At 40.5% G+C, this 144179-nt stretch overlaps 2 protein-coding genes across 6 annotated transcripts in view; one reads left to right on the top strand and one right to left on the bottom strand.

Annotated features, from left to right (window-relative positions):
• Positions 1 to 45862, top strand: part of ZMYND8 (zinc finger MYND-type containing 8) — a 49547-nt gene extending 3685 nt beyond the window's left edge. For 2 of the 5 annotated variants that reach the window (XM_082292848.1, XM_082292849.1), the window contains exons 2-21: positions 6317 to 6387; positions 17140 to 17288; positions 21721 to 21939; positions 22812 to 22925; positions 23740 to 23832; positions 25099 to 25186; positions 25826 to 25881; positions 26338 to 26415; positions 27458 to 27573; positions 28632 to 29113; positions 29453 to 29593; positions 32026 to 32178; positions 32863 to 33366; positions 35118 to 35489; positions 37080 to 37270; positions 37815 to 37895; positions 38837 to 38915; positions 39455 to 39694; positions 39844 to 40001; positions 40291 to 40679. In XM_082292848.1, coding sequence (XP_082148974.1) covers positions 6317 to 6387; positions 17140 to 17288; positions 21721 to 21939; positions 22812 to 22925; positions 23740 to 23832; positions 25099 to 25186; positions 25826 to 25881; positions 26338 to 26415; positions 27458 to 27573; positions 28632 to 29113; positions 29453 to 29593; positions 32026 to 32178; positions 32863 to 33366; positions 35118 to 35489; positions 37080 to 37270; positions 37815 to 37895; positions 38837 to 38915; positions 39455 to 39694; positions 39844 to 40001; positions 40291 to 40305 — 3400 coding nt within the window. In that variant the 3' untranslated portion in view covers positions 40306 to 40679. Of the gene's footprint in view, positions 1 to 6316; positions 6388 to 17139; positions 17289 to 21720; positions 21940 to 22811; positions 22926 to 23739; positions 23833 to 25098; positions 25187 to 25825; positions 25882 to 26337; positions 26416 to 27457; positions 27574 to 28631; positions 29114 to 29452; positions 29594 to 32025; positions 32179 to 32862; positions 33367 to 35117; positions 35490 to 37079; positions 37271 to 37814; positions 37896 to 38836; positions 38916 to 39454; positions 39695 to 39843; positions 40002 to 40290; positions 40680 to 41402; positions 41493 to 44562 lie in introns of those variants that run through there. The other 3 variants (XM_082292852.1, XM_082292851.1, XM_082292850.1) reach the window with 3 other exon arrangements.
• A 2728-nt stretch (positions 45863 to 48590) lies between these two features.
• Positions 48591 to 134132, bottom strand: EYA2 (EYA transcriptional coactivator and phosphatase 2; the record flags this gene model as incomplete). The annotated part of the gene is made up of 17 exons (XM_082292564.1): positions 48591 to 48831; positions 52348 to 52448; positions 53273 to 53394; positions 53976 to 54090; positions 55115 to 55275; positions 56083 to 56141; positions 61243 to 61332; positions 72626 to 72709; positions 73192 to 73319; positions 74937 to 75114; positions 77048 to 77115; positions 89533 to 89649; positions 92510 to 92652; positions 93275 to 93323; positions 95058 to 95102; positions 96902 to 97020; positions 134068 to 134132. 17 exons carry the CDS (start codon positions 134130 to 134132, stop codon positions 48751 to 48753), a joined length of 1725 nt encoding a protein of 574 aa, XP_082148690.1. The 3' UTR covers positions 48591 to 48750.
• Between the last annotated feature and the right edge of the window lie 10047 nt (positions 134133 to 144179).

Genomic DNA, 144179 nt, shown 5'->3' with positions numbered 1-144179 from the left:
GGATCCAGTAGCTGAAAAGTGATAGGTTGTGGTCAGTTTTCCGTAGTGGTGGTACTACTCCAGCATAATTGGTTAAAGGGAGATAAATCTCAGTAAAGGCTCTCTTCTCTGTCTGGAATTCAGGGTATTAATTTGAATTTCCTAAAAATCTTGAAAGTTGAACAAAACCTTTGCCCATGTAAGATGGAGTAGACAGCAATTTTCAGATTTTGTTATTTGTGGATCCCCAGTATTTTTCCCATGGGCACATGAATCCCATTAGAGTGACTTTAAGCCTGTTAGACTAGGTTTGATTTACTTGGTTATTGTCTGAAACCCCTTTGTGCACAGTACAGCTGGCTTTGAGGGGTCTGCAGACTGGAAACCATCATAGTAGGCCATCAAGCTTGGCCCTTTAAATTGTATTTAGAAAGTATTTAAAATACATTTGTTAATAAATATGACTTGTGTTCGTGGGCTAAAGACTAATTTAGCCGTAGCTACATAGGAAGTGAGTTTCATGTATTTGTCTGTCATTCTTATTTTAACCCTTTATTGCCCGTTGTCAGAGCATCTGTGTTTCACACAGTGAGATTAAAACCATGCTGTAACAGGATGTTAACATTCCTAATTCAGCTGATACAAACCTTTACTTTCAAGCATGATTGTTCTCAAATTATATTTTTAGCATCTGAAATCTGTAGCTATTTGGTTGCCTTGCTTGGGCCTCAGCTGTACAGTTTATAGACTTAAAGATGACTGTGTAACACCAAGGATCCCCCTCCCTCCCCTGATTTTTCTCTTTTGTGCAGCTATTTTGAATGGACACTGAATAAGAGTAAGGTTTTAAAAAGAACCGAAATGTTCTTTAAATGAAAAATGGAGTTACTTTGCTTGTTATCACAGGTAACCAGCTTAAACATTGCTGTACATAGATAGCTGAACGTGCCTTTTGTGTATGTTAATTACTTAATACAAAGTGTTATTTATTTAATACACATGGAGCATTTTGCAGGGAATTCTGTGAAAGGAAATGTTAAATATGAGGTGCTCACACTGGAGGGTGAAGCTAAAATTGAGTGATTTCCTTAGTAACCTGTGACTTCACAAATCTCCCTATCTTGTGCCTTTTTAGTTAAACGTTCAGATGTCAGGTGTCCTTTGGTCCTTCTTTACCATTTCTGATATTTAGATGCTGGCTTTGGATCTTGCCCTGCTGTGTAAACAGGAGCTGCTGGTATTGAACAAAGTGCTACCATTTTAGCTCCAGAGCAGGAGTGAGGCAGTGCAGTGCTGGCAGACGCCATTTTAAGAGCCCTGCATAAATAGCATAGCTACCGATGAGTAAGAGACTGTTATAGGTGAGTGCTCATACAAAGCTGCTATTTATTCAGCAATGGCATGCAAATAGTGGTTTTTGTTTTAAAATTTTTATTGAATGCAGTTTTTTGAAATCCTTATTTAGAATTGCTGCTCACAAATGTGATGCATGAGAGGCAGGAATTGTCTTAAAGATGAAATTCAGTTTTAGTGCTTATAGTCTTTAATAATTTATTTTTGTTTTGTTTTCTGTTAATTAAAAGGAAAAATGAATTCCAGAAATATGTAGTTCTTGATCTGAAATTAGTGTGTTATTCCCTAATGTAGATCTAGATTGTGTATGTGGGCATTAGCTGTTTCGAGTGGTTTTCCATATCTGTCAGTTTTTCTTGGTTAAATGTCAAGGTGCAGTAGTTCATCTGCAACTTTTAATTGCTCTTTGTAGTTACTATGGGTTAAAACATCTTTAAATATTCTTGTATATGTACATTTTCTCAGGTAAGTACTACTATTAGGAAAGGAATGATTTTCATAAACAGAAAAGTCAGTATATAATTTAGGGATGTGAAATTTGAAAACCTGAATTTTATATTAAAAAAAACCCACCCTCTCTTCAGTTTGGTAGAGAACATATTTAAAAATAAGGCAGCTAAGTTATGTTTTCATTTTTACCTAAGTACCAATAAATCTTGTATGTTTGCAATCCTTATTTTTTTTTCTTTCTGTGCCCAACTCTCCCCAAAGGAATAACCTCCACCCCTTCTACCCTCATTCAAGCATGCTAAACTAGTTTGTATGAAACAAATTAGCTTAACATTTTAGAAAACAAACTTTTGCTGTTGTTGTTGCAAGTTTTGTCAATATGAGTAGGGAAGTTTTAAATGATTAATTGGTGTTCTGGTCATTTGACAGGGAAACTGGCAGAGATTAAATTTCAGTTGTGTTCTTAAAATGTGTTCCTCTGTGTTCATTCATCTTAATGAGGAAATAAGAGTAGCTTTCAGAATCACATAAACTATTTGTTGTATTCATTTAGGTACTTAATTGAGTATTTTCCAGTATCATTTCTGATCTGCAGCCTCAGAGCATCCCATTCATACATGCATGACAGTAATACATGCTGGCTGAAATAGCTGCTCTGAGCCCTGCAAAAATGAATTCTCAAAGTAAACCTCTCTAGAACAGTCTACTTGACCACACAGTTATTGTTTCCATGGAACTAGAGACTTACTTTTAATTATTTTGCTGCTGGTCTTAATTTTCCTTTTATTTTGCTGTGGGTAATAGTAAGGTAACTGATTAAGAACCTGTTGTTCTTGAATTATTTAATTGGAAATCTTTTGCTAATATCTGCATTTGGAAGCTTGTGGTTTACAAAGCATTTTAAAGAATATTCCTTGTATTGATGGAGGGTATGAAGGTAAAAAGATGTCAGCTTTAGAAAAGTTACTGTAAACTTGCTGTGAATTGCTGGTATGTATTTATAGGCTTGAATCTCAAAGATGACCACTACAGTCACCACTGTCAACATTCAAACAATGTCATGTTGTGGAAGTCATTATACATTACAGCAAATAAAGCAGTGGGAGATGCTTTTGAGGAGCTGTGAATGTTCAGTATTGTTTATAGTTATGTCTAACACACTTTTATTTAACTGTTCCTCACCAACATTGGGATATTTTTTTTTCAGAACAATCTCTGTAGTTTTCTTGTATGCTTATATGTTTGTGCCTTTAAAAATTAATTAATTGCAGGGAATATGGAGATGCCTCTGTTCCTCTGAGGCTCAGGTTTCATAGTCTTGTAGGTAATTCCTGGATTTTGTGTGAGTGATGCACTGTGTGCACGTGTGTATAGGGAATGTGCTCCTCCATTGCTAAGGAAAGTGGAGAACCTTGGGATCAAGTGGAGAATGCATTTTTGACTGCTTATTTATACTTAAAATCTTTGGGAAGGCTGCTTTCAGGCATCTGTTACGTGATGTTTGCATCCCTGCCCATGGCAGCAGTTTGGAACTAGATCATCTTTAAGGTCCTGTCCAATGCAAGCCTTTCTATGATTCTTTGTATCAAGATTTTGCAAGATACTTTGTTCCCCTTACAGGTGTTTCTGAAGAATCTTTTGTTTATAGAAGTATTGCAAGAACACTTAAAAGAGTGATGGAGGAAACTGACTCAGTTTCCTAAATTAAGCTCGTTACAGGAGTGGAACAGATTCTGAGCTGAAAAACCCTTCTATGCTGTTACTAATAGGTAGGAGTCTTGCCCTGTAACCCCCTGCAGTGCTGTGTTTGGGCCCAGGGGCACGGAACATCCTCAGTCAGCCTGTGACTTCTCCTGGTGCTTTGGTCAGGGAAATGGGAACAGTTCCTGCTATGGCGTTGCTGTATTGATCCCTCACTCCCATTTCTCAGCCAGGATTCATGCACAGCTCTCTGGGTTGTAATACTGATTTGTACCAACTACTGTATCTTTCATATTGGATCATGTTCCCCTGAGGCTGTGAGTTGAACAAAATGACCTGATGGATTTGGATGAGTCTAGAATATTATGATTGCTTTAATGTAACTTAAATGTGAGCTGCTGCTAAAAGGGTGGTGCCCTTTTCTCCCTGTGTGGTTCTCCCATTTTCTGCATGTCCAGCTGCACAGTGAGTTACATTCCAGAACTGATTCGGATAAAATGGACATGGTTTCTGGAACAAGTTAAGGATTGGGGAAACCATTCCTTTTACTACCCTATGTAAAATGAGCATTAGTGTTCAACCTGAGTCTTGTAAAGCCTTGTATGTCCCAGTCTGTGTCTGGAACTGGATCTATATTTTAGAGGCAGGTAATGTGCACTGCCAGATTACTTCAGTCTTACAGAATTGCTGGGTATGAATACATATTGATCTGTATGCATTATTGATTATATATACATGATGTTTTAAAAATATGGGGTTTGTTACAGTTTGCTGATATTGAAATAGGATTTTATAAAGAGGGAGGGGAAGAAAAAAAACCCCGATGCACTATTGGAAGAGAACAATGAGCCCATCCCATGAGCCCATCCCTTCCCTTTGCTTAGGAGAGGAATGGGCAAAGGCAAGTGGTGCATGAAATGTTTTGGTGTCTGCAGGCCACTGCCATCTCCTCTTTGCTGAGGCCCCTGGAAAAGGGTGTAACAAATGTGCAGGAAAATTGATCTGCCCATGCATAGTAAATGTGTGAGCATTGTAGTGCTGTTGGCTGTGTTGCGCATTTAATCTGCCCATGCAAGATAAATCTGAGAAGCATTGTGTTACAGTCAACTGTGCTACACATTTGCCATAATTCTGGTCACATGGGTGCCTTGCCTTGCTCCTGAAAGATCAGAATAGTCCATGAGCTGGGAGGTAGATGCTGGTAGAATAGAACTCCCCTTCAGTGTTTTGTGACTTTAAAGAGCTTATTTTGTAAATTATTTCTATATCCAAATGACAAACAATAATGATTTCTGGTATTCGTGGAACTTCTCAGCTTTGGGTTATCCGTATTGAGCTTGGTTGATTTGTATGTAAAATTTCTGCTGACATAACTGTACTGTTTAGAGCTGGGAAAGGAATTGTAACCCAACTGCCCAGTAGCTGATAGTTGATTAGAAGAAGTTTTGTCAAATAACAGACTTAAAAATCCTTCTGCTGTTTAGTTTTACTTTGTTTAGGAATCTCTTTTAACTTATACCTGTAACAAAACTCCTGCTAATATAAACTGTTTGTCAGGCTGAAGAGTTCTCTGGTATAAATGTAACCAAGTCCTCACAGTTGTTTCCGAGCTCTGATGAGATGTTTCAGGCAGATTTATAGACAGTGGCTAAACCAAGGCTTCCAGCCGCCCTCTTGGCGCAGACATCCCTCCAGGGCAGTGGCTGGGCATACCCCACGCTGTCCCTGGAGCTGGGGTGGCTGAATGGAACCTCAGCCCACTTCATAGCAGCAGAAATTCATAACCTGCCATATCAGTGCAAGCTGGTATCAGCAACAACTTCCATTAACAGACTGAGTGGTAAATCGTCCCTGTAGAGGAGAAGATCTACATCCCATGGCTGTTGTACTCTGGTGGTATTAATGGACACTGCAATACCTGCCTGAGGCTCAAGAATGCCATTTGTCTGTTCTTTTGAATTTGAGTTTACTTCAACATGGTGTGTTTTCTTTTACCTTTCGTCTAGGATAGTCACATCTCCAAAACCGCTCTGTAACTCTGTGTTCATTCTTGTTCATTTTTCATCTCCCTTCCATCTTCTTTCCCCAAAGTGACTTAACTAGCCAAATTGATTGAGTTGTTTTCTTGAATGGCATCACTATAAGAAAGTAGACCATCAGAAAGTCAGATGTAGTTTGTAATAATTTAATCCTTCCTGGAACAAATGAAAACTGACTGTGTAAGATTGAATGGTAACAACTCTATACTGTATACTCTTTATGGTTAATAATTGGTGGAATTGTATTGCCAATAAATTATAAATATTCAGTTTTCTGTTATACAGTCCAGTTCCAAAATAATTAAAATTATTTATTTAATGGTTTTTGAAATTACATTTTACCTTCTAATTTTGCAAGTTGTTCTGTGTTGCTAAGTCTGTTACTTCAGCTAATCTGTTCACGAATGCTGATGAGCATTTAAATGTTGGCAGGCATCTGTCCCCGTGGTTTATCTGAGATTAGGAGCTGCAAGAAACAGAATTCCTGTTTGTCTGCCACATGCATACAATTCATACATACATTGCCATAATCTTCAGTACATGTTGCAAGACTGTCATTCATACAAAAATGTAGCTTTTGTGCTTGGTACCTTGCAGCATATGTGTGTACCTGGATTGTTTCTCACTGTGTTTTGATCAGTGTATGCTCTGGCAAACAGCAAACTTTTCATTCCATCAGAAATTTTAATGTAGTTGTGTTTGACAGTGTTGGGTTGCACGTGATGGATAGAAGTTAGTCATGGGAATAATACAGTCCATAAAGTATTCTAATTTCACCTTTTTGAATCCCACAGCTTGGCTGAAGAGGAAATAAAGGCAGAGCAGGAGGTGGTGGAGGGGATGGACATCTCCACTCGATCCAAAGGTGAGTAAGAGGAATATCTCACTTAGGTTCTACAACACAATTATTTGTAAACCAGGATAGTGAAGCTGTGTCATCTACCATGAAGCTACTCTTGAGTGGAGACTCAAGATTCACTGTATTTTTTGCAGTAACTACTGTATGTTAGGAAGTGTTTTAATTTTTGCTTGATTTTCATTGTATGTCAAATCTACACACACAAATATTTCAGTGTTATTTCAGGTTTATGAATAACTTAGGTTAAATTATGAAAAAACAGCAACCCCTTGTATTATATCACTTATCATGGCATCCTTTAAAATAGTACTTCTAGATTTGCAAGACAGGAGAAAGTAGTAGTAGTAGTAGTAGCAGCAAAAATATTAAGATAGTATTTCCTACTGTAATGAATTTTTTTTCTAAGAATAAAGAATCACAGTAGCATTTCTGTTTCCACAGAAATTAATCCCCTGACCAGTATGTATTTCATGGACATTCATGCCTGTCCATCTCCTTTTGTACTTGCAACTGACTTTGCTGCTGAGTTTACTTGAAAGCCATTTCTCTAAAACAGCAGCAATAGTTGTTACCATCCTTTTAAAGTTCTGGCACATATCCAGTTACTCTTCACATTCCTACGGCAGGGCTCACAAATCTAATTAACTCTGAATGTGCAGGTGGGATTGTCTTGAAAGCATGGCACAGATCATCTGCATGTTTTTTAATGAGGAAGCTTGGCTGGATAACATAAAATTGGATTCAGGTCTTATTTGTACTTACAGTAAATTTCTTGTTTCAGTTCTCATGGTGTGGTTAGGTGAGGTAGTACATGTGATCTGACACCTCAGAAGAGATACACTTGCTCCTTTTGTCCCTTCTCCTTGTCTTTTTCTCCCTTCTCTCCTTCTGTATGTTAGTCTGCACCACTGGACTGCTTTCAATATTTACTTGTCTCTGTATTTCAGTTTTCTAAGCCAGCAGAAAGTAAATGTTTTTGTTGCTTTAATGATTTCTACTGACTGGGGTAAGCTCCCAGCTCTGCACTCCACCACTTACTTCCTTTGTGTTGCTTGTCACATCTCAGCCACTTGAACTTTCTAACCAACTTGAAAACTGAAGCATTTTTCTGCTGTTGTAGTGACCGGTTTGTTCATGAAAGTTTGATAACATAAGAACTTGGTATAAGAGACAAAGGGGGTTAGTAGATACATTTAGCTGCCCGTGAAATCTCATCTTTATTTCTGCTTAGAAACACTGGCCCACTTACTAGTACTAATAAGAGTTTTGCTTGCCTCAAGTGAGCTAAACCATTACTTTTGTCACTCTGACATAATTAATGTCTAAAAGACACTTAAAAATCTGATATCTACTTATATAGATGTTTGTGTTTTAGTTCTGGTGCTTTGATTAGCCACAAACAGGTGTATGCATCATACAAAGTAAGTTTGCATTTCCTCATGGTAGTTCTAGTGCTGCCCTGACCTTAAGATACGCTGTTTCAATGAATTAAGCCCACAGGAAACTTTTTACTTTTTATTTGATAAGGTTAAGATGAAGTTTCTTAGGACAGTGAGCTGATTTAATATAATGGTTATTGAAAGGGTCAGTCTTTCATCTCCCAACCTTCTCACACGTGTGATCTTGCAGCTTGTGTTGTGGGCTCTTAACAATTAGAACTGGTCAGTTCAGAGGGATTTAACCTGGCCGAAAGAGACTCAGGTTTTCATACTGTTTACTGTTGCAACTCCTTGAACCAGCTGATGACAAAGCCAGTCTCACCATGCACCACCAGGTGCTGGTTTAGGTTGACCCAAGCAGACATTGTGCGGAAGTCACTGGTCTATGCATAGAAGGACTCTTAGTGCTTTAAATACCAGTGGGAGTGATGTAAATGGCATTTCTGTATCACCATAGTAGAGATAAAACTTAGCAAGGGTTAAATCACTTTAATAATAAGGGAATTGGTATTTATTTAACTAGATAGTGATTTGCTTTAGTTGGTTTGTTAAATGTTACATGTATGTAGATAAAACCCCTGCTAGCACCACTCTAAGGACAAGAATAACAACTACCCACCCCAATCCCTTATAGGCTTGTGTTTTTTCCAGTGAAGAATGTAGGATATAAAGAACTCTTTAGACTTACCTGTAAACCATTTCTCTTTGTTGTGTACCCAGCCTAATCTGTGAATTAGTGATAGAACTTTATAATAGTTGAATATATAGTTTTTCACAGAAAATAAAAGAATCATAAATGTCATCTCCAGGAGCTGGCCACATTACAGGCCAGGTGTAATGAATCATTCTGGACTCCTGTTACTTGGATTGAAACAAGCTTCTCTGATAGTTCAGTGCAGTGTTGCTGCAGCAGAGAAGTCACAAACCAGAATTTCAAAACTGTTATTCTGCTCTGTGCAAGGCAGAAAAAGTGCAGCAAAGTTCTCAACTGGTGGGATGGTGGCAGCAATGTCTCCACTTGTAGCAATTAGCTTGTGCAGAGTTTTGCTTTGTGTGTTTTAAAAAGGATATAGATGAGGAAGTTGACCCTATCTAGGCAAACCTGGAGGGGAGCACACAGCTCTTTGTGCTTTGTTTGGGTTTTTTGATGTGTGAGAAGCTTGTGCAGGACATCGATCTGTGGCACTGTGTAACTTCAGACTTCACCTAGAGCAGCGGATGTGCTGCAAGTCTGTAACCTACTTGCCCTGCTACAGTTTGTACAGCTCGTGAGCCTGTGTCTAAAGAAAGTTGTAGGGAAATAAATTTAATTGCTTTAAAACCAATTAGCCTGTTGCAGACGTCTTCATGAACATTCTTGTTTTGGTATAAGCAGTTTAATTGCTATAATTCAGTTCCAGTTCAGTTTAAGCTAAACTAAACCATGCATTGTTTAATCTGTAACACGGGTCTTAACACAGCCTTTGAATTGGTCTAAGTAACGTGGTGGTTTCAAAGCAGCCTAAGCTGGTCAAACTGCTCAATGCAGCAGTTTCATCCACTTCCTTCCATACCTAAGCTGGCAGGAAACTAACTGAACCATAAAACATGAACAGTTTTCTACTTGCTCAGTGTGCTGAAACAGCTTGGTGGACTGCCAGAACTGGTGTAAGAGAGAAGGCAGGAATACAGCAGTTGGGTGCAGGAAGTGTGGAGCTTTGTTAGCAAGCATTTAGGCAGGGCTAAGCTGGAGTGAAACCAAGAGCTTAAAGCCATCACTGACACTTCTTACTTCATATTGTGCTAGATAAAGCGAGTCTGTAGCTGGGGTCAGGGCTATGGAGTCCTACATGTTCAGCTGCATTTCTCTACCCTTCCCCTTTGCTGGCTGTAATGCTTCTGCTGTTGCACAGTCAGCTGTGGCAAGCAGCTGATCTAGCAGAAAATTGTTCATTTTTTGTAGTACCAGATTCTGCCTGCATCATGAACTGATTAACACTACTGTTACACGCAAGTGCCTGTCTCCAAAAAGTTGTGGGGACAGATACCTGGTAAGATGGGAAAAGGGGAAGAGGAGTAGTGTTACTCTAGAAGTTATAATTTAGCTCTGTTTATAAGATGTGCATGTGCAGCTTTGTTAAAGACAAGGTTTTAAAATACACTGCTCTTTTGATGAGAGCAAGAAAGCATAAGGCATCTGAGAACTGGAAATGGGAAGTGACAGCTTAAAGAGAATGCAAAGAGTCCAAAAACATAAAATGGAATGAACAGGGGATTGCTCTTCAGTGAAGGAGAGAGGCTGTGGATTAGATGATTGTATTTTGTCCTTTACATATGATACATTAACATGTCCAGCAGAAACATCTTGTTATATTTCTGTTCCAGCCTTATGGACTACTTTTTAACCTTGTTTATTAAAGATTTCAAGATGGGGCTTGCAAGATCTGTGGATAAATGTCTAAGCATTTCCAGGTTGTGGTTCCAGAGCAACTTTTGTCTTTGCTTGTACTTGTTCTCTTTGGACAGAATGAACTATCCACTGGGTGTTTTCTTCCTATTAACCTGGAAGAATTTTTTTTTTTTTTTTAAATCCTTTCTGCTAGTTTAACTTAGCTGCCAACAGCAGCAAGCTGTGGTGGCAGATGCACTTCCATGTAGGTTTTCCTGTATTTCAGCTGGTACTGGAACTATTGCCTGTTTAGTGCCCAGTCAAAATGAGATCTTTAACTCTCTTTTTGCCATCACAGTCAGACATGTCTTCCATTGCCTTTGCATCTATGGTGGCTCTTAGGACTTAGGTGGAGAGGTTTCTACCTGCTTTTCTCACTGAACCAGATTACGGGGGAGTTGAGCAGATGTTGGGCATTGCTGGGAAGCAGCCCTGCCCCAGCAGGGACAGCTGGTCATTAGATGGTCTTAGCTTGGCATAAAATCATATACTGAGGCCTTACTGCTTAATGGGGAGAATTCTGATGTTTACAGGTTAGGGTTTTTTTTCAGGTTTGTGTTAAAAGGCTTTGGTCTTAGGAGCTCCTTTCGGTGGTAAAATGTTCAGACACTATGAATATAAACACAAAAATGACTTAATTAAATGGAATTCCCAGAATGCATGATATATATTGTAACAGTTTCATAATAGTGCATCTCTGTCAGCTTTCTTTGTAGTGATACCAAGTATTTAATCACACAGAGATGAGATTCTTACTCCAGTGTGAAACTCAGACTCCTGCAGGGAACAGAAGTGCAGCCCTGGGCTTCTGTCTCTAGTGCAGAGCCCTTGTTATCAGCAATCCCACCTTAGGAAGGCCTTGGGACAGCAAGTCCCCCACAGCCAGGCTCCAGCTTATCCTTGCCTTTCAGCTCTTACCTTGCAAATTGTTGGGAAGTGTTTCTTTTTCTTTACCTCCCAAAGTCCTACAGTGAAGAAGCAACTAACAGTGTCTTTTTCTACTTGTGTAAAACTGAAATGTGGCAGGAGTTCATCAGAATTTACACAACCATGGCTGACCTCTGTTATTTATTACATTAAGCAACTGTATTGGGTTAATTACATTGGTTTAAATTTCTGGAATGTAAACAGGGCTTTAGCGGTTGATGGCAATTGCATCATGTTTCAAAATTCTGGCAGAAAATTAAAATTCCTCAAAGCTGAGTGTAAGTTCTAACAGATTTATCCATGATTTTATTAAGTTTTTAAGATAAATACCCTTGCTGAAATATTACAGGTAATGGATTTGAAAAATCAGAAGTCTTTTAACAACCATTCAGGATAAGAAACTTAACTGGGAAGCTTCACAGTTCTGGAATTCATCTAAATTATTAATTGAAACCTGTTCTATCAAATGGGAGAAGTTAGTATTGCTACATTTGCTTGCAGATTTCTTCGTTGATTACACTCCATGTTTAAAGTACAGGCATTCAGAGATTTTGAGAAGGAGGAAAGAGAGACACAATAGTCTAGGTGGTTTTGGTCTTCTTCCTTCTAAAGGCATAGATACCCATTTCTGGGGGGTAATGACAGCTTAAGCAATCTTCAGTCACTTTTTTTCTTGTACCTTCTCTCACACTGCCTTCTTAAAGCTGTTTCTTAAATCCATCAAATTAATTCATCGTGAAACTGTTTTCAATAAATTTTTGTTCTTCTGTTACATTTTATTGAATTTGATTCCTTGATTTGGTTCACCAAATGTTGGCAGAACTGTTTGTGCCATAATAAAAGGCATAGCATGGCATTGGGAATTAACGTTAACAGAAGTAGCCTTGGGCTGGTTCTGTTTAAGTGACACTTCCGAGTGTCTGACTTACATGGAGCAATTAATTGTGTTTCTAGTTGGAAACGTTATTCAGAATTTTGCATATTTGACCCACTTGCATTGAGATATCAAAAACCTACTTAGGTCACAGAAAACCCATTGGTGTAACTAAGTCTCAGTTTACTGATATTTCCTAGGAGGCTAAAATAATGCTTTCACTGAAAAAATACATTGATGTTTCTGGTTCCTGGAAAACCAAAATGACTGCTAATCTTACTATCTTTATCACAAATCATACTGAAAAGCTTTTTTAATTTCTTTTTTTTATTGTTACTGTCTTTCTTAGTTTCCCTCTTCTCACTTCCTGAAAATTCCCGGAACAGAAAAGTTTTTTTTCTCCAAGCAGTAAACAGCTCATTTTTCATAGAATTTATATCTACAGTTTAAGAAAATTAGGTACAGAATAGGAATAAATAATATTCCTTATGAAAGTAAACTTGATATAGTTAAATTTTTTTTTAATTGTCTGCATTTTGTTTTGAAATGCTAAACTTTTCTTCCCATCCACGCAAACTCAAAGAAGGATAGTTCTTCACTCACAGCAAAAGATTTTGTCCTGAGATTTCCACACTTTTTGGGAAGGCTCTTGTTTTATTTGCCTAACTTTTTTGTGAGGTTGAATTTGAAAATCATGGTCTCTTGTAATTCTGATTTACTCAGGCTTTTCTCATTTGCCTTGCTATCCGTTGCATTGAGGATGGAAGGCTAAGGCAGCATATCCTGGTCTAAGTCAGCCCTGCCACACCAGCATCCCTCCTTCACGCCAGCCACATTTGCATCCTTTTCCCTTACACTGGCACTTTCAACTCTGGGACTTGCTACTCTGCTGATTTAACTGAAATTAAATTTTGAGGTTTTTGTTGATTTAGGCCGTATCAGTTTTCCAAACTGTCTTGCTTCCTGGGTGAATAAACCACAGTGCTAGAGAAAGAAAAAAGGAACAAATTTTATTTGTGCAAGGGTGCTGTGAAGCCTTGACTTAGGTGTGGATTTCGGCTCCCATTAAGGCTTTATTGAGAGAGAAAATAATCTAAATATAGGAGATGGCTAGAAATACATATGTAGACATGATTTCATTGTTGTTTTAGTCTGGAATTGCTTTGATTGTGTTTAGCTTAAGTTTTTAAATTAAAAAAACAACAAAATTTATTTTGAAAGGAAGGAAAGAAGGCCATAAGGAGGTGTCACTGGCAGTCTTTGGCACTGAGCAGTTTATGCTGTGTTCTTACAGTAAGGCATGTTGATGTTGCTTGTTTTCAAGAAGAAAAGCAAGGAAAACAACATCCTACTTTTACAGGTTTTCTGAGTTGGCACCTGCTTCTATTGAGAAAAGTGAGACTTCTCAGTTGTCAGGAATCACTGCTATGGAGTGTTTACAGAGCAGCACTTTGCAATACACAGAGTATAAAAATATTTGGTTGTGGTCTGTGCTCCATATGCTGCAGCAAGATAAGATCCCTGATATAAATAATATACTTTTGTTTGTTTTTATATATTTTTTAAGCTAAACTGTAGTAAGTCGTTGCTGTAGTTGTCTGCTTACAAAGTGCATTGCCATCACATAAAATTGGACTTACAAAATAGTCATAAAGTGTGAAATGAAATTGCTTTAGGGTTTAAGTATGCCTTAGTCTGTCCCCTGGGAGCAATGGTTACTAATCCTTTAGCCATGTGATGGCATACAGAAACAAAGATTTAAGCTTCAGGTGAAACTCAGGTTAGCTTGTTGTTCCCCAATGAATGGTTTGCAAGAGCACTCAGAGGTGCTTATTGTCAACCTTGACAACATCACAGACCAATTAATACTAACCTAGTGATGTAAAACCAGGTAACTTTTAATGAGAGTTTAAAAAGTTATTTCAAGTGTCTATTTTTTCACTTGAGCTGGAAGCACATTTTTTAAATGGCGCTAAGAAAGCAAAATCACACAAACCCCCAAGAAATAAGTAGACTAAAGTTGCTTGGCAAAATTAATATTTTTCGTACAATTGGTTTATCAGTGAGAAGTTTGGTTCAGGTTGATGTGCTCAGTGTGTGATGGGAGTTCAGTAGGAGCAGGGGGATTGCAGGATCCCATGCTAAATGGTGACCAGCTGGTGTGGTGAGATGCTTCCTAAGGTGAGACCATTCTTGCTCACTAAACACTTTTTGAAAAACATTTGCTTATCACAGAAGAGATCACAGAAATTTTGGCTGTTCCCTTTTGAAGCAGAAACTTGAGTCCACCTCTTAAGTAACTGTTCTAGTCACTGAGTTATTCAGAGCTTAAACTTGGTCTCTTTTGTTCTTTCCCCCCAGATTTGTTTCACTTTTTTCAAATAACACTACACTGGGGAAATGATTCAAAATTAAAAATTAACTGTCCTTCTGACAGGCTGTTTCAACAGGGATCAGTTTCTTGATCTGGTTCACAGCTCAGCTACAGGAACTCTGCTCACACAGCTGGGAGAACCAGGGAGGGAGAAGCAGCAGTTTGTGCTAAACAGAGTATTCCCATTCAAAGAAATTCACACAAAATGCAATTTTTTATTATAATTAGAATGGGAAGCTATAGCTCAAACAATTTAAGTAGGTGCTACCATTCTTTTGTTACTTCAACTGAATTAAAAGATTGTTCATATTATTAGGTCCCTCACAGATTGGCAAATTGGCAGCATACCAAGGTAAAGACACTGGCCTATTCCACAAGCACAGCTAAATCTGAAAGAATATGCCTGTGCATTGCTGTTTTCCTGTCTATTCCTTAATTTTTCCAGTTACATCCTACATTGCCTCAAGAAAACCTCTGTGCATTTGAATAACTTGCCAGTTAAAAAAAAAAAAAAAGGAAGTGTATTTCAGGTCAGTTTTTGTATGTTGTCTATGAGTCACCACTAGTTGATTTGAAAATCCCCAGTACACTCAGGCTTCTTGAACCAAGGAGGAAAATTACATCACTTTAAGTAGTTTTTGAAATTACTTAACCAAACATACATGTTTGTGTGACCATTTCATAAGATTGGTATTGAATCAGCACCTTTTCTGCTGAATTGTAGCTTGGTTTTGGCTGTGACTGAATAGTTATTCAGTTCTGGTTTAATTAATAACAGTTTAATCCTTTTCCTGACCCCAAATCAGTTAGTTTAGGAAAGGAACAACATTTAAAAGTGAAAAGCATCCCATTATGGAACTTTGCAGCTGAATTTCATACTTAGAACTGAGACATAATGTACAGTGTCACAATCAGCTTCTTTGTAAACCCCACAATCTGAGTCTGAAGAGCTGAAAGGAAACTGATGTGCTCCACTGGTGGCAGTTTTGTGCCTGGAAATAAGAAATGAAAGCCAAAGGGCAGAAAATTCTACTGTCCATTCACCCTCCTGGTTTAAGGTGTGCCTGCATAGGGACAATCTAGAAATAAAAGCCTAAGTCTCTTCAGGGAGTTATGGGGATGGCTTTATTTGCTGGTGAGAAACTTGGCCTAGAGATCCCATTGAGGATATTGTTTGCAAATTATAATAAAGAAACAAAGACTTAATGTGATGATGGGAAGATGAGAAAAGACATGGTGTGGTGCTGTTTTTTGTGGATCTCACTGAATGCAAACAGTTCCCATGCTGAATAAGTTCCATTTTACAGTCATGAAAAAAATAGCATTGGTTTTAGGTTTCATCACTTTGATTTAGTTGTGGGCTTTGGTTTAGCTGACACTGATGCTGCAGTTTCTTCCAGGATAGCTGGATTAGCACAGCTCTCTTGGGATATATGAAGCATATCCCCCAGCCCAAGGAGTTCTTCTGCCACCTTCTGTGCATAATCAGCTAAACTGACAAACCCTCTGAGTCTCCTGTCAGCACACTTGCACTGTGTTGGCATTTTATTGTCATAATTGCTTAAGGAGGGGAGGAAGCAGACACTATTTTTCACACACATAGGTGGCACAGCAGTTCTTTGTATTGTCGTCAATCTAAATTTGGGGCTAAATGGAGCAGGAGGCAGATTTGCTTGAATCCAAACAGAGCAAGTAACAATAATGGCCTCAGACACATTGTATTGATTGATTCCAGTCAAGGCATGTCAGCAGATAACTGGTGCTAAATGCTGCCCATAGGTGTAAAAGGGGAGGGGTTTGTGGGAAGGGAAAGAAGTCACATGTCTTAGTGTCAAAGCTCAAAACGTAAGTTTTTGTTTATTTAAACCAGCTTTACTACCTTTCACCAAAATTTTATAACTTATGTCAACAGAAGAGTTTCTCAGAGAGCTGACACCTTATGTCTGCTGGGCAGCACTGCTGAAGTTGCTGTGCCTACAGAACTAGTGGGAGACACTTCTAGAATTGTTGAAATTCCAGATGTTGTTAGCCTGGTGTAGCTATTCTAGATTAGTAAAATGCAGGATGGGCAAACGCTCCTACATTTGTTTTCTCTCTTTCAGTTATATGTCCTTCCATCGATATTTTCATGTGGTTTTCGTATTTATTTAAAGTTTCCCTAAATGTTATCTTGACACGTTAACCAAGCTTTTGGTCAATCAGAAGTCACCATATAGCACCATATTTTCCATTGATTTGTGTAGAAAGTAGCCAAAACCACTGGGTTGTTTTGGGTTTTTTGGGGGGGGGGGGAGGGGTGGTTCAGTTGTTTCTCTTGTGATATTGTTGAATTCTGATCCCTGTGGTTCTATCTATAGTTTTGTTTAGTTGCATGGATTAAAAGCTTAAGGAAAAATTAAACTTGTTGACCCAACTCTAATGAAATTTCATTTGTATTTTGTCAGAATCATATCAGTGTTCTTTGATTGCCCTTTACAGCTGATTGTGTACTTGTTTCTTTTGAAAAATATCAGTAAGTTCTTTTTAATTGAGCTGAACATTTCATATTCATTAGGGATCACTGAAATTTTGTTCTGAGAGAATGAAGTTGCAAATGCTCTTATTTTAAAAAGATGAAATAAAAATCTTTGAAGAGTGTGAGTGACAAACCATAACCTTGTTGGAATGTTTTTCATCAATTAGCAGTCTTTAACCATGTTGCTTGTATCTGTTACAGATCCTGGCTCTGCTGAACGCACAGCACAAAAACGGAAATTTCCCAGTCCCCCACATTCCTCCAATGGCCACTCACCTCAAGATGCATCAACAAGTCCTATAAAAAAGAAAAAGAAACCTGGTCTATTGAACAGTAATAATAAAGAGCAGGTAAGAGAAGTCATGGTTTTATTGTGCTGGAATATGAAACAGTAGAGGATGTAGAGACAGCTGATCAGGAGCTCAGTCTTCTTTAAAGAAGCTCCATTTTTGTACTCTTAAGGAATGGATATTAATTTTTGAATGCAGTGGGGGTAGGAGTTGGTATTATAATTTCAATTTGAATGCTCTTTGATTATTGTTTTACATCTGTTGAAAAAGACCACCTGTGTCCTGTTTAGTGACTTCATAAAGGTAATAAGATGTGTAACAAATAAATGCAATTTGGAACAGAATTACTATGAATAATTACAGTAATGAATAATGACAATAATAAAACCAACAATAGCTGGTTTTTAAAATTAAAACCATTAATGGGAAATGTTCAGTAGTGTGATACCCTAGATTAGAAAGATCTCATAATGTCAGTGGAAGTTCCTCATCTGCTTGCAGTCCTTTCCTACTGTCCATTAGTCAGGTCCATCCTTGGTACTCTGTGGATTTCCTCCCCTTCCTTAAAATTTTCAGGCAGTGTACACTCCTACCAAACTAGTTAAATCAAAAGGTCACACTGACTTCTCTGTCTTTATGCTTGTAACTTTATTTTTACTTTCTTCTGAATGCTGAATTGATAGCATGTTGTCCTTCTTAGAAGAACTTGACTCCACAAGAGTTTGACCTTTTCGGATTCATTGTATGATGCACATGAAAAAATTACATGAATTGTATTAAATAGCAAATGCTGTAAAGCATCTGCATCATCTTGGAGGAGATTACATGAAAGCAGTCTTCAGCTTTACTGAAATTACTTCACACCTGATGTACTGATGACATGTCTGTGTATTTTTCAAAGTGGTTTTTTGTGTCATGGGGTTTTTTGCCAGTATTATATAAGCACAGGATTAAGTTCTGAGTGTTCAAAGCACTTTCTCCTGGCATAAGAGTATCCACATTATCCTGGTACAATTGCACTGGTAAAGAGAGAAAATTAAATTCCCACTCACTGCAGTTGTCCTGGAACAAAGGCTGTGAATAAATCAGGTCTTAAAACCCAGTGTCAATTGTATTTTATTTCAGGATAATCAGGAGGTGCAACTGTATCATGTGGCGGTGCCCTGGGGTCAGTTTGGCTTTTGCTGAGCTTCACTGCAGCTTGGGTTTATTCCTTTACATCTTGGACATTTTCTGGGCAGATGTTGCCCCACTGAAGTCTGAGCTTGTAACTCTTCAGTGCAGAGATAATTTTGCAAACAGTGGAATTGAATCCTTGGGTATTAATTTCCACTTTTTCTTACTGCATTTAAAAATATACGTGAAAACACAGTTGCAGTTGTTGAACTTGATAAATTCCCCTTGGTAAATACTTTTCTGTTTTCCAGGTGTCTCAGACCTGAAATGTACAGGATAGAATAAAGTTGTGTATCTAATGAAGAAAACCTATCAGACTTGCTTATTTTGCTGTGTTTATTACAAGTTAGCAAGAAAATATAATCTATTTAGTTCTGTTTAGCTTTTACAAGTTGCTTTTCATTTAATGTTGTCTTGCATGTCAAATTTGAAGTGGGCATGCCTGAAGATTGTTGTGTCTAAATAGGTTCAAACTCTGCTCTATGTGGTAGTGGGAGTTAATTTAAAGATTATTTTAGTGCTGAGTAGATGTGAGCTGAACATACAGGTTCTAGTTTTGCACTCAGGGTGAGTTTGAAGTATGATGTAGCTGATAGCTGTGCTTCTGATTGACTGATAAATCTGTTTTGAGGTATGACAACCTCCCTGGAAACATCTAACTTAATATTCTACATTACAAAATGCTTTATAATACATGAACATTTCAAGATAACATTGCTAAAATTATAGTTGCATGAAGCTTTGTATTACATATTGTGGGTGCAGTAACAGATCTTCAGAATTGTGCCATCAGGTATTTAAAGTGCTGAAAATCAAGCAAAGAATTAAAGAATTGTAGAACTAAGGTGAAAAATCAGAAACTTCTGACAGTTGGTCAGTTATAATGTAATTGAAGTAGTCAGCTTGTTTTACTACTAGTTTCAATATTAATTTAAACGGAATATAAATAGTGATCTTTTTCTCCCCAAAACAGCACTCTAATACTGTTTGTTTTCTTCAGTTTTCTGTGTCATTCTACAGGTCTTAATAACTTCATTAAAGCCTTTAAAACAGCTACCATCTAGTTGAGCTTGAACTTAATAACTGTTAAAATTTTAACTCCTAAAGCATATTACTCTGTCTAGGACAAGTGAAACGGTCCCTTGATGCAGTTGAATCATTCATTTTCAGTCTTTTAGTTTTGTTCTTTGGGTTTCTCTTGAGTCTGTGAACCCTTTTTTGTTTTGTTTCTTAAGCTTGGCTTAGGCAAAATAAGGTGATAGATGTCTAAATGATAGAAGTATCCTTGAACAGAAAACTAATTCATCTCACGTTCCAGCAAAAATTGACTTCTCTTCACTTTCGATGTTATGATTTCTGTGGAAGTTTCACAGGTTTTGTTTGTCTTAAAGCAGAATCTTTGAGTCTTAGAAAGTTAGTGTGGATATACTACTTATATCCACTTCAAAGTCAGAATATGTATTAAATTCCTCTGGTAATTTCCTTTATCTGCAGTGGAGGAAATGCCCCATAGCTGCATTTCCAAGTACAAAAGATTGAGATGTTGGTCTCACAGCTGTGGTGCATTTAGCTGCAAACAAAACATGTTTCTACACTGGAAATTGCAGCTTTCCCTTCCTCACTCTGGTTTCTTTGTTTGAATGCTTGTTGTAGGGATTCATTTGAAATGGAGTTAAACCCTTATGCTGTCCCACTTATTCTGTAAGATCCCATAGGAGCATCCTTCTGAAATTCTTGTCATGTGATTAAATGTGTGTATATAGAAAGTACAGAAGTAACACTTTGCCCATTTCTGTGGTGGGAACAAAGTCTTTTTGGGCTTTATCATCTGTAGAATAGAAAATGAAAACCACCAAAACTGGCGCAAAATCATGCAAAATTTTATGTGGCAGAATGTTTATGGATAACATCCTTTCTTTGCCTAAAATATTGTATAGTGTTAGATAATCTGGGGGTTTTTTTGAGATACAGCATCTTCAGGTGGGTTGTTGCTTCTACCTTGAAGATGCCTAATTCCTGCAAATAATTAGACCTCCTCCTTTGTAACTTTAGGTATCTGGAAATACAATACCATGGTTCAAAGTGGCATGATGGTGCTTTCTGGGGACATTATTTATGCCCCATGTGACTGATTTTGTTCAGGATGCTTCAAAGGTACAGAACACGCGTATGGTTGCCCTGTTCTGTGAATCACACGGGTGTGTGACAGCTCCAGGGTCTCGGAAGTTGCAGATTTGTAAGTGGTGTAGGGCACCGTTTACAAAATGCAAAATGACCTGAGAATCAAACAGACTGGTTCTTCAGACTACAAGTGTTTGCATAATTACAAGTGAAGTCACGAGCAGGTGGTTTTACATCCAACAAAAAAGTCACATTAAATGAGCTGTCTAAAATCTCAAGGCTGTTTCCCTCCTCAGCAAACCACCCCTCTGATGAATACCAAACAGAGAGTTTGAGTTCCCTTGTCATTAATAAATATAAAGTAGTTTTCCAATAAATGTTAGCAGCTCTTCAAAGCTGATAGAACAAACTTCAGGTATCTGTGGACCCACTTAAGCCATCCCCAGGCTCTTTACTTTTTGTGTTTTGATATCAGCTGTGTCATCTTTGAGCTGTCAGGCTCAAGGGGAAGACCAGTTCATGCAGGTTACAAAGCTGACACTGTTTTCTAGTGCAGGCAAACCAGTGGAGATGTGAGTCTTAAATTCTGATACACATTTAGGTGGTGAACGAAATCTCTCCTGTAGCGGAGGTGGCTGCTCAGGATGTGAATTTGCTCCTTTGTCATCCTTCTCTACAGTTTGCCTTATTAATCAAAATCAGCATTGGCTTGCTTCGTGGTACAAAGCTATAAACTGCTGCAAACTAGCACAGATTTGCATGGTGTTCAACTCCTTGTTTCAGGACTAACTTCTTCAGTTGGCCCAGGTTTAGCCACCACTAAATATCTTGGTATTTAGCTTGCACGGCCCCATGAAATTCTGAGTTTAGAGGGCCTAATAGCTTCTATAGCAATACTACTTTCTTGAAGCTGAAAGTGTCTGCTGGCTTTTGTTGGATTGCATGTCTTGCACTCAATGCCCTCACTTGCCACAAAAAATTTATTTCTGATCTTGAGTGCAAAGTGTCATTCGACATCTGAATAAGCAGTAAACTTCTTCATGAATGATTTTGTGCAATGACTAAGATACTGTGCTTGCATAAATGTTAATCAAACTCTGTAAATTGCTGTTTGCTTATATATTATGAATATTATGATTTGAAAAAATGCAAATTTGTTTTGAAACCAAACCTGTTTTTCTTGCCTACATTTCAGTCAGAACTAAGACATGGTCCGTTTTACTATATGAAGCAGCCACTCACCACAGACCCTGTTGATGTTGTACCACAGGATGGACGGAATGATTTCTATTGCTGGGTTTGTCATCGGGAAGGCCAAGTCCTCTGCTGTGAACTCTGTCCTCGGGTTTATCATGCTAAGTGTCTGAAACTGACAGCCGAACCAGAGGGGGATTGGTTTTGCCCAGAATGTGAGGTTAGTTGGATAAAAGGAATGGATTTCCTTCTTGGGTTTGAGATTTAAGCAGCTTTTCCTGTGTTCTGAAATGTTTCTGGTTTATTCCTACGTTGCCTCTTGGTCAAGGTACCAGAAAAATTTGTACAGAAGAGGAGGCATCCATGGTTCTGCTTTATCACTTTTTCTCTGTGTCACCTGGGTTGTGTTTGCCTTCTTACCACGAGTCTCCAACTTCCTTTATGTCTCCAGCTGTAGAGAAGCACCATTTCAAAGAGTGATCTCTTCATCAGGCATCAGTAATTTTGAAATCTTTCTGCAGTTTTCACTAGCTTAACTTGTGCTTCTTTTGGTGGCCTGATCAGCTTTTCAGCAGTGCAGAAAAAAATGCACTGTGGGGTCTACATAAACAAGTGGGTATTTTGTTACTCTTTTTTTCTGTGGAGTGAGGAAGAATTTAATCATTCCTCTCCGGTGATTTCTGGGGAGAGAATACTTAGCATCCAAGTATCTGTAATGAAGGCAAATTGGTTTATGGCATGTTCTCCTCTTATCAGTTATTGTATTAGAGACCAGGTGACTTTCTCACTCTCACATTGCTCTGAGCCCACATTGTATATGGGAATTTTATGTATTCACATATTCACTTTGAGTGATCTTGAAGATGCTGGATAATTTTTTTGTTTTTTCTTTTTTTCTTCTTTTTTGATAACATACCCAGACCAAAACCCAGGTAAAACAGGCATCTGAAGTACTTACACTGCATTATCAGAAATGTTTTGTTTCTTATAAAACAGCTATTATCTTTCATTTGAATGCTAGAAAGATTCAGTGGAGAAGGATTTATCTAGAAATGTTTGCTGACAAAGTATTTTTTTAATCTGAACTTTTAGAAAATCACAGTTGCAGAATGCATAGAAACACAGAGTAAAGCAATGACAATGCTCACCATCGAACAGCTATCATATCTACTGAAGTTTGCACTACAGAAAATGAAACAGCCAGGGGTAAGGAAATTTTTGTGGTTTTTTTTTTTAATACTTGGATCATGTGTTTGTCATAATCCTGGGGCTTGCTTCCTTCCTCTAGTGGATGATGAATGTAGTTTAGTTTATCAGATTGTCTGTGACAGCTTCTGTTCTATCTGCCACCTATCTAGCACAGACAGATTAGTTTAGGTTGTACAGACTATTTTGGACTGCATTTAAAATGTAGTTTCATCATGTAACTTCTGGATGTATTTTCAGTAGGTGTAATGAAAGTACAATGTGGTTTTCCAGTGAAACGTGGTGGTTTCTTACTCTCTGCAAGTGGACAATGCTGTCTCAGAGATAGAAGGGGAATGGGGAGACATGATCTCTTCCCAATATATTTATATGGACAGGAGCCCTAGGCATTGACACTGTTACATTATTGATTATATGTGTTGAAAATGTAGCTGCTATCTGTTACTAGAAATTGTTCTTACCACAGAAGTTGGTTGTATCACATACTTTTAAAATGCTGAGGATATTTTCTTAAGTGTGGCTAAAACCTGTGTCATTGTGTGCTGTAAATCACAACAGTACCTTTTACAAATCCCCCAGTTTTTGCAATTTCTGCAATTCATCACATCCAGCATGTGAAAAATCAGTTAAATGAGACTTTTTAATTCCTATTGTTCTGCTAATAATTTATTACCTTGCAACGTTTTATAATTACCTTTGAAGAATTTTGTCTGATAACACAGCAGGAAGTAGTATTAGAAAATGAGTGAGTATTGTGTCACTGATGAAACTGTTCAGTATTAGTAACCAGCGTGGTTATTATTTCCCCTAACAGACAGAGCCATTTCAAAAGCCAGTTTCACTGGATCAACACCCAGATTATGCAGAATATATCTTTCATCCAATGGACCTTTGTACATTAGAGAAGGTTTGTATGAAGCTAACAGAGGAAGGTTCCTTGAGTTTGATTGCTGTCTGTAACATTTCTAAAATGTTTGATGGCAGTGGGAGAGAAGTTGCTTAACATTATTTTGATGGGTGGGGTGGTTTCTTGGTTATTATAAAAGTCAGTTCATTCACAGCTTAAAAACAATCATGTTAACTGAAGTTCACTGTTTTGTCTGAGCTAGTAACAAATGCTCAGGAAAAATAGTGGGAAAAAGACAAGCTTACACTGCTGACTTCCTCCTGTTAAATTCATCTGATTCCATGAATGATCTCCAGGAGAGACTTTTTAAAGTAGGATTTTCATTTGATCATTGTTTGTAAGCTATTTATGGATCATTGCTTCATTAATTAGGGACCATTTGATGTATCTCCAGGGGTCATTTCAGACTCATTTTACTGATCATTCAACAAATACTGTAATCTCCACTGCACCTGAGGTGTGGAAGACAAACGAAACAGTCAAGAGGTGGATAATGGAACTTTCATTCTCACTTCAATAGTAATTTGAAAGTACACATAATGAAATTCTCCATTCTCCATTGCTTAATGAAGAGTGAAGCATTGCAGAGCTTTGTTCTGTCAGGACCTGGTGAAGAGACAAGTTTTCATTCTCTGTGTCCTCACAGTGGAGGCCAATGTCTTTATGGTATAAAGTGTAACAAAACCATGGGACTGATTTTATTTAATCAAATTGCTTTGCCCACTGGGTAGACTGTAATATCAAACATATTGTCTAATGTACTGTGACCAGTATTTTTTCTGGGTCTTGTAAAAATTAAAACTGCTGTGGACTGATAATACATCAGTAGAAGGAATCAAGGACGTTTTTCTGCAGAAACATCACGTTCCTAACACTGTGTTAGGAACCATGTTTTTTTGAAATGTTGAAGATATTGATCTAAATAATTCACTATTTAGATTTAATTTAGACAGTTCATACATTTTTGGGGCAGTCAAAAGGCACCTTTTGAATTTGATAGATTCTTAAGCATTTAGAATCATAAGTATCAAAGAATCACAGACTGGTTTGGGTTGGAAGAGACTTTAAAGCTCATCTTGTTCTGACCCCCTGCTGTGGACAGGGACACCTTCCACAGGACCAGGTTGCTCTGTCCATCCTGGCCTTGAACAATTTCAGGGGTCAGTTTTATTTACTGTATGACTGATAAGACACAGCATTCAGGAAGAAGCTGTCACTTTTTACTAACTTCTCTTTCCTGATACATTCTTAATTTCTTCTTTACAGAATGTTAAAAAGAAAATGTACGGTTGCACTGAAGCATTTTTGGCTGATGCCAAATGGATTTTGCACAACTGCATTATTTACAATGGGGGTAGGTATTAATATGTACATCTATCCTCAGATATGAAACTTTAACATAGTTGAAGTCATGGGGCAATTTGTAGACTTCTACACTGAAAGGGTCTTCCTGTTAATGACCGTGATGCCGTAATTTTTTTTAACAACTGGCATAAATAAAACTGTAGGGCCAGATACAGCCTGTGCTGTCACTTGCTCATTCCACCTTAGAGAAAACATATCTGAAATAATCATGGAATGGTTTGGGTTCATAGGATCATTGGATAGTTTGGACCTTATATGACCTGATCCAACCCACATCATTTCATTCCAACCCCCAAATTGCTTTAGTGTTTTGCATTGTGCGGCACTTAATTGAGACCTAATTGAGAAGATCATACAGTACATCCCTCATTGAAAGAGTGTGCCAATGGTGGGAAGGCTGCAATAGGCCACAAAAAGGAGCATTTAAAGATTATTAAATGTTACATTGAGAAGAAAAGTGCTGATGTTCTGCTTTTGTAAACATGTAGTTCATGCATATGTTTTTACATAGTTTTTTTAGATGTTCTCTTTTGGTTTCATGAATGACTTTTACATCTGGAAACTGTTGATTTTATCATAGTTCTAGCATAACAATTTTCTTGGTTAAAGTATTTTATTGTTTCCTCAGGAAATCACAAATTGACACAAACAGCAAAAGTCATCATCAAAATCTGTGAGCATGAGGTATGAGTGCCCCAATTAAATTAATTTTTCTGTATGTTTAGTGTTCCATTTCATGTACTTGTGAGTGACATAATAAATAGTTTATAAGGTGTGTATTGCAGATGGATAGTTTTTGAGGGCTTCCTTATGTTTAGGTACACATATCCACGACCTGCAGAATGGCATTGGACAAGGGCATTGCTAACGTGTCTTCCACTAGGATATTCACTATTTATAATTAGGACTTGTGGGGAGGGGAGGGAAGAGAAGAAAGTGGATATATGGATTCTGCTCAAAGGCACCTGTCTTGTTCATGAATATTTGGAGTTGGAAAAAGAGACCGACATCTTCTGATGCATAGATGCACTTTTTGGTGGTTCTTTTACTGTAACAATATGATTTTCCTCTAAATAAATGCAAATGCTCACACTTTGGACTCTGTTTAATCTCTCCAATAACTTTGCTTTTTCTTTTCAGATGAATGAAATTGAAGTATGTCCGGAATGTTATTTAGCTGCTTGCCAAAAACGCGAAAATTGGTTTTGTGAGCCTTGTGTAAGTTAAGAATTATGGTAGTCTAGCTACTACATTAAACTAGCAGCTCTCATTTGACTGTTACCCCCTCTTTGTTTTAAACCTGTGGTGGTTACTGAGTCAAGGGAAGCTGCTGTAGTTTACCTCGTAGTTTGTGCTGGCGTATCATCCTTGTGGAGTCAGACTGTCTGAAGATACTTAACTGTTAAGATTGCAGGTTTTCACAAAAGGATTGGTCCAGTCAGAAATAGTTGTAAAGGCTGTCAGCAACCAGTTCACAAGTTCTCTGTCCTCAAATATAAGGTAACTGCCTTGTGCCACCTGTGCTTACATGTGGTACCCTCAGTGCTCGGAGGATTTCTGAAATGTGAACATCTTTCTGCAGATGTGCATCAGTTTAGACTTGGTTTTTCTTTTGTGACCTGTTGATAGGTTGTATGTTTTCTGTTTAATACTGAACTGAATTTGGGAAGACTCCTTAAAATTCTTAAGTAGAAGTGTATAATCCATCAAGTTCTTTCATGGGCTGTCCTGGTTTCAGCTGGGATAAGAGTTCATTTTCTTCTTAGTAGTTGGTACAGTGTTGTGTTTTTGATTCAGTATGAGAATAATGTTGATGACACACTAATGTTTTGGTTGTTGCTAAGTAGTGCTTACCCTAAGTCAAGGACTTCTTAGTGTCTCATGATCTGCCAAGACACAAGCCTAAGTGAAAATTAGAATGTTTCAAAGATTGGCTCTAGCGTAACTTATGTTATGCTACATATTTGGAGGGGACTAATCAAAAATAAATGAATAAAGACGTGCAATTACGATAAGTTTAATCAAGATATGTAAGATTTTATGTTTTGGGAGTTTTTTAAGTACAATTTTGTTATTTTGTCCTCTCAGGATTTATTATGTTTATAGTAAAATGGAATCTTGTATTTGGCAACTGCCTTGTGCATATTGGATCTTTATTGAATCTAAGTAATACATACAATTTTTAAAAAAATCATGTTTATTAGATTTGAAGGTAGTACTGCTTAGGTTTTCTTACTGTGTATTTTGCCTCTTCCTCTAGAGCAATCCCCACCCTTTGGTCTGGGCTAAACTCAAAGGCTTTCCATTCTGGCCTGCTAAAGCACTGAGGGATAAAGATGGGCAAGTCGATGCCCGTTTCTTTGGCCAACATGACAGGTGGGAGTTTAACCAAAGGATGCCTTCGGCCGTACTTAAAAAATTCACGTTGTAATTTTGTGTGCTTACAAGTTTTTGGATCCTGTCTTTAGAGCCTTGACCCTAACAAACTGTGTAATACTGTAGCAAATACAGTTTTAGTTCGTTACATGATGTCTGTGGAATGTGAGCTGTGTTTGTAAGATTACATACACAGTCTGGTGAGTATGCAACTTAATTCCTGTGTCTGGTGTTGTGCTGGGGAGAACTGCAGTTCTTAATGGTGGAAGAGAACAATGAAGTCATTTATGTTGTGTAAACAACATGGGAACAAATACACACCTGTAGGTTTGAAAAATACAGAAATATAACCTGTGTTGAAAATGCCAGTTTTGCTCCAAAGGGAGTTTTCTGTACTTGTGAATCCTCTGCTTAGATGGGCAGGGCCATGATGAATACAAGTTAATTTGTCATGAATTGGAAATATAAATCTATAAACATGTGCTGTAAAAACCCCAAGTCTATAGGGCCATGGAATAATTAAGTTAAAGTTCCTGGCATCTTAGGATCTTGGGAGACAGTTTCAGGGTCTGCTTCATTTCTAGATAAATAAAATCTGTCCAGTACTTGCTGATAGAACTTTTGCTGGCATTGAGGAGTTTGGCATGGCAGGTAAAATGTTTCTAAGAAGGTGCTTGTGAAGTATTCTTTTCCTTAACTGCTTTTTACATTTTAGTGCCATGACAGAAAGATAGACTCTTTAGCAATGGTTGTTTTGTAGTTATATAGACTATTCCAATTAGGAATATTTTGTCATATTTGACCAGTGTTACGTCATGTTTTATTGCTACTGGGTAAAGTAAAATAAGCTAGTGATAATCCAATACAGTTTGCTTACTTACAAAAATTAAGCACTGAAATATTAAAAGAACGTAATGATGATTCTTTAAAATTATCTGAGCTATTTGTATCTTTATGATTCGGCAAAAATAAATCAGTATGTGCATAAAAGTTGGCAATGTCAATTCACAGTATGAAATGTAGTTATATTATCTTTTCTTTCTCTGTTTTATATATAGGGCCTGGGTTCCAATAAATAATTGCTACCTCATGTCTAAAGAAATTCCTTTTTCTGTGAAAAAGACTAAAAGCATCTTCAATAGTGCAATGCAAGAAATGGAAGTTTATGTTGATAACATTCGTAGAAAATTTGGGGTATTTAATTATGCACCTTTCCGGACACCATATACTCCCAACAATCAATACCAAATGTTGTTAGACCCTGCAAACCCAGCTGCTGGAACTGCAAAGACAGACAAACAAGAAAAAATCAAACTGAATTTTGATATGACAGCGTCACCCAAGATTCTGATGAGCAAGTCCATGCTGAGCAGTAGCACAGGTCGCAGGATTTCACTGACAGATATGCCACGGTCACCAATGAGTACAAACTCATCAGTTCACACTGGATCTGATGTTGAACAGGATGCAGAGAAAAAAGCAACTTCCAGTCATTTTAGTGCCAGTGAAGAATCCATGGACTTCATTGACAAAAATACAGGTAAAAAAAGAAAGGAGGTACAGGACTTTGGTAGTGGACTAGTTTTATTCCATGTACTTTTTAAAGACAGGCTGTATTACTACTGGGTTTTTGAAGAAATTTTAGAAAAAGTGATGCATTTAACTTTCAGTATCACAGATAAGAAACGACAGTTCTCTCTGACACATTGAGAAGGAATGAATAATCTTGAAAAGTGACTAAACCCCTTCAATTTAAATAGCAGAAAATAGTTGTAGCTATCAAAATGAATGGAGAGTGGAAATAAATAAAAAAATTAGAATTGTCATGATTAGGTGTTGTAGTATTAAATCTGTCTTTATTAATTTTGTACTTTTTCAGCTTCTCCAGCACCAACAAGAACAGGTCAAGCAGGGAGCTTGTCAGGCAGCCCCAAACCTTTCTCTCCTCAAGCATCAACGCCAATTTCTGCTAAGCAAGAAAGAACTTCCACTCCAGGAAGCATTCTGAATCTCAATCTTGGTTAGTCTTGATGTTTGAAAACCTAATATTCTTACAGCTGAACAAATTATGGTGGTATCAGTGCAGCATAGTATGAACAAACATGCTTGTTATGTGGCTTTAAATTAACAAAGGTCTTTAAATTAGTCACATGTGTAATTATTGTCTCATCAGATTTACTGGGTTTTTTATTTTGTAAAAGAAAGTTATTGTTTCTTGTTGATGAAAGGAAGTAGTTAAAGGATAATTTTTTTCTTAGCTGACCTGTACAAATGAATGTGTCTAAACAGTAGGTAAGTTTCTAAATGTTGTAATGACATGAACATTGCTGCTCTTCACCATTCAGTGTCTCTCAAGTGAATTGCTGGCAAGGTTTTCTTGTGATCTTTAGGATTTAGGATTTACTAGGGCTTCTCTCTTGCTGACTTCACATCACCTCCTCACTGACCATCCCTCTCTAGGGAGGTAGATCGATGAAAGGAATTAGCAGAATTCTTGAAGTCTTGAAACTCCCTAGAAGTAAATTTTGGGATTGTGGAATTTTGAAAGATGGAGTAGGTAAGTACTAAGTTGGTAAAATAGTTCTGCAAGCCAAACAGATGTACATCAGTTTCCTCAGTCATGCTTCGTTCCTGTGAGCATTCTGATTCAGTTCTGGCTACTTTTTACCTCCACGTGATACTACACAGAGAACCAGGATTTTGCACCTTGGTGTTAGCCAGGTATTTCAGGAAGGCTTAAGTTCAAATAATGAATTCATGTCTTCAGTGCCTTACAGATATTCTGATTCTGGATACAAGCTCCAAAGTCTGTTTTTCAGTGGATCGTGCTATATGTGTGGACATAATTGTAGAATTAATTTCTCCTGCTGCACTGCAGCTGATGCATTTGGAAAAACATTAAGAAATACATAGTGCTGCAATTGTTTGAGCCACAGATGGGAGACATCAGCTGGAGCATAGAACACTTTGAATAAATAGCGTAGATGGGAAAATCCGATGTTATGGTCCATGAGCAATACCATAAAAGGAGTGCTTGTATGCTTTCAAGTAGAATATCTGGGGTTTTTTCAGGTTTAGGGGAATTTCCTTTGTTAAATATACTTTTTGGTGATGGGAGTGAAAATGGCAACTGTTCTTCATTTAATAGTGTCAGCTGTGCCAGACATGGATTCTTCTACGGATGTTAGAATTTTTCCGTCGTATGTGATGTGACAAGGATTCTCTCTGCAAACACAGAAGTGAGAGTCCAGAAAACAAAGACACTTTGTATCTTGAGCAGAGTGCTAGGAGGACTCTAATGATCTGCAATTCAGAAAAAAGGAAGGAAAAATAATAGAAATGAGCCATCTGTTGTTACTGGCAGACTTGCTAATTTGAGAAATGGAGGTGTGAATGAGCAAGATAGACAGGGATTTGGGGGGGAAAAACCCGTGTGCCTGATATTATAGGACCTGCCCTTGGATAACAGAGGCAAAAACAATAAGAATATACCTTGATATGAAATCCAAACTTTAAAAGGATGTCTGGTCAGAGGAATCATTGGTTCAGTGTTTTGTATTTATTTCACTTTTCTCTAAGTTGCACATCAACAGAAAATGTCTTGTAAATAAATATATATATACACATACATTGGCTCTTTTAATCCTACCACAAGCCAGCTGAAGGAGCTAAACTGGCCAAACATGATTCTTCTCTTCATTCTTTCCCCGTTCTTCATGGGTCCTTCCTCTTCCCCCAAGTAACTCCAACTGATTCGGTGCCCTGAGCACTGATGGAGTGTCAGCACTCCCAGCGAAGGGTAAAGGATAAGGACTTATGCTACAGAAATACATCTCTGAAATGGGAAAATTGAAGCAAAAATGTGAAACTTAGTTGCTAAGACAGTTTCAGCCTTAGCACTGTAGTATGTACTCTTTGCAGACAGATGTGTGCATTTCAGAGTGAAAATTCTATACATGTAGATGAAAACTCAAGATTTTGCTGACATATACTGTATTATTCTATCTTTAATTTACTAATCTATCCAGTGAAACAATCCATGTTTTTGTATGTATTCTCATGACCTAACTTTTGGATTTTAAATGATGACTATAAAGACTTTTATTTCTATTCAATTTTCTCTGTGAAGGTAGTACTCCTTGTAGTAGATAGCAATGGTGGTTTAGTAGGGGTGCTGTCAGACAGCTTTACAAACCTGAATGGGGATTTCTTGAAAAATTCACATTGATGAAGAAAGTGTCCCCATAATCGATGCATGTGTTTTGTGTGTGAAGAGAGGAAGAATCCATTTTTTGTGGTAGTCATTTTAGAGTTATTATTTAGCTCATAATTATTAAAAAACGTGCAGTATGTTCCTGATTGCATTGCTCTTTGGTGAAACTTGTTTTATCTGGATTGTGATCTCGGTTCCCTTTGTAAGATATTTTTCTTAGTTTCTGTTTCTTTTTGCAGATCGTAGCAAAGCTGAGATGGATCTGAAGGAGCTGAGCGAGTCAGTCCAGCAGCAGAGCACCCCTGTGCAGCTCATCTCTCCCAAGCGGCAGATCCGCAGCAGGTTCCAGCTCAATCTTGACAAGACCATAGAGAGTTGTAAAGCACAACTGGGTGAGTGTCACTCAAGAACACAGTGGACATCAGATGGATACACTTAAATAAGTTTTTGAATAGTAAAACCGTAATTATTTTACATTTTAAAACAAGAGTAGAGGATATTTGAACTCTTTGAGGCAAGTAGAATGCACTGAACTAGTTTGCTTTATAACACAGTGAGACCTGATGCTTCAAATTTTTGTCAAAAAGCTTTCATCTTTTAACGTGTATTTGTACCATGCTGATGTAGATAGTATGAGAGGATTATAGTCTTGTTTGCTTTGCATGTTGAGAAGTTGGAGAATTCTGTCTAAATTCTGTCAGTTACACAAATTAGAATGAATGTAAGTAACTATTATCAGGTGAATAGCGTTGCTGATTTTTAAGGTGGCTTCTTGTGGATAAAAATAATTTATTTTTGTATTTGCCAAGATTGGGAGTTGAACAAAAGAGCTTGCAGGTAGTGGGAAAAAGCAGTGAAAGGAGGGCCACTGAATGAAATAAAAATCTTAATTGGAGTATGTAGAAGTTTATTCTTGTACATTGTGGTGCTGGGATAGAGCACTAAGATTTGTAGCTTAAGGACTGATCGTTAAGATAATGGTGTGTGTACACTTTGTTCCAGTATATAGAGTATTTTCCTGGTAATGTCAGTCAGTCTGATGTCAGCATGCAATGTACTTTTCTTCCCACAATTAGGAATAAATGAAATATCTGAAGCTGTTTATACTGCAGTAGAACACAGTGACTCTGAAGATTCTGAAAAGTCCGATACCAGTGACAGCGAATATAGTGATGAGGATCAGAAATCAAAGAATGATCAAGAGGATGGTGAGGACAAGGAAGGTACAAGAAGTGACAAAGAATCATTGAGCTTGAAAAAAAAACCTAAGCCTTCAGTTCAGAATGAAGACAAGGAGGAACTTAAAAGCACAAGTCCAGAAGTGGAGAAAACAGAAGAACCGGTCAAGGAAAAGGCCGTTTCAGACACTGAAAAAGAATTTTCTGAAAAGGGAAAGAGTTTACAGCATCCTGCAAAAGAAAAGCTGAAAGGTAAAGATGAAACAGACTCTCCAACTGTGCATCTAGGACTGGACTCTGATTCTGAGAGCGAACTTGTCATCGATCTAGGAGATGATCATTGTGCTCGTGAAGGAAGGAAAAACAAGAAAGAATCTAAAGAACCTTCTCCTAAACAAGATGGTAGGATGAAATGATTTCCTTTTATTTTTTTCTTCTCTTCTGTAGGACTGTTACCAAAGGTAGAATTGCTACCTTTATTTTTGCATTAAGATAAAAATATCGATATTAAAACAATTTTTAGGAGTGATTGTTCATACTTTGTGATTATGAAAAAAGTTTTCGGTGCCCATTGTAGTTTCTGGTTTAAACAAAATTTGTTTTGCTGTTTCCTTTCAGCAGTGTAGAACTATGAATATCCCTAATTTTTGCTGTGTGACAAATGTAGAGTTTATTTTGCAATTTTTACCACTTTCAGTTGAATCTTTAAATTTCCATTGACCTCCCAACATTTCTGGTATAGAAGAAATTAGAACTTTCCAAACATAGAAATTGCATAAGAAGCCATTCAAATCAATGTAAATACTCTCAGTCATAATCAAAAGAACAACTAAATCACTTGTTGTCTGAGATACTGTACTTTGTTCTTGTGTTGCTAAAAGAGGAAAGCAATCTCAATGAGTAATGTGCTTTTGCTAAGCTTGTTTTGCATGTTAGTCTTTTGACAACAGAAAATAGAAAACCAGATTTAAATGGTTAGATTGAAAAATATTTTACTCTTCATAGAACTTTTTATCTTCTTGTTGATATTTTATAGCATATTGGCTCAATCATTTTATTTAAAATAGTGTTTTCAATCCACTAACTAAGCATACTTTAGAAGACCACTTAATGCTCCTGAATTTTGAATCTTAGAACTTAATGCATAAATGTTACTATGAGGTCATCAAGAAATAGGCTTATAAAATAAAAAGAGAATTGTAATTTTGGGTATTCTTGTTTAAAAATTAATTAATTTAAGCTTTATGAATTTCAGAACCACCGATTCATGTGGTCTAAATGAGTGATGGTCGAAATAATAAGTAATCCTAAAATTTTACTTTGATAGAGAGGCAAAGAAATAATACATATTCTGGGTGAATTCAAAACTGAACACAGTACTTGAAGTGTGGCCTCACCAGTGCCAACTATTGCAGGACAATCACTTTCCTGATCCTGCTGGCCACTCTACTGCTGATACCAGCCAGGATGCCGTGGCTTTCTTGGCCACCTGGGCACATGCTGGCTCATCTCCAGCACCCCCATGTCCATTTCTGCTGAGCAGCTTTCAAGCCCCTCTGCCCCTGCAGTGCTGCAGGGGGTGATTGTGACCCAAGGGCAGGACCCAGCACTTGGCCTTACTGAACCTGATTAAGTTGTCCCAGCCCATTGATTCAATCTGTCAAGATCTTTGCAAAGCCTTCCTGCCCTCTAGCAGATGAGCACTCCTGCCCAACTTGGTGTCATCTGCATTTGGTTGTCAATGTCAGGTCGCTGTTGTTTAGAAAGTTTTTAGTGTGCTGTTCCTTCAGTTACTGCTCAGACATTAATCCTTTAGAATGTTTTTTTTTCTCCTGAAAGCAATTGGGATGATGGGTGGAAGTGATAAGGCAGCAACATCTTAATAAGTGCGAACCTCTCACATATCTTCTGCATGAGGTCAAGCTGGTTTTTCTTGGTTTTGTACTTTTTGTTTTGCTTAGTTACTGATGCATCTGAATTGCCACCAGCTTCAACTAGACTGAAATGACTTTACTTGTAGAATATTGATTACTTTTGAGGAAAATAATTCAAAGCAGACTGGAAGGTATATATGGCTGTTCCAAAAACTAGATGGAAAATAATGAATCAGATGTGTTGGTGAAAAGCTGGCATAATATTTTATGTTTGTTTAGTTGTAGGTAAAACTCCACCTTCCTCCAGTGCAAGCACCCAGCCTCTACCAGAAACTCCAGTACTCACCCGCTCCGCATCCCAGACCCCCCCAGCCGGTGTGACAGCAACCACCAGTGCTGCTTCTACTGTCAGTGCTCCCTCTGCTGCCACAGGAAGCCCTGTGAAAAAGCAGAGGCCTCTGCTGCCCAAGGAAACCGCCCCTGCTGTGCAGCGGGTGGTGTGGAATTCTTCAAATAAATTCCAGACATCTTCTCAGAAATGGCACATGCAGAAGGTACAGAGACAGCAGCAGCAGCAGAGCCAGCAGTCTCAGTCACAGCAGCCTCAGTCCTCTCAAGGGACAAGATACCAGACAAGACAAGCAGTTAAAGGTACACACTTTTCTAACCCAATGTGCCTGTGGTGCTCAAATTCCCCAGTAGTGATCTCAGTGCTCCAGGGGTGCCCAGCCAAGAGTTCTTGTGTGTAAACAAAATCTCTAAGTGTGGTTCTACTCTGATAAGTGCCTTTAGAATACAAGTTACTCACCATACCTGCTCTTTCTGGTGTGTATTTAGAGTCATGTCTCCTTATTTTAATGACAAAAAAATTTGGTGTGTCTGTATAAATATTGTTGCTTTTCTTAGCCAAAACATACTTGGAAGGGTGAACTGAACCATTTTCTGGATTATATGCTAAAACCATTAACTATTCCACTTCATGTTTACCAGTGTCACCTCAGCATCTACAGATTGCTTCCAGTTTTGTCTGACAGGCAATTGGTCTGAAGGGTTTTTCAGAGTATAATTTGACAACAATGAAATTACCCAGGCTCCAGGATTTGTCTTTGAAATCCCTGTTGTTTAACGAGACTTTGATGCTAGTTTACTGAGCAAACACCTCTGGCATTTCAGAATGTTTTCACAACTGTTTTCTCACCATCCCTTTGCTGGAGCTTTCACCAATAGCAGGCACAGGGTAATACAAGCCTGTGCTGCTGTTGCTTCACTTAACAGCAACTTTATGTAGATCAGCTTCATTTGTAATTTCAGCTTAATAAATGGAAATGTTTACTGCTGTGCCTAATGAGGACACATTCTCCACTCTGCTGACACCACTGGCACGCAGGTGATTTTAGAGGAGAGAGATTTTAGGTTCACATACAGACATTTACAGAGGCTCATTTCTCTGGTCCCAAACTGCTTTTGTTTTTGTCATTTGAGTGTGGAGGAAGTGGTGTCTTTCTGCTTGTAGACTGCACAAATTGATACAGTAATATTCAGTGAGGAAAAACAAATGTGAAAATTGGAGAAGTTAGATGTGAAACCTTTAACAGAATCATACTTTTAATACACACCTTAATAGTATGGGCTAAATTTTGTGTTCAGCCCATGAGTTTGTTGTTTCAATACTGTTTACTATTGAGCACATCATAGCAATGTTCCATCTTAAATATTATAGTCTAGAAATCTGTCAAGTGAAAACTATAAAATCTATAGATTCCTCATATGCTGAATGGGCATAAACAAAAATATAACACATGAAGATGAATAACTTGTTTATTCCACTACTGTTCCAGTTACTAAGTAGTAATTCCACTACTGAGGATATTTGCAATGAAGACATCTTTTATAATATGAATCAGTAAAAAGAGCTTGAAAAGTTTTGTTCTTAAAACTATAAATTTTTTAAAATACTTCAGCAGATAAGTCATTAGAACTGAGGGAGACTTCTCCACTGGCCAGTCTAAGATGATAAGGTTCAAAGTTGTATTTGCTTCCTTACCTTTAAGCCTTACAGTTATGTACAAGTTCAGTGGCTGGGCACTGTGTAATTAATCATATGATGGCACCATTGTGTAAATAAAGCAAGTCTGAAATGGTTATGTGCAGACAGTTAAGTTAGATATTGAAGGTAGAAGTTTGCCTACTGTTTTCATAATTCCTTGTGTGATTGATCCACTCAATGTTCTCTTTTCTTAGCTGTGCAGCAAAAAGAGATCACCCAGAGCACTTCCACATCCACTATAACCTTGGTCACAAGTACTCAGCCTATTTCTATGGTTACCAGCTCTGGTTCTGCAAGCACACTTTCTTCCTCACTTAACACAGACTTGCCAATTGCAACAGCTTCAGCTGATGTGGCTGCAGATATTGCTAAATACACCAGCAAAGTAAGTTCTGGAGGAAGGTTTTAATGAAGTTGTACTTTTCTTTTAAAACACCCTAAAATTTCATCAGGTGGTAACTTGTCATAAATGTGTGTTCATGCATTAAAACAGTTGCTAAGTTGTTCAAGAGAAGGGGTGTGGTACTGGTCTCAATCACAGTGACAGTGAGGGAAGGGACATGAGCTTTCCATACTCCCTTAGATCTTTAGATTAAAAAAATCAATGAATACTATATATTTTTGCATTGAGTTTCTTCCCCAGATTCGTGGTTATATATTTTTTGTTGATAAATTATATCAGTAGCAATTTCTTAGAAAAGTAGAAGATCAAGCAGTTCACCAGTTCAGGACACTTAAAAATCAGAGTCCTGATCAAAACTGTTATGCTCTACCTTCTAAATAAGTAGAACCAGGTAAATTACATGTATTTAGGCAGAGAAAGAAGGGTAGCAATATAGGTTCCCAGTAGAGGGCTTGAAAGAAAATGAAAGTGGGAATCTACTAAAAATATATATAGAAGAATTTTTTTTTTTCTTTTTGTCTTTCAGATGATGGATGCCATCAAAGGAACAATGACTGAAATATATAATGATCTTTCAAAAAATACTACTGGAAGTACAATAGCTGAGGTTAGTGCAAGATTAAAAATAAAACCAACTTGTATTTTAAGTTTGAAAAATGCAAATTAGTATTTTTATGTATAAAAATGTGCCATGTAACTGTATCTACGAAGTATTATATATGGAGATTGTCAAGAGATACTAGTATCTGTGGGCTCTGTAAGATAAGCATTAAGCCATCAAACCCAGGTCCCTAAATCTTCTGTCAAGCATTTGTCACCTTGTTTAAAATTAGAAATTAAGTCAGTTTTTTTGAAAATAAAATTTTTGTAAGCTGTGTAGTGCAGTAGCTTATTCCAGTTACGTGATTATGACCATAGTTTTAATACTTCTTTAAAATACTTTGAACTTTTAACATTTTTAATGAAATGCTATACATTGCTTTTAATTTTCCCTAAGGGTAGCACTTAATATCTTCTAAGGGGTTTTTTTTTAACATTGGAAAAAGCAGATTAAGCAGTGCAAACTAAGTATTAATGGGAACAAATAAAGCTCAAAGTGTGATGATTTATTTACCTGTTTTAACCAAAATAAGGAAGTCAAAGTTTTGAGCAAAGATATTTGTATTCGTGATCCACAGTGAATAGAAAACCTTGCTTTTCCAAGCCTCAATGTCATACTAATAAATGCAAACAGCACTTTATAGGTTCTTGATTCCAGTCAGAAATTTGAGACTTGACAGTTTCAGAGGAATCAAGAGTTAAGTTTAATAAAATTTTTTTGTCTTCAAAGAATCCTGTGCTCTTTATGGTGAGCAAATCTAGCAAACAAGTATTTAGAATACATCACACTGGTTTGGGGTTTACTATTGTCTTGTCCTCATGTTAATGTGAAAGAGCCTTGATGTAAATGATGGCTCATTACTTTGGGCGTGGTTTTTTATATAATAATTATGTATTATACACCACACCCTGTTTATTATTACTAACTATTACATTTTTAATATTTAGATTCGACGTTTGAGGATTGAGATAGAAAAACTTCAGTGGTTACATCAACAGGAACTTTCAGAAATGAAACATAATCTAGGTATGAAAATGACAGTCCCAAACAGTGTGTCAGGTACTGTCCTACATGGAAAATGGAAATGCTTGTAGTATGTGTTACTCTCATCACATGATGCTGCACATTGTCTCCCTTGGAACTTCCACATTTTTCTTTGTAAAGACACCAAGATACGATGAACAAATTAGATGAGAGAAGAAATGGAATTCTCTGTATTTTCTGATTATTGAAGCAGAACAAAAGTTTGGGCTTGTAAAGAAAAAGCATGTTAGCAGCAGCTGCATATGTCCTTTTTGTGCTTGTGCTGTATTCTCGTCCTTTGTGGGACATCTAGAACTACAGTGCTAAACAAATGGAAGGTAATGGTTAAAAATCATGGTGCCAGAATAAGAAAAGAAGATGGAAGACTTGCATTTGCTGAGTAGGTATGAAACAGATGCCCAAACTCAGGGAATACCTTGACTGCTAGTTTTAATGTCATGTTGTCTTTAAACTCATATTAGTGTTTTGCTCCTTGCTGTTGGGTAGAAATGCAAACCCATCTTTCTCTGGATTTTGAGTAGAACTGACAATGGCTGAAATGCGTCAGAGCCTGGAACAGGAACGAGATCGTTTGATTGCTGAAGTGAAGAAGCAGCTGGAACTGGAAAAGCAACAAGCAGTGGATGAAACCAAGAAGAAGCAATGGTGTGCCAACTGCAAGAAAGAGGCCATCTTTTATTGCTGTTGGAATACCAGCTACTGTGACTACCCCTGCCAACAAGCTCACTGGCCTGAGCATATGAAATCTTGCACACAGTCAGGTAATGGTGCCTGTTTCACAGCTGAGGGGGTTTGGGTGGGTGGATGGATCCACAGTGTCTCAGTTCTTCATGTGCAGATGGGACCCTGAGGAGGGACTGTGGACTGGCTCCCATGAGTAGTAGCCTCATCCTTTTTTCCTTTATTTTAGCTACTGCGACACAGCAAGAAACAGATACTGAAATTAGCACAGAAACACTAAATAAATCATCCCAGCCCAGTTCAAGTGTGCAGTCTACACCCACAGAAACAGCCAGCACCCCTAAGGAAAAGGAAGGTTCAGCTGATAAAAGCAAAGAGTGTGTTACAGTGAGTATCATCACTTCAAACAAAAATAACGTGTAAGATTTCTCTGAAACCTTCCCCTAAAGGCTTCCCTGGAGAAGCCAGGAATTGGTAACTATTTGCATTACTTCAAAGAGTGTGTTTTGGGGAGTGATAGAGATTTGTGGTTTTTGTTGTTCATCTTGTAAAAAAAACCTCCTCTGTCCTCTGGGAACACCCTTTCCCCTTCACTTATTCCCAATAAAACCTTATGTTGGCTTTATTCATCCTTCCAGCCAAGGGGGACTGGACCTCTTTCTCTCTCTCTCTCCAGGACCCATCAGTGTAGCTTCTGGTCTGGATCTTTCGATACAAGTTGCCTTCTGATAAGCAATACTGACTGCAGCACTTCCAAGCCCTTCTTGCCTGGGGGTTCAGAGGCCAAGCTCAAGACCTGCATTCAAACCAACTTACTTTCTCACCACAGACTGCCATTAGGGTACCACAATGTTCCATAACACTGATACAACACTTCACCTGGATCTACGGTTAACGGAGCAGTTTTGAAATCTTCCATAGCATCTACTCTAATAGTTTTCAGTGGGCAAGGATGAGCAAATGCTCTAAAAAAAGGGACTTAACATTGCATATATAGAAAATGTTTATAGAGAAGATTCTGCTTTCTAGGTAGGGCTTGACTATTAGCAATTTCGGCATCATTTTTTTTCTGCCCTTGCAAGATTTATTAAAAGAAAAATTTTAGTGGGGAGGGGGGTGGGGCTGATCCTTCAAACCTTTACACATGATCCTCCACATCAGTAGGAGCCTTGTTGTATTTTAAAATATTAAAAGCAAACTAATTTTGTAGTATTGTGATTCCAGCATGATGTCTCATTGAGATAGTCCTGTAGAATTGGGAAGCATAGTAATCTAGAGAGCTGTGTTCATTTCTTGACACTTTTGCTACTGTCTGGTGTTAGATCTCTCGGCTTGAAATGTCATCTAAGGGAGTAACTTGGGGAGCAGATTTGAAGAGGGGGAAAAGAATGTGCTGTTTCACTTAAGTGTTTTGATGAAGTTGGTTAAACTCTGGCTCATTCGGTTAATGTTTGTATGCACTGTTATGGCAGCACAAGCTTTGTATTTCTGGGTAAGTAGGGAATATGAGACCTAAAACCTGCCAGGGAATAATTCCAGTTAAACAGATATGGAATTGCTTTTATATAGATGTTCTACCTGAAACATCATGCTGTATACATTGATGATGTTCATAATCTGAATTTTGTTTCATTAACAAGGAAGTAACCTGTGAATTCATTAAGATGCAAATTTTTAACACAAAGGAAACATCCAACATAAATTTCATATAATAATAATAATATAACAACTAGGTGGAATTTATGTAAAAGCTGAGGCTTCTAGAGGTTGCCGGTGCTGTCTCTACAGATAGCAGCAGGTGTGACAAGCAACCAGCCTTTAAAACTGGTCCAGGTACTGCAGACCACCACCTATATTCCAACTACTCAACCCACAATTTTAAGTACAACATCATAATTTAAAGTCTGCAGCAATGCTGTTCCTGGCATTAAAATTGCTCAGTATCTCTGGGGGGTTGTCTCCGTCTGGTGTTGTATCAAGAGATGAATTCACTGGTATAGTCTCAACTTGCAATGCAAAATGCTTTATTTTGCTGTGCAACATTCCACCCTTTCACTCCATTCACGATTGCAAGGATTCAGAACTCTTTAAGTGCAAAGGCACTGAGGACAGGCAGAGGCCATTTCACATTATTGGTCCGTTTCATGTATATACTTGACCACAACATCAATGTAAATATATAGAATTCACTTAAAATATCTTTTAAATATCGTTTTGTCTATGTATCCTAAAGAGATTTAGAGATTTAATTATTTCTGAGCTATGCTTGATATTCCTGTGACATCTCAGTACCTGTAAAAAAGGATATGCATTTGTCAGCAGTGTCTCTCCCATGCAGTCTTGCACATTAGCATTATGAAACAAGAAATCGCATTGGAATCAGACCTGGGATTTTTCCATCAAAGGCTTAACCAAGGACAACCGAATTCCCTAGTGTCAGTCACAGTAGATGGGACAAAAGTGAGTTGGATTTTTGTATTTTATACACCATATTAGCCCGTTATTTCAGCTGGTTGTGCTCTGCAGTGCTCATGTCAGAGTCAGCTCCTGAGCTGATGCTGCCCTGGTCATGGCACATGCTCTGCCTCTGTGGTGGGTTCAGCAGGCAAACCCATGTGTGGGTGACTTCATTTCTGACTTAATTTATAACAGTGTGTAGTATTTTATCTGACTTAACAGTGTACCTAACCCACCCTGTGACTGTGAGGCCTGATGTGCTGTAGAAGTTCCTCTGTCTCTCTTTCCCTGTGCACACCCCCGGCTGCAGGACACACCTGTGTGTGTTGGTGGATATGTGCTCATGCACAAAAAGTGCTTCACAGCCATCAGATTCCACACAAACACAGCTCTTACTGGGGATTGAGACTTCCCACATTCCTCACAGCATTTCAGTTCCACTTGGTCTCAGCTGAGACCATTGTGCACCATTGCAGCATTGGCCCTGAGTTGCTTGGACTGAACTACCATTAACAGTAAGGTTTTGTATGTGTTTTAAAATCCAATAGCAGACATCTAAGACATCAGGCTTCTTTTGTGAATAGCTGCAAGGTTGTAAGATCCTACGGTGGTTTTATGTAATATTCAGAAAAATGGCAGTTACCCTCATCAGTTTTCTGTAACACAAAGTGTATTGAGTTATGTAGAACAGAACTGGAAGGTGTGAAAGGTTTCCAACTTTATTTGTGCATGTTTATAACTTTGTACACATTTGCATTAGTCTTGCACAGCTACAGACACCTCTGTATTCTAATGACTGCACGTGCAATTTAAATAATTTTAAACCTTAGTGCATGTTTAATATGTATGCAAAATGTACATATGTGTAAAACTGGCAGAGGTGGAAAATTTACCTCTCAGGGAATGATCTTAACACATTTAAGGAGTCTCGCACATTCCATATTCCGTTCGCGCTAAGAACTGAAACTTAATTATTTCCATGTGTGTAAGTGCATATATTTAAAAGCAACTGCGGCAACCTTAATTTCCCCATCTCTAGTACTGACAGTGACTTACATAATGGCTTCTTTAGAATTCAGTTTGCACTTTGTGTCCAACTAGGAATTCCTTCCTCTGAACAACTTCCATTGTACTTTCTGGGTACCGTTTCCATTGAACCTTGTAGACACATCTGAAATCATTACAAAATGGCAGTAATCTGGAATTTATTTAGCAAATTGGTGCCATGTTTGTTTTTTATTCTTTCTGCAGTTAAAATAATGTAAAAATATGAACCCATCATCTTTGCATTCTGGGGAATGGAATGAGTAGGCTTCTGGAAGGCACAGACTCAGTCACAAAGGAGCTGTAATCCATCTCAGCAGGGATACTCACAGTCTTTCTGGAATATCATTAAGACACTCATGTGGTTTCTTGAATCAGTGTGGGAAAACATTGGGCTTCAGTGAACTTGTATTTGTTCTTCCATGTTCTCTCTGGAATGTCACACTACCATTGGGGGATGATCTGGGCATCCCTTTCAGGTTCCTCAAAATCTCACTCCCTGTTTCTTCCACAAGATGTTGTGAACTGAAATAGATGCGTTTGATCACCACTTGTGCATCACTGGAATTGTATCAGAACACACTTTGCAGTTTGTATGGTAGAGACATTTCTAGACTTTCTCACGTTTTTGGAGGAAGGTTAAAATACAGACTTTAGGTTCAATAAATCCTCTTACAGATCTCCAGAGTGATGTGACCTTGACCAGATTGTTTAACATTCTTGTGCCTTTGTCTCTGCATCTGTAGAATCAATTACCACCTATAGAGATGTCCTGAAACTCCATTTGTTGAGATGTATAAATCATGATCTGTATGATGGAAGTGAAAAGTTTATTCTATATTAATATTTTTACAGGGTGTGTAAGACAATTCCCAGTAATGCTGATGTTTTTGCTATTAATTTGTGCAGAAGTTAAATAGTACTTTCTTTTGTTCAAGTGGATGTTCTTTGTTCTCTTCTGTATAGACTGAATGCATGGGGGAAAGTTCCTTTTGGGGAAAAAGATTTAAGTAATGTGTAACAAGAATATACTTATAAACAAGGGTATTTTTGTACTCCAGTTTGATTTGTCAGAACTTTTTCAAATGACAAAGGATTTTCTTAGCCCTTTTTCTTCTTCCCATGTGTTAGTTTGCAGAAAATACATAACTGGATGTAACTCTGAAACCCTCACCCTCCAAGCACAGACAATGTGTGCACCCCTATAGCACCTCCTGTCCCTGTAATTCTATAGCAGTGATGAGAACACAGAAACTCTTGGCTATAGGGAAGTAATGCACTACTCTCTCCCCTGGAATGAGGTAATACTGCGGTAATAAAGGTATTAGTTCTTGCACAAAATTGGAACTTGTTCTGGATTTCCCCTGGAAAATAAATCTCTGTTTCTGTGGTCATGTTTATGTGACCTTTAACATAACAATCTGTTTCTCTTGGTTTTAATCCACAGACCATTCCTGTAGTGGTAAGTCCTTCTGCTGGGACAGTGGCAATGAGAACTGGAGTTCAGTATGTTCAGACCACAATGCCAGTCCAAGTACGAAGAGTCTAACTGCTAACAAGAAGTTCATACAGTTGTTGGAATAAATAAATCTAATAGAAATGTGACAAATAAACACAGTTCTTTGGATTAACCTCAGAGGTTCAGACTTTAGCTTTGTGTATGTGTACAAAGCATTAATTACACTACATTAATGTAAAGCATTAGTGCTGGCTTAGAAAAGCTGAGGACAGGTAAGATCCATATTAAATCTATGCTTCTTTTGTAAATAATGTACAATTTGTGGATGTCATTAGAGTACCATCTCCTTTTTTATATTTGTATTGACTTTAACTTATAAAGAGTGTTTGAAGTTGGAAAAGGAAGGTTTAAAACAGCCTTATCACAACCTAATGCTGAAAAATGGTCTTGGGAAACTGCATCAAATAATGTGAGAATCTGAACAACTTTTTCCGTTTGGAGTGAAAAAAATTTCTGCACTTTGAATCTCTTGTGGAATTTCTCTGAACAACCAAGTGATGAAGGATATCTTTTTTCAGTTAACTCTATTAGGCAAATTATGTGGACCTGAAATCCATAAAAATTTACACTGTTTTTCACAATGACCAGGCTGACAACAATATTCATGTTGCTTACAGGTTAAAATTAATTTAAAATTTCATTCAGTCTAAGATCAGAGAATTTGGAAAGTGTAATAGCAGTTGGTTGTAGCAGGATTTCTGATACTGATATCAAAGATTAAGGACAGTAAAGTTTGTTCCTGTGCTTTACAGTTTTCTTATTTTTAAAAAATCCTCCCAGAGGACTTTGAAAAAGAACTAGGTGTGGAGAAAAACATGGATTGGGAAACATGGGCAAAGGACTCTTGATGCTGGGCCAGAGCATGTATTATTTATATGATGGAATTTATGTTTTTATGTAAGCATGAAGCAGTACAGTATGAGAGGAAGTACCCCCTGGAGATGCTGTCTGTTACACTGAGACTGTAGTCCCATTTTGTATGTTGTGTAAAACGAAAGCATTGAACAAAGCAAAGGTGATGTATGTATATGAGAAAATTAATTGTATGATATCATTCCAGTACATTCTGTTGTACATTTTAGTCATGTTGATTTCTCTCATTGTTTATATAAGAATGCGGTTTGTACAGTCTCCAGCTAGTACCCAGATTAGAGGGAAAAAAGTATTAGAAGAAAGAAAAAGTGAGAACAGAATATTCATTAATTGCAGTTGTGTCAAAACTAGCCTAGCTGGCCTTATTTGTGAAGCATAATTGCTTTTAGCATATGGAAGTATTTTTTCACATTTTCTTTGTATAAAATTTGTATTAAACTTAAATATCTTTTTTGACAATTGTGTTTCTTTGTGACTAAGACAGGTGACACACACGATATGCTTTGGGTTTCTCCAATTTTTCAAGAAACGTCACCATTTTTTTATTAAACTGTTTTAGAAAAATGTTCTGTGTTCCTGGATTTCCAGTTTTGGTTCAATCTGGAGGAATGTTCATTTCTGCACAATCTCCAGATCACAGGTAATTTCACTTACATTGGCATCTTCTGTCTCAGAAGTGCGGGACCTTTGGATCCAAGTGTGTCCAGTTTGATGTGTAACATTTATTCATTGGTTGGATTGGGGCTGGACTGATACACATCAGCCTGTTAGGTGTATTTGTGGGTTAGAAATGGGGCCTCTCATGATGAGTGCAGTTGTAGCCTCTCAAGAGGGCATGAATTGGGCAAGACTTCCGTGTGTGTGTCTTAATTATAAGTTAGAAGAAACAGGAAGCTTGTGAAATGTCTCAGTAAAATCTGTGAATATTGTCTGAAGTTCATGCTCCTGCATTTACCTTGTTATGTGCATTTGTAAAGCAACCACAGTTCATGTTCCCAGTGCTACTGTTTACAGAAAAGCACAAAACTGGAAAGCTTGAAATGTTGTTTTGGCCTTCCCCATGGAATCTGGATGCTGAAATGAGGCCTTGTGTTAGAGGAAAAAGAAAGGGATGTACAAGATGTACACTGCTTTCTGACACCTTTTCCAGCCTGTGGAGGTTTCTTCCTACAGAAGAGTTGTTTTCTTTCCTCCTCCAAAATAACAAGTGACCAAATCCTTGAAAAGTACGTAGAAAATGTAGAAATGCATAAAACCACAGGTGAAGGAGCTGAGCCAAGACCTGTACGTGTGTCTGTGCATGTTCCCAGACCTTTTTTATGTTCCTAGGTACAAAATTGCTGTAGATCCCCTATTCTATCCATGATAAATTCCCTGGAACAGTAAATCTTGAACAGTAAACAGTAATTCTGAATCCTCTTGCTGCACTGAGAGCCATGGTGCCTGGAAGGAAGTGCTGAGTGAGAGACGTGTTCCTGACCCTGGTGTGTCCTGCCCAAAGCTCTGCTAAAGCAGAATGTCAGCAACAAAACCAAGAGCTTTCAAACCTTTAAATATATTCAGAAAGCAAAATCTTCCAAGAAACTTTAAGGAAAAAGAACCAATCAGTGCTCAGACAATTGACTCAATTAAGTCAGGTGTTAAATTTGGAATTTCAAGGCAGATCAATTAGCTGATTGAAGGGGTATTAAAAGCTGAAGTTGTGCTTCTCTAGGAATCTACAGTCCCTGGCATTTATTCCTCTTTCAAAAGTTTATTTACCAGAGAGCCTATCTTGCAAGCATTAATCAATTCTCCACTGACTTTGTCACAAATAGGAAATTATACCACAAGTGAAGGAAATCATTCTTACAGCTGGGAAACCTTGAGGAAAAAAATCTGCTCAGCAAGCCCTGAGAACAGCACTGCCTCTGCTAGAAAAGTGACATTTTGGATGGAGTTGTGCTAAGCACAGAGAGCAGCTCTTTGCAAATGCCCCCATAGCATCTGCTGGAAGGCTGGGTTTGGTCATGCTGATGTGTCACAGCTGCTGTGGGGCTGCTGCCTTGGATTAATTTAGGATCTGATTTACTGCTTAAGCTCTGCAGAAAATCCCCTCTCAGATCTAGCACTGTTTTCTCTAAATGTTTTTAAAGGTTAGGAATATCCTTCAGGTTTGTGGAGCACTTGTGTAACCTTTGAGAGGTGAGGGCTGTAGCACTTGCTGCATCTCTCCTTCCAGCGGGGCTTTGATCCTTCTGACCTTACCTGGTGCCACAGCAAGGAACAATCAGCCATTTTCAAAGTAAGAGATTCCTCCAGGCCCAGAGAATTTAAATATTCTGACAGCAAGATCACCAGGCCAGCCTTGAAATGGGGAGCACACACTGCACATCCTACCTCTAGATTCAAGAGTGGTGGCAGAGAAGGCAGGTAATCCAGTCCCCCAAAATGTAAACATGTTTTTATTTAATGCCTTTCACTCATCACAAGGTACTTTTTCCCAATCCTCAGCCCCAAGATGGCAGCATAAGGCACCGTGTAGACACATGCACAGTCCATGTACCATCTTGGTAAGGTTCAAAAACACAGCTACAGTTCTTACCAGCAGTACCATGTGTCCTTACTACTCATGTACACAATATGATTCTCCCCAGAGTTTGTTCTGGAGAAATGAACTATTAATTTAGAACAGTAAGACTTTCCCCACCCTCCCCACCCCCAAAAAGCCAGATGAAAAACACAGGTACAGAGCTTAATACCAGAGTAATGAGATTAGTTCATAAATTAAAAAAATACCAAAAAAAAAAAAAAAAAAATTCAAAAACCAGAACAAAACAAAGAATCAACAGTTTCACTCCTATTTTCAGAAGGTCACATGTGATATGATGGATTGTGCAGACTCCTTGCTGTGTCCTCTTCCCCTTTCAAAACCAAGAACGCTGACAGGGAGACCCAGATTTGTAGCATTTGCCTTGTTGATGGCAAAAAGGCCATTAGAGCTCCGTGCCTCCACCTTAGCCAGCAACTGCAGCATCCCAGTGACTATCAGGAGGACTTTCCTCTGTCCAAAGGAAGGAGGACTTGAGACAATATTCTTTGGCTGCAAGTTCTTAAAGGCTTCCACTGAAAGGGTTCTCCTTCAAAAAAAAGAAAAACTGCAGTTGCTGTGGGATTTTTTTTACTAAGAAAATGTTGAGCAGTAGGTGGAACCGATGTAAGAGTCTGAGTGAAGCCCTCCCAGTGCTAAGATGTTGGGGTCTGCTACAAGTATTCAAGTTCCAGGGCGTGCCGAAGAGCTTCCAGGTCAGCGTGACAAGAGATTCTCCAGAAGGGCATGTTGTGCTAGAGTGAAACCAAAAGAGTGGAATTTTTTTTCTGTTTTTGTAGAATACTGATATCAAAACAACTTCGTTTGTACCCTCAGGAACTGAGTTTTGTACTTGGCTGTCACAGTGCCAGAGGCAAGGAGGCTCATCTTAGGGGAGGGAGGAAGAGACAAAGTGGGAAGTGTCTCTGTTGATCTGTCTCTCCTACGCAGACAGGAAGACACATCTTCCACAATTTAGGAGTATCCTGCTTCACAGGTGATGGAGGATGTGGGCTGGATACTAAACTTTGTTCCTGTTTTTTTTTCCCCCCATGAATTGAATAGAAATGTTTCTAAAACTGCAGTATTACTAGAAACAGTTTTAGGCAAACAGCAGTAGTGAAAGCTGTTATCAGTGATTCACAGACAAGTGAATTAAATCCATCTATTGTAAAAGGAAGTTATTAAAATTTATAAAAATGTAATTAAAAGGATAAAATGCCACACAATCAAAATGCTTTCTAACAATTCACCTTCCCAATTAACTGGAACTGTAGGTCATACTGCATTTTCTACAAATGTAGGAACTTGTATCATTGCTCAGATCAATTTTTGTTTAACAGAACACTCTTGCCTCAGAGGAAGGTGCAATGAGGTTATAAAAGTCTGTCCCCAAAAAACTGTCCTAACTCCCATTTATGGGAGGTTATCTTAAATTATTCTACTGCCTTCCTGTTTTTGAATTTGTATTTGCTGTGATAAATCTGAAGCCATGTACACACATGTCCAAGTTTTAACCAGCCTGCTCCACTTGAAATCTGAGCATCTGGACAAAATCTGGAAGGTCAATTACCTGTGACCTATTCTATCTTCTTTATATACTACCCTGATCATTCTCCTAGAAGTTGTGAATATACTGTAGAAAAACAAGACTTGCATCTGAAAGAGGACAAAGCATCAACTTTTTAACTGCTGTGAAACAAGTGCAGTTCAATTTCATCAGGGACCTGGGATGTTACCTGTAATCAGGGTGCCCTGAAAGCATCCCTAAACAGCACCGTTCCTTAGCAATAGCTGTGATCCCCATGGTTACTTGCACAGAGAGTACCTCAAAATAATTAGAACATGCTCTTAGATGTCAAATACAACTTTTCTTGGTGTGTTCTGGTGAGCCTGGGGTTTGTGCTGGATTTGTTTCTTTTCCAAGACTGTTAAAGCAGTTAAATCAAAGACACAGTTCTTTTCTGCACTGTGATTTTGTAACATTTGGGACTGTGATTTTCTTTGCTTTCTCCCAAAATGCCAGTCTCTGCACAGTCAGTGGTGTATATGTAGTAATAAATGTGCAGGAAGCCTAAACTGAAAGCACTTAGTCCCTTCCAGCATGGGCATAACACATCTAAGAGTCTTTTATCACTGCAGGAATTCACCTGTAACCACGCTGCTTGTGCATAAACAGCTTCAACAAAGCTTCAGAGAACATACCCTTCCTAGGCAGATTCTGATGAAGGGAGATGTTCCTTTTCTAGTTGTACCTACCTGTGTACAAAAAATTCCAGTGGTTCCAGAGTGTCTATTTACACTCCTCTAACCTTTAAATACAACTAAAGTTTCTCTCTGGTATATTGCCTGTTGCCTACCAGTAAACAAATGTTTCCTTTGAGCTGTTTATCAGTGTGTGTAGAGACAGCAAACAAACCCAGACAGCTGAAGTGACTGAAATCCACCGTTCTGCAATTTCACTTTACGGGGAAAAGTTATTTCCTTCTCCCTCCCCCAGTTTCTATTAAACCCCTTCCATTAAATTATCTGTTTTTCTTTCTTAAACCAGAAGAAAACTTGGCCTCCCAGCCACTCCTGTTGTTCAGCAGTTACAGATTTATCACTCATCAGACAGGTGAAGAAAAATGACCCACAAAACTGGAGATGTTATCAGTGCTGTCAGCAAAACAGTGAAAGGCTCTCTGCCTGTCCCCTCCCTTTTTTGTTTTCTCTGTATAAAGCTCAGGTGTGTAGAAGGTTTGATTAATGATTGTCATCAATCAAAGGAGGCGACAGCCCAGCAAAGAATGTGCTCTACTAATGGCTGAGCTGCTTAGGCCAGGAGACATGAGCAGGAGGCTCTTGAAATCCCACAGAGGAGACTGCTGAACCTCCCCACCTCACCATGCAGGCTGAGAGCCCCTGAAGCCTTTGATGCAGTCCCGTTCACTGACCCACTGCCTTTGAAGTGTGGCACTGAGCTGCCACAAACAGCAGGCTATTGTCACTTCAGCCCCAGTCATGCATTTTGGACTCTTCCTGACAGCTCCTTAACCCTTCATGAGCTACAAAACCCTCTGCAGTTTTAGGCAGTTTTCCAAGGTGGGTGCAGATATTCTTGCTTCCACTGGCCAGGAAAATTACACTATAAAAAAAATAGGGTTTCTGCTGCTTTGAAGATAACCTGAGATACAAATTCTGGGGATAAAATACATGCCCCCCACTTATTTGCTGGGATCCCTTTGTTGCTGGGCTTGTGCAACCGAAGAGCTCAAATTTGTTTGGAAAGTCTTTGCAGGATCTTCAGCCAGAATAAGATACCAGGTCCTCCAGCACAAGGTTCACCTGTATAGCTGAGCTCCTGTGATACACACTTTGTACATCACCTGAGCTACACCAGTTGTTGGTGTATCTGTTAAAAATTAACAAGTTTCCTGAAGATGGAGTTCATTCAGCCAGTTCCTGCATCTCAACTCATGTGCAATGCTCCTGGAGCAAACGCAGCTCTATCACATTTCTCCAGTCACATCAGGAGCACAAGACCCAGGATGCACAAAGACATCTTGCAAATAATGTTTGCCATTAACAAATTGTATTCCTGACCCTGTAAAGCCAAATAAATGGAAGCTCCAGGCAATTTTCTGTTCTAAAGTTTAGGAAATGAAAACTTTGGCTGTTCCAATTCTCATTATTCCTGATCACACTGCTTTTGCAGTTTCTGTTCTTTGTATTCAGTACAACTTTCTAATTTCATTTTGCTTGTGAAATTAATCACATTGATCCGTAAGTCATTGAGAAAGGCAGCAACTCTGTACAAGCCCTTTTGGTATTTGCTATAATGAAGTTACACTCCATGATCTTAACGAGTCATAAATATAAACACACGTATCAATATAGGCATATTCTAGTAAGTAATCCAAAATTAACCCCAACAATTTAGAATTTACAAAAGCAGCACATGTAGATCAGAAATTCACTCTGCCTGCTCATCTGAGATCACACGCTGGAATTTCCCTTTTTGTGTTTTTATAGCATCTTTATTAAGCAAGAATGATTCCTGGAACATGTGACACTGCAACTACCTGAAATATTGTACCAGCTGCCAAAGGGGGGGGGGATTTAGAGCATAGAATTTCAGACAAGGTGATTGCTGAATATTTTGCATATTAAGAAATGAGACCAATTGTAAACTGCTTCAAGTGGAGGGAGCTTCATTAAATGTTTAAATAATGAAAGGGTCATTGCAATAAAAACTTGGAAGAATCCAGCATGGCATCCACAAACTGTACCTTTTTTGCTCCCTGTTCCTCTTCAACACCATCTCCTATTACAATGTACACGGCTTTCCTTCCAAACCTCTGCATTATTCTTTCAAAACAGCTCTCTTTCCCTAAGCAACACAAGAGAAGATACATTTTTTTATCTGGACACACACCACAGGCAGAGCTAATATTCAGGTACAGGACCTGGAGTTATAACCTAATTGAACTGGATGCAACATTCTTTGCTTTCTTTTCAAACTGGAACCAAACTGGATCTTCTTCTGAGGCGGATCCTCTCCATCTCATGACAGTTACTAGCACTTGTTTTGTCAGCCAAGGACTTTCAAGTGCTGCTGTGAGCTTTGTGACTGTGATGCCCTGCTAAGACACCAGCTGGCAGACTGATGTGGCACTCATGGCATTCAGTTTCCAGAGCCCTCTTCTGTTCATTCTGGTTGCAGTAAAAACATGAAAATGCAATCCTCAGAGGTTCAAACACACCAGAAAGAACAGAATACAAAAAAGCCCCAAGCCAACCCTATCAGTACTTATTACTCACAAACCTTCACAAAGCTCATTCAGCACACTTGACCCCTCTGCAAGAATAAGAGGATCCAAACAATGTTTCTGTAACAGGTCCAACCAGCCCTTCCTTCCAGCTGGGTGCAGCTGGACATCCCATGTGCAGTCAGTGCACCACAGGGTGGATATAGATCTCTATATCTGGCTCACTCCCCCATGGAGACACTTGACAAGTGTTTTTTAAATTTTTTTCCCTGCAGTCTGTACTAGGTTAAGTGTGGGAGTCAGGATGTGAATTAGACATCTCTAAGTACAGAGCTAAAAATAAAGCTCACTCATTGCTTGTTACAATCAGGTTGGATGGCTGTGCCTGACTTAGGGACAAAACTTCAGCCTGTCTTAGGTGAGACTTCAGTCAGTTTGCTCTTACCTGTTTTTGTTGCACTGTAAATGTTTTCAATGGGGAAGACAGTGCCCAGTCCATAGAGAAGCACTTTAGCCAGAGCTGGTATAAGCTGAGTTGTGGTGACCAACACATTCACACAGTTGGGCCTAGAAAACAGAAGTTATTAGAAATCTGAACTGAAAGATGGCAGGAAGCAAACCTTTCCTGCCACTGGAAGTTCCCGAGCCAATGGGGGATTTTTCAGCCAGAGGAAGATAATGTGAGTACCAGAGATGCCTTTTGATCAGCTCAGTAGAAAGAAAAAAAACCAAAACAAACCAGCAGCAGTGATGTAGCCTTACTGCAAGCTTGCCAGGATCTATTTGATGGGAATTTAAACACAATGGATTAATGTCCATACTGGGTTCTGTGAGTGAACGTGTTCAGTGACAGAAGGGCTCTTTCCTCCCCCTCCTCTTTTGTAAACCTGCTCACATGCAAATGGTGCCATGGATGAGGGAGCCAAGGAAAGGCAAGGAAACGACCGTTGTGCTTTTGCTCAGTTCATCATCCCAAGCTCACCCCAACCCTTGATAATTCAGCCTGGCAAACATGTGCAGACTGGCCTCCCACAGGCTTGGCCAGCAAAGTCCTGTAAATGTGTCTTGATTTGTTTAGAGGGGGAACACAAGGGAAGCAAAGGAGCTCCTGGATCAAACCCACAGGCAATTCTTTGAGCTGTTCTTACCGGGAATGTATCAAATTCAGCGCCTTCAGAGCATGTGTGAGCCAGAGATCAGTCAGCGCTTCCAGTTCTGCTCTCAACTGCAGCCAGGTTTCTCTCTTAGGAGCTCCTATTAAACCTGCAAGCAGGGAAAGTGTCCTTGCAGAAGCACAGAAAGGGAATTGCGTGGCTTTTGTAGGCACAATACCAAAGGGCACCTGCCTGTATTCTGAACTCTCACGCTGCCCCTCTCTTGGTGGCCCTGGTGCCGCTGCCTCCCTTTGTCACTGCCAATGTCACTCCAAGGCTCTGCCCTGAAGCCCAACAGCAGCACAATCCTCTGCTGCTGCAGCTCAGCTTCCTTCCCCTCTGGTGGAATGGTTCAGAGTCAAGCACACACTGTGGGAACTCCTTGGAACACCTTTCTTGGAGTGAGCATAAAGCTGGCATGGGAAGTGAGCAAGAGGATCGAAGAGCAGTGTGAAGTGGGCAGTGGCCTGGGCAGAGAGACATCTGAGGCCAGGATGGTTTTGTTTCCCCTGAAAAGCCGTGCCCCATTTCCAGTGCATGCCAGGTAGACTTGTCCTCCAACCAATAAACAAGTTGTGGTAATACTTTTGAGTTTTGCTTCTTTCTTTTTTGAGTCAGAGGGCAACCTGCACTCATGTACTGAAAAGGAAGCTCGGAGTCCCTTGGAAGAACCGTCTGCAACTAGGGGAGATGAAGGAACCCAGGGAACCCTGATATCTGGTGGTATTGTTTTGGGGGAGTTAAAAACAAGTAGTTATAATACAAGAAAGCCTTCAGACAGAGATCAGACATGTTGTGTAGAAAAAAAGGAGCATATCCAGTTTTGAACTGTTTGCTTGCCTGCTAAACATTCTGGAAAATTGGAGAAGGTTGCTTTCCTGCCAAACAAATCACAAAATTAAGCCCCACACTTGGACTTGAGTCTTTTTCAAACCACTAAACCAGGTATTTCAGTGACTGCTGCAAATCCTGTACAGAACCACATTTCAGGGTGACTGCGGAGGAACTTGCTCAGCTCACTGTGAAGCACCCATATCATGAGGCTCCCTACAGCTCCTCCAGAGATGTCCCTAGAGGGTCTCCAGTTTTGGGAAGATGAAAGGCCTGCTGGTTGCCTGGCCACTGGCACTTACCCCCCACATTGTTTTTGTAGGTGTTGTACATCTCTTTCACCCGGCGGTAGCGGAACGCCAATTTCCTCATCCAGTCAACTCCCCCGTGAACCCCTGAGCCCAGACACAGGTTTGCACTGGCAGTGGAACTGTGGAAGCCATCCGCAGAGAAGTTATACGTGCTGGGAGAGGGAGGAGGGAAGGGGAGAGGTCAGTGTAATTACAGCCTGCACAGTGCCAGCAGGGAGGGGAAACGACTGAAAAGAAATGTGGAGACAAGTGGCAGCAGAGACACACAGAGGACACGCTGTACGGAACTGAAGTTCATCTTTAGCACAGTTACCAGCACGGATCTAAAAAATGTTCTGTTCCTGCATCAATTTCTCACAATAATCATCCATAAAACCACAAATTGCAAAGCTCTATGTGAGTTCTGCACATTTCATTCTTGTCCCTTTACCGTGGCTCTGCAGGCAACACTTTGGGAAAAGCAGATGGAATTTTAAAGAAGTAGTTTCTATGAACGTGATGACCCAACTTACACAGGTAATGGTAATGTTTGGTGCATTTTGGTTACAAGTTTCAACAAGGATCTGGCATGGCAAAGTCCAACTCCTCACTACTAAGCCCATTCACTACAGATTGGACGGGGGAGACCTTTCAGTCTGGTTTTGAAGCATTTTGGTGACAACTGTGACAACTGTCTGGTCAAATCATATCAGAAACTGGTATGGTCTGACTGGAGTTCAACCTAATTTAGATGTACTTCCCAGACTGGTTCAAAGCTCAGCATAGCCAGGGCCTAATAGAAGGCACAGGCACAATAACGTGAGAAAGTGAATTGTACTTGTGTGTACTTGATAAATGCAGACAGCATGGAGCCAGGAGGGGAGGGAGTGCAGGTTTGAGAAGCACTGACCAGCCTCCTGCTATTTCCAAATGGCTGGGGACTGCCTGTCCTTCAACTTCCAGCTTGGGAGATCTCATACCTTAGATCTTGGCCATTGTCATCTGATGATACATCATCTATGTGGATCTGGTCACAGTCCTGAGAGGCAGATGAAAAAAAATACAGTGGTGAGTAGATGTTGTGGAAAGAAAAAATTGAAATCATATAATGCACAATTATTTTAAGTGTAATATTAAGGAGACAAAATCTTACATATTGCTAGTATTGTAGTCTAGCCAGTTAATTGTTAGCAACAAGTATCATATAGCACTGGCACAAAATATGAACAGAGAGTGTGTGTGTGAGATCCGCTGTTATCTAAGGGCACAACAGCTCTTGAATAACACACCAAGTGGAACTCCTTCCTATGCAGACAGGAGGGAGAGAGATGCTTGTGTTTTAGCCAGGAAAGCTGTGTTTTTTCTACTCTGTATGCATGATAAGGCAGAGACTTGGCAGCCTTTCCCCCTGTGAGAATACTGCTTTGGACAGGAGGTGTATGCCCAGATAATTACAGGGGGAGAAGATCTGTCCCAAGGAGATTTCCAGAGACGCCTGTCCTGCCGGTGTTTTCCCAGTTTGTTCTGAGAGGGCTGAGCTTCCTTTGATGTGCAGGGAAGCTGGGCTGAAGCACTGAAGGCAACACTCTTTCACTGCCCCAGCCACAGACTGAGCTGAGGAATAATGTGTGTCAGTAATGAGGAAATCTGTGCACAGGAAATTTAACCAGAATATATACTTGGAGCTCAGCCTGCATGAAGTATGTGCTCCAGATCCTATCTTCCAAAATTCTTCATTGTTCGAATGGTGGAGGCCTTGTCTCAAAAATGTGAGAAATGTTATTCCTTTGGTTTCTTTCCCAGTCTCAGCATTAAGATTAGAAAGAGAAAAACCGGGAAGCTTCCCCCACCACCTTAACTCTCCTTTCTCCATGAGGCTTACAGGTGAGAACAGAATAGAAAGCCTGCAAGCTGATGAACACTGTCTTTTGTTTTGGTTGATTTTGCAACAGAGTTTAAAAGCTGTGACACTTGGTACCACAGGACTCTGAAGTCAGAACAACTGCAACTAACCAAGGTGCAGTAATTCTTCACCACTTCGGTGTTCTGTAAACCACAGAATTTGCTTTACCTTCCTTTCACAATTATGAGTTTGATGAATTAAACTAGCCCCTTTCAAAAAATTAAAAAAAATTCCCCGAACAAGTAAGCAAACTTGTTGTCAATGGCAGAACATGACAGATAGCTCTTGTCCATATTAATGAGATTTTCTGCAGCATTTAGGTAATTCTCAAAAAGACACACAATTGCGTCTTGTTCTCGTCTCATCAGCCCTCTTATCAACCCATCACTGGAGTGTAGATTGCTGTACATAATTGGAGCCAAGCAGCAGAACAGCAGATCTCTGCTGGCATCTCTCTCTCTCCTCCAACCCCAGCATTTTGTAAGCCCCCCTCCCAGTAGCTGTTGTGAACCACGTTGGGGTAATACAGATACAGCCCACTCCACTTCAGCTGTATGATACGGGGCATGAAGTCAGGGGAAAGGCATTTGTGGAGGGATCTGTTTTTCTCATTTGTGAATGGATTGTTCTGTACCCTGAAGTGTGACAACAGTAGCTATCACATTTCTAACTTAATAAAATACCCTGACACTGGGTGAGACGCTACCTCATAGCGCCGGCTGCGCCTCTCGCGTTACGGGGGAACTCGGGGAGCTGGCTGCAGCCACGGCGTGCACCACGTTTTACCACTCGGTTACAAGACTAATTTTTCATTCTTGCAGAATTTCCTTGAAGTCTCAGTGAGTGGGGAATCAAAGCTGGATATCTCGGCTGCTGAAAAGGAGGAGGCTGTTCGAATGGCAGGAAGGCTGCGATGGGGACACGGCCCAGGTTTCACATCTGCTGATGTTTAAGCTGCTACTCTGGGATCTCAGGGTGGATGATGTGTGGCACACACAGCCTATACTTCAGTCCAATGTGTAGGACCTCAGCCAGCCCTTGCAGCTCTGGGCACTGATCTGGTTTTACTCTTGGGTATCTCTGGGTGCTACACAACCTGCCTCCAGGTGGGACCAGCCACATTTAAAGGCGCCTGAGCTGTTTTAAACGGCACTGCTGGCTTGGAGAAAGCCTCTGCTGCCTCCTTGTGAAATACAGGGCTCCTGAGGAGCTCCATCTGTTACCCCTCACATTCCCTCTGAGTACTCTCAAGGTATGTCTCAAGCAGGTATGAAAACAACTTACAAATGCACACATAATCTACTTGTGGATCAGGACTGTGCTAGAGATTTTTAAACACCTCATGGATTCACTGATCAATGGAGCTTGCATCCCTCATTAGGTGGGGGTTAACAGCTCCTCCAGGGATGTCTCTGAAAGGCAGCCACTTGTAAACACACTAATCCCCTTGTTTGTTAATTCCTCATCCCCTTGTCAGTCCTCCTGTCCTTAATAACTGTTTTCCAGAGAGCCAGACAATAATATCTCCAGAGGGGCTGGGGGTGGAAGGTGCTACTCTTTAGCCAGCATTGTACTGTGAACAAAAGGCATCTGGGAAAAAAATCACAACCGGAAAGCCCAGAGTTTGTATTTTAACTTCACTGTGATTTGTAACCTTGAGTAAGTTATTTTCTCCCCGATTTCCCTAAAAATGGGAGCAGAGAGGGAGAATGCCTCCTGTCAGGCGAATATTTGCTGATATGCTCTGCAGCATGATCAGAGCCCTCTGTGCACACCACCTTGCATGGCTCACACTTGTGGACTGCAGGGATTTCACCTACTTGTAAGAGTTAACTTGCTGATAGAGAATCCCTATCTGTAAAAAGACTACAATTTTTTATTAGGAGTCTAAGACTTCTCCAGGCACCCACCTGCCCTGGGGACCAGTGATCAGCCTCCTTCCATACAACTACCCTGAGGTTTGGGGTGAATCAGCTGGAACTTGGCCTGTCCACTGGACTACAGCACTAAGGGAGGATGGGTTGAAGGAGGATGGATGGGTTGAAGCAGGATGGATGTGAACAGATCCATCTGAATGGATCTTTTGGTTCACCTCTGCACACATCCATGATTTCTACTCCTGAGCATAGCCAAAATGCATTCAGCTAATGCATCCAGGAAACAATTACCTGAATCCCTTCGGGGTAGATCCTAGGAAAAGATAAAGCCCTGGCTAACCAGAGTTTCAGAATCTTTTTTTTTTTGGACAGAAAAAAAGGAGCGTTCCAGTTCAGAAATGTTTTGCAGTGTTTAGGATCATCTGGTAAGAGAACTCTTGCTTTGGTTTCAAATGGGCAACTCTCCCACTGCTGTCTCAGCTACAGCCTCTCAAACTCTGCCCCAGCACAAAAGATGGTCAGAAATGGTTTCTGCCCTGTGCAGTTTTAGCTCATTTTGTCTTGTACAGGCCAGCATTGCACCACATGATGGTGCTAATGTATATGGTAATGCTTGTGGGCCTACAACTGAATCTGTTTCTGTGCTGTGTTTTACAAATTCTTTTGTCCATTTTTAAGGATGTCATTCACTGCATTTTTTTAAGCCGAATACTCAGTGATGTATGATCCTTAAATCTCACTCTGTGAATACACAAAGGTGACTTTTATTTACCATCCTAAATGAAGGAATAGGGTGGGTAACTCTGGATGCCTCTGCTGCTTCAAACTCTTCCAAACTGACATGGCTTTTTTGGAAAGTAAAATTCTGTAAGGCACATTTACTTTCCTTGAATTCTCCATCATCCCTCAATTTTTCATTGAAAAACCTCAGCTAAAACCAAACCACTGATGCCCAGAGCTGTTACTGACTGACAAATGTGCACAATCTGATGAAGGCCAGACAATTTGCTGCTTCATTTAAAGTTTTAGAGCAGTAAGTGAAAAAAGGAGAAAAATTATTTTAAAACTGGTAATTCTTGCAAAAGTCTAGAAAGGCAGAGGGGTTTTAGAGGGTCACTTTGTGCAGGACATGGAGCTTTGCTGCATCACATATTGAGATGTGATGGGTGAAAGGTGAAGGTTCTGTAGTAAATATTATCACTACTGGAATAGTGCCCTGGGCTCCCAAAGACGAGCTCTCTTCTTTTTTTCCCCCTAAGAGAAAGATTTTTTACTTTGTACTTTCTGTGCCCTCACCACAAACTCCCTCTCTGAAAGAAGTTGAAAGAAGAAAAATCTGTCAGTTCAGGTGCTTGTCTTTGAAAGGAAATAAAAATTCTCAGCAAGTGAAACCTCAAGACTGCAAGGAGCCAGGTGGCAGGAAAGGTTGTACCTCCCCTGACACAGGGGACCACAGTGCAATTAAGCACTGAAGGAACCAGAAACTCCCGCCGAACTCCTCAGGCACAGAAAAAGTTCTCTGCTTTCATCTGGCACAGAAACAAATTCTTCCTTTTTCAAGTGAAGGGGAAAAAAAAAAAAAAAAGCCCACAGAAGTCTGCCCAGCAATGCCAGGTTTTTTTTTTTCCCTCCAAATGCCTCCAAGCAGTGTTTTGATTCCAAGGTGCCCACAGCACAAACCCCACCTTGCTCACTCTGTACATGATCCATTCAGACTGTGTGTTCTGACTGCAAATGCCAGCAGATTTTCATCATTGCTGTACAGCTGTTTCTCAGCTGCTGACAGCATTCTGCCAGCATCCCTTTGCCTGCATTTTACCACATACTCAAAAGGATTTTTGCTTTGTGTAAGAGATAGCCAGGTCTAACCATGTCACCAGCAGGAAAAATTTCTTCCTCTTGGTCTGTTACACTGAAACTCTCATAGTTTCATCCTGCAGTATTCCTGAGCTTGAGCAGACCTCCTGCTCTGTCTGTGTGTACAACAGAGCTTCCTCAAGAACAGAGACCATTTTCAAAACCTCTGCTTTGGCTCATAGCTAATTGATGCCTGCCCCCATAGGATCTATGCTAATTTAGCTTAATAAAATTATTGAATAGCAAATATCTGGAGAAGCAGCAGCAATGTCCTCATTATTACATTTAGTAAACCTGCAAGAGGCCATCATTGTTAACTGCATATTTAGAAAGAAACTCCTGAACAGAATGGAGCTGTCAAAAGGATGCTTCCAATAAGCCGCCTATGGTCCATTTCTCTGGGGTCAAAAATAAAAAGTTTCTGGGCCAAAATCCCCCGAGTTTGTAGACCACATGCAAATGATTAGAGAGAAAGATGTTAAATACAATAAACAGCTACATACCTCCAGGTCATTAAAGAACAGATGTGTATCTGCAAGGTTGAAGATCATTTCTTCCATCATGAGACCTATCCTCACAGACGTTGTGGTGTCCTGTTGGGGGAAAATCAGGTTTTTTCCATTCACTTTGATTTTCTTTTTTGGGGATAGGCATGGGGGGTGGGAGACCTTAGACCAAACACAGGATCTACACATTCCTATTTCTTAAGATACATTTATTAAAGTACTTCCCAAGTGCATTTTAACATTGACATGACTTTCCCATCCTTTCTTTTGCTCTCCTAGATAAAGCAATTCTGTTCTTTGAAGAATGTCTGTGACTCACTCTGACCACTAACAGCCCACACACTTCGGATGATATAAAGATCCTTTAAACACCTGAAACTATGTAAGAATTGCTTCAGTAGGTTAGACAAAATTTGATTTCCAATAATACCATTAGTGAGTGGTTTGGGGGTAGTTACCAGCAACAGGGCACGCAGAGGGTGATTCTTTCCTGACTTGTCCTTCAAATCAGCAATTCCATTCCCACTGAAGCTGTCTACTTATTTACCAACATCAGCAGAGTTAAAACAGCCCCATCCTACCATGCAAACCCAATTATAACATGACAAAACCTTTGACTATTGCTGCTCAGGCCAGCAGGCTTGCCGAGCCTCAACTGCAGTCCTAATGGCAATTACACCCAAATAACTACATTGCTTAAAAATACAAACAAAATAAATTTTTTAAAAAAGAAAAAAAAAGGCAAGATGAGACATAACACATGGAAGTGAAAACTGCCTCCTGAAAGGGAAGGACATGACGCAGAAGCTCTGGCTGCCTGCAGCTTTTTCAAACCATGCTTTTTTAACGACTGAATGTGAAGATGCACGTGCTGGCAGCTATAAAATATCTTCTACACCTTCTGAAGCACATGTGAACTTTCTCACACCCAGATACTGCTCCTGCCAACATCAGTGACAAAACCTTTAGTGAATTCCCCTGGAGAAGGATAATGCTACCTGCAGCTCTACTTAGGTGTCTTTGGTTAATTCATCCGAAAAATCAATGTTTTTCCCAGCTGACACACCACAATGGCCTCTGAAAGGGCTGTCACTTCATTGCCTCACCAAGTCAGCAAGTCAACCATCCCTTCTGACCCCAAACAAGTGAAACAAACTTCTTCCTAAATCCACAGCAAGAGCACAGAAACACACTGATGCAGACAAAGTTATGAGCAGTACATTTTCTTATTCATTAAATACTTCAAAACCACAAGCTAAAATTATCTGTACTTAATTTGATAAACAGTCATAGCTCAAAAACATTGTGCCTGTTCAAACTGAACAACAACAGACAACTTGGAAAAAGCCCACATTCCCACAACAGAATTTTTTTTGTTGTTAGTTCATCTTCAATAGGTCAGGGATCTCTCATCTTGATGTGTAAATCTGCCTTGCTTTAGCATGGGGTGTGACTTCAGTAGAGGAAAACCACCCACTTAAGCATAGTCTCTACTCTAATTTCCTGCAGATTTCTGTGGAGTCCTGTTATTGTGTGACAGGACAGTAATGAATTGACTGAGGAGCTCTAACAGGGAGCACAATGTTGGGAGGGTGAGTACATCTCAATCAACCTTTGTGGCAGACGCTGTTGACATGGATGGTGTACTACACACTAAGCTAATTATTACACATTCTTAGTGAAGTTCTCTTCAATTAGAGCAGAATGGCTGTGGTTTTAGCCATGTGTGTGACTCACACGCACTGTGCCCATTACACAGAAGCTCTGTCACTCATGTTTAAACACACTTGTTGCTGTCCCACAAACAAGGGCCCTGTCTCTGGGCAAAAAGTAAAAACTTCAACAGACTTGCCTTGAACATCTCTCATTTTAAGCCCCAAACCTGCTCCCCTGATGAGGCACAGGGACACAGGCCTAATCAGGGCATTTGACTGTGGCCCCACAGGAACAGCACTGAATCAAATTTTACTACCCAGGTGTAGGTACACGGGGGAACTGTTTTGAAGAAAATACGCTGCTAGGAAGAAATTATTTTGTAAAAGAGTTTTTAATGAAGCAATTTATTTTTATACATTTCAAGGATCATTAGCTTTTAAAACTCTTTCAGGAAATCTCATTGGTTGCTATCTGTCATTTATCCTCTAAGTTTCATTTTAGCCTTATTGGTATTAATCACTAATGGGGAGTAGGAAACATTTCCACAGTGTATGAAGTTACCTTCTCTTTAACTAAACAATATGTAAACCAAACTGCAGATGAGTGGGGGGGGGGGAAATCATTCTCTTGAGATACAGAACATGATGGAATGAAAACAAAACAGAGGGGAAGTTGTTTGGGGAAATGATTTGGCATCACTGCTTCCACAGTATGGACATTTCCTCCACAGCAAGGCACACTTCCAAGTCTTAAAGAGGCTGATGAAGTTATAAGGCCAATCAGCACTCCCAGTATGACAGAGGTGTCTAGAGGCACAAGGCCAGGATTCCTCCAGCAGTTATTTATTTGCATTACTGTAGCATCTAGAAGCACTAGTGCCAGACTTGAACCCCTCTGTGCCAGAGGCTGTACCCACCCTGAGGAAAGACACAGTTGCTACAGCTGTCAATTCAAGTAGGAATAAACAGGAAAATCAGGCTGACAGAAAAGCACCAAAATGAGATCAGTATATCCAAATTCTCTGCACAGTGTGTAAGTAATTGGAAAGAGGATTATGACATTTGTTTGAAGATGTTGATGGAGTGTTCTTCCTAGGCACAGAAATCCTGTGCCACTAAAGGACATCTCTGTGCTGCCAGTGGTGCCCTGGTGGACTGTTAGTGCCTGTGCTGGAGCAGTGTGAGCTCAGCAGAGCAATGTAAAGTTACCAGGGATCCCTGCTAACGTCCTTCTGCAGGAAAAGTATGCCCAGGAGCCCTGGGAACAAGCTTCCTGACTAACAGAGCCAGCCAATGCTTCCTGATGCGTGTGAAGCCCAAGGACCACAGACAGCCTGAAATCAAATCTCCTCCAGGAACCACTTTTTACAGTGAAAACAGATTAATCTAAAAACTCAACCCTCACTGCTTGTTTAGTAACTTTAGAAGAGCGAGGTCCTCCCTCTGCTAACCTACGAGTCATGCTTTCACAAACAAGGACAATGAGAGGCAGGGGTAGAAAACAGGCAATAAACTCCTTTAGTAAATAAAACTTCCAGCAGCATGGTGTATCCCCACATGCCTCACCTCTGCCATGCTCCATTGGTGGAGTTTCCTTCAGGGTCAAAATTAAACAGCCCCACAAATTACTTTTAGTGCAAACCTCTGGTGCTGAGACCAAGCATTCCTGATCCTCCTATGCACAGCCTGAACAGCTTCTTCCAATGGCTGTGGGAGACAAGCATCAGGAGGGAAGTGATCCTTCTGAATTATTCATTCCTGAATACAACCTTCTCAACACACCCTTCACTGCCACTTTTAAAGAACAGGAGTCACAGTTTCAGAGTTGCCCATTTCTCCTTAGGGCATACCTTGAGAGAACTGAGAGGTAAAAACCCCCCATTCCCTATTACTCCTTCATAAACAACAAGGGATCAAAACATACAAACATACAAAGAGTTAGGTAAGTCATTTCTCAACAATTTTCATCAGAAATGTGTTCCCTAAAGAGCATCCTTGCTCATCTTGTCTCTGCTGTTTCTGTCACCCCTGTGACTTTCAGCTAAGGCCTGATGGGTACTGCCTGCTGCTGGCAATGGCCACACCTTGTGAGCAAGGTCACTTCCACTGTAAGTGAAGCACTGACAACTCCCAGCTCCATATCCACTTGCTTTGGGCTACTTTTGCTGCCTGATCAGCACAAAGTCCTGCTAGAGGAAAACATGGGCAGCAGAAGCCTGTGGAACATGCTGTAAAGGAAGACAAAAGCATCCATTCAGCAAGAAGCACATTTTCTTTCATATCCCAATCTCACATATTTGCTGCCAGTGTTGCTTTTAGTTTGGCCACTTGCATGCACTGTTTCTAACCCCTGAACTAGTTCTCTACATTTGAAGTGAACTGTGTTCTAAAAATTACAATTTGAGTTCAATTATGTCCTCTTAGTTAATAACACCTTGCCTTTAAATAAAATTAATTTCTGTTTTAGTTTTCATTTTTAACCTTCATTTCAAGTAATAATATGACAGAAGATTGCTAAAAGGAGCTTGTTGAACACCCTTCAGTTTGTCTTAAACACAATTTCCATGAAAACTGGAGGTGAGCAAAGAACAAATATTTCCCTACGACAGCAGTGGGAGGGTAGCTCTGCTCACACCACATGAAACTCCCACTACTCTGTATTTTAGCAGAGCAAAGGGAATGCAGAATGCGCATGCACACCCAAATTAGCTTTAGGCTACCAAATGTGGGCACAAATTGCTGTCAGGATGTTGCAACACGCACTGTGCTGGGTCCTAGACCCTCTTCCAGGAGCTGACGTGCACAGAAGCCTTCACTGCTGTACCTTCACTGCTGCAGGTACTGGCTCTACCTCCACAGAAGCCCTTGTGCATTGAGTCACACTCAAACTGCCCCACCAGCATCCTCCCCAAAGGCTCTGCACTAAAACCACCTTCCCACAGATCTGCTGGAACACGGAGATTGATTTTTCATACACTGCTTACACTTGCCCCAGAATATGCATTAAAAGGACATGTATTTGTTAACACCTGGAACTAATCCAAGCTGCATGTCCACAGCCAGCTCTCCCTTCCTGCACACTGTAATTTTGAAAGGAAGAGGGAAGCAGACTTATCTCTGGCAATCTCTCAAGTGCAAGTCACTCATGCCTCCAATCCTGGATCCAAAGCCCTCTCCAAGCCTCTGCCTTGCAGGTACCCTGTTCAGACTTGCAGGCCATTAGCAAAGGGGCAGAGCTGGCTCCTTTGAGACAGATAACAAATCTGCTTGTTGTCTGACTCTGCTTCTCTTTAGCAACGTGACAATTAACTCGACATTCAAATTGTTAGGGCAAAGTCCCTCTGAGCGTGGATCTTGGATTCAGACACCATCACCTCCCTTAAAAACCCTACCAGCATAAAGCCCTAGTATTTAAAATTAATCAGTCCTTTTAAATCCCTGCCAAATACCTATTTATGCCGTGAGCAAATAATTACTTTTCTACAAGGAAGAAAGTATTAATTAAGAGTATTCTTCAGACTCCTATTCTATAGGGTTTATCTGCCACAGGTGTCAGCCAGAGGTGAGAGACGGATTAGTATACAATCAAGGGCCTTCCAAGTTAAATCTCCTCCTTGTGGTTATCTGTTAATAACAAAGTTGTCACCAAAAGAAAGAATTTAATAGTTTTAATTGGGTTTAATTACTTGGAAACGCCTGGAAAATGGACCAGCTTGGTTGTAGCATAAAAAAAAAAAAAATAAAAAAAATCAAAGACACAAATACCAGGGCCACATGTTTGAACAAAAAAAGTCTGTGAGAATAATCATCCTTTCATTGTAACATTTTATACCTTGATCAAAATTTGAGACATGAACAAAACTTTCCCATAATAATGGGAAATTACCCATGTGTACGAGAGTTCTAGTTCAAGTAAATCCATGTCTTTTTCAGGAAGAAACCACATTTCACTCCTTTACTAACTACACCTAAGTAGCTTAGCTTGCAATTTTATCTCTTTAACAACACAGGCTACAACCAGACTGAGCCTTTCAGAGCTTTCCCAGGGAGAGTGGGTATTTGTGAGAGAAGTTGTTTAAAGTAACGAAAGTAGTTAGGAGCTAAAAGCCATTTTCAGAAGTGACTTACTTAAGCGACTACACTTCGGGCTTTTTTGAAAAGGATCATCCCTTTTCAAACAGAACCTCTCAGTTTCTCAGGGTCCAAACTTTTTCCCACCAAAATAAAGACACCGTTTACCTAAACATTGATACATCCAGGTTTATTAGACAATCTACTGAATTTAAATGAACAGTGTCAACAGCCAGCACAGTGTGACCTTGTGAGAAGTCCATGATAGATGGAGAGCAAATGTAACTGAATCCCTTTTCTTCAGGTAACTTTTCATATTCACCCTTACTGTGATTTAAGGGGTACTTCAAAGTATTCTTACTGGGTACTGAAGGACTCCTTTTACTGTCATGTGTCTCTTCACATAGGGCTGGAAATTATTCTAATAAGCAAATGGGCACACAGGCCACTAAATCCTCACATTTAAGGGCACACAGAGGTTGAAAAGGCCCTCCTCCCTCTCCAAAGGAACTATGCTTAGGGACAGGCAGCAAAGACCACACTAATTGATCCAGTGTCTGAACCCATCAAGTCTGAAGTGGATTCCAGTCCTGTGGGAATACTGTACTTAAATACAGGTTAAAAGCTGGGTCATGATGCTTGAGGATAAATGGGAATTATTTTCATTTAGTAATACAAAAGGTTCATGACCAAAAACCTACAAATAATTTCTTTTTACTATTCATGGCATGCATTTCAGAAAAGGGAGTGGAATTTAAACCAAATTAATCTTCATTTCCTTCCCCTCAACACAGGAAAGTCACTGTATTTCTATATGAAAGCCCTTGATAGCCCTGTGAAAAATACCCAACTTCTGGAAAGCTTGGTGGAAACACATCATGGAGTGTAATCCTCAGCACAATGACATATTTTGCACATGCAGCTGCCTAAAACAAGCCATGTCCCTTTGGTTTTTCAAACTTTTCCCTTTGAAGTTGCAGCCCTGATTCAGCCATACTGTAAAGCAGGTTCCCTTTCCTCACGCTTGTCTAACAACCCAGCATCGTTTCTGATATGTATTTTATGTCAAAAATAATCCTTTAATAGTTCCAAAATGCCACATGTGCACTTTGCTCAGAACCCCCCCTGCTCTCCTAAGCTCCAGTACAAGAGGTTACATCTACAGGAGCTCAGAGCATCTCCTGTGCCCACCTCCAACCTGCTGGGGCATCTGGTTTTGCTGTTCCTGCTGCTGCTTCTCATCAAGCAGTACAGATGATAAACACAGATGTTTGCTCCTGAAATACACATTTGAAACAATCAAATGGCTGGAATTATTTACTCCCTTCTCTCCCATAATGAACTAAATAATTGATATAGCAGCATGTCTAAAGTAACAGACTTCTTTATTACCTGCAGTGATTGAATGCTTTTTTAATTTAACTTAAAAAGGCATTAAACACAAGGTTTAGCCTCCAGTGGGTAAAAAAAATCTCCAACTTCCTCAGAAAATCCTTTCCAAATTGTATTCATCTTGACTTAATCCATGATCTACTGAGTGAATTAGGCTCTATTTGTTTTCAAAATCTATTTTATGGAGTTCCAAGGACTGTGTTTTCCTTAGGAAGGGCTTACTCTGCCTTTCTGACCAGGATGCCTGCTAGCAGCCCTCAGCACAGGCCTCTGCAGGTTTTTAATGTCCCAAGGTGCCCCACACATATGACTAACAAAATGTAAATAAACACAGCTGAGCCAGTAAGAAATTGGAAGGTTTTCTCATTAAAGAAATAAAATAAACAGATGTCCTTAAGCACTTTGGCTCATGTTTGTCAAAGGAATGGAAAACTCTCAGATGTTTGAACAGCAGTCCTGATATAAGGCCACATCTCAAGCGAGAGGAGAAGAAAAAAAGCGATGCCCTGGCACTTAGAATTAACTAATAGTTCTCAAGGGAGGCCGCTTTTGATTTGAACCTTAGCAACTTCTACAAATAGTTTTTAACAGCCGAGCAATAAAATGGGGTTTTATTCCTTCTCAGTTTGTAAAGTAGTAAAGGACAGACCCGGCCATTAGGAGCATGAATCACCAGCAGATTTGATTAAATCCCCATGGTGTTTCAATCAGGTCCTGGCTTTAGGGTCCTGTGAGAGAACAAAGCAGGGAAAAGCACAAGCTACTTGAAGCATTCAGTGAAAGCAGGGAAGGGGAAAAAAAAAGAAATTAGAAAATCAAACCTAGGATTTTACAAGGATCTCGAGTAGAGCCAAGGAGGAACTTTTCAATGACTTTTTTTTAAAATTGGAAATTATAATTCATTTAGAGGAAAACTTTTTATAAGAACACGTAACAGCCAGTGAAACTTTTGAGGAATAAAGCTTCTTAGACCCACAAAATCATTTCTGGTGAGAACAAGACAGTGCATCTCACAGCCAGCATACAGCAGCTATAACATTTGTTTCAATACTAGAAAATCGTATTTATGTCCTGTCCTCAACAGGGTCAAGCAGAAACTTTTGCTACTCTGTCCTGAGATCCCGCTATCATTGGTGGACCCTCTCCTAGGTCACTGCAAGTCTCTCATCAGAGGGGCAAAGCCTATGTCTGCACACGCTGGAAACCTGAGTGCCTCACCCACACCTGTCTGCTTACAACTCAAGTAAACCTCATGCTGCCACTTCTGAAACACAAAAGCATTAAAAAACCATGGCTGTCACAGAAAACTCTACTTCAAAGAAGTAACTATGGGTCACACTTCAAGGCCTCACTGAATGCACATTGGCTGCTCCAGGGAAAGCAACCACACATTCCCAGCTCCCAGGGACACAGAGTAACACAGGGGATCTAAACACCTTTCACTTAAAGTTAACCAACATCTAGAGCATGACTTTGCGTGACTCTGATTTAAAACTGGGACATAATGTGCTTCGTAATTTTTTGCAGTATATTTTTTCTTAATTTGATCTAATTCCAAATGCTGAACAATCGCAATAATTGTATGATTCTTACAGGGAATTTTATAGATCTGAACTCCCAGATATCAGCAGACACTGTCAAAGTTCTGATAAAGATCCAATGCAATTCAAGGATTCAGACGGTCCTATGTGTTCAAATCTCTAAGTCCAGACTAAAATAAAATCCGTCATTTGATTCCAGGATTTTGGAGTATCTTGCATGTAAAGATGAATTTTACCTCCAGGTTCTACTTTACTCACAAGTCATTTGGACACTACAATCCCAAGAAGTGATGCAACACAGAACAAGAATACACATCCTTGGAACAATACAAAATACTGAGAAAAGGTATTGGCTTCACAGAGCTCCCTCAAGGTAGAGAAAACAACACACCCAGTGCTCCCTTTCTTGATACCAGTCCTTTGAAAACATGCACTGAAGCATTAACCATTAATAACTGACTTTTTTGTGAGTTCTTTCTCCTCTTTTTTTTTTTTCCCCCCTCACTTTTTGGACAGCTCCCTGTTGCTGCCATCACCAAGGAAGGGGCAACACACACAACCACTTGCAATTAAGTAGCTTAAGAACACAGGAGTTTAGACCCAAACCTCTGAAGCTGTAGTTGGTGTTCCTCCTCCCATCCTTCAAGAAAAATCACCCCAGAAAGAGGTGTTATTCTTCAGCTTGAACAACTTTACAGACTAATTCTTTGAGCACCTGCAGCTCCACCAGTGCAACAGACAGGATGATACTGGGCCATAAATGTTGGCCAAGGGAATGGCCAAGATCACATAAACTGACACCTTTTCTGAAGGAAGACACAGTGAACCAAGATCTCCATGTATGAGATTTAATTATAAGCATATGCATGTCTAATTACAGGCATGTGAATCTTTCATGGAGAATTTTGGGTTTGATACTCAATTTACTTTGAGGTTAACACTTCCTATGCTATTGAAGTAAGATTCTGAAACTCTTGACCTCTGGCTGCTTCACTTGTACTTGACAGTTTTGAACTGTGCTCCTGTTTTAACAGTTCCCAGGACAGCCTCTCTGAGTGTGCTGTATTTCCCTCTTGGTTTAAGGTCTGTTCCACAGCCCACCAAAGCCTCTAGTTGTCTTTGGATCAAGCCACTAGCCTATAATACTTTTATAACACAACCATTTCCCTTATAGGAGAGTCCTGAGGAATTTAATACTGATGAAACAAATGAAGGACTGCAAAGAAAAAAGTCCTTCTAGAGAAGTTTCTCAAGGAACCTGTTGTAATTTCATAGAAAAAATGATTCATTCTTTCAAAAAAATATTCCTGTTTATATCATTCTCTAAATTAGTATAAAGGAGACAGCCAACAGAAGCCCCCACACAGCAGGTTCCAACTCTACACCCCCTAAATATATGCAGGAGGCATCAGGTGAAGGCATCTGCTTCAGAGGTTCTGTACTAGGACAAAGTCAGCCCTTTAAGGCAATTCTCCACATAAATACAGCAGCCCCTACCCAAGGCTAAGTTTGACCACAGAGCAGATCTGCACAGCCTAAGTTTGTTTCCTGATCCTGCCTAATTCTTTGTGGGGTTTGTAGGCAGTAGGTTTGAGCTCACACACGTACACCTCGTGCATTATGTTGTCTGGGAAAAGTAACCACTTCAATTCCCTTGTACAACAGGGGTCTGAATAAATCCCTGCCTGGAAACACGTGCTTGGTTTTCAGAGGGTGCTGTTAGAAGTGTTAGCAGCATTCCAAGTGCTGCAGTAGACTTCCACACCACAAACACCATTTTATATCCTTTATAACTGTGCACATCTAACAGTGAACAATAAATCTATCTTACTAATTACACATTCAGCTTGTTATAACCATCGTAAAAAAGTACAGCTGGTAAAGCCATGAAATGATGTCAAATCATATTTCTGCCTTCTGGAGAGAAGCTGGGTTATTTTCCAGTCTCCTGATGAAGCTGAGTGCTCAAAGCCATGTGTGGAAACAGCTGCCCACTAGGTCATCCACCTTTAATTAGGTAATGAGATTGTCTTTTTTTCTACCCACTTAAAAGTGTTTGACATTCTGTAATTCAAAGTGACTTAGGTGTTTATCATAAAAAGCTGCCTCTGGAAGAAATTGAAGCACATGGTACTAAATCCAAAAGCCAGTGTTTTCTCCTTAGCAGCCAAGTTCAGGCTGTTCAGCCACAGACAGCTACCTAAAAAAATGAAATTGCCTGTATTTCAAAGAGGGTATCTAAAGTATGGTTAGCTAGATATGCTTCTGAAACCCCATTAGGAATGTGAGCTTCAGCAGCTCTGTGGGAAGCACAGCCAGTTCTTCATGGCAGCCCGGACTGATGAACACAAAACCTCTCTTAAAAAATTGTCTGAGATTCATAAGAAAACACTGGTCTAACAAAAGAAGTGTTAGCTCATTCAGGCTGGAGTTAATGCTGTCTGGCTGCTGGATGCTCTTTCTTGCAGAAGACAGACACTGGAAGAACATCCCAGCAAGCAGCAGCTGAAGCTTTGGGAAAACAAGGGGCTACTTGCAACATGAAAGGGAGGAAAATGAAATTTTCACATGTTCGGAGGAAATACTGCAGGACACATTTATACAAATATGTCTGAATAAAAGGGGCAGCATCTGTTTGAAAAGCTGTCTCATTAGCTGCCCCCACAGTTCCCGACGCAATTTGGCTGGACAAGCAGTAATGCTAAAAAAATTAAATTTTACCTTCCCATATCTGGATGCAAAGGTTCCCGTGAGTAAGGAGTGAAAAATAATTATCGTCTCATCCAAATCCCACACAAACACACGCTGTGATGACAGATGGGGTGGAAAAAAGAAATATAGTTACATATTAAGCAACTGCAAGAACAGGTCCAGTCAGGAAATATGTCCTCTTGGACTAGAGACTTTTAAGATCTCAAGCCATTTGGAGCACTGACTGTGGATGTTTTGTGAAAACAGGCAAAATGAAACATCAAGAATTTTGGAACTATGTGTGTGCTGGCCATCCCAAGAGCCTGCTCTCCTAACAACCACAGAAATCCCTCATTGCCTGTCAAGTCAGGGGAACAAGACATCAGACTTACAAAAAGCCCAAAGGGAAAAAAAAGGGTCCATATGAAGAATAGCTTGAGATGTTGATAACACAGAAATTGAGCAATTGTTTTGACTACTCGTGTCTGCAGGTTCCAGTTGTATTACTAATTCTGTTCTGTCTCTGGGATTTGCTAACACAGGCAACTGTTCATCTTTGCTCCATTTACCAAAGGAATATAAATTAAAGTTATTACCTCAATCTCACTGTCAGCAGTAGGGGAAGGATCGTTGCTTCTTTTTGACCGGGCTCGTACCTTGCCATCTGACCCTCTGTGATGTCTCTCTGTCTCTATATCTTTTGCTGGTGTTGTTGAATATTCCCCTATTAGGAAAAAGAAATCCCATTGTAAACTTAAATTTTGCATTGTGTCATTGTAATTAGAGCATGAAACCTCTTCTTGAAAAGCAACAGAAACACTGTGAAAACACCGTGAGAAAATCTTACTCTTTTCACATTAATAGCTATCAGTGTTAGAGAAATAAGTTTTAAATCCTAAGATTTCTTAAAACAATTTCAAAAAATCACCAAAATCGCATATATAACATTTTAAAAAGGACATGTCACTTCAAAAAACCTTACCAAAATTTTCATTGAAAAGAAAAAACTTTTGGAATTTTACTCCCTCCCATTCTTTTCAAAGACAGAAATTAGAAAGGCAATAGAAACAGAATCCAAGACCAATTACACTTCTGAAAATTTTAAAAATTCTTTTTGTTTTTGTTTTTTAAATTTGATGAATGTTCATGATTAAAAATACACTTTCGACATCGACTTTTATTTAAAAATACAGAACTAACCTGTTGAGCCTTACCCCATTTCTCAGAGGATAGTATTCTAGAAATAACTGAGATGAGACAGTTAAAAGTAAACTTCCCATGTATAAAGTATCTGTTTTGATTGGCTTCGAGTTTCATAGACCTCTCTGGGTTTCACTTACCTTACATTACAAATCCTTTTCAAACACATTTTTCTTTACACCTTGCTAAGTTGTGGCCTCTGCAACTCCCTAGAATAACCATACTCTTCTTCAGAGAAGCTGGGGTTGTGCTTAACAAGCCTTTTTGAAATCATCCTTTCTCAAAAAGGCTGAGATAAGATCTAAGGAACAGAAAATCCTCCAACTGCTTTTAGAGCAGTCTGCAATCACTTCTTTTTAAAAAACAATACTAGTTTATTTTTCTTTTCGAGCAACCACAGATGTTCAGATTTGTTTGGTAAGTCAGCAGACCTTCAGTGGGTGTGTACTGTGATCATCCACAAATTGTGTGGAGTTTTATATAAATGTTATTGCACACCAATGAAAACTAGTAGGGAAGTGATATCTGAAGATTGCTCTTGAACAGGACACTGGGGGATAATCCACCAGTAATTCTATGAACTACTTAGCTTTAAAACTTTAAAAATTAAGCATTCAAAGAGTTTTTTTTTTCCTGCGGAATTCATCTTGAACTTTCAATTTAGACACACAGTTCGTGTAGATTTTTTAGAGAGGGACTTTCTCTTGATGTACTTGTTTATGAATGCACACATTAAATGTTGTTGTAAGAGGTGAATACAATCATTGACAGACATATGGGCTAAAAAGTCATCAGACACTGAGGAAACAGAGAATTTTTCAGAGCATGGCTGTTTGTTTCACTGCTACCCATGTCAGCCCCCAGTACTGATCTGGGGTTGGCATGACATTGTCCTATCCATCTGTACTACCTTAGAGGAGATCAAACCCCATATACTCAGGAAAACAACACAGGATGGTTTTAGAGACCTTGGATATTCCAATCTCTTCCCAAACCCCTGTGTAAGAACTGTTAAGTGCTAGAAAATCTGAGCTATCCATGTAAATATATATTTTTAAAAAAACCCCAACAAGAAGCTTGTAGTGTTTATGTCTCCAGATGGCTGAGGCTGCCAGCCTGGGAACACAAGAGCTGCACCTACCAGAGAGTGATTCTGTGCTCTGGCTGGTGATGTTGTGGGAAGACTCCTGCAGGGAGTAGGTGGAGGTGGGGATGGCCGAGGGGCTGATGCTGTTTGCAGACACGTACGGGGGGTTGTAGGAGGAGCTGTAATACTGCGAGTACTGGCTCTGGGGGAAGCTGGGATACGATGAATATTCCTTGAAGGAAAGAAAAGAAACATCTAGCTCACATGTACCTGGTTTTATCTTACAAACAAGTGAGCCACCACAAAAGCAGGGTTACTTGTGCATGCAGCAAGTCATGGCTCAGGAATACTTCACTAAAGAACTGCATTTCATTCACTTATGACATTACATTTCTGCTTCTCCCAAATATACTCCTATTTTATCATGACTGACTGACCAACAAGAGGTCAGAAATCTGGCAAATTCTGATTTTTTATAGGATTTTAGTTATCAGTGCTGACACATTTTGTATTACAGAGTTTAACAATTTTATGTAAGTAGAGCAGCTTTCTGAAAAAGGCCATGATGGAACACACAATCTTTGTAAACAACAAAATACCTAAGAAATTGCAAGAACAGAATGAATAGCTGTGTGAGGGAAGGAGCAAAACTGGCTGCATTTTTCCATGATCAGCAACATTTTCTGATCAGCTGTTAGGCTAAACAAATGAAAAGAAAGTAGCAATTTTTTTGCAGCAATGCTCACAACAAAGTCTGCCCAACTATCTCACAATAAATAAATGCCTGAGTGATCTTCCCTACCTTCAGACAAATGAACTAAAAATACGAGGTGCAAGTGACCTTGGGGAGCTGAGGTATCACAAAACTCTTTGTCTTGATTTTAAGGCTCCCAAAGGAGCCCTATACCATTATCCTTGTATGTTTTGTGGGTTTATTGTGAAAAGCAGGACACTGGAAAACATTATAAAACATATCTCTGAAAGCATAAAATATTTTATTTGTTTTTTTGTTTTAAGTGCAAATCCTGTCCTTGTCCACTGATTTGCTTTTCCAGATAGAGAACTGTGTTCATGCTCTGGGCATTGTCTTTCAGCAGAAGGCTTCTATTTCCTCAGAAATTATAATTAGTGTCTGGTATTAAATAAAATTAAATAATAAATAGTCTTTCGAAAGACTAAAAGCACTTTCCTCCTTAACAGCTTACATCTTTGTCTGTGACAGCTATTTCATTAACTTTCAGTCACCAGGGAGCTCTCAAGAACAAAGACTCAAATTGTCATAAGAACAATTAGACTGAAAAAGAAATTAGATAATTTCACTGTTTTCTCCTTCAGAATATTACAAAATAATGAAAAAAGCCTAACTTTTCCCCCTTTTTAGGTGTCCTCCATATGTCAATCAAATGCACTTCTACCAGCAAATGCTGATGTTTGAAGCCCAAACTGAAGCAACAAAGAAATTGCCCACTGTTGTCATTAAAAACACAAGTCAACAATCACCCTACAAAGAAGGAACTGAAATTATTGGCCAACCAGAGTGCATTTTCTGGGACAGTGTACTCATTTGTTTGGTCCAAACACAGAGCCATTTGCTACTGAGAAACATCTGCCTCGTGTGTATGTGCCTGCTGTTTATTTATATGCACACTTCTATCAAGGTATCTGAGGCATGGAGCCCATGGACAGGTGTGCTCCCAAAGAGGGAAGTGCACAGACAGCTCAGATGCCTCCATATCCACCAGGGCCTGCCAATGCCCCTTTCAGATTGTTCACATTTATTTCACAGTGCCAAGGCAGCAGACGACAGGATTCTAGAGGCCATCCCCCCTGGAGAGGATGCACAACATATCTGGGAGTTGTGAGATGGCAAAAGAATGATGAAACTCTTGGCACTGCTACAGCAGCAAGTCCAAGACTGCCAGGGCACCCTCCTCCTGGAAGGACTGCACTCTGTGTGTGTGTACTAAGACACATCTTAAAATTAATCAAGATGTCTTAAGTCCAGCAAACAGACCCACGGAGCAGAGCAGAATGGTGCTCACCAAAACACAAAACAATACCTTCCTCAAATATATGTGAACACTAAAATAATCTCTCTGATCTATAAATCTTCCAAGTGTTCAAAATAAGTGACAAGGTTGCCAATAACAGATGCTGAACCATACCTGATGCACAGCACTGAATCCTGCAGAATTTGTCAGGCCATTGGCTCCCTGGTAAATCCCTGTTGTGCCTAAGGGAAAAAATATCACACTCATAAGGTAACACCAGCAATCAAAATAACAGGGTATATTAATATGAATAATTTCCAACAGGAAGTAAAGTACCACCTCACCAGAAAAAAGTATGGTACAAATCTGAGGCTGTAAAGACTGTGGGCTGTTACTGGGGCTTACTGACTGAAAGGCATTCATTACATAAACTAAAACATTGCTTACTGGGCTGGGAAACACAGCTGGAACAAAAGGATTCAGCCCAGATTTAAAACTCAGTTACTTCTTTTTACAATAAGTAATGGAATAGTATTTTTTATCTTCTCTTCCCGTAGGAAACCCCCTCAGATTACATACACATGCTCCCACATGTGCTGTTTCACGCATGGGTATCCTGGCATCTGTCCTCATTGATCAGGTACCCAGGAATTTTCAGAAGAAAAACTTGTTCCCTGGTGTTGATGTTCCCAGTGTGGGAATAATATTGTTGAGATTTCTGGGACAGCAAGGAGCAAAAATATTTCTTCATCCTGGGATATCAGAAGGAGAAAGGATGGACGTGGTTCTGTCCCAAGCAAAGCAGCTGATGTTCAGGCCAGGCTTCCTCAGCTGGAGGAAGCACTACCACAAAGATTTTGTTTGGAGAAGTAAATGTTCAGATAAGATCTGCAGGAATGGTCTGTCTTTGCTTTCCATCAGGGCAGCGGCAGCAGAGCTGTAAGCTCTCATCCCCTCCCAAGTTCTAGCCTTGATTTAATCCCACTCTATGCTGGTCTTGATGTCAGTATTTTTCATTTCACATGGTATGTGAAAGGTATGATTTTGGTGCTGCCTGGCTGCACTGGGCTCATCTTGACTTCATTCTGTCACCTCAATGTGCCATCAGACTGAGCCCTCCTCTGGCCTTCAGCCTTTTCTTCTCATATGGCTTCTCACCATGTGAATTACTCTGAGCGGTGCTGTTTTAACCATATGACACTCTGCACGCCTTCATGTGGCAACCATTCTCCAAAGTTGCACTTGCTTGTTTTTATTTTAGGACACCAGATTAGCTGGGGAATGGACAGCTGAACAAACTCCACTCTGCCAAGTGCAGCTACAAAGCACATGCACTGAGAAATAAATCTCAAGCCAAAAAGAAACAAGAGAGAGGACTCTGCCCTCCAGAACTAATTTGCTGCCACATGTGGTCTTTAAAAAGAAAATAGCAGAGAGGAGGAAAACAGAGTGCAGGTGACTGCCAGGTACCTGGAGGCCTGGGTGTCCCCAAGGCCCAGAATGTGCTGGCTGGGAGATGAGCCAGTGCAGGTGGGCTCAGGTGATGCCTCCTCCTGGCATTCATGCCTTGGAGGCAGCTCTGGGTGCAGTGTCAAGTCCCTCCTGCTTCCAGCAACCCATATGGGGAGACTGCCCAGAGCAGCATCCCAAAGACAGCAACACATTCAGCCCTTGGCATTTCCCCACTTCCCACCCATGACAGGCTTCTGCAGGTTTTCCAAAAGTCACAGGTATGCAGCAGTATGAATATACTCCTGTGGTAACAGCACTTCTCACCACTGTGAAGAAGAGTAATAGAGCCCCAGTGCTTACAGGCAAAAACAACTTTCACAGAAGACAAAACAGCTCTTGTACACCAGAGCTCAAAACAATACAGGGGGGAATTTTTGATTTTCCTAAACTGTCATTTAGAAACAATCCATCATCCTTTATTAAAGCTGTCAAGAGGGGGATGAGTTACCTCAAGGGACTCACGCTTTATGCGTAAATTGTGATGAGAACATGTTTATTGCTGTGCTACCTGCACATGATACTGCAGCTTCCTGGTTTCCAAACAGTCAGAGTGAGAGAGAAAAGGAGAGATGTGCACAGCTGGATTAAACTTACTCAGAACTTTTTACCAGCTGTGAAGAGCAAGTGTGCCATGCACACAGGGGGCAGGTAAGGGAGCAGGGAGAAGAGGGCAGGAACTCAGGGATGAGAGGATGGGGAATGATTCGTGCTCCACAGCTTCCCACAGTGCACTGTGACTGGACCCAGTGTGGTGGATTTTACACTGTGGTTTTGTGGAATATATTTTTGCCACTTTAGCTGAACTGCCCAAGTTCACGTGTCCCTACAGTCCACTGCAGGCTGGCTCCCTCTGCCCAGCAGATTTTCCAAAGGAAGGACAGATTTTTTGCCGACATACTTAAGTGCTTTAGATATTCCTTATAAACTGAAGTTCAGCCTGGCAACTCAGGTTTTTCTCTTCTTCTGGCTCCTGTCATTGTACCCTGACCAAGGAGGACTATCATCTCAGCATTGTTTGTCTAAACTGAGATCAAACACAACCCTTTTTCTTGCCCTCCAGCAGTGCATTCAGAGATTTGAACCCCCCTCCCCGAGGTACACCTTGAGAGCTGCTAAGCTCAGCATGTCTTGGCAGCTCAGTGTTACAGCAGAATAATTACAGATAAGGACACTGGGGACAACCAAACACTTGGAATTTCTTCCCAACTGAACAAGGATGAAAAACTGGGAGGAAAAAAAAATCAATTATCTGCATGGAAAAGAAAGTTCTTAAAGATTCAGGTTCAGCAGTATTTGTCTTGGGAACTATTACAGCTCAGACCCTGTTCCACTTCACAGACTGGAGAGACCATGTTTTCAATGATGCACTCTCAGTTCAAATGGCAGGAAAACAAACAAGTGCCACAGGTAATGAAGACAAAGATAAACCCTCTCTCTCCATAAACAGAGAACGAGGCCTGCTAGTCACCATTTTCGTGAGCAGCCTTGTAGAATTCAGCAGTTCAGAACACATACCAGAACCAGCCCCAAATGTTTGCTTTTCCTCCCTAAGTTGTTGATAAGAAATAAACACTTCCATAACAAAATCAATTCTGTCACGTGCAATTTCAGTTTCGCATCAGTAAATTTTACACTCAAGAAACTGGAAAATTATCAACAGATATTGCAATTTAGCCCTATTTCCCATGTAACCATTTCCCCCCCAAACACATTCCCAGGTAATAGTGCTTCTTGTAATACTCAGAGATAGACTGGAATGAAGTTTGAAAGTGGTGCTACGTGGAACGGGGCACTCCAAGGAAGCCTCTTGGTAAGCAATGTACATGAATGCCTGGCCCCCTCCCATTTCTGCCTATTTCTATGGAACTTTTGCTTTCACATATATTGGCTTTTTTCCATGGACCTCTGAAGACAACACACAATCTCAAACTGAGGCTGGTTTTACATCTGCAATACTACAGAGGTGAGAGCAAGAGATTTGTTTCCATCTATCTTGGTAGCTCAATGCCAAGTAATTGCATTCAAACTCCCTGCAAATCAGAAACAAGCCAAGGATCTCCCCCTTTGGATCTTCTCCATATGGAATATGGCTCACATCTGTGTTCAATCAAGCCAGTTGCTAAATGTCACAATGCCCTCATTCACAGGTAGCTTAAAGAACATTTAGCTCATAATAAAACAATCTGAACTCTGAAGTAGAACAGCTCTTCAGATATATGGTACTGTAAGTGTTCCTGTAAAGTATTTATATCACAAACACACTCACATGGAAAGGCACTGCATGAAAGGCGTCCACATGCCAGGCATAGCCAGTGCCATGATTTTTCCTTGATAAGTAGATGTGGCCCTTCTCTATGTGAGTGTCCAAGGGCAACATGTATAGAAAAACTCTTTGTGAGCTGATTGATGTTATATTCCTGTTCTCACACAGATGGATTTCATTTGCTATTTTCCCTTCATTCACTACTTAATTCGAGCATTCCAAAAAAGTCTATGCCATGGTCAATGACAATTTCAATGGTGCGTGATCTGGCCTGTGTTCCTGCAAAAACTTTCATACCAGCTTCTCACCCTCTCAGTCTCTACATCTGTTTTTCAGTCACTGCAATATCAGGCTGCATTTCTTCCCCTCCTAGCCAGGTATGAGCAAGTAAAGAAGGGAATATTCATGGTTATTTTCAGTATATTCAGAACTAAGTTCTGGCATTGCTTAAAAAAAAAAAAAGGTTTTTTTCAGCTTATGAATGCACAGTATGATACAGGAATACTGGTGTCTTAGGGACTGGTGATTAAGAAGACAGGATGGGCCTGTGGTGTAGTTCGGATCAAAACCGCAGCAAGCTTTGAATATCAGGTTTGTGTCCTTGTCTTTCACAGGTCAGAGGGGCCCTGACAACAGGGAGGTGTTCTCCAAGCCTCCTGTACTGCTCAAAAGAGAATAAGCTGCTATATTTAGAAGAACAGATGGTTTGTACTTTCAACATTCAACAAAATACCCAACAGTCAGAGAGAGCCAGGTTCAACACAGGTGGACAGTTTCAGTGTTTATCACAGCTCTCTGGGCAGCCAGCAGTAACTGTGAGTTCAGGAACACTTAAAAGATGCAACACTGAGGGTGGCTACCATGGGCATTTCTGAATATGTTTGTGTCATGATTTAACTCCCAAAAAATAGAATGCTGAAGCTTAGACCCAAGCATTTCCTCTAGCTTGTAGATGAATCACACAATGGTTCCACAGAGAGTTCTCTCAAAGGATTATTTGACCATTTAGGACTAATAAAATAAATGCCTGCAGGGGCCAGCTGAATTGCATGGTATTTTACAAGCCTGCACATAATGGCTTGTGCATCCTGACATCATCAAGCTGTTTTCCTACAGGAAGCAATGCTGACTGTGAGTGATGCAGGCAAAGGCCCCAGTCCACCTCCCTGCACAGTGTGCACTGCTCTGTGCTATGATCAACATCTGCCTGGAGACTTCCATGGTCATTCAGAGAGGTTCTTTGCAGTGCTTCAGCTCTCTGACAAGCTAATGTTTCCTGCAGTAAATACTGCATTCTCCAAGCTGCTACATTTTTAGTGAGAGGTTAAGCACTCATCAAAATTACCTCCCACCAGCTATACTCTAGTGCCTTGTAAGGTTCCAAATCCTACAACATCTGCCTGCATTTACTGGGCAAGAAGACTCATAAAACCTTGCATGGTTGTCAGCTGTGGAGGCATTTCAAGACTATCTGACCTGTTAAAGGAGAAGAAAAACTCAACCCATATGTATTTTGCAGCAGATTGCTCAACTGTTTGCCATTAGGCGTAATGAACCCTTCCCCAAAAAGTCTTGTATTTCTGTCTGGAAGGACTCAGACAGTGCAGGGAAGAGCACGCTGCATTAACCTAGACGAAAAACATTATTCTACAGTGTTGCACCACTTGACATCACCAGTGTCTGTTAAAGGACATTGCTCCCAAAAGCATATGAACACCTCCTGCAGATGATACTCTCAGATACACAACCCATTCAAAGTAAGTCCATTTGTCTCCCACCACAATCCCATGCAGTCCTGTCAGCCTGACCAGGTGTTTGAGGGCACTCTGAATGGTGATATAAACCACATTTCACGGCTCAGTTTCTCTGAGTTGAAGCTCTTCCCCCGCCCCTGGGAGTACTCAACCCACAGAGCCTCAAAGAGCTTTAATAAGTGATGACCGGAGCAGTTTTAAGAGCCTGGCTTTTACCATCCTTTTGAGCTTGGTCACCTGTATAGCTCAATCCAGATCAACAGTGGTGTTGAAAGTGCTGGGATGGTTTATAGTTACTCTCAGGATTTGAACCATGGGAATGCAGTTAGATTTTACTGTACTTTGAGAAAGTGTTTTTAACCACTTCTATCTAACAATGCTACAGCTATAGAAGGCAATCACACTGGACTCTCTTCAAAAACAAATCACAAAGAAATGTTCTGGGCCAGAAAGTGGACATCCTTACAGCAAGGATGTAGAGCATTTCGATGCAATACCTTGCTGAAAAAAACAACCAGCAAAACTGACTGTATTTGGGTGACTCCATGAACACCAAAGTATAAAGACTCCTACAGCTGCAGTTTCATCTGGGACACAGTCCTTCACTGATGGATAACAAGACATGATAAAGGAAAGCTGGATTTGCCACCTCCTGTGCTAATTAGTGGCCATGAACCTTCAGTTCCCAGGTCAGCATTCAAATCTAAGTAGCCTTGTCACAATTACTGTCATGCCACTGGGGATAAAAACATGCCCTGCCAGCATAGCTGTGTATTTAGCAATTCTCTTCCTCTTGAGCAAAGTAAATCTCCAAATACCAGTGGAAAAGAGGGAGCTGGTCAGTACATCTCCACTCTTTGACCCGTTACCTAGGAACCCTGTAAGTCTCAACTGAGTACTCTAGATCCATTGTCCTGAGGCTTTTCCAGCCTCCAGGCACTGCTTCAGCACTGCAGGGGCTGCAGGAGAAGAGACACAACAGTGGCCAACAGAGGATGCTCAGAGTAAGAAACTCGACAACAGGAGAGTGATCTTTGTCCTGGTAAAGCCTTGTCAGCTTCAATTAATCTGCCAGTTACAGACTTTCTAAGTCAAATTTTTTATCCTCTTTTTATCTGTAATAACTCAATGGGCTCTTCTTCAGACAGTGCAGGTATTCTTGTAGTTCTAGAGGTCACAGTACTGCAGTGCAGAAGTGTCAGAGTTTAAACTCTGCCAATATAAACAGAAGGGGCATCCAAATTACATATAAAAAGGCCCATGCAAGAGTGTTATCCAGTGCCAGCAGAGCAGTTCAGAACCTCCTGAGCTGCACAGCCTGTGCTGACTGAAGCAGGGTCAGGCTGAACTTGTCCACAAACATCATCCCAGTCTCTCATCTATTTTTCCACACAGCATTACCTCACACAGTGCTTGGAAATGAGATACAACAAAAGCAGTACCAATACTGCACAGCATCATGAATCTGATGTTTTCTAACTCTCAAATGCCTATGTAGGTATGATGTTTCTTGATACAGATTTTTATATGTAATTTTACACTAGCTCTTCTATTGCCTTCTAGACATTTTCAAAATCATTAGGTATACTGAATCAATTATTCAGTGAAGCTTCCATAACATTTTAGTATATTCTTTGCCAAGTGCACTATAAGCTGAATAATCAAGGCCAAGTTCAAGATTTCCCAAGCTGTTACCATCCTATGTTTTTGCATTTTTTTATATCCTACAGAAGCAATGAAAATAGAATCCACAAAGAGAAGTCTCTGTGACATCTGAACATCTTTGTGACTGTTTTCTATGCTGATTTTGCTCATTAACCGACGTTTTGAGATTTCTATGTGACCTTCACAAATGCTCCCAAGACAGTCAAGCAGCAGGTTAGGGAAATGTCACTTCTTTCTTTGTAGATTCCCCCTTTCTCAGCACACAAACTTTTCTTTGTATTTTCCTTATCCAGTCCCTTTACTGTTGCCCCTACCTTACTGCTCCTCTCTGATTCATGACTGTCACAGCTGCTCCCATCTCCCTAGTGCCACCCTCTGCAAGCCTGATGACAGAGTCACACAGAACTCTCAAGCAGACACAAGATACCTCCAAAGTAAACGCTCTGCCCCAGAGAAGACTCCTGTTATGACTGTACCAGTTAATATTTAAATTCCATGACACGGGAAGAGTTAGAGCAGAGCTTTCCCCTTGGGTAGCAGTAGCACAGATCCTTGCAGCCTACAGTGCATCACTGTCAACACCTTCACCTCTCCCACGGACTTCCCTCTCCTAGAAGTCAGCTCGTTTTAAAGCAAAGTAAATGGAGCACAGTCAGCCCCTGGTGTTTAAAAATCTTTGAAAGGGAGACTGTGCTGTTATTCTGAGGAACGTTGTATTTACACTGTAAAAAGTGAGGTCTGACCCCTCCTGAAGAGAGGCCTCTCCCTGCTGAACCCACCACGGAGTGGAGCACAACTTTACTGCCACGCTTTTAGACTGCAATTAATGCAAACCAGCTGTGAAGCAGAAGCTTTTGAAAGAGGCTGCTCATTTTCTACTGAGGTTTTAATTTTATCAATCTAAGGCATCTGAGTGACAGTCTGCTGAGAACATACTCTCACCTTCCTTTATTTTCTGGGACTTCATATGGATTCACTATCTGTATGCCAAAGTGTAATCCACATTTCTCAGGTGTACTTTGAAATTTCATCACTATTTTCATCACCAAGTACTTCAAGCTTAAAACTACACATGGACTTCCTTTGCAAAATTCATGCAGGTAGAGGTAACTGTTCATGCCAAATTGGTATTTACAACCTCATATTAAATTTTTAACACACAAATTGGCACACAACTGCAAGAACATTCTGACATCTCTTGGAAAAAAAATTTGTCTAGATTATCCAGTTATCAACAAGGGTCAAAATGTTTTCAGCATAAGAAAACATTTTAATTGATTAATTATTCAGATTTTAATTGTTCTCAGGCCAGAAGAACAATTCATAACCAATTCACTCCACAAACATAAGCAATATATATATAATTAATCCACTTTAAATCAGTGTTGCACAAAAGAAATGCTAATTTCTATTCATTCACTACTTAACAGCTCATCAGAAGGGCTCTACAAAGAAAACAAACGTTCAGTAGTAGCAAAGAATTTCACTGCATAGGTCTTAGGTCTCAAATTTATGTCTGTCCCAAGCTCAATACTGCGTAGCAATTCCTTGGCAAAGGGAAGTTATCCCGGTTACATAACTGATTTTTCCTTTGTAATGTAAAAAGTATTTTGTGGGTAGATAGATTTGGATATTAAAAAACCCCAAAAAAGCAGTCAAATCTTTTCCTGCCCAACAACAGCATCCACAGTGGTCTTTGGCCACAGTTTAAACTGTTGTGCAACTTCATAGTTTCATACCAGCTGTCATTTTAGCAATTATAACTGAAGCGCAAGGCATTGTCTAGGAATTAATGACAAGCTGAGAAGAGATGGCCTAATGTGCAATCAAGGGGTAGCACATGCTCTTGCAACCACAGGAAATGCTCTGTAAGCTGGCTGTTACTGCACTCTCTGCAGAGCTGATGGGTTTCTGGGTTAGCTAATGTGCTGGCACAATTTTCTCTTTGTATTTTACATAGCTCACTAAATGCTAAGTTTCTTATATTCCAAAGATTTCTCCCCTGCCCTCAGCAACAAGCAGTTTCCTCAAGCACCAGTTAAGACAGTAAGTTTTTGGGGGAAGAATTGGAAGATAATCTTTGTGTCTCATGTTCTGTTTCTATCATTGAATAATAACTTTACCAGAAGTCTGAGCAAATCACTGAACTGCTAAATTGTCAGAAAATGTAAACTTAAAAAAATGTGTGCTAAAAAGCAAAATATATTTCTAATACCAAGCCCAAGGTGTTTGATGATTTGGTGCTGTAATTGAACACTTACATGAGGATTGATTAAGAAATGAAATGGACCTTGAAGAAACATTTTTCTCAGCATGACAAATTTACCACTTTAAAGGCAAAAATCTAATGCAAACTGTTGCCTCCTCTCCAGATTCATGACTCTAAAAGTGAGTACCATCCCCAGACTGGCCACATGCATATTTCAGATATCTTCATTATGAAACAAATAATTTTGTAAATGCAATACTGACATGGAACAACACCGTACACAGCACTGGTTAAAAAGAAAAAGAAGAGAGGAAAAAAGTCACTCCTTCAGAGCAAATATGTGAATACCAGATTTCATTCTGAATGTTACTTGAAGCCTGATGATATCCATTGCTACATGCCCATTAAAATCTTTATGTCAAGCCACAGTACCTTTGCAATATGATTTCGTGTCATTTTTATGAGCTATGGAACTTGCTAATCTCATCTTCTATATTTATATATGTGTGTGACAACTTACATTAGCTTTTTGGCTTACAAACTCTTCCACAATCAATTTAGTTTCATGCTAGGGAAGCATGAAAATACATTTCCCCTTCTGGCTGGCTGTAAAATAGCTTTTTTTCTTTACCACTTACTGACCAAAAGAATATTAAATCTTCATTCTTGCTCTTCAGTGGATCCTGTACTCACTCAAGAACCAGCATGCAATTGACAGCTGGAGTTCAAGATGAGAAGCTGAATGCTACCCCTTTACACCTGCATCACCTGTGTTTGTACTGCAAACAAACAGACCTTAACAGAGAGCAGAATTTGGCTTCAGAAGTACTGATTTACTGATCACAGCCTCACAGGTATCCCAGCCAACCAGTGCTGCTGCCAAACAAACATCAGAGGGAACAAACCAGCACCAACTATGCTGGCACTTACTGAAGGACAGCATTTGTCCTAGAGCCCTGTATGACAAAAATTTGTCACCCAAGAGGTCATTTATTCCTTGGTGAGTGGTGTAACACCTACAACGGGCACTTAATTGCTGCTGGAACTCTTATCTGAGGGGACAGTGAGGACGAATCATGAGGAACAGTGAGGAACAATCTGACCACTCACCCTCACCCACAGATGAGTTCACTATTTTGCTCTAGGAGCTGGTCCTCAGTGGAAGCAAACAATACAAACTTGCTTCACTTTTGTACCTGAGCTATTACCACCTTACAATACTTGCAGAGAATACCTTAAAAAAAGTATGTTTTTCCTTACACTTTACACTACACAACTGAGGAGCAGTTGGAGATAGTTTTTCTTGCTGAGCCCCTGACCATCACCCTCTTCACAATCTCTCTTCCTGTATCATGCAAAAAACATTTTGTCTTTGAACTGGGAGTTAGGAGCTTGACTCTTCAAGTCCACCTTGAAGGGGGACATTTTTATAAAAATATATCAATAAAAGTTGGCCCTTTTCAGCTGGTTTAGCCCATCACCAGCAAAGTCTCAGTGGTCCTGGAGCTGGGTGGCACAGAGAGCTGCCTGCTCGCATTCGGGAGCGATCACCTCCCCACCCCCAAGTGCTGTGGCGTGGGAAAGCCCTGAGCCCACATTCCTCGGTAGCACTCAGCACAGGAAGGCTCCTGGCTCCTCACTCAAACCTTTCACTAGCACTCAGCAAGGTAAATAAACCATACAGTCAGGGAGCTTCAGACTGTTCCTCTCACAAGCGAGAAGAAGGGTGGAAATATTTGTTTACTCCTGCTCCCTGTGCCTTGGAGTAAGCACCTGCCACTTGCAGAAACTGTTTTCTCCTGTTTTCTTTTGCATTAAAGGCTTAGTGGAGCTGGCTGAAACGATCATCCTGGAATAAATATCTGAAAAGAAGTGATTTCACTTAAAACCACAGCCTCACCCTAGGGCACATTCATGCTCATACACACAGCTCTCCTCAGCCTGTTTTGGTACAACTCACGGCTGTGTCACTGTTGTTTCCAAGTGTAACATTTTCAAGGGCTGATGCACAAAATTTGCTCGTCTAAACCTCCTCACTGAACAATGGGGGCACCTTAAAAACCTCAGCCCTAAGAAAGTCAAGAGTCTGCCTTCTCAAACAGCTCAGCCAGCCAACAGAGCGCACATATGGAAGTAGGACAGCTGAAACCTGTAGGAGTCAAGGTGACAATAAACCCCAAACCCATAGGTTATCTTGCTTTTTGGGTTTTTTTTGTGCCACATCCAGCACAGGTGTCTTCAGCAAGTATTATGAGGTATTCAAGTCCCAAAAACCACCTCTGTGTTAGAGATAACGTGCTCTGACAAAACTAGCAGGTGATGCCTCAGCCAAGGGTCCACTCTTAGCCTTCAGCTTTTTCAGATAATTTCTGAAATAAAACAGATTTTACCTTGTTTTCCCTGTTTTCATAACTGTTTAGGATTTTAGTTGGTCTCAGAATAAAAGTGGATGTGCATGTCCACCTTTCACTTTCGAGACTGAGAAGATTTAAGAGAATTAAGACACAGTTTTGCAATGATGCCAGCAAAATATAATGTCACAAAGGGCCTTCTGCATAAAACCCTCAACAATATCAAAAAGCAAAGTGACAGACTTGATCTCTCCCCCCTTCCACAGCTTCTACAAGAGTTTGGGAAAGCCATGCAATTCCTCTTTGTTTTTCCAACCCTTGGAAAATCTCACAGGGGAGGACAAAGCCAAGGCACAGCTTTATCTTCGTGTGCATTCGTCTCTCCTAAAGCAGAATCACTCTCATTTTTTTAGTATCAAAGTACCAGCTTTTTAAAAAAAAATAGTTGGGAGAATATACAGCAGTTTAAGCACAGAGCAGCTTGTTCAGGTCAGCACAAGGCATAAAGAAGCATAATATTGACAGGACTGTTTACATGAAGTGTAAAACCACCTTTGTTTTGCTTCCATCAGAATGCAGGAATCCACACTAACACAACAATCCCAGGTATGCAGTCACAGAACTAATTAAAAAAGAGAAAACACAGTTTCTGCAGAAACACAAAGCTTATATTGATCATAGGTGAAATTCTGCTAGGACATAATACTGTTAAAGCCAGTCCCTCAGCCAGAAATCAATGTCTTGATGAGCAAAACAGATCAACCAGAGACTTACCTCCTTCCCTACGCTGACTGCCTCACCTACAAGCTTTCCACAGTAACTGCAGGAGGAGAACTGGCCCAGCATGGGGCTGTGGGATTCTGAGTGCCCACAGCACACGCTGCCAGGCACTGGGCTGCACTCACCGTGCATCTGGTACGTGTACGGGGCCTGTCCCGCCGTCGGGGTGCTGAAGCTGGAGCCATAGCTGAGAAATCCACCCTGTCCTGGGGAGTGGCTCAGGCTGTCCTCTGTTTTAATGCCTTTGGGGTACACAGTGGGAACCAAGAGCAGAACATGAGTGCTTGTCATATGAAGATGTAAAAAAGCAAGTGTAGGAATTAACAAATTTTCAGCTGGATTTTAACCTAATAAACTCTTTTTTTTTTTTTTCATTTTCTTTTACACACACACACACACACACACAAATATATATATGTATGTTTAACTATTTGCATTTCCCAAACAGGTCTCTTAACAGCCAAACAAACTCATCACAAATAGTATTTGAGTCACCTACATCCTGTATCCACACCCAAAAGCACTTTTGCTAAGATAGGTAAACACAAATAATGTTGTTTTCAAAAACAATTTCTGAACATATAGTTTTGTTATAAAATTGAAGAAACTCACTGACTCATAATTTTTCCGAAGAGTTATCAGATGCAGAAAATGATTAACAATGGAACAGGACCTTCAGCAAAATAACCTCAAGATTTCTGTTCTCAAAAGAGTTATTTTTTACTTGCATTATATTTTCAGCTTTCATATCAAAACATTTATTGGCAAGTCCTACAGGAGGGTTATCATCTACTCAGTTAGATAGAACATACAGTTCAGGAACAATAGGTAAGCCCTGAAGCCACAAAAATCTTTTCATTTCTAAAACCAGGCAATTAAACTGACAATTTATAGGGGGAACAACAATAGCTGAATTAAACATTGCAAGATGAAACCCTTGCTGGTAATGAAAGGGGTTGATATTTTATTCTGAGATGCTGCTGAGATTGTACAGCTGTATTATTAAAATAAACAGCTCAAAGGTGCAACATATTATGAACCCTTTGGGTGTGATCCTTCCCTCCTTTGCATCCTATTTGCACAACAAAAAATGGCCATTGGACACATCCTGGGCGCTGGGATTAAACAAAGACCCTGCTGATGTTTGGGCCTTGGATTTACACACTTTCCAGGCTGCTGTCAGCTTTTAGCACGTGGAGGCAAACTGGCCAAAAGACAAGTTGAGTTCAGGTGCCTTTCCCCAAACATGCTGCTCTCTAGCTTAACGAGTCTTCGAAGCAACAAGTCTGTGCTCGCTCAGGTTTGGAATAAGTCCTCCCAGATAATGTTTTCTCTAATAGAAATCACTTATTTTAGCTTTAGGTGAGAAGAACTGCAATGCAGTTTGAGTACAAGTTTGTAACAAGACGACTGTGAAAGGCAGGAAGTTTATTTGGACTCTTAGGGGACATGTGCTGGTGCAAGTGTGTGGCTTCATCACTGCTGGGGAAGAGAAGTGTGTGCAGAGAAGCCCCTCTTCCCAACATCCTGTGCTTTTCAATTCCATCAGCACTCCAGCGTTCAACCTACCCCAGTTACAATCAATCTTCAGCGAATGGGCCTCTTTGGAAGCCTAAAAATTGTTGTCAGACAGCAAAATAACTTAGCACCAAATTAATTTCCACATAATGTTCTGTTTTGTCTAGAAACTGGCCCAGTTTTATTTTTTGTGCCTAAAAACAATACTGCCTCATTGTTCTTGGTTGTCAGCCAGGTGGAGTTTTTCATATGCTGTGTTGAGTATCTTAAAGAGGGTGTATGGGCTGGGGGAGGGAAACCACTGCTCAAGGATGCTAAGAGGTCACCCACAGGATTTATAAGCAGCATATGGGCCTGACACATGTATGCCCTAAAGCCTCCAGGCAGTAGCAAATGGCTCTACTTTCACCTGCTCTAACAGGACAACTGTTCAGAGTTTTCCTTGGAAGTCAGCCAGCTGATGCAAACACACAAATAGCTCCAGGAAAGGGTCTCAAAACATTCCTCTCATCATCCTGGTAGAGTTTTGGCTCTGCTAAGGCCACTTCCCCAGCCTTCCAGCCTGCTGCACTAAATTTCCCTTCAGTAAAAGCTTTGTCAATGTCTGTATAAAAACTTCGTTGGGAAGAGATACTGTATCTGCCAAGTAAATGAAGGTGTTTAAGAGCACAAGAGAGAAGAGGAGTGGAAACAAAACTATGAAGCCATCTTAACAGCGCAAGACTCAGCCCTCATGGGAGTAGCCAGAAGTAAGAAGCCCAAAGCTTTCTGTTAAAGAGCTGTACCTAAACAAGAGCAACATCTCTGTGGTCTTTAGGAGTGGAAAGAACTTTAAGCTTCCTCAAGAGCTCAGTATTCCCATGCAGAGCTTGAGGACACTTAAGGCATGGTTTACCAGGCATTTCTCTGTCAGGAGTGCTGGTTTAATTAGTTCCCTGTGCGAATCCCCCAGCTGCTCCTGCCCAGCACTGTCTCCCCACAGCTGTTGGCAAGGCTGTGCAGAAAAGCAGGGAACAAAGCTGACTGGGGTTAGAAATGTTGACTGCACGTGTATGTCCATTTAAACACAAAGTGTCTTCCAAAACCAATGTACTCTGTAACATTTCACCCATGCCTTACTCTGCTCTGCATTTTGGTTCTTCTATAGTAATAGACACAAAATTTTTCTCAAAGTAGCTTGTGTCATTGAGACTTCAGGAAGAACCAAGGAAGGCAAAGTATGGTTTTCATAAATACCATATTTAGTGTACTTTGTCCTGACAGGGAATCATGGGAACACTCACCAGCTACTACTAAGCAGCACATCCTACTGAACCTAAATTTATCATATCCTACTGCTGACTGTCTCCAAACTTACCTAGCTGTAAAAACATAACCCATGATATGAAGAGCTGATAGGTAGTTCAAAGTAAACCTAACATTTTTAAAGTCAGACCTTCCTCTAAACCTGAGAAGAGAATGTTGCTAAGACACAAATGACACTTCACTCTAAAGCTTAAAGACTTCAAAGATATTTTGCTAGCTATATTTGGCTATATTTTGAGGACAATGTCCTCACAGGTACCATGACTCTGGAGTACTCACTGTAGGAGGGTATTCCATAGGGCTGCCCTGGGGGAGGATAGGCAGTGTATGCAGCAGCCTGCTGGATTCCCGGGCTGTACTGAGTCTGTCCATACGTTGCCATTGTGGGGAACGATGGAACTGTCACTATATGGGGATAATGTCTATTCAGAACAAGAAAACAGGAGGGTTTAAGGCAATAGTTAGTGTACATGATCTTCTAGAGCACAAGTAGAACAGTTCTAGACACCTTGCTAAAGTGACATCCAGCACAGGATGCTGAATATTTTGGGAACGTGGAATTGACTGGACTGAAGCAAAAGTTTGTTTCAGCACATGGCTCCTGATATGAGCTATCAGATTAAGGCACCTAAATGCATGGGGACTTTAAGACAGTGCAAGATAATATGCAAGTTAAAAATATAAAATAAAATTAACACTGATTTTTCATGTTTCATTTTGAATTTGACAAACAAGTGAGTGCGATGGGAAACCTCTGACATTTCCACACATCCTCTCTGTGGTCACTCATAAACACAACAATATTCAATCTGATAAGGTTTGGATTCCCAGAGGTACAAAAAGCACAGCTCACAGTACTGCAAACCTTATTTCACTCCATATCCAAGAAGATTAAGAACCAGCTACTTCACTGTGCCAGAGATGTGCAGGGGAACAGGTGGATGGGCTTAGGGCAGATGTTTTTTAAGGTGACAGAAGTCTGCACAAAATGGCTGTTCAGCAAAACACGGCTTTTAAATTACAGCACTTGGCACGAGCACTCACTTTGTGGTGTACAGATGGAGAGGACACTGCGGTGCTGCTTTGCTGCTGCCTGGAAAACAAAATTAAAGGGTCTTAGATTTTCATCATCTTCTGTTCTATGGCCAAGCTGATACAATTGTTTTTACCACTGCTGGTTTGAAAAAAATATACAGGAATCAAAAGACTTTTTTATTTAATATTCCCAAACTGAAGTAGGTAAGAAAGATACTCTCTGCCTAACAACAAATATAGATTTAGTTTTTAACTGAGGGTGATACCAGTTGATTGAACTACCAGTTTCTTCTTCTCATGGGACTGATATTAATCATGAAGCTGGGCTTTGAAGCAGTGACTCATATGCTGAAGGCCATAAAAGCCAATACTATGATTGCTGAAGTGATTTAAGCCCACTGCACATTTTGCTCTTTTGCTTTTTTTGGTACTCTCCTAGACCATGACTCACTTTCTTTAATGTCCATTAAAATATATAAAATAATAGCAAATATTAGAAATACAACATCATAAATCTCCTTTATTTGAATTTTTTGAGTTACCTATAGCATACCTTATTGAACTACCAGCAGTCAAAAAATAATTCAGCAGAAAACCTATCATACAAGTTATATGTGCAAGATGCCTTCTAATGGACCTTTGTGTCCTATAACAGCACCAAAGAAAACTGTGCTACCAGCTTTATTCAGATATAAATTAAGATTTACCTAATTAAAAACTAAAAAAAAAAAAAAAAAAGCTAAATTAAAACCTGCAAGATGCCTGCAAGTAGTACTGAAAACATCATACCAAAATACAACCATGTGTATTTTGCAGGTTGCCTCCACAGTGCCATCCAAACTTTGCTTATTGGTTCCTGGCTGGAGCTGCCATTAATTCAGCACTATAAATGCCAAAACTCTCTCACAATCATCAATAACGACATGAGGCACAACTGATTCAGCCTCTGTGTCTCCTGGCTGCATCAATGAACACACCAGAACTCCACATGTCTTCTCCACCCACCTTCAGTGACCAGAACAGCAAAACTTCCTTTGTTCAGACATTGGCCAATTGGCAAACTAAACATTTAAACCATTTTTCATTTAATGAAATATTAAAGTACATATGAAGTCTAAATACATGCAAATAGTCCTGTGGGTCTGGGTAACTTGTGCAATAAACATGGACGGAATGACCAAAAAGATTCAACATGCTGACATCTGAAATGTTTGTTCTTCCTGATTCAGACCTCTTTTGAAATTGTTCTTTTGTACACAACCCTTTTTCACAACATTTTACACAGCTTTATCATTTTACACTGTAACATGGAGATTACACCAAACTATTTTTAAAAACACTGCCATTTCACCTGGTAACTTTTTAGACTAAATATCAATAAAAATTGCATCATCATGAGTTCTTACTAAAAATATTAATTACTAGGTATCATTCTTTTTTTAGAATGTTAATTTATGTAATTAATGGTGAAACCTATACAGGCTTAATCACTAACAGGATCACCCTAATCACTGACAGAAACAAAACCAGAAAGACTCTTTCTTCAAACCCCTTCAACCCCCCAACACCTTAGAAAAAGTAAAACACACCTGCAACTCTACCTTGGTTTCTGTACATATAAAATGTGGTACAGTGACCTATTTCCCAAGCAACAGGCAGAGAGGTTTGGTTTAAAATACTGACAAAGGACAGCGATATACAAATGTACATATTATTGACAAAGGATAATGTTATACAAACTTATCTACTCACACTGAAAAAAGACTGGGTTTAAAACCAAAACTGGGCTCACCTGAGTCACCTTCAAACTCACTATGAAAAATTTCCTTTGACTTACCTGAAAGAAAACAGTTTAGAAAATTAGATTTTTAGACTGTGAAAACAAGTACTACACCATTTCTGTCTCTTTTGCAATGAATAAATAGACATTTTAGAATTAATTCCTTTAATTCGTAATTTTAATTACATCAAAAGTCCAGCAGAACAGTTTGAGCACAAGCCTCATTTCTTTTTCTCTTTGCAAGACATGACAGCTTCAAATTTTTTATTTTGGTACAGAGCAAATAAGTTTGCCAAGAACTTCAAGAAGGAATTTACTGCGTCTGAATATGCAATATGCTACTGTCATTGACAAGGCAGAGTTGATTCTACAGGCAAATTGTGCACTTGAAAATTATATTGATATAACTGCACATGGAAACAACAGGCCAGACAGCTACATGGACATCTAAATGAGTAAGTACTATGACTAGACTTGCTAAATTTAATACTGTATGTGTAATACAGAGCACAAATTTGTGTGCATTTATTACATTAAGAGCTCTGTCAGTCAAAGAATTGTCAAACACACAAGTATTTTCCTGTTCTTTGAATTAACAAGAAGTATTTTCAAGGGAAAGAGCACAATCTTGGTAGCACAGGGGATCATTCTGTAGCAAAAACACCGTAATATTTCTATAAGAAACAAATCAACATGAGCTGTCACTGGCAAACTGGTGCAGCTCCTGTGTCGGTTCTTATTTATATCACATAATAAAAAACCAGTTCCTGCACCAAGATGTTTACAAAATGATGTACTTAAAAATCATTTCTAGCTCTAATCTTTTGTGCAAACAGGAATGTTTAAAAGGATGTTTCCTTTAGGCTGTTACTCCTACTGCTCTTGTAAATAGGCACTCATGATGTACGTGATTTAATCACGCAATTCCTAATCCCTCAGCAAACATGCAAACAAAACATCTCCTGGGCTTCTAAGAGCCTATAAATGAAGGGTTAAATGTACTACTAAAACATAATAGCCAGTGCCTTTTCCTAACTCCCCTCTACCAGGAAGGCTGACAGATCCTTACCGCAGCAAACAATAGCTGGGATTGTACTAGCAAGAACTAGTTCAGCTGCATCACTTGCCAATAATTTTTTTAGCAGATTTAACATTCTTCTGTTTCCTTCACTTGAACAGTATGATGGGGTGAGGGGGGGGGAGAAGGAGGAGAGGAGATAAATTTCCATCAGAGCCTCAACCACTGAAAGAATTTGTCCCTGGTACCTGCCAAATATGAAACTCCAGAGCAGAGGCCAGCAGGGCTAACCATTTGGGGATGGCAGCAGCGATTTCAGAGCGATGCAAACTGGGGCACAGAGCTGCTTTGGCCAGGGATTTTCTGGCTGCTCAACACATTTCTGGGCCTGGGAGCCCCCAGAGCCCCCACCTTAACAGCAGCAGCAGCACAACCACCAAAGCCCAGGGCTCAGGTTCACACCACCCCTGGGGCTCCAGTGGGTCCAAGCAAAAACTACCAGGTCTACACAAAATATGGTTTACACCTGCAATTTTTCCAGTGGAACAAAAATCTACACATGCACGTGTGTACATGCAGGCACCAACTATACACAGATACATATTTACATATGAACTATTTCTATTCCATTTGCATTCAAGCCATTGTGGAACTAAAGGATTCGACCACAACTGGAGAGTCTACAAAAAAAAAAAAACCCTCAAAAATCTCAGTTGCTCACTACACTGTAGAACTAATTGCCAGAAGCAGAGGCGGTGCAGTGGCCAGCTCCCTTTAGTTCCATGTATACATATATGCTATCTTAAAGCAGCAAACAGTAAGCAGAAGAGCAGCCTACCTTCTATGTCATCTGGAGCCGTGGCATAAATGTGAGAAAGGTTAAGCTTCAGTCTGTCAGGGCACTCTCTATTTACAGTCAGACTGGGTGATATCACTAGATCTAGCATTTCCTTATACCTGAAGGAAAACAAAGGAAAAATACAATTTATTCATTAATTATGCATGCTTACTAATGATTCAATTTTTTTTCCCTAAGAGTATAAATATTAAAGCTGATTACCTAAACCCAGGCTTCATATAAATTCCACATAATAACATTCACTAAAGTTTTCATCAAAGGGAAATGCTGAATTAAAATGCAGTACTTGCTTCCTTGGAGATTACACCCATCTGATTAATGATTTCCTTTTCTTCCTGGATTTTGCCATACAAAAACTAAATTCCTGATCTCTCATATGCCATCAAAGCAAGAATACACACACCAGTGTCCAGCGAGGCTGCAGAACAGACTATTACAGGCTGAAAATGAAGCTGAGGGCAGTTAAGATCATTATCTAGTCTCACAAGGCAATGATGTTAGTACTGGTGACAGGGTCAGTTTACCAGGGGACACCCACACCAGGCACCCAGCTACAATGTCCTGGCCATTAGGTGGCAGTGATACAAGGACAGTCCCTTCCACACAAGCAACTAACTTGCAGGTTTTGGTTCAAGCCCAGAACAGATGATGAACAGAGAACTCTAAGGTTCTATGCCCTTCTTCGCTTTCCATGGCCACACAGAGCACAACCTTACTTCAGTTCCCTGGAAGTCACTGGATGGAATTAGGGCTATTAGGGCAAAGCATAACTGTGCTCTTGGACAGAGCAAGAGCAGCTGGGGCAGAGGGAATAGGGTGGTGAGTAGATCCAAGGCACCTGGCTGCAGCCTGCTCAGGCTCCCCTTCCCTCGTCACTGAAGTGCCGCCTGCCGAGGCAGCTGGCACATCCCTGCTCCCAGGCTGGCACCTTCCTGAGCTGGACTATACAGGCAGTAGGTGGTATGGCAGCAACTGGCTGGTAACAACCCACAGCACACCTAAAACATCGTGAAGTTAGAGAAAGCAGCACATAAACCTGAAATCTTCAGGCTTCTGCAATACCAATCTATGTGCTCCTGGGAGAGGCCAAGAGGTTTGCTTTGATTTTCTGTTTAAATACCACTCTATGGCTTTACCAGCTTTGAGAAACAGAAAACCACATACCTTTTTATCTGAACCTCCCCAATTCCTTTAACAAAGCCTGCAAGTCCCTGTGGGGGAGGGCAAGTATTGTTAAGAACAGGCACAAACCAGATCAAGTATTTCACCTGTAACTAAACAGCAAAGACCAAAGCTAAGTTCATTTTCACTTTCTCACCTAACAGCTGCCCAGACAGAAAAAGCATGAACCCTCTGTGAATTCAAAGGACTACCAAAAACAGGTATGAAGAGGCATAACCATGTACAGTGTCCACAACCCCAGTCCTCCTTTCTCCAAGTGGTATCAGGGATCTGTCTGCCTCCTTTGGAAATCCACATGGGTGTGTGCATTCTCATCACCAACACAGCCTCAAGTCCAGAGGCTGGTAAAGGCTTCCCAAATATGTGCCATGAAGGAGACCTTATGAATGACCAGTGTGGTAGAAATGCAGTACTCTGGATCCAACACTTGTGTCATTCCTGGTCCCCAAGTGCTACCTGCTACAGATTTGCTAAGGAAACAAGACCAGCATAAAAATCAGTGTTGCTCTGCAGCAGTATCTTTGTTGCTAGTGAGTCTCGAAGGGTTACACCTTCAGAGGTGTCCCCATAAGAGGAGCACACCTGCCTCCCCCCCTTCCTGCCTTACAGACAAACTGAAAATGCAGATGCACAGGGGCCACCAATTGTGTCCACAGCCAGTGGCCGTGCCACCAACCGCGTGGAAACGCAACAAGGAGTCAGATGGCGTGCAAGGATACAAAAAACAGTCCCCAGGTGTAAAAAATCCTACCCAAGGGACACAGTCCAGTGACAGAGCTGAAAAAACAATCCATAACTCCTCACTCAACTCAGAACACAGCTCATGAGAGGCTTCACTCAGCCCTCACAGCACTGGAGGAAGTTACGCTCCATCTGGCACCGAAGCACAGACTGTAGGGCAGTAAGGGATGGTCACAGCCCTTCTTCTGCACACTGAGCTTATGACAAAGCTTCTCCTCCTGAAACGCCTCATCTCACTCTTTTGCTGGCACAGCCAGGCTGCCACAGAGAAAATGCTCAGGAAGAACTTTGTGTTGCTCCTCAGTGGGCTGGAACAACGTGTCACCTACAAGCTATGGCTCTCTGAAAAGCAGCAGGGTGGGAAGGTGCTTTTTTCCCAGAGGAATTAGTTTATTTAAATCCACTGGCACCCAATCAAATTTTGTCTGCATGGCTGAGAAGTAGGGCTCCATTTTATCCACCCTAAACACCATCTCATTTCTTTTCTCCTTACTTCCTTGGTGTTACACCTGAACTGAGGGAAAGCACTGCTGTCCCAGATCCTGTCAAGCTGGGGTTGTTCCACCTTGTTTCTCAGATAACACATGCCCTTCAGCATAATCCAAACCCCCATCACTCATGACACTGCCCAGGCTGTTGCCAAGTGAACAGGAGCAGATGTTTGAAGGGAAATGATCTTTTATAGTGATTAATGCACTTTAATTACATCATTGTTCAGGGATTTCATTAGCTACTCTCTGCCTGATGATTTTTCTACTGGTTTTGTTCTGTTCACTTTTGTATTCACAAAGCCACATCATATTTTCCTGTATTTATTCTATAACATTTTCCTGTGCTTTTTTTCAGCTCTCATTTTTCTTTAGAGTATGTATTAGTTGCATGTACAAACAGGTAACTTTTCACAGAACTGCCTGTCTGGTTGTGCATGTCATGTATGTGTGCTGTTAGTGCCTTTGCCCATTTTGCACGCACCATTTACTGATTTAGTCATGTGCATTTCTTGCCGATGGACTTCCTGACAAGAGTTTCTGAAATTCCAGTTTTAATGATGGCAAGCTACAGAAAATAGTCAAATAATGGAACAGGGCTGGTATTTAACACAGTAAATGACATGCTGGAGCGCAACTTAAGAAAATATCAGGTCTTTGTTTTCTTTTTAGAGCAAAAACATTTTCTGGCTTAAGCAGTGTACAGTAAATCAGTAATAAAGTTTGCTGAATGTGAGCTTTTATTAAAACCAGTGATGGCAGCATCTAGCATGCAGGGCTGACAGACATCTGGAAGAGCTTTTGGCTTCTATAATTAAGAAGAACCTTGTGTGAATTTGTTGCTCAGCTTTTCCATTAGAATCCCCTACTCAAACCCCAGTATTTTGCCCTGAAAGTTAGCCCACAAAATCTCTGCCAAAAACAAAAACTTTTTTCTAATGTTTAGGAAGGAAAAAATAGAAATAGAGGTATTTTTTTCAGTCATGATGAAGCTAGGAATGCCAGATCAAACAATTTAAGGTTTCAGATTTTTGACTGAGATGCTGGGGCAACTGGGAAATCACATATTCTTTCACAGTGATGTTTTGAAGGCAGTGATTCCAGACCCCAAGTCAAGACAGTCAAATGTGTGCTGAAGATCAAACTCCTGCGTGATCTCATCTCTCTCCAGCAAAGTACTCAAAGATGGGTGTAAGTGCAATGCCAAGGAGGGACCTGGTGTGCAGACTGAGTCTGCAAGGTGATGAGAATTCCACGGGTCGTATTTTGAAAGGATGGAACAGGAAACCACCGTGGTATCGTGGGCAGATGGAACCACACCACAGCTCTGCCCAGCACAGCTGACAAGCCAGAAGGCACCAGCAACAGAGGAAGGGGTCTCCTTCCAAAGCTTGCAGCTCTGCTGCACAGGGATAACTTCAATCCTCTCTCAGTCTGCCCTCACTCGTTATTAGCATCCTCCCCACAACGCACTAAACGCATCTCAGGACCACGGGCACTTCCACCCTCACTGTGGAGGCAGTGGACTTGTGCCTGGCAGTCTGCACTTTTCACTCATCTCTACTCCGTTTCTAGGGTGAGACGACAGAATTCTGGCTTCAATATGTACGTGAATGGTAGAAAAAACGTTCAAAGGAGAACTTTCAGGGCATTTTCACTAAATAAGACACCTGGGCAGTATGAGGTACCAGGGTAAACGCAACGGCCAAGTGATTAAGAGATTTCAGAGGGAATATGTGCAATGAAGAGCAGAGCATTTTCCCCAAAATGACAGCAGTCTGCAGGAGGGCATTTGAGCAACAGAAAGGACAGTTGGGAGTAAAATACACTTTGGGGGGGGGGGGGAAAGCTGGCATGGGTGTGGGAAAAAAGGAGAATGAGCTCTGCATCTGTCATCAGTGAAGGAGCTGAAGAGTTAGGAGCCCTGCAGGTGAAAAAGAACTCCTCCCCTTGAGTAAAACCTGCCAGATCCTACAGTGGAAAAGACAAGTACTTCAAGGGAGTGAGAAACTGCAAAAAGTTTGTCCATGAGGGGAGGGGTAAATATAGAAATTCTGCTCCCTGCAAAAATCCCATGCAATTATCTTCTCAAGAATTTTTACTTGTGTCTGGATGGAGGCCAAATACAAGCTTAAACCACCAGATCTTCCTAAACATATGCATATGCCAACACAGAGCCCTAGGCAGGAGTGGTACAAGCCAAGTCCTCTGTTTTCAGCTTTGCTGGGAAGGGGAGGAGTAGAGACAGAGATTGCAGCTGAATGGTAAGAGTAACATTTTTGTCTTGCTTCCATGACTTTATCTGGTTTTAATTAGTTGATCAACTGCTTTCATCTTTCTATCCTCCTAAAAAACGGTGCAGATTGCTAAGAAGTACTTTATGACACCAGTGGTACTCGTCATTAAAAAGACAACAGTCTGATTCCCCAGTTTATTTCAGAAGTGAATCACATACAAAAAAATCTGAAGATGGTTTTCTCACCCTCTGATTCAGAGAAAACAAACAAAACCCATCCCAGTCCTAAAAAGTTTGGGTTTAATTCATTCCTAGGAAATACAAGATTAATTTTTTTCCCCATATGGATAAAATTTTCAAAAGCACCTGCTATGTCTCATTAATTTTCATTGGGAATTAAGACTTCTACTGTTTTAACTCCATGGGAAGCATAGTAGCTTAGGCAGCATTGCCAGGACTTTTGGTTGCAAAATTCTGCTCCCAATTTTACTTTGCTCCTGTACAAAAATAAAGGAATCATTCATAAGCAAAGAAAACAGTATTATCTTGCAGCTACCTTCCACATGGTATAATCATAGGGAATCTCCCACACTGAAGATTTTGGCTACTTCTATCCACACATTTCAAAAGCAGAGGAAAGTAATTTCATTTCCTCTGTCAGTACATTCCTCCCCACACTGTTTGGACACTCTTCTCTCGATCTATAATAGATTCTTTGTTCCATTTCAAAAACTCAAAAATGCTTCAGCAGGTGAAAACCACGATCCTCTTTTCTCTTTTATAATGAGTCTTAGTTCATCCACAAGTACATCTGATAGATGTATGCAGGAAAAGCCTGAACAGGCATGAAGTGAAACCTGGGCTGGCACTAATGCTCGTGGCCAAGACTGACAGTACAGCCTCGATGACAAGATATCCTTTCAAGGTGACCTGCAGGGCAGATGCCTCGGGCTGTTTATATTCCTGAGAGCTGCTTTTTACTGATGTAATTGCACAATAAAAGCAGCAGTACTTGTCTGGATTTATCATTGCCCAGCCTGTTTCAGACACAAAAGAAAGAGAACTCCTTAGTACAGCTGTAGCACAGCCCCTGGGGTGAGGATACAGAGCTGCATTAGCTTCCAGCACATATTATCTCAGGCTAAGGATGAAAACAAGAGAAACAAGACAAAAGTTACTGTGATAGATAAGGAAAATAATGGTGTGGGTTAACATTAAGATTTTCAAATTCCTTTTGTTTTTAAAAAAATGTGTTAATTCTAAACAAGCTTAAGAAAAATAACTGAGAAAAAATAACAAAATAGACCAATTATTTCACACTTCTGAAACCACTATTGTTTAAAAATAACCAGAGTATTCCATCGGCTTTAAAATCTTTCCCCACATGGTTTCTGTGTTTTGTCTTTTTTTTTTTTTTTTTTTTTTATGAGACAGTTTTTTTATCAAAATTTTACTTTCACTGGAAGTTCTCTGTCTTGCTCTAACCCATAGACCAGAGAGTAAAAAAGCAGACGAAAATTCCTGTCTCATGAATTTTTTGGGCCAAATTCACTTTTCTTTTTTTTTTTTTTTTGAAAGGAAAGTCAGCCTTAAGATTTTTGAGTGCTTGGAACTGGCACAAGTAATTGCATGCCTTGTTTCCCTGGAAGTCCTGAATTTCCAGAAGCATTGACTTGGTTTCACCAGGCTTCATCACCTGCTATTGCAGTCTGCTTTTCAATGATTTTTCTTTAAATACACTGTTTCTTTTTTGTCTCAGACCTGTTAGTTAAAAAAAAAAAAAGTACAGTGTCTTCATAGAAATAAATGTAAATAAATTCCTCCTCCCAGCTAGACTTCACTACTGGCTTCTCCAGGCACTCTTTTTCTGATCCTCCCCTGCAGACACAGAAGAGATGGAGATGAAAAAGGGGGATGAGCTGGGCTGTGATCCCCCTGCATCTCCTGTGATTAACACGGGAAGAGATGGAAGGAAGACAGAGCAGGGGAAGCAGCAACATTTTCTGGCTGAGCAGTCCACAGTAAAGGGGATTCAGTGCACATAAAACCACACGAGACAAGGCACCTTCACCACTCATTCTGAAAGCACACTCTAAGAGGCAGCCTGAAAATCTGAGTGAGCTCATGATGGGGTTCACACCACAGAGTTTCAACCTGGCAGCCTGACCAGAAATACATCATGACACTGGCTGGAGTCATTGGGTCTTTTAAAATTCATTTCAACAACAGTATTTCACTTATTCTAAGTCAAAATGAGAAAGCAGAATTTTTCACAATGCCTTTTTTTTTTTGGTCTATTGGCCCTATTTGCTAAGTGGAGCAACACTTACTTGCCAAAGCATAAAATTACTCAGGTCTCTTCCTGTGAACAAGCAAGTACCAAACAGATCAGGCCACACTGATAAAGAAACACTATGAGCTTACAGCCTACAGTGATTTGAAATATAAAATTGTACCTGTATGCATACATACAAATGTACATAAATAATCTCTTTCGGCTTCCACATTCCTCTTTGACATTCACAAGCTTTTTAATTCCATCACACCTCTTCCTACTCAGATCCCCCAGGCATGCAAGGGCTGCATGTGACTGCAGAAAACCACTCCAGCAGCTCCAGCTGCAGAATTGGGGCCCATAATGCAAAATAACTGATTCCAGAGTTGGGGCTTTCCAAACCAAGGGCTGCAGAGTCCAGCTCATGACACTTGGCACTATTTAGGCACCTCTTTCCACTTTGAAGAACTATACTTTTTACTCCTTCTCCTCAGAATCACAAGGGCTAAAACCACACATAAATATAAATATAAATATAAATATAAATATAAATATAAATATAAATATAAATATAAATATAAATATGCAATTGGAGTTTATTCCCCTCACTCAGTTTTCTGCTTTCTCCTCACATGTTGTGGTGAGTAAAGAGCAGCATCTATGTTTGGACATGAAACTCTGGTCTTACCAGCAAAAAACTCATTCTTGGGTGTGTGTGTTTGCAAGGCCTTATTTTGTAAAACATTTGCATCAACACACTGTAACATAAAGCAATTACATAAGCAAAATTAAGCATCCAGACAGTACTTCAGCTCTACCACACCTGGATGAAGCAGAGACAATACAGCACAAACATCACAGAAAAAAAACCCATCTGCTTCAAACAGTAGTGGAAAATCACAAATAGAAAACAGAGCTTTCCTCGCCCACCTGCGGAGCCTTGGGCACACCTGCCCAGATGCCAGTGGCATGAGAGAAACTACTTTTAGGCAGTAATTTTTGTAAAACTAACTATTCAATGTGGCAAGTAATGACTTCCCTGAAACTCTATTTAATGCAGCAGGACAAGACAAATCACAAGTTGCATAGGGCTTGGGAGGGAAAGCACCTCACACAGCTGGAGCTGCAGGGCAACAGGAATTCTATCACTGCACAGTTTAATGCAGTCAAAATTGGCCATCAGCTGGAACGAGTGCCAAGGGGAAACATTTTCCAAGAAGTTTAGAATATTTATGCCACCCACATCCTAACAAAAACCTCCTCATTCAAAAGGTAGCGATGCATCATTCATGAAGCTTCCCCAACCCTCAGAGTGAGAGCAACCTGGTCGAGTGGAAGGTGTCCCTGCCCATCGCAGGGAGGCTGGAACAAGATGATCTTTAAGGTCCCTTCCAACCCAAGCCATTCTACGATTCTGTGATGTTCCCACAAAAAGATCAATGTATTAGAAAATACTTGCTCATGCCACTTGAGAAGTAATACTCATTAAAATCCACAGGTAATCACGTGCAGGAGAAAGTGCTGCTCACTCACACAGGAACAGTTCTCACAGACAACACAATGAGATTAATTCTGCCATAGAGAAATAGCAGATCAAACCCTGGTCTGAGACTCAGAAAACCTGGGCTTTTCTCCCTACTCTGCCCCAGTAACTCAGCTGATTCCTAGGCAAGTCCTTCGTGCCACCGCTGTGCTTCCTGACCTTTGTGTGTCTTCCCTAGAGAAGCTGCAGGACAAGTGCTCCTCTTCTATGCATGTGAAGCATTCACCAGTGCAATGGTGACCTACTCTCTGTGAGACCTCCAGGCATTGCAGTACTAAATAAACAGCAATAACAAAAAAAAAAAAAAAAAAAAAAAATATATATATATATATATATATATAAAACAAAAATTTCCCATGGGCTGCAGTTTATCTTGAAGTAACACAGGGCAGCTCCTACTGAGTTATTCCAATCACTATGACATTGGGTAAGTTTCTCAGGACTGTGTTAAGGCTTCTGTAAAACTGGGAACTACAGTATAAATTGCCAATTAAGCTCTTTTTAGGGGCTGAAAAGTGCTCTGAAATCTTTAGGTGAAATCTGTTACACTGCTATAGTATTGATATCCATGCCAATGAATAATGACCAACGTGAACATGAGACAGCCAAGAAGGAGGCGAGGCACGAGAGCTGTCCTTCAGGGCATGTTCTCTCACTATTTTTGGTCCAAAAGCTCTCCATTCCCAGACTATGAGAATATCTTCACCATTTTGATTTACTTCTCAAACCTGTCAGAGTCCTGCAATGGCTCCAGCAACCCACTAAGAAAGGTAGGGCTGCCCCTTTACAACAGGCCTGTGTCAGCACCTCTGTTCTCAGCCTGTAAAGGAGGAGCACTTGGGGAATAATAATTCAGAAAGAGCTATGGGAAAAGAACTATGAAATGTAAGTTAGCAAAAGGACTTTGGATGTGAGGGAAAAGTCTAGCATAACAGCACAGGTGAGGCTGGAGTGAGAATGACGTACTCTCTCCTTGGTTAAATCCCTCAAGTCAGACTTTCTCCGAGCAGAAAAAGACTGTTGTGCGTGTAGAAGGTTGGAAGAATCTCTGATTGCCTCGTTTTCCTTATCAATAAAAGAGCAGTGATGGTGATAAGATTATGGCACTTCTGAATAGAACTGCTCTGTTAGTGCTACCATTTATGGAAACACCAGATACACAAAGTTTAGACCATTCTGTGATCAACAGTGAATCTGTGGCTGGGTCATTTTCAAACACGGTGAGTCAAACTAACTAATCCCCGTAATATAACAAGAGCTGCCCCCTCCTTTTGATGCTGCTTAACACACTCTTCTCCATAAATGTTGTAGGCAAAGCTTGTCCAGCACTACTGCAACTGCTACGAGGGCACTGCAAATGCAGGAGCTCATTCAGTACCATTTAACCCTGAAGCTGCTTCCCAAACGCACGGCCTGGATGAGGAAATCCAGCCGTACTCTGATATACTTTCCCTGATTAGATATGAAGTAAGTCAGATTACCAGTCTGGTTTTAGTGAATATTGTGGTTACATAAATCAAATTCACAAACTTCTAATATTCCCTTGAACACAATCCTTTCTCTTTGAGAAGAGCAGAAGATAGTCCTGGAAGAGTGGCTATCATCCAGCTGAACTTCAAGAAGTTATCCTTCCCTGCTCTTCTTCATGGATATAACTAAAGCCACCTCTTCCCTCCATTTTTGACTCTTAAAAAAATAAAAATCAAATGTCATTATGAATAATACTTCTGTAGTGAAAGGTGGTTAACTTCACCAGTAGGAATACTGAAATGTCAATTTTTTTGTTCCTGTATCTAAAACTGGAAGGCTCAAAAGGGATACTCTGAACCAAGAGATTCAGGCTGACAAAGGCAGTTTATAGATGAAATTTCTCATTTTAAAGAGCTACAGCACAACAGCAGTGAGCACAGTAGCACAGTGTAATTGCTACTTTTCTTGGGGATGTTAGGAGAAAAAAGAACAATAATCAAAAGCAATGCTTGACCAAAGTGCACTTTAATTTGTTACACATACCAATTAATAGTGTGGAAACAGCCAAGGGGAAAAGGAATCTACTCAGAGCAAATGCTCACAATGTTTTCCTTGATACTAACTCCATTAATAATTTGTTTCTGTGGGTCTTTGAAAGTCAGGCTAAAATAACAATATGGGAATAACAAATGGGACAGTGTGATTCACGTTGTATGTTCAGGTGGGCCAAGGTCTGATTTCCCAAGCGTTTTGGTGTGGCAATAGGCTGAAGCTTTTTTCTATAAGTCCAGGTGAAAGGTAACCGGGGCCCAAGTTCCCAAAGCTGTTGGCTGTTAGGTTTATTTTCAAGACAGAGGGAAAGAATTTTTGCAGGGAATAACGAGGATGATATCAAACAAAGAGGAGTCACAGCGATCCTGCCATCCAGTCACTGATATTCTGCAGGAGAGCATGGTAGTGAAAACCCCAAATAAAACAAATGCACCAACCCAATGCCATGCACACAAATGTCCCTGTTTTCCTTTGCAAAGTCTGATCTGATGAAGAAAAACACTTCCTGAAAGTGCCATTTTATGATATTAAACAGACCTCAAATGACTTAACAAAGTACAGAGGGACACTGACATTTGAACTGCAGGAGTTTTGTTTTCCATCTTGTTTTTCCCCACTGTGAATATTGCATTTGAATAACTGAAATTTTTAAAATCTCTTTTCCTCCTTTCAACCATGACGTAATGCAACTGTTGCACAAGAATAACAATGTAGAGCTACTGCTGCTGGAGCCAAATTCAGCACCAAGAGAGATTAGGGTTGGCACCAAACACCATGATCTTTAAAATAAATTTGGCAGCCGTAGCTCTTGCCACTGCTGCCATAAACAGCAGTCAGGGCAGTAAATGGAAAAGTGCTGAAAGAGACCGTGAGTTTGTTACTGGAACAAAGATGCCCATTAGCCAACCACTTAATCTAACACCTTCTCATATATGAAAAGTAAAGAGTTTTACAATGGCATGTCAAAATTAGCAGCAGTAGCAGGGACCAAAGTGTAACATAACAGTGCCTTTCATCTGCCCATCACACCAAACTGAGCCACAAAAGCCACCAGCCAGCTACCTGTCAGCCAGGAGAATTAACATGCACAACTGCAAGTTCCACTAGATTATTCAAAGAAAAATACTTAATCTATACAAGAGCACATCTGTCTCAACAAATTTCTCTTTCCAGTACTTTTCAGTTATGCTTTCCCGGGAGGACATTTGCTCCTACTCTGATGCTGGAACAGTTCTCTGGAAAGAGAGGCATATGTGTGTTTTTCTTCTTTAAATGCAGATGGAACAGAAGAGAAATGCAAGGTTTCCTCACTGTATCCCTCCTGGCTTGAACTGAAAGAGCGTGGGCTGATTTTCTCTGCTCTATAAAAAGGGTCTGATGATTTGTGATATGGACATCTGCCTGCAACTGGACAGACGCCACCAGCTTATTTCACACAGACAACTAGACAGCCGTGTAATAGCAGCATCTTTCAATTGCTACTTAATTTGTTTAAAAACAACCCCTCATTACTTAGCAGAAAAAATCCATATTCCATCCCAAATTTCACTAAATGTAAGAATTCTTTAAGCACCAACTCTCAAATAAGGGACCGCCTTCACCTGTCAGATAAAAGCCAGAATCACGTGTGGTGCTGTAGCAGCTTTTTGCCACTTGGTTAGCACTAAAACACATAAGAACATTCAAGGAAGATTTCAAGCAATTCATCTGATCCTCAGTAGTAACTTTGATCAATAGTACCAAGCACTCCTAATGGGATAGCCAACATGGTGTTTGTGTACGGAGGCACACAGAAGTTACAGACTCTTTTTGCAGCTTACTGTGGAATAGATGAAAAGCAAGAATTGGTTTAAAGGTGAACACTTTTTTCTCCACTCCCAAAAATCAAACAAAATGAAGAAAATAGGATCTGATTACTATGACCTAACTTTTTTTCCTGATGGCGTAAAATTCTTCAAAAATCCTGTCAGATCCAAAAACAAAGGGCAACTTTCAATGACCACAAACCATGGCATCTTTTATTAGAAGATTTTTACAGCTTCAGTGACAAAACTAGCATGCTAAAGTCCACTTTGTTTCTCAAAAGAGCACTTTCCTCCTATCATATTATACACCACTAACCCTTGGGATCACCAGACCAGCTCTCAAGAAGCTACTCTGGGACACGGCTCATCACCTCTGAGGCCACCTGTCAACAGTGACCACTCCAGCCCAGTTTGGGACTGCTGGGAACAAGACAGTGCTGGGATCCAAACCAGCAAGAGGCAACTGTGTCACTCACAGGACTGCAGGGCAGCTCGAGATAATTCCTTGCAGGTACAGAAAATAGTAGCTACCTAGAGTTCTTTCAGATAATGTAAGAAAAAAGAGTTTTATCACCTATACAGATTAAGAAATCCAGCTGCAAGTAAAAGCCAACTTTCACTGCTTGAATATTTGAGATGTGAAAGCTCACGTGTGCCATTGAGAAGGCAACTGCCTTAGACTTAAAACTCAGATTTGATGTGCAATTTCCCTAGCTTAAAGGCAAATTCCTCTCGCACTCATGGGACTTCAAAGGCCCTCACCCTTTCACAGCCCAGAAGAGCTGCCTGACAGCCTGGTTCAACAGTGGATGTGTTTCCTGACACTGGATTAACTTCAGCTCATCACCTTCAGCGTAGCTTCTCTCTGACACTTTTATGGAATAACTTCCACCACAGACAAAAGAAACAAAGTCATTTCCTCCCTCCAGCTACTACAGGATGGCACAGATATGTCCAATTCACTCACAAGCAGCACGCAAAGATGCTCTTGATGACTCCAGCTGTTTGCAGCAACGAGCTAACAGAAAATAACAAAATAAAATCAACGGTGCAAAATATATGAATGGAGTGCTTGGCTTCCAAAAGAAATACAGCAGCTCACTTCTTTTTCCCCTTCACAGAAAATCTGATAATTCTAGTGAAAAACAAGGGAAAAGGAGACTGTGCCTAACTTCAGATGGTGTTTTGATTTTTATTTTTAATTGGTGCATATACAGGAGTAATACAAAAACTGGAGCAAAGGTATCTGAGCTCAAGCAAGTTACAGTTCTACATTAATTTCCCTCAAACACTAATTAGAGAGCCATCTGAAAATACTAACACAAATAGAACTGCTATTAGAAAAACAATTTACCCTTTTCTCTTGAGTGAAATTGTCAGAAATGGCAAATTTGATGCCATGGTCCAGTGGCCAGGGCTCTTTTAAGAGAGACTTGGATCCAGTCCTTTGTCAGCCACAGGTTTCCTTTTACCAGAGTAGTTTACAAAGCCAAGCCCTATTTAACTGGCTTGCCTCTATTCCCTTCTCTGTAAAACAGGGATTTCTGCATTTTTCCACTTCTGAGCATGCTAAGCTCAAAATTATGACGACAACGTGCTGCACTCAGGTAAGTCAGCACAGGGATATGAGGGAGAAAAATATATAAACAACAAAGACAGAAAAGCAGCTGAGCACCTATGAAAAATGCCATGAAACCAGTGTATTTCTGACTTTTGCTTTCCACTTCAAAACCTTTCTCTGCTCTTGTGCCCGTGCAGGGAGCAGGCACTGCCTGCAGTTGTCAGAATCAAACAGAACCTTAAGTCTCACATTCCTATTCCTTCCTAGACCACATAATATCCCTCCTCATTCCAGCACCCAACTTCTGCATGGTTAAATTCTCCCTTTAATTCACATTTTGGCTGTGTAACTCTTCTGTCCCAGCCATTTCACTCCAGTTGGTCTGTTCCTATCTGGAGCAATAGGTGCCAGGTTTGTGCATCTTCTGTTCGCACATGTCCTGCTGTGGTTCACATGAAGCATGACCAGTGTGCTAACCCCTGGACAGCTGCTGGTTTTACAGGCTGTCACCACTAAGACTGCCTGTGTGCCTACTTGGAGGGTTTTGATTCTTTAGGAGCTCAGCAACTGAATTCATTCAGTTCAGCTGCAAATTTAAGCACAGAATTGAAATGCCACAATTAAGACAACCAGCCTTGCTTAGTTCAGCTTCTAATAACAAACTAGCACTGGGGGATCATCTAATGTCTTAAAATCCTGCACCCTACACTTCTAACACAGTTCCTGAAGGTTAAAAGGGTGCATTTTCAGCAATAGGTATTGCAGAGTAAATGGGTGTAAAGATTCCAAACTGCAAGGTCTCACAGGAGAGGACAACATGTGCTAGAACTTCCACCTCCTAAACTCATCTAGGAACTACTTCCTTAGTGTTAGTGTGCCAGTGGGGTGAAAGCTAAGAAAGACAAAAATCAGTGAGAAAATAACACAAAATATGAAGAATATGTGACACAAAGCTCCTGGGACGTGGGCCTGAGAAAAGCCTTTTGAAATGCTACGGAGTACTTCTGAAAGGTTACAGAAATTGTGTTTTTCTGTGCACTGGATAAAAAAAAACCCAAACAAAACCCACAAAAACTTTCAGTACAATTTCTAAACAAACAAAACAAGTTTCTGCTAGAATTACACTCCCATCTATTTCCCTCTAATTCTTGTGGACTGCCCACAAGAACTCAAGTTTCTGGCTTGTTGGAGAGAAGTTAACAACATCAAATTGAAAAAGGCAATGTTTTTTTCATCCTGTTACATACCACTTTGCCAGTAAACATGAGGGACAGATAATTTGAAAAGCACGTACACACACCATAAGCAAAAGTCCAAGTTTTAAGAGCAACAGCCTGACAGCGAAAGCTGTAAGAGTTAAGATTTTTCTCAAAGCTAAGCATACATTTTTCCACGCAAGCAGCTGAATCACAGATATTTTAAAGAGTAGTTTATTAAGCACAATATAGCTTATCTCCTACTCAGCTCCATAAAATGTGTCCAGTGCTGTACAAAGCATTAAAAAGCATTTAAATCTGGAACTTGCTGGCATCCACTGGCACAGCAGAAGAATTGAGAGAACTAATCTAACAGCTGTCTGGAAACACAGCAGATTTATACCGAGGGTTTAGTCATTAACTGCAGTTATCTGACTTATACCAGAACACTGAATGAGCAGTGGTGGTCTCTAGACTAATGCAATGCAACCCCCAAAATACAGTCCTGGCTCCAGGATGCTGAAATTAATTGCTTTGCTTCTTAGTGGAAGCATTCCAGTCTGGTTAATAAAAAAGTGGAGTCAAAGAAAAACGCCAAATAAAGGCTATATACAAGTCAGTTTATCAAATATCTGTATACAGAATGGGTTTATTGGTCTTTTGCATTGCTATAGAAATGAATTTGCAGGCTACACACAGCAACTGAAAATTGGCATGATTTAATAGCCTTACACTTTTTTTGGTTCCTGGTATACATTTGTATTTATTTTTTAAAGGGAAAATGAGATAGCATCAGAGAAGCAGAGGGATAAACAGCATCCTTAGCTGTATGGAAACTTACATCTAAGTATGCATTTGAGACTGCAGTGTATGGCAAATATTGCTAATTGGGTTGGAATTCAAATGTCAGGTTTGGTGAATTCAAGGGAAAAACAGCTGCATGAATACTGCAAGAATCTATTAATAACTGAGCATATAAATGAAATTCTAGAAAGGCTGGCAAAATTACCCTCAGCTACACCAAAACTTTGGGTTCACGCCCAGAAAAGCCCTATGGTTTTTGACATGAGTACTCAGGTGGGTGGAATTCCAGGGGAACTTCACTCCAAAAGGAGGTTTTCCTGTGGCACCTCCTAACATCTCCAGTCTTCCTCATGACCATGTGCACTCCAGGGCTGCAGGACAGCAGAGAAGTTACAGACTTGGAAGCCAACTGAGAAAACTCCCGTGGATAATTCTTGTGAGGACTGACACTGAAGGTATCAGAGGCAGAAATCGCTCCATATTCTGCCAATAGCAACGCCCGGTGCTAAGAAGCTTTTCATGGTCATTTTGTTTAACAGTTTTTGAAGACTGATATTTTTAAAGACTGCTATCAAAGACAACACTGAGGTAATGTGAAAGCTGAGCCTGGCTTCTCCTCTCCACCTCCCATCCGCCAGGCCCCTCTCCCTGCAGTTTATTTGGCAGAGAGGCGTTGCACAGAGTCTCATCCAACATTGCTACCCCAGTGTTCCTGAACATGATTAATTTGCTAATGATACAAATCTCCAAACAGCACGTTAGTCCTGCTGATGATTTATAAAATGCCAGAGATCATTCTCTCACCAGCCATAAGCTCTTTCAAGCTTGTGGTTATGTATGAAACCTCTTGCAATTTCTAAGGCCATTCTCGACTCCGCATCACTCCCAGACAGGGCAGGGGCAGAGCTGCAGCAAGGATTTCTGTAAGGAACTGCAGGTTATGTATACAGACAAATAAAATAGAGGGTCAGATTATGAATTCTTGCATACTTCCATATGCAAAAAGCCCAGAGTGTGCTTTGGAGCAGAGACAAGCCTCACTAGGCAAACACTCTGCTTGGACTGTTCTCCTCCCAGGATGCAAGTGCTCACCAGCAATTGCAAAACTAGGGAACGTTTCCTTTTCTCAACTGCTCAAAATATTGTCCTTGGCACCCCAATGGCCCAAGATACAAGAACAGGGAATCCAAATATAGTCTCAGAAACTTCAGCAGTTTTTCACATTTCTTTGCCAGACATTGCCTATGCTGTACAACCCACCTGAAACGCGTAATACCCCAAAAGTTACTCCAATCCCAGCATCCTCTTGACCAGAAGACACAAGTGATACCCAACTGCCCTCAGTTGTGCTTTTATTACTTTGATCAATGACGTACAGATTATGTTTTTATTCGACAAGCAACATTTGCAGTCAGCTTGTGTTTCCTTGTGTTCACTCTCCACATTTATGCAGACTCTAAGTTATTTTTACCTATGTGGAATAATCACAGATAGCTGAAAATATTTAAGATATGAGATCTTCACTACAACCAGCCAAGAATCCTACAGCTGCTCTTTTTGTTCTGACAAGTTAGCCCTTGCTTAACAAAAACACTCCAAAACTGGAATAGTTGGGGTTGATAGGACAGTTTTGGAATTTTTCCTGAGTCTTAAGAGCTGGCACTAGACACTAATTCCTGTAACAGTAGGTTACCACAAGACACCTCTGCTGAGTGCTATTTGTTTGCCCGTTGCTACCTTCCCACAAGAGCGCTGTGTTTCCAAAGGGAGCAGTTGCCTCTCTCCCCAGTGCATTTACCTGTCTCCAGTATGGGTGTGCTGAGACGTAGCTGGACCTCTATCCAGCTTCATTCTCTATAAAACAAGGCAATAATTTGTAAGCATTAATAAACATGCCATCCATCAGGGTGTGCATGCCCAGGGTTAGCCAGGGGGTTTTTCCACTCGCGGTGCCTCCCAAGTCAGATGTTCGAACCACCTTGCACACCACAAACGTGGGGTCACTCCAGGCCTGCCCTGCATTCTTTCCTGGCACAGAAACAAGTTGTTCTGGCCAGACTTCTATGCATAAACAAATGATTTTTATTTGGTAAAAACCTTCTCAATCCTATCGCTATTCCTCTCTCCATTCCTCGTGTACATTTGCATCACTGAAATATTTCAAAGAAGCAACTCAGTAATGCCATGAATTTCTCTGCCCTGTTCCAAGTGTGGCATCTTCTCTAAGGCTCTCCAGATTATGACATTCCACTAAGACAACCTCACATCATCTCCAAGTTACTACTACAAGCCAGTGAGAGGTATAAAACCTGAATTTAGAATCTGGGTACAAAGAGAAGTAACAGGCAGGACAAAACAAGATTTGGGAATTCAGTATGAAATCCAGACCTTCCATTCCTATCATAACTAAAAATAACAATCTGGAATTGAACTGCATATATACTGCCTAAATACTGTTGTGGCTTTCTTTTTACTTTATCATAAAACCTGATTAATGTGTGTGCATTTAACATTAGGGCACTGTCAGTTATAAAACAAGGCTTGTACATTTGACAGAAAAGGAGTTTCAAACCTACAGTTTGTTTTGTAAATCAGTGTAACTCTGGTTGCATTTAATAAACAAGAGAAAGAGAATTTTACAAATACTTGTTTAAATGTACTTCTGTGCTCAGACAAGCCTCAGAGGTTTTGCTTGTTTCAGCCCTACAGTTCTGCCCACAAGCTGGTAAAGCCATTATTGCCACAGAAACCTCACAGGAGCAATAAAACAAACAAACAAATAAACAAACCCAAGAGCCCACAAAAAGCTAAAATCGAAACAACCTATCTTCATCTGCATGCACAGTCTGACTGATAAATACACAAATAATCAAGCTACAATTAGCTCCCGACACTATCAGCAACCTACAATGCCAGAGATCACCTGCTGTGCATGAGGCTTTTAAAACTAAATATTTCTTTTCACTCTGGCCCCTGTCTTGGTTCTCTGCTTCCAGCCCAAAATGAATTGTAACTCCAGGCACAGAGGTGAGGCTGTGGGACCAACACTGCTGCACTCCTGGAAGCAAAAATGTTTGAGCAAAGGTGAGGAGGTCAGAAAAGGGCAAAGTCCCAACTAATTTTAAGTGGTTCAGCTAAGTAGGGAAGGCTAATGGGAAACCATTTTAATTTGTTACAGTCATCCCCAGTGAATAAAAGGACAACGTTTTTCTTCAGCAGCTTGATTACAAAGCAGTAAATCCCTCTGTGTATATAAAAGATCTATGAACAGTATAGATCAAATGTCAAAAAAAGATTTGTACTATGTGTTGGGAACAGTTTTAGATACTCAATCATTCTCATTTTTAAATACTTCCAACAATTATTCTCTCCCTACAAACAGACATATGTAAGTAATTCTGCCATTCTATTCTACAAAGACACAAAGTAGCAACATTTTTGCAGCAAACATTTTTGGACCTTCTCTTTCCATAAACACCTAACATACACAGTCTTGAGCACAGATACACGTAATCTTTCCCTCTCTCTCACCAACACTGTCTGACTCTTGCTGGTAACAAAAATTTATGCTGTTTCAAGTACTGGCTGCAACCTCCACTTTACAGACCAAAGGCAGCAGTAAACATGCAAACAAGGCACAACTCAAGGTGACAATATCCTCCAGCAACACAAATATCTTGGAGTAAGAACTATGCCAGAACAGGACTGTTCTCCAGTTGCTGACAGGGCTTTTGTGCAGTGTATCAATTTCTTTTTCTCTGACAAACTGATAGACCCACAGGCCTGTATACAACCTATTTCATTGCACTCATCTAAGATGGGATGGAAAAACATTTAAAACAGTGAAAGTTGTAGCTGCTCAGCCACAGGTTCATTTTTAGAAAGGATTTTTTTTTTTTAGTCAGAAGTAGGATTTTTAGGCTTAGAAGTAGAATGTTCAGCCATTAGGAATTATTAAGCTTTTCTAAAGCTCTATAATTCAGAGGCAAACCCCAAATAATCTGTTTATTTCTCAACAAAAGAATGACCTGGTCATGGCAATTTGTATCTTGTGTCCATGTTGTTTTTTCCTATGATCATAAGAAATAAATGTTCTGAGGCAAGAAGCAGTTTAGTTCCATCTACATTCACAGCAGGTGTTGGACCTCTACCTTTTGCTGTAATCAACAACCACCAAACACTGCCGGAACCACAAAACACCTTTTGCAAAGCAGACTCAGTACTGCATGCTAAATAGTTCTGTCAACTCAAGTTTTCAGAAACCTTGCATTGAGTTTGTCTTTTGATAAGGAACTTCAACCAGTCCTGCAACTGTGGAAACCCTCGAGGTAAAAATCCTGACAGCCCCCAGGGACTACTTAGGAGAGATGTTACACCATGTCTTAGCACACACTTGCTCCAGGACAAGGGGCCCTTACAGCGGGCTGGGGACATGATCACATTACCAACAGCTCAGCTATAGGGTACTAAAGCTCCTTGAGAGCATTATTCACCTTTTCCTAATTAAAGGACAAAATTCTGCTGCTGACACCTCAACTGCACGATGTATACCTGCTCCATCGGGCACACACACCAACACTTCTCCACTCACACTAACACTGCTCGTGGCATCCTCAACCAGGTTTTGGAGAGATCAGCTCTGTCTTTAACAAACTTTCCTATACACAGGCAAAGTTGTATGCCACATGCCATGTAATTTTTAAAAGGTTGAATTTTTCAACTTTTAATCCATTTATTGTGAGTAAAGAACTTTACAGCAGTTTGGACATGTGGGTATCGACCCCTGGGCAAAGCAGGCTCAAGTGTTTGTGTTCTGTCTGCCCACAAGAGTGCCTGTCACTTCTGCTGGCTAAAATGTTCTCTTCTGTGGTTTTGCAAAGTGTCCCTCCCTGCTGTGGACTACACACCAACAGTTGGGTTTCATCTCATATATGGCTCTTTGGAGCTCATGGGGAGCAAGGGGAAGGAGTGAGAACAACAGGGGATGGGACCAAAAGCTAAATAAATCAATGTTTCTTTGATCCTTTGGGATGAGGATACTGTAAAAACACATGGTTATTAGAACAGTGATTTTATTGGTAAAAGACTCGGTTACTGGCACTGTATTTCAGCATGAACTTACATTATGGTACTAAGTACAAAGCATTCATTCTGTTTGTGGCTATAAGAATTAATCTCTTCCATGTGCAGAGAGGGTTGTGTGATAATTCAGCTAAGATTCCCGTTGGTAGTCCGGGCAAGCACTCACCAGCTGCAGGGCTTTCAACAATGCACAGCAACAGCTCCAAGAACAAATGATGTAACTAACACCCCTCTGAGTGCTACCAAGCAGGGCCAGAGCAGCCTGCTCCTTTCAGAGTCTTCATCCAAGTAGGTTGTCAGAAACCTGAAGACCTGAAACTAAAAGGTGAGTTTCTCCCCAAACACTCCAACACTTAACTTTGGACAGGATTCAATAGCTAATGGACATTAAATGAAATAGTATGGTTCTAATAGCTTGCATTTGCCTCAATAATAAGAAAAGGTCTGATCCTGATTATTAAAAATGAAAAACTAATTTGCAATGTTTATGTGGATGGCAGCTTTATATGCACGATAGAAATGCTCCAACTGCCTTTACAATCCAGCTGGAACAAAGTTTTCATTTTTCTTTTTCATGAAATTTCATTTATTATGAGCACTGTGTCTCAGTAAGGCAGCTGTTGGCAGCGAGCTGTGAAATTTAAGTTGAGCTGGTTAGTACCAAGAGCCAAGATATAATATGCTTTTGTCAGAGAGAAGTTTTTCTTGTATATATGCAACCTACATTCAGTAATTAAAATAGTTTGTCAGTCAATCCTATCAACCCTACTTGAAGGAAGAAATAATGCTATTTTAAAATACAATTTACAAATTGCAACCAAAAAACTGGGATTGCTACAGCTCATTTCACTGAGGTCTTTAAGTAGGCAACGCACCAATGACTTCAGAAATTAACGATACCTGGTTTTCATCACTGTCCTACTAACATGGTGTTAGATTTTGGGCAAGTCACTTCTGACAAGATTCCAAATGGGAATTAAATAAGGATCAGTGTGTTACTATTATACACTGAGGATGTCACACACAGCCTGCACCTGGAGGAAATCCATCCCGGGCTTCCTGTGACTGGGGCAAGCACTCCTATCATTCAATACATAACCATGATTTTCTTCCAGCTTCTCTGGCTGTTATAAAAGAAAGCAGCAGTAAGCTTCACATCTTCCACTGAACCTCCTCTGGAATGTGCTTAAGATGCACATTTCAAAAATATCTATCTAAAACTGCCCTTGGGAACCAGGTGAATGAACAGGACAGAACTAGGCACACGGTGTTGGAAGTTCAAGCCACCTAAGGGTTGAAATTTTATAAATTAAGTGAATAAAAGAGAACATAAAAAACCCCACCAAAACTGAAGTATTAAGCTGATCAATCCTCAACAACTACAATGACTACTTGCAAATTGACTTCTTTCCCAAATTGTTGCCCAAAAGCTCAGTTATCAAGGGTAATTGCAACACTGTATCATCATCTATCCTGGGATTTGATTAGCTTCTAATGATTGTAAACATTCAGAGACTTTATTACTGACCAAAGATACAACCCTGTCCTGTCCCCGCGCCAGCCACAACCTCCTGCAGTGACACAAGCCTGACCAACAAACTCATTTTTTCCTGTTTTTCTACTCAGCTGGACCAGCAAGTTGATCCAGTTTGCAGCACATCCAATGGCACCAACACAGAGGAGGAGACAGGAACACGCAGCCAGGCTGAGCAGGACACAGCTCTCAGTCAGATGAACCCAGTCTGGAAACCATACCTGTGATCTATCAGCACTATTGCTTCTGGAGGGTCCCACTGCCCACGGGGTGACTGTAGTTCTACTGCCATGTAAGACAAGCCCAAATTACTCCCCTGTTTAGGTGACAGCTACCTGCACTTCCCTGTAAACACAGGATTACAATTAAATACCCCAACACAGCTGAAGTTGGCACCACTTTTACTATTATAATGTTAACTGACAGATTAATTTACTGGGTTTGAGGACTCTGCCCACACCACCTGATCCATAAACTATACACATGTGCAGACTCTCGAGCAATTCTAACTTGGTATCTACTTTAGGTGTTTTCAGCAGTGTCCTATTTGCAGGGGTATCAAAACAACTTGGGGGGTTTACTTCTTGTCACGCTTCCAGCTCAACAGCCATCTACTGCAGTTAGAAACAGAGCCAAAAAGTTCAACTAGAGAACTAGAAAATTAAATAGCATTCAGGAATTGGTGAGAGATTGCTCACTGATGTTTAGTATCAGTGTACACAGTGGCTGGCTACAGGGTACTTGCAAGTATTTTTAAGCCAAAGAAAGCATAGCAGGTTCTTTCCTCCAAGCAATTCTTTCTCTGAGGAGTTTTTTAAGGGATAAGCATTGGGGTTTACTCTTCTGAGATGACATGCATTGTTAAAGACAACTGGATTGTATCTCTTTTGTATTAGAAAAAATAAATCTGACCTTTCAGTATCTAGAGAGTCAAACTCCTCAGATCAAAAATGCACTTAGTACATTCAAAAAGATGAGAGCTGGTGGCCATCACTCCACAAGTACTGCCTCCAAATACACACTCACACACTTACAGCAATATAAAAATACAAGGCTGGCAAGAAACCGAAATGAGAATAAAACACATATGAATCATGCACACAACTAATTAAACATGAAAATTATCTTCACAGTCACTTCACCATTGTAAGTTAACAGTCAGCAGAACAAATTTGAGAAGTGTATTTTAGACATATGCAATCTGGGAGTAATATTTCTTTTAAACTCATGTCAGGATAACACAGCTTCCTTTCCAAGAACTGATTATTTTGGGCTCTCCTAAGTGAAGTGAAAAATGCTTAAGACTGAACACAAGCCTTGGCTGACAGCACTTAAGTGAGCCTGGAAATCTTCAAATTTACCGTGTTGGGAACTGCTGTGTAACTTCTAGGCTGAGGCTTTGGAGCAAAGCATACCTATACTCCGTCAACTCACAAGTTAAAGAAGTCAGATTTTGGCAACTTGACTCGAACTTCCTTTTGCATAAGTAATACACCAACATCTAAGCACTTGACTGTTCACTCTCAGGGGACCATGTGAAAAACACCTCAACAAATCACATCCCAGCTATTTCTTCTTTACTAACATTTAATTTGTAGAATACAATCCAAACTGCACTTCCAAAAGTCACAAGGGTGTATCAGCCACTTCAGGCACTACAAAAAAGCCACAACAATATTTGGAGCTTGATTTACAGTGATGCTGAGAAAACCCCTGTATGCACTGACCTTTTAGAGTATATGCCAAGAGTAATTACAAAATTTGGAGTTCCAGAGACTACAACAATGCAGGTTCCATTCTGCTTCTTCTGGTAATGGTATTTGCATCAACACAGAGAGCATCCACTTGAGGAAAGACAGAGAGCATCGTGCTGGCACAACAAAACCCTTTCATTAAGGAGACATCTGGGCCATTAATAGCAGTCTGCTGGGGAAGGCTGCCCCTTGCTAGATTGGGTTTCAAACCAAGTTCTCCATGAGGTGTTGAGCAAAAGAGAACTGGCTGCAAGCAGGACAACACAGGCCTGGTGGGTTTTGTTTACTGTGGAGTTAAAGGACCACTGAATGAGTAATGAAGGACTGACAGCTTCTTTGTAGAGTAGCAGACAATATTTTGCGGCAAGACTTTGGCTTGTCAGGTTAAACATAAAAATGCTTACATAGAGCCCTCTCTCCTGAGCTCACTGCTGTTCAAATGACTTTTCTAACTTGCTTCCCAGGACAAGAACATAAATGTAAAACTATATTGAGGAGAAAAAGAAACACAACAAAATGTTAGGTTGCCAGAGCATCTGGCACATTAATATGTGCGGTAACACCAGCAGCACACGTTCATTACCACCTTGTTAGCAGCTACAGGCAAATCTTCAGCAAGATCCCTCTCAAAGTAAACCTAATTCCACTGAGAACAGCAGGATCCTTTACCCTCCCCAGACAAACTCTGCCCTGCACTCTCCAGGCTCTTCCTAGGCAGACAGCTGCCATCAGCATCAGGAATGGCAAGTGGCTCGTAAGGAACTGAACACGCCTTCCTTTGGAGCATAAACAAGGTAAAAAACTGATGTCATGTAAGCTTAAGGTTAATGGCTGAAAAGCCCTGAAGCCCACCATAATCAAGAAAATGTTACTGGATGCATGATTAAAATCAGAGGATGTCCACCATTCGATGGCAAGATCATCTCACCTGTTTCTACCCTTCAGAAATGAAGTGAATACAGGCAAAAACCCCCAAACATTAAAGATGATTTGGCCTCTGGAGAGGCAGGGAAGAGGAGAGGTCCCCTACAGGAGCCTTTCCAGTCTTCAGAGCAGTTACAAACTTACTGGCAACTTAAAATCAAAAAACACACTTAAGAAAACATATCTAGGAAATATAAGATCCTGAACATGCAAAAAATGTGTCCCTAGTTCAGGAATTCATGTAAAAGACAACACATTTCACAGCCAGCATGTTACCATACAAGTACAACTACATTTTCAATCAAAATCAGTCCTTAAACATCAAGCACAGTCAAGCACAAGCTCAATTTTTCATGCAAGATCACTTGTGCCTACAAGATGCCTGAACAGCCTTTGTGCATCAGCTCATAGACTTTTGAAGAGGTGGATCTAATTTTAGCACTCAGGTCTCTTACCTCAGGTGGGAGGCAGGACAAGCAAGGCTGACTGACCTTCCCTGTCACCCTTCCCTACCCTTCCCTGTCGCACAAAGCTCTGAACCTGGCAGGAATTCCTGCTGGATATGGGATGTGCCATCGCCCCAGATCACAGCCCGATGTGAATTTAAAAAGTGCTGATTTTGTCAGGCTCTACCAGGTGCCTGCACCAGGCGCTACTGGGGTGCCACAGGGAAGGGTGAAGGTCTGTCCTGGGCTGCTTCCATCCAGCTCCACCACAGACCCACAGGAGGACCTGTCTGAGGCTTGGTGGCACCTCTGTCAAAGGGCAAAATCCAGCACAGCAGGAAGGAAAAATGAGAGAGAAACAGCCACAGCTCCTGGAGAAAACAGGCTGGAGCTGGTTCTCGTGACAGGAAGGAACTGTAGGCTGCAGAGAGCCCACACTGGAGCAAGGGAGAAGCGTGAGGAAGGAGTGGTAAAAAGGAAATGCACACTCTGACTGCAGTCTCTCACTCCCCATCCCCCTGGGTGGGGCAGAGGAACTGGGAATGTGGGAGAGAAGTTGAGCCTGGCAAAGGGGGTGGGCAGAACTGTTTTAGTTCTTGCCTTTGCTTCTCACCATCCAATGCTATCGTAATAGGCAATAAATTAACATTCCCCAAATCGAGTCTGTTTTGCCTGTGATGGGAGATAGTAAGTGATCTCCCTGTCTTAATCTTGACCCATGAGCTTTTTTATCTTATTTTCTCCCCTGACCTGTTGAGGATGGGGCATGGGCAAAGAGCCGGGACATCCAGCCACAGTCAACCCACCACACGTGCAAGAGTGTTTCTTATTCACCTCAGGGTTCCGAATGAAGAATACACTGTAGCTGGAAGAAATGTAGCAAACCCCATAAATTTCCTTTCCAATAATCTGCCTCTGTTCAAAATCTGCTTCTTTTTCAATATGTTCTGCAAGAACATAAAATCTTGCCATTTCTCCAACTAACCATAGAACAGCTGAGATCAAATCTTACTAGTGAGAAACAGAACTGTGTTACCATGGCCTAGAGTCTGCAGGACATGCCAGGGCTCCCCTGTGACATAAACACCTTCACCACAAAGTTGTTGGGCACTTGTTTCCAGCATTTATGTTGTTTGGTGCAGTACTCACTTCTCCTTCCCGAATCTCTAACACCACTGGAGTCCTAACACTGAATCACCACTTCTGTCATAGACATCTATTGCAAACGCTCTTCCTGAGCAAATTTTTGGGTTGTACTAAACATAGGGGAAGAGTAAACCAGAAAGCCCTCAAGAAGCAAGAGTGCTATTGCTGCAGGGTCAGCAGCTTGTTCCTTAAAGGAGAGAGACTGAAATCCTTGCTTCACTCTCCTCTGGATTGCGATGGCTCCTGCTCCCCCCATCACACCAAGCTGTTGGAAATGGAAGTACTGGAAGGACAAGAGCAGAGTTAAACTCTTGTTACTGCAGCAAAAGGCAAAGTGAGGACACCACACCAGTCTCTGAACACTGGAATAACTTTCTGTTGGGAAAAATGACTTGTCAAGACACTGATGTGGCAGAAACACCGTGATCTCCGCTGGAAGGTTCGAGCTGCAGATATTCTCTAGCAGCTTTTTCATCCAAGTCTTGGATTCAATTCATTTAACACTGTACAAAAGCCATCAGTAAGCAGAGTGTGGCTTTCTTTTTTACAATCCAGTTCCTCCTCCAACAATCACCAGGACGCAGTACGTGCAGTTCGGAGGAGAACTGAGCGTCAGCCTGGGTACTGCTGCGTGTCAGAGCTCCTCCTCTGGAGTCCTATCGAGTGACTTTCCTCCTCAACACGTTCTAATGAATTCCACTGAAGCCTGCAGGTAAAATCCTTCCCTGAGCATTTTGTCCTGATTGATAGCTTTAGAGCCTTCCTTTACATGACTTCAGCTGCTTTCCAGACCTTTATTTTTCTCCTTTTTTCTAACTGTCTCCAACGGGAAGTTGCACTTGGTTTTTTCACTGTACGTTTCTCTTAAAACTGACATCTCTGTATTGTAATGAAGGAACCCCTGGGTATTAGTGACAAATTAGTCACCAGCTAAAGAATATTTTCTTTTCATTTCTATACCAGGTGGAAGATATTAAAATCTCTAGAGGAATTTCACCTACTCTACTACAATAAATCATCACACAATTTTCTTTTAAAGTGACTTAATTTTACTACTTCTAAAACTTCATCACCATTAAAATAATCCTGTGAACTTGGTCAGGGAGACTTTATCATAAACAGTATGTATTTAATTATACTTTGAAAATTAATGCGATTTCACTTTCATACTTTAAATGGTATTTTTAAAATATGAAATTATTCCTTTCTGAGAAGAAAACCCATGTACGTACCACAGGTAGAAATTAGCAGAAAAATATTTTCCCTTCTTTGTTTAATTATCTACTAAGGAACAGTATTTTAAAAATCTCCAGAAGATCCCACACAGTCTGTAAGAAAAGGAGAAATATTGCACTCACTATTCTTAGTTGAAGAACTTGTAAAGTAGCAGCCAAAATAGAGGGGAAAAAACCCTAAAAACACTTAGCTAGCTCTCTGAAGCCACAGGCAAAATATTCAGTGAAAGCAGAGATCTACCATTTTCCTTTTTCTAGAAAGCAGTAATATTTTAGTAGTAATGTATTATTAAAAAGTTGATACTCAAAATGTTAACTTTACAACCATGCAAATTTTGTGTCGTTTCAGTGGGGTTTTCTACTTATAAGACAGGTAAATTTCTAGTTTAGAATTAAAGCTAAATACTACACAAGTGGCTTATAGCTTCTGATTAAATGGCTTCACATACATTTATGTGCTCTTAATCATCAATTAAGTTAGTTTTTCAAATTATAATAGCTCCATTAAGAAGTAACCCAGCTGCAAAAGAGTTCATTTTACAACTGAAAGTAACACCAAGACCAAAGTTTAAGAGTCCTGCCCCACCAGCAAAGGGAGGGTGGGAGTGCATCTATCAATGAATACAGCACACTAAGTCTACATCCGATAGTTTCTTCCTCTATTTGCCACGAAAAGAGAGAGCAGAAGATCAATTAAAAAGCAGAAATGTAAAACCAAAGCGTTAAATACTACTAGATATTTAAGATCCCACAGTGTTTCCTACAAGTGCAGTGCATCACTACCCTGCTTCTCCCAGGGGAGTTCCAGCTCCAATAATTACTTTCTGTATGCTCATAAAGTTCAAGTTCAAAACAATATTCATTTTCCACTTCCTGTCCTAAACCAGGGCACAATGCTTCTGTGCATCGTTAAGCAACCATCCTGCTCCACCACAGACATGGTTAAACCACTGTTGTGATTAAATAATCCTGATCTGTGGCAGGGGGGCTGGGGAAGGAGAAGCCCTTGGCTTTAAGAAGAAAAGCAACAAGCTCCAACATCAACGCATCTGACTTTTAGCAGCAGCATCCTTTATTACATTCAATTAGAAATCAAGCATTTGCCTCCACACCCAACCCCTAATTTGCAGGGGGGCATAAGTGGTGTTTCAAAACTAATCTAGCCCAGAAGTTTTGCTGCATCTCAAATATTTTACAGAAGACTCACTTGGCTTCCTCAGTCCCCCTCCCCATCTATTTCTCTTCCCCAAATTATATGCATCTGCTGCAGTGAACAGGAAGGATGGTTGCCAAACAAACAAAATGAAATCATACATAATAGGCAGAATACGCCTTCCTTCAAACCACAACTCGAGAGTTTTCAGGTGAAGAGACACTGAAGAGGGAAAGACAGCAAAGGTCTGTGAAAGTGGTTATACAGAAATCTTACATTGCCTTGTACAGGGTTACACACATTTACAGCACTGCTGAATGATTATGTATTTCTGGTCAGAGACCTCAGCTTGCCTCTTATTCAGAGAGAAATGAATTTTATTAAAAACAGGATTCCTCTAATGTAGGTATTTACACAGCAGGCCACCAAGACTAAACAGAGTAAGGATCTCATAATTTTATTTCAATAAATAAAATGAAAAATCGTGTCTGCCTTGTTTTCCTGCTGCACACCTAACTCCACCAACACACTTAGGAGTACCAGGTCAGAGGAGATGTGATCCCAAGGACTGAGTCGTATCACTGCAAAGTTTTGGTGCAGCAAACAACAACCACTGGTACCAAAAGGGCTGTGGTACCTCCTCAGGGACCTTCCCACCCAATTTAGCTTTTTAACTGCTGCTGGAAACCTTTGCTGATTTGCAAATAGGCCTTTGAGCATGGACAGCACAGAAAGACGTTGATTCCCACTCCCATTTTGCAAGGCTCAGGCACTGAAGAAGTCAGCTGGACTTGCACCGGCCCCAGTTACAATGGGATTTAAAAAAAAAAAAGTTTAAATATGCACTTTTGCAACAAGTACAGAAGGTTTAAAACTGCTCCCACTCAATAAGGGTCCAACCCTTATTTGAGTGAAATGATTGGGAACTTGCAGTGAGAGCACAACTGGATCCAATACATTTATGCATCGTTGAACACAAGGAACGAGAAAATTTATGTATTTTGCTACAAGCATTAAGGCTGACTTACTTCTAACTCTATCTCAGTGAAGAGGAGTAGTATCAACACAGCACTCACCAAATGTAAGCTAGCAAAAGCCATGGGTTTATAAATTCAAAAATAAAGTCCAGCCTACCAAAAAAAAAAAAAAAAAAAAATTTGGATACAGTGAAAATAACATACACATGTTTTACTTTAAAAAGTGGCGTGTTTCAGAAAAAATTGTGCTTTTTAGTTTGTTAAAGGGTGGAAAAACCTCTTTTTCGAATAAAAAGTATTGCTCAATTTTAGACAAGATTTTGTCTTGTTTCAGCCACAGTAGTGGGGAAAAATAATAAATTTACATAGTTTACAAAAACAAAGTACACATTATCAACATTTACTGAGAGTAAAGTATTTTGTAAATACATTTTGACCTTACTTTGAATCAAAGAATTGTCAAATAGTTGCAATTAAACTCTAAGGATGGTAACTGAGCACTGAAGAGCAGTCGCAAGGGGAATCAAAACTAGTGATACAGATCTATATTCAAAACTGATCAAAGTTATTTCCAAGTAGCTGTAGGACAATTACACAGCAAACAGCCAAATCAAATATGCCATCAAAAGACACGATTTGCAATAGATGTAGAACTTGTCTTTAAGACAGCTGATGAGCCTCTCTGGGTGGTGCACAAAGTTGTAAATAACTGTGGCCCCCAGACTGCTTTGCTTACTCAACCTATTTAAAAATCAAAAACATTTCAGATGCCTGCCTCACTTTCCCCTCACTGTTTCTTGTGGGTGCCTGAGTAATCCTAGAGGCATTTCCAGCTTTTAAGGCATTTGCTAAGTTTAAGAAACATTCCCCACACCCCCCTTTGTTTGGAAGTACCTGGCTGTCCTGCTCTGGGTGAGTTTCTCTGTGAAGTCTGCCCTTTCCAGCATAGACAGAGGCAACAGTTCTCTGTGGGTTGACCAGTTACTATCTGGGCTGACTAGTATTAAATAATTTTCTTTATTTAGGATTATTTTTTTTATTTAGCTGGGCTGCTTTCCTTCTTAAAAGCAGGGATGGCAAATGAGAATTTCTGCACGACAAGACTGAATGTCCAGAGTTAGATGTTCAAGCCAACAGCATGAACTTACCCATTTTCTCAAACCCTTCTGCACATCTAAGAAGGGGCAAGTAAATCTGGAACTACTTTGACTACTGCAACCCATAAAAGTAGGAGCCCACAGCCAGGAGCAGGCAGCAGAGAGAAACCTTGTTTGCAGAGGGACATGGCTCTGGTCGAGCTTGAAGTCTGTAATGCTGATTTATGTAAAAACATCCCCGAAGAAGTCTATTATAGTTAAAATAACTCAAGACTTCCATTTTCCTGAATTATTAAGAGGTGCTGCAGCGAAGGCAAGTTGAGGTTCTACCATTAATCAAATTCCTCTCCCAAAAAGCAGAGGGGAGATGAATGACACCAGCACTTCATGCAGCACTCACACAAAGACAGGGACGTGAAGAAATCTCAGGTTTGTAACCAAATACTTTAAACCTTCACTTCCTTAAGGGGAAACCAGCTGGGAATAAGTTAGAAGTGGGCTATCATCTAGGAAGTTTCCAACATCTGAACAACAAACTTCAGTTCTACCAATCTCTGTGCATCAATAACAAACCCTTCACCTGCTTTTCAAATTGCTAAGGCCCAATTCATATCCAGGCTCTCACAGCCTCGAGCCCATTTTCACTCTTTGTATTCAAACCTGGCAGCAACAACAACTAAAAAACCCCCAGCAGTCTTGCAAATAACAAAATCCCACACCCCAACAAAAACAAGCACCCTGCTTCTACCAAATAAATGTCAGTCAACAAAGAGGCACAGATTTCACAATGGCTGAGGTCATCCCCTTTAAGTCATTACGGTTTGTGGGTGAGTTTTCCTGGTGGTTTTAACATTGGTTTCTGTGATTGCAGCTATGCTTATTTATGCATTTAAGGCGTATGATCTAATACAGTTAGGTTTAACTACTTCATTCTTTTGACATTCTTTCCAAATTATAAAAAGGATTCTTGGTGTTTTCACTGCCTTGGTAAAGCAACAAAATTGCTGTCCACATAATTTCTTAAAAATACAGAACAGAGTAAGTACTTGTTGAAAATAATTCAAAGAAAAAAACCCTACCCCAGACATTCCCTCCTCCAAGATAACACTTATTTTTGCTCTCTCTCTCTCCCCTTCTGAGGGAACTTACTATTTTTTTAGAAATAGATGTTTTGCTGGCTTTTTAAAAACAATGTCCAGGCCTTAAGAGTGATTCAGCTACAACTTATAATCAACACAGTAGTTCAGCTTATTTTTTTTAAGCCCTTCTATTTTTACTGTTGTGCTTTTTAAAAACTGCACATTTGCGGTATGCTTCAGTCCCATTGCATCTTGCACAGCACTTTGAATTCTACAATAATGCTCATTTTATTCAATGCCTTTTGGTTATTATCTACCGAGGATCCTTGCTTGATAAAAATCAAAGAAGGCAATTTTCTACCTTTTTCTAATGGAAATTTAAATTCTCTTCTCCCTCCAAGGCACAAAAAGCCCAAAGAGCACCCACCATTCAAATCAGGCTGGAGAAATTCACTGACTTGTAAGAAACATTCAGAAACATTTTCAAGAAGATGAAATGAAAATTTAAATCGTGCATAGAGATGAGTGTGCACATCTCTCTCCCAATACTGTGTGCAGTGCATGGCTATTAGCTTGTATACAGAAGTCATACTAAAATATTTCAAGTAACCTTTTCAAACTTGAGGCCATGGGTACTCCTATATTTCTGTAGTCGCTGATACAGTTTGGTATGTCCAAGCATGTTCCTAATGAGCAGTAGGAAGAGCGGAGAATACCCCACAAGCTCTGTGGAGAGAGAAGGGCCCCATCCTGCGCTGCCCCTGCAGATGAGGTGCCACCTCTCGCAGCTCAGCTCAGCACCACCACCAGGTGCAGCTGTCCTGAGTCCAGCTCTGACCCAGCCACACCACACAACAAAATATTATTCAGTGGCACACAAAACACTCTCAGTTCCCAAGCCATCAGACCTCCCGATCTCCCCGATTCTGTAAAATACCTCCATTACAGCCAGGCACTCTGGGCACCACAACAATGTCCCTGGCTCCTCTCTTCCTTCCTGCGCCATCCTTTCCAAGCCGCTTTCTCTAATCGAACCCCAACTAAAACAATCCTGCACAAATTACAACAAACCTTCCTAGAAATTCCCCATAAACCTCACCGCAACCCTGCAGCAGACTTCTGGCTTTCCACAGAGCCTCTGTACCTAAACACCAGGGAAAATACCTCAGCACGGCACTAATGAAGCGTTTTCCGGACACAGCAGAGGTGACAAACAGAATGAGAGCAAAGCCAAGATGCCATCTCGACTTCAGGCAAACAACCTCTTCTGACCTCTGGCATCTCCCACACACTATTAAACAAAAAGTATTCTCTCCATGTTAATGAACCATGTACAATCTAACAGATAACGCTGATGTTAAATAAACATGTTTATGTGTGACTCCTAATGCCAGGACTTAGGCAGCTGCAGACAAATAATTTTAAATGGGAAGGATTATGCCCATGTAATCTTTCTCATCTCATTTTACACATCTTTGAAATAATTAAAATACATAATTAAAGCACAAGCAGAAAGACTGAGTGAAAAGAGGTTTGACTATTTTAAATTAAATATTCACTCTGTGACACGCTTGCTGGAACCATCTCTGCAGTGAACATTATTTTGGATCCAATTTTCCTCTCACACCTCTTGCAGCAGTAAATCAAGAGCAACTGAACAGCCTGACGAAGAAGGGAGCTGGATCGGGTTTTGAATGCTGCAATAAAAAAATATTTCACACGAATGCTAAATCTTTATTCCTGCTTTCTCCTCTATCCTGCTTAAAACCTTGGGTAGCACCAAATCTACCTGCAAATGGCAGCACCTCCAGGCCCCAACTGACCCAACCAAGAGGAGCAATTACTTGCATCCTAATTGAAGGGCTTATCCTCACCTGATTAAAACAAGGTGTTTGTTAAACATCATTACTTGAGTTAAGATCTGCAAATAAAGATGAAGTATTGTTTTAAGAATTTGACTGCCATGAAACAATTGTTTTCTGATGGGATCTCTTAATGAACAGTCCCAACCACAATGGTCTTTCTGGCTTTCCAGCAGAAAAGGAAAGAGATTTGACAAGTTCTCCCTATTCATATAATATCAAAGTGAGCAAAATGCCAAGAGGTTTGAGTACTTACTCTTGGGTTTTTTGTAGACATATACTAAAATTTAAAAAATTAAATCTTTTATTCTGTACTAAATTAAGCCACCAAAAAAGAAGGGCGTATTTAAACCTGAATGGCTTTACTTTAGTATATACCATTGTTTATAACACCGAATATATTTTTTGTTCCTAACGATTTTTCTGTTCTGTGCAGTACAATGTGAAATTTAATGAAAGGAAACTGAATGTTAATCCAGGAGCCTCCACCATGCACTAATCAAATTTATATTGCCACTGCTGTGAAAAATACACAGGTACAGGGCAACTATACACTGGAAACAGCAGTATGAGATTTCCCTCCTTGGTCTACCAAATGACCCCTCCACTTACAGGATTTATTTCAATTCTTCATATTAAAACTGCAGTGTCCCACGGCTTATGAAAAGGATTTGAATTTGCAACTTCGTTTAACAGTTTGTCCCGAATAAAAGTTACTCCAGTCAGGCAAAATTAACCCAAAAATATTTTCTTAGCATTCTAAGAACTTCTGCTTGTTTTCACAGATTTGTAAAAGCATTTTTCACTGTATAAGTAATCTTAACAATCATTTCCACAGATTAGGTCTAACAACCTGTGAATTTATTGCAGAAGGAATTTACTGCAAGGAATAATTAGTCTTCAGCACTGTTCATGCTTGTTCTCCGGCTGAAGACACCTTAAGACCATCTGGTTACTGCAAAATTTGGCACAGAAGAAACAAATCTTACTGAAGAGAATTATAGCTGATTTCAGAATAGCTGTTGTACTATTACACATCATAAATAACAGTTGGGAAGACAGCAGAAAATTACTAATGTCTTTAATTGTTTTCTTTGTCAGCAGTGTGTACATACACACACTGACACACAAATACAGCCACGCAGACTTCAGCGCGACGTCCTGCAGGCTTGAAGTTAAACATGCAACTAATATTTGCAGGATTAATAGCTAAATTCTTAGGAAAAAAAAAATAAGAAAAGCACATAAACCAGCTACGCACAACAACACAGCGACACATGAGACTCTTTAAGTGATATTGTGAGATCAAGTTCTTTGTGTGAATACCTGAGTTTAATTCCTTCTTATAATTCAAGGCATATCCGCACACACCGTGGAGTTGAATATGGGGCTTATTGTTGGAGGGGGAGTTATCAACAACATTTTTATTCCTCCCTAATGAAGCTTTTCTAATGGAACCTAAGACTGCCAAGGTTGTGAGGTATTTGAAACAGGAACCCGTTTCAAAAATTTCAACCAAATAATGGTGATAAGATTAGCGAGTCATGGGAATCGAGTCTCCATGTACTATTTTAAAAGAAAATGAGCTGAGGGGAGTGGGCTAAACAAAGCAAAGCAAAACAAATCGATGAGCGTAAACCAAAAGCATACACCACTTGTTATTTAGCCAAATGTTTTGACCTGCTAGTGGGTGAGTAGAAGAGGCACAAGAATTACGTGGACAATTTGACTCCGTAACTTCACAACTCAATTTTACACCATACATTTAGTTAAATACTTTCTAAATTAAGGGTTTTAAGTTAGAATAATTAAGTCAAATTATCAGCTGCTGTACCATTTCAAGTGAATTTTCAAAATATGCTTAAAAAGTTTCTGGAATGTCTCCAAAGCTGAGAGTACTGATTAATTTCAAGGCATTTGTACTGCAAGTCTTTCCTACCTGCATGTGTTACATCGGAGGCCACACGATGCCTTAAATTTCAAAGTAGAAATAAAAATTCAGCTTTATTAAGGAATAGAAAGTTTCTCCGCGTAAAAAAGGATGATGAGAAAGAATTTATCCTGTCTGAAGCAACAAGTAACAAAATAATGCAATGCTAAATATATGAAACTATCTCAGAAGCATTAGTGTAGACACAGAACAACTAGTTTAAATGTATGCCATCTTTTGTGGACCAGATTGCCCTAATACACACAGATGTGGACAAGCAGAAGGAAATTTAGACATGCTTTTTCAATAAATTGGGGGAGAGGAAGGGGAGGGACCCTTCCACGGATGGCACTGCAGAGATAAGAAATTCTCAGTAAATTAATAAAGCCCACAAGAGAGACTAAACAATAAACCATTCCTGCCACTGCCTTTAACTGCGCTCAGGGATGCATGAATTCCATACTGCGCTGAACAAAATTTCTGTTAATATTTGATATAGACCAATAAACTGTTTATTGGTTCACTATATGTATTTTAGTAATCACAACGTTATACAACAGAATATATCATTATTGGAAATGTCTGAACAACAGTAGCTGTACACCATGAATTATTTCCTTTAGAGGCCATTCAGTGGGCTCAAGCACAATTTAACACTCAGAAAAGTTTACTTAAACTGCATAAATCACACACAAGTTTTCCTCATAGAAGCAGCCGCGGGAAAGCGCAGTGGCTCATTTTATTTAAAGGCGCGCTTCAGCTTTTAAAATAATTAATAAGCGGGGCTCGCTTGACGGTAAAATCGAACCGCACGCTGCGCAACAATTAACTCCCTCTGCTAATTCTCCGCAGCAACTCCGCACGCAGGACCCCCCGCCGCCGCCGCGCTGCCCCGGAGCCGCTCCGCGCTCCTCCAGAGCCGACCCCCGACGGGCTCCGGGGCTCCGCGCCCCCCGTCCCGCACCCGCGGAGCGCTCTCGCACCTCGGCGCGGCCGCGGGCGGGCAGAGCCCCACGGGGCAGCCCGCACCCGCCGGCCCCTCCGCGGGCGCGGAGAACCCCTGCCCCACTCACCGGCGGTGCAGCGCGGAGCCGCGGCGCTGCGGAGTGTGCGCGCCCGCCGCGGGCGCAGTGAGCATGTGCGAGGCAGGCGCGCATGCCCGCGGAAGGGAGCGGAGCGGAGCGGGGCGGCGGCTCCGCGCCCCGCGCTGCGCCCCGGGCGCGCCCACCCGCCCCCTCCCCGCCGCGCCTCCCGCCGGAGCCGCCCGCGGGCTGCGCGGGCCGCACCGCGGGACGGCGCGGGGGGTTTTCCCTCCGTTCTTCTGACCTGTTGCTCGCCCAACACAGCCGGCCCTCCGCCCCCCGCGGCAGCCCGACCCCGGAGCCGCCGGCCCCTCGCAGCGCCGCGGGGCTGCCCCCGGGCCGCCGCCGTCGGGGCGCACCTACCGCACGCGTGGGGCCGCGGCGCGTCCCGGCGCCCGCAGCGCTGCGCTGCCCGCGGTGCCGGGGCGGAGGAGGAGCCTCCCGCGGCTCCCGGGGCCGCCCGGCAGCCCCCCGCTATTGCCACGGAGCTGCCCGAGCCCCCCGGGCCGCAGGGAGCGCGGACCCGCCGCTCCCGCGCAGCAGCCGGGCAGCGCTCTCACCGGCGCAGGTACGCGCTGGCCGCGCTTGCTCCCGCCCGTAGCTACGGGTTTGTGTTGCTGCTATGAGCGTCCATCGAGCTGCAAGTCCTTGAAAGAAATTCGTCGTGTAGAACTTGGACCCTTGAATACCATGTGAATACCGCCTTGTCTGTAGCGTCTGTTTTCGTGAAAACAGTCATTTTCACTACAGTCCTTGTATTACAGATCTCTAGTGACAATTTTAATATATAAATTTAAAAGGAAGGGCTTTTGTTGACATCTGGTTTGTCTTACACACAGTGCCACAGAGCCATGGGTCCTGCAGAAACAGCATCACTCGCACAAGCCACCCTTCTGCACTCGCAGAGTATCCCACAGCTCCTGGCTCCCCAGAGGGCGAAAGCCTGACCACAGTTCCCATCACCTCAAGGGAGACAATGGTTTTGTGGCCGTACAGAGGTGCTGTCCCATCTCCCATGTCAGCACAAAACCAGAGGCAGTCTGGCATGTGCCCCTCGTGCTCCTGCCTGATGTGCTGGATGCCTCAATCAGGCACCTCCTCTGTTTGCACATCCAAGAGAGGGGCAAGAGGCACCTTCAGACAGTTTATGCTGGGAAGATGGGGCTGGAACATCCCACCGTGTGCACCCTCCCTGAATCCCCTCGTGCTGTATACCCCACAAACAGCTTCCCCTGGCCCATGCTGGCCTCGTCCCCGCTCAGGTACCACACAGCTTCCCCTTTCTGCCGGCGTACCTGCTCACTCAGGATGCAGCCTGGCCGCAGCAGCATTGGAGTGTTCATTTCCACACCCTGCTCTTCCTCCTTATTCCCCCTTCTCACCAGTCTGGGACAGACTGCAGCTCTCCAGTTCTGTTTCTCCAGCACTGGGGAGGCATCGGAGGAGACCTGCAATTCCTTGTCCCGATGGCTTTTATTACACCTAGCCCTTTCCTCAGGAAGGAGATATCCCATGAACCGCAGTGGAAAAGCCAAAGGAGCACAAAGGGTGTTGAGTTCAGGGTTTGAGCAAGCTGCAGCCCACTCATGGATTTAACTCAAAATTTTGACAATGGAACAAAAACATCATTGCAATGAGACAGCTGGTTTTACTATCAAAATCTCTCAGATCAGTTTGACTGCAAAGTGTGTTCCTACAATCCAAAGGAGACAAAGCTCCCAGCATCAGTTTGGAGCTGGCAGGCTTCCTAGCATGAGCTACCTCCCGCCAGCCTAGAAAAACCAAAAGTCTTTCAGTTGTTATTCCCCATCAGTTCTCGGCACTAATCCCCTGATTTCCCCATGGATTATCTGCAGTTCTGAGTTTATGCTACTCTCACATTAAATTCTGAGCAATCCCTGGTTGGGGGGACTTCCCTGCTGCCTTTCTCACCTGTAATTGTGGTTCTGGTGAGGAGTCTCTGAAGTACAAGAAAGTCCTTGGATCCATCTTGAAAATAAACCTTTTCCTTCCTGCCCCTGCCGTGCCCAAAAGCCTGATTGCCACATTAGCTCCTTTTGAAGCTGGTTTTAACAAGTAAATTCATATCTAAAAATGCCTTGCTTGCAAAATTCTCCCGACCCCTGATTTCACAACATATTTGAATATATGCTTAGTTTTATGCATGTGAATAGGCCTACAACAATCAATACAATTATTTACCTAAGTGCTTAAAGTCAGGTAGGTATTTAAGAATTAGTATTGTTTGTGGTAATGCCACAGCAAGCCAGGCAGGGACCAGGACCTCATTGTTTGTTCAGTACCCCATACACAAAAAGACACTCCTTGTCCCTTTCAGCATAAGTAATTTTTGTAAGTTGTGAGTAAGTTGTGAATCAGTGCCAGAAACACCTTTCTTGAGCTGGTGAGTAAACATTATTTGTCTACTCTAATATCTTTCTTATTTACCAAAAACGTTGTATGCAGTATTTAGAAAAGTAATAAAGGCACAGTGGGAAAAGGGGCAAAGAGGACAATAAAGGATATTTTTTCAATTAGGAATTTAAAGTATTTTCCTCACTGTTAGTGTCCAGGAAAGTACCTGTAGATCTTAAAAGCCATTTAGAAAGGCAAGGGAGTAATACAGCTTCTGCCCCATCGATGAGACTGTGGGTTGGGGTGCGTGGGTCAGACAGCTGCATGGAGTAAAGGCTGCAAGATGAGAGGAAAGGAGCCAGTCCTAGCAGTTGGCTTGACAAAAATCTCTGTTTCATCAAGCTGGGGCATCCTCAGCTGTATAATGCCAGGGATTTCTCAGAGCAGTGGAATTTTTTTTTGGCCAAAAACCAAGGCAGGTTTGGAAGGGGATTTGCTTGCCTTGTTACTCTGCGCTTATTCCCAAATAAACTGAAAGACTACATGGAAACGGTGCAGAAAGCTCCACATATTCACCAAATGGAAATGCTCCTAATCATTGGGCTGGGTGCCAGTGTCCTGCACAGATTTAAGAGATAATGGTTCTCCTTGGGCACCTGAGCAGTCAGCCCATACCCCGTCCTTAGGGCTCACAGGGAGCTGTCTTCTGCCAGACCCTGGGATCCAGAGGGTGGGAGAGCCACACCTCAGCCTCTCTGAGGAGTAGGTGAAGAGCTAGATCCCAAATTTTACTTACAATGGAAAGTGTATTTCCCTTGAGGAAATATTACCAGTTTCTGCTGTTGACCTCATTGTCAAAATGAAGAAATCTACATCAGTACAAACAACTGGTTCTGTTTTTAAAAACGAGAAATGAGCCAGTATTGAACTTCAGCATCCTCCCTGACAATTAAGATGTGATGTCACCCTCTGTCACAAACCAAGGTGAGAAGTCCTCAAAAAGGATACAGAGGATTTATTGGGCTGCTGAATATGATTAACCCTGAACATAGAAACACCCCGAGTCAGAATTCACTTTACAAAGTGTAAGAATTTAAAAGTAATGCATTTTGGGCTCTTCCTAATTGTTCTCTGGCCCTTGGGCTCATGTTTTCAATTTCGCTTTGCAACCACAATGCTGAGTAACTTAGTTGTCTTCTAAAATTAAAACTGAGATTCTCACATTTTCATGTTTTCACATGATGCCAGAGCTCAGTCTTTGTGGGGAAAAAAAACAAAAACAAACCCCAAACACCCCAACCCTCACATTTTAGAAGACTTTCAACAAAATTGCGAAAGTTGGCAACCATAGTATTTCCTAACACATTATTTTGTGGATTGCAGTGAAATTTCATTCTCAGGGCTAATAGTTGCTTTCCCTCTGGTAAACACCCCAAATTGCTGCTGCTGTTATTGTTAGAACATTGTTAATTTATGCAGTATTTTAAAAACAGAGGAGAGGTACTCTGTCCTCAAGTAATTAGAGGATAAATAACACAATCTAGAGACTATTTTAAATTTATTTGCTGTACAGTTAAACAGAATTATGTAAAAATGACCTATTTCATGTATTAGTGCTCAGGCCCGCAAGATACCAAGGGTCTGATTCTGGAAAAGCTTTAGATATATTTAATTTGAATACCACCAGACTGCCCCCAGTGCAGTAGAGCATTTCATATGGGACTGTGCCATCCGAGGGGCTTAACTGTGCTATACTTGGTTGCACTTTTGGAGCCAAAATGCTCTGCTCCTTGTAGGATGGATTCTTCTGTGGATAACAAGGGCTGTGTCAGGATCTGAATGCTAACATCTCCCATTCAGAACCAGAGCCATCAATTCTGAGATTATTATTCTTATTTCTGAGAACTCCTTGTTTGCAAAGTCTCAGGCCACAACATTAAACACATTTTATCTCAGTCTTTGGTACTGATGATAAGCCAATATGTGTTGTTCAGCCTGTTTCATCAACATTCAGAACATTTGTAACTGATAAACAAAGTGCATGTTAGCTATTAAAGCTCAAAATTAGGCAGGCAGTAAAAAGTAATCTGAGAGCAGGACTGTAGCTACTGATACTATTGAAGCTGGTCTTAAAACATATGGTTTCCAATCATTGACACAATGCACAAAAATAAAACCCTGCAACTGAGGAGTGCCTGATCTATTCACCACTAAATGATCAAATATGCCTGTTTGTTTTTTAGCTTTATGCCCCCTTCCTCTTTCTGGTTTTCAAAAGTAGAAGCTTGCTATTTAATGTTAGCCGAAGATTTGGCCCTTTGTACCAGCTGCACACGGGCTTCATTAATCAATTTCCACTACTGGATTGAAATGAAAAAACACCAGGTTTTTTTACTTTTTTTTTTTTTTAATACTCTCCCACTATTTTGCTTGGAATTTCTCCTGTAGAAACAGCAGATCCCTCTACTCCATCCTTCCTGTTTCCTCATGCTTTAGCAGAAAAATGTTTTGTACTATGCAGATAATGCAATTTCACGAATAAAACATCCATTGTCAGAAAATGTGTGATTTGTTTCAGGCTGGGATCCTGCCACTCTTACTGCAGCCATCTCTAACAATAGGAGTGAACCAAATTTCATCTTTGAGCACAGCTGCGTAACAATTAGTTTGCATAGAAAGGTATTAAAATGAAAAATAAGTATTACGACCATTTTGGTCTTATTCTTCATGAGCTTCTTTTTCAAGACCTCTTTTAATGACATAATGTGAGACTAAAATTCTTGTGTTGTGCTGCCTGCATGGAGCATTATATGCAAGTACATGGTTCCTGCTGACTCACTTTGCCACGTGCAGTTATGGACCCAGATCTGAGTATGGGAAATGCCGTGGCTCTGCTGGTGGAAGGAGTGATGGTCTGCAGGAGAGATTTGAAAACCTGACACTGAGCTGAAGCAATATTTTAAAGTTAAGGTGTGATGTTATTTCAATTACCAGCAATAAAAAAAAATCACTAGGAAGAATTCGGACATTGATCCATTTGGAGGGGAGGTGAAGGATTGGGGGGATTTTTTTTACACTAGAGCAGAACTGAGAAATGACCAATTTTCAGTTCTGAAAATCAATATGTGCATCAAAAGTCAGATTAATAAAACGTATATTAATTTTTAATAAAAGCACATTCCCTTTGAAACCAGTATGTATTGGTGATCCAAAAGGAAGACACATGGTCCACTCATGTGGCTGTGAATTAAAACGGAAGGGATTTGTGCAGTGATTTTCTCATGGGTCCTTGGCTTTTTTATTTCTTTCTTTACATTTCAGGTGAAACATTTTGTAAATATCAGCTTCCACCTCAGAGAAGACTTATGAATTCCATAGGCTGGCAAACCTACTCATGAATTACAACTTTTTGCTCTGTTTCATTCTGACTGGAGGAGTGTGCATGAGGCAAAAACATAATTTGGGGCCGTCACTGAAGTTGCCTCTGACCCATATAAAGTTGTATCTCTCTCTAGGCACCTGATGTTTCAGTAAGCCAAAGAAAGCTGAATTTTGGGTGGGCTCCAAATTAGGCAGTGGTTGGCTTTTGATGCAACAGCATCAAAGTGCCTTGGCTATGGCTGCAGCAGCAATTTACCAGCTTTGCTGGTACAGAGAGCCTGAGTATTCTCCCAGAAATCTTTCATTTAATTTATCTTGTAGAATTGCAAGTATTTTGAAAGTTCATTCGCACAGGAATCAAAAGCCATTCTTCCTTCAGCTTTACGTAGGATTTTGACTGCGAGGAAGAGTTTGATTTTAGGAATCTTAATGCAAGCACTCCAAAAGTTTTTTAGTATGCCTGTCCTAGTGGGAATGAGTCTCATTATTATGGACATTAAAATTGATAATCAAAGACAAATGCTTCAGTCTGTTATTTTAAACTTGGAGAATGTTTATCTAAATTCTATCTACTTTCATTCAGGAATTCTCTTCTGGCTTTCTGAACTGTTCTCTATCTTTAAAGAACGTCTCTTTAAGTCACATTATACTTGATGGAAAAGTAGGGACAAATTCAGTTGTACTTTGAGTGTAATTTAGCTGCACCATAGAAACAGGCTTTCAAACCTTTCATCAAACTGATTTACGAGCGGAACTAAGGTTTGCTTAGTACAACATTTTCACAGTAAGAGTTACATTCCCACAAAAGGGAATGCTGTCAGGTAGAATGACCATGAGTCAATTCTGCCAAACCAATTGCTTTGTTCAGATAAGCCAATCTGGCTGCCACAAAACTTTAATTAGAAATTTAACACAATATTTTAAAAATTGCTCCAAACCATGGCTGTTAAGTATTTTGAAACAATCTGAGAATACAATAGATGCCTAAGAGCATTTTGCCAGTTTCCCATCATTAGTAGTCGTTGGACTTTTAAATTTGTTTTACAAACTAATGAAAGGGCAGATGCTGGAAGAAGTGGAAAGTACCAAAGGAGATATGCTTCCAGAGTGCAACTTATACTGCATTTAGTACTGCATGGTGTCACAAACTGTAAAGATCCACCCCAAATTAAAAGAGTAAGAGCTCTTTCCTAACTCCTATGCAAATACAGTGAAATTCAAGAAAATCAGATCTAGTCGGTCAGTGCTAGGAAGTCACTAATAGTGTATTCTCAATTTTTTGGTCAAGCATACAATAATTCCCCTCCTGTTTATTATGACAGAGATCATTTGCATTTTGCTAATCCATATTACAGGCAGGAATAAGCCCCATCCTCAATCTGTGTGGCCAAGAGCTCCATGCACTCTTCCAATAACTCCTTGGTCACTCTTTAGGAGTGTAAAGCAGGGAAATCAATATGATTTATAGTTTTGGGGGCAATTCTCTGCAGATCAATTTACCTAGGATAATTCTTTTAAAAACTGACTCTGGTAAAATGCTTCCTTTTCTTTTTGTGCTCAAGAAGGTAATTGGACTAAAATGTTCCCTTATGCTCCAAAAATGTGACTTAGCATGATCTAATTTTTACTTTGTTTTTGTTTCAGCCTACATGCCCCTTCTGCTCCTGTGCACTAGTGCAGAGGAGCAGCACTTCATATCCTTCCTTGGCAGAGAAGAGACAGGCAACCCTCTGCCTACACAGCCCAGATCAGTGCTGACCTAGGAGATTCACTCCTCTCCTAGGCTGTGAGCAGAGTAACTTTCAAAAAAGAAGTTATTCCAAATTGTGGGAGGTATTATGATAAGATCTCCATCTGGCTTGCAGCAATTTGAGTACTTCTACTGCCTTGTTTATACCATTTTAAATATCTAATGAATACAATATGCTGTCCCCAAAATAATATTGCATATAAGGCCTGTAAATTTAGACTTGGAAGTTTCATAAAAGAACTTGGCACATTACTTCTCTGTAAACGTTAACTGAGTGTTCCTTATGATGCTTTCCCAAGCTTCTATTGCACCCAACAAGAAGACAGGGAAGTACAGGTAGCCAGGATGAAGCTACCTGTTGCACTTCCTCCTGTTCCACTGTATTTTGTAGATGTTTTCCCACTTCTAACAACTTTTCACTTAAATGTTATGTTTTTCAGGGAGCAGCAAATGCCAATAGATTCCTAAGGGAAGGTGTCCCAGGAACCAAGTGTGGCTGCAGCACAAGCAGTGATGGGTGCCAGCAATGTGGCCCATTGAGAACCCCAGACATGAGGAGGAGTGAAGCAGGGTCCATCCAGGGAGCACAGGACCAAAGTTCACCCAGGAGTCAAGGCTGGAGACACAAACACCTCCAGCCCAGACAGGGACTAGGATCCCTGGGGCTGAGCTTAAGCAGAGCTCCTGGGCCATGGCCAGGGGCTGTGGGTGGGAGCACAGGTGAGGCTGCTCAGGGCAATTAAGGACTCAATACATCCAGGGAGCTGCCAATATCTGGAAATAGCTGTGGTCCAAATCCATCTATTTGTTTGCCTGAGTTTGGTGCAGGGCATGAGCAAACAGGCCGGGATAAACAGGGCGCCGAGTGACAGCTCGGGCTGGAGTCCAACCCTTCAGAGGGACGTTCTTGTGCAACTGCAGCCTCGGGGCGGGCAGAGCTGGGGGTCAGGTGTGTGGCAGCTGGAGATGGGCTTGGTGCACAGCAGAGTGCCCACGGTGACCGGTGTGACTGCACTGCAGGCACCGGTGTCTCTGGCCACCAGCGACTTTCTGGGCCTCGCTGCGTTCTGTTATTTCCGTGACTCTACCAACTCTTGACACCGACCAAACTGGCGCTGAGGCTTGTGCTTATGGCAAGGGCTGTGCCCAGAGGGGGCAGGAATAGGGAAGGCCCAGATGGAGGAAGTTGTTCCATGAAGTTTTTGAGCCTCTTTCTGCTGCATGCAGTCTGTGAGAAGACCCAACTTGTTTTTCTCCAAAACAAGTTGATGTCTCTTTAGAGCACTGAATGAGATGGGTCATTTTCCTTGTGCATTGTGAGGTATCCACATTGCTCTCCTAGAACATGTTTATAGAAAATAATAGGCATTTTTATATATTTATAGTCACTTTTTTTTTTTTGCCTTTATGAACTGACGGGAAAGAATATCTTGATTTGGGAGAAAATGATTTTGCCATCAGACTTAGCGAGCCTCTCTTCATTCATTTCAAACATTGCCCGTTTTAACATTAACTTCCAGAGGCGCCATATGCCAGTACAATACAGATCAGAAATATTGAGTGCATTACAAGTAGCAGGTTACACTTCAAAACACTTGGTTCACAGTGTTTGAGACCATTAATCATTTTTATTATTCTAAAGGACTGAAAGGGCTTAGAAACTTTGCCTAGGAAGCAGTATAGATTCTGAACAGCTGCACTACGACTCCTGCTCACATTAGGTTTTGGACAGACCATTGATTTTCAGTAAATGTTCTTGGCGGCCAGGAAGTGCTGAAACTGGCAAACTTTCTCTCACAAACTTTTTTTTTCTCCTGAAATGAAAAACATGCTGGTTATTCTGATTTAGATCATCAGTATGGCCCTGATTTACCACTACATCACACCCTCATAAAACTGGAGTATCAAGGGACTTTAGTTACAGGCCAGACAAAATCAAATCCGCTGCAGGGAGCATATATACAGTTTTCACAAGATTTTTTTTTTTGAGTCTGTGTTAATAGGCGCTGTATATGTAAACTCTTGGGTAAGTCTTTTCTTTGTTGTTATGACAACTGTTAGCAAGGAAGATACCAAACAGAATTTGGCTGTGAATTCAGATTTCCAGAGCAGACTGAAAAACATTGCACTTACAGAAACAGTAGCACACCCACAATTTAACAACAAGGTATTAGCATTACCCATGCAATTGTGGCTGGACTAAAATGACAATTGATTTGGTCTCTTTATATTTTTGCATACTTCATTCTGCAAATGAATATACCAGACACTGTACAGAGAGATGACAGGATACTCTATCCTTCCTGTTTCCTTCCTGGAAGTTACACTTTGTTACTTGTAAACTGGAAAATACAACATGCGTTGCTCCCAAACCCGTGGAACTGTTTAGGAAGAAAGGTATTTAGGACTAGCTACATTTTTAAGAGAAACTAGGTCTGTAGTTTGAACTTGAATGTTGGACTTTAATGGATAAGAAAATTTCAATTCAATAATAAAAAAAGGCTGTGTCTGAAAATGGCATTCTAATTAAATCTTATCAAGATTTCAAGAAACAAAGGAGGTTGATAAACACTATTTACATCCCCTAGGCAAAGCAATGTCACTCTTTCTTTTTTTT

This window comes from Coloeus monedula (assembly GCF_965178545.1).
Source record: "Coloeus monedula genome assembly, chromosome: 17".
Lineage (NCBI taxonomy): Eukaryota > Metazoa > Chordata > Aves > Passeriformes > Corvidae > Coloeus > Coloeus monedula.
This window is presented reverse-complemented; position numbering and strand designations above follow the sequence as displayed.